A 101,618-nucleotide genomic window follows, 5' to 3' on the forward strand; every position below is an offset into this window, starting at 1 on the left:
TAATTACAAAGAGAAACATATCTTACTCAAGAAACCCTTGAATGTCGCCTTGAGACAGGCCAGCAAACCAGGACAAGTGGAACAGGAAACTGAGACAGACAGCTAAACAAACTGGCCGAGCAGTTTACAGCAGATCCAGAAGGTCACCTCCTGAGAGAGAACATCCAGGCCTCAGCGTATTTCAGCTCCAGGCCCAGAAAAGCACTCAAACCAGGTGTGCGACACCAGGACCAGCTGCAGTGACTAATGACCCCCTGCCCTGACACTGACCTATCAGCGGAGACCATGACCCTGAAGGAGCACATCTAGAAAACGGATGAATATTTGCTAAAACCCTGCCCTGAGACCCCCCCCCCCCCCAATATTTCCTCCTGCAAAAGAGAGATAAAAACCTCAAGACAACGGACCCAGCACACGCTCTCCCTCTCAGCACCCCGCCATTCCTTCTCCTCTTCTTCCCCCACAGGCCTGCACCTCCTAAATTCTGAAGGACCCCAGGAGGCTTGCAACCAGGGGAGCAATGGACAGCGGTAGCTCGTCCCAGGTTTGCCCCTGAACCTGTTCCCCAGGCCTCCTTTTCTCTGACTTCCCAGAGAGCTAGGGAAGCCCAGCCGAGGCTCTCTTGTTGCTTCTTCTGTGCTAAGCCCTTTCTTGTTTTACTGTCCCAGCTTTAATAAACATTCCCTCATAGTCATCTGGGACTTGGGTGATGAAATTTTTCCTGCACGAAGTCAAGAACCCACACACTACCAGCCAGCCCTAGGCAGACCCGCCAGGGGCTAGGTCCCTTACGGTAACAGCCTTCACCAAGAGATCCAAGTTAGCATCACTGGAGATGCAGTAAATGCACAAGGCTGGCCTGGCATCACACACTGAGGAGGAAACCTCACTTCTATGATATTCCCACCAAAGTATACAACCTGCATCAGGTCATGGGAGGCATCAAACAAACCCACACTGAGGACATCCCACAGAATAACTGGTCTATACTTTTTAAGAGTCAAGGTCATGAGCGTTCATGAAAGACAAAAAAGGCTAAGGCTGTTTTGGATGAAAGGAGACCCAAGATGCATGAAACTAAATGCAGTGAGTGGTTCCTGACTGGATACTAGAATGGGAGGAAGTGCTGTAAAAGACGATATTGAGGAAATTTTTTAGGAATTTTTTTATGAGCTGTATATTAGACAATGTTAGTGTATCAATGCCCAGCTGGCATGGCTCAGTGGTTGAGTGCCGACCTATGAACCAGGAGGTCAGTGTTCGATTCCCAGTCAGGGCATATACCCGGGTTGCTGGCTTGATCCCCAGTGTGGGGCATGCAGGAGGCAGCTGATCAATGATTCTCTCCCATCATTGATGTTTCTTTCTCTCTCTCTCTCCTTTCCTCTCCCTGAAAGCAATGAAAATATATTTAAAAATATATTATTGTATCAATGCTAGATTTCCTGAATTTGACTATTGCACTCTGCTTATATAACAGATTTTTTTTTCCATAGGAAATACATGGTGATCTGGAGTAAAGATGCAACATATCTCCAACCTACTCTCAAATTATTTAGAAAATTAAGGGGAAAAAATTTCCATATTCTCTATGGAATATATAATACGCTTTTAGATTTTGTATATAGAGAAATATAAAGCAAAAGGTTAATCATGGGCGGACCAGCTCAAGGGTCAGCAATTTTTTTCTGAGAAGAGCCAGAGTAAATAATTTCAGCGTTGAGGGCCAGACAGTATCTGTCAAAACTCTGCCCCCCAGAGGAAAAGCTGCCAGAGACCATATGCAAATGGATGTGGCTGTGTGCCAATAAAACTTTATTTACAAAAACAGCAGCAAGCTGATGGTTTGCTGAACCCTAACCTAGATGCAGGGTAGATGGGACTTCATTGCAATAGTTCTGTAGGTTGAAAATATTTTCAAAATAAAAAGATAAGTGAAGAAAATATGGATTTCCCAACTTTGTGGTCAGAGTGTGGTCTCTAAATATGTCCCATTAAAAGGAATCAGGGCTCCTTGGAGAAATGGCCAAATGCAGAGCTGGGGCTGTGAAATAATAGGACAAGACAAAAGCATCTCGCTGTGCCAGAACTATGACCTCTGAGGCCACAGGGGTCATGTCAACAGGACCGAGGAGCCAACTCACAGAGGTCCCACTGGCCACCAGCCAAGGGATGCCTGGGGCTCGCAGAAGCTGGGAGAGGCAGGAGGGAGTGTGGCCCTGCTGCTGCCTTGATCTCACACTTCCATCCTCCAACATTGGAAGAATACATTTCCGTTGTTTTAAGCCACCCAGGCTGTGGTACTTTGCTACGGCAATCCTAGGAAAAATATCTGACTAGCATCCTCAACACTGTCAAGGTCACCAAAAACAGGAAAAGTCAGAGAAACCATCACAGCCCAAAGGAGCTTAAGATGTGACCACTAAAAGCCATGTGGGCTCCTGGGAGTACAAAAGGATATTAGGGGGGAAACTGAAGAAATCTGAATAGAGTATAAGTTTTAGTTAATAATGTGTCAATATTAGTTTATTGATTGTAAAAAAAAAAAGTACCATATTAATGTAAGATGTTAACAGTAGGGGTATGTGGGTGCAATTTTATAAGGCAACTCTCTGCACTACCCTCACAATTTTTCTGTAAATTTAAGACTATTCTAAAACATAAGGTTTTTTTTTAATTAAAAAAAAAGGGGGCGTGTTGAATGAATAGAATCTTGGCTGTGTGACCTCCCAAGTGCATGACTTCAGTCAAATTATTCAGTTTCTTGGTGCCTCAGTTTTCTCATCTGTAAAATGGGAATGACAGGGCTTGTGCTACATGGGACCTCCCTGCGGATGGTGGGTCACCATGATCTGGCTTAAGTAGAGCCATTATCTTCATCTTCATCAGAGATGGGTGGGAGCTGCTGCTAGAATTTTGGGTAAATAGCAACATAGGGCGGGCTTAAATGCGCCCCCCTCCGGGAAGAGAGGCTGGACTCTACCTCTTGGCTCAGAGTGTGCGCTTTCCTGGACAGCTCTATATACCGTGCCCAGCACAGGGGGGTGAACAAGTATAACCTTTTTTCCTTCCTTCCCCATGTTTCTACCCTTCGTGGGACAGGAGACCTGAGAAGGGACCGCGGGGGGGAGGGGGGGGTAAACAGGGCACCCCTGAGAAATCACAGGTCTCCAGAATGTCATTTCTTTAATGTCCAACTCACAAGGGGCCCTGCAGATGAGGGAATAAATACAGGTTGTAAGATGCAGCGCACCCAGCCCCCAGCCTAGGGAAGAGGGGGAGACCTGTGAGCCTCGGTGTCCCTCGTCTGCAAACCGGAACAGAACACGCTTGAGTCATGAGGCTCTTAACACCGAGGGCGGCCTCTGAGCTACCCAAACCTCAAACTGGGAGATACCACCTCCTGTCCACTAAGGGGCGCCAGAGTCCGGTTCCTGGGCCTGCGGGACCACTGCCCGATCCCTGAGGGGGTGCACCAGCCCCCGGGGGTCCCGGGCTTCTCCCCAGGAGGGGACAGACCCGGAGCGGGGGTCCTGAGTCTTCCGTCCTCTGCCCTCTTCATCGTCCCCTCCACCCCGGGGACCCCAGGTGGCCATGGTGCTCCTTTTTCGAGGAGTCAAGAGTGGGGACCCCAGGAGCTGTCCTAGCAAAGGGCACAGAAGCGGCGGCGACTGGCTTTCCGCAACTCACTCGTGGCCCCCCCGCCACGTGGGCCTGGAGCGACCGGGGAGGCACCTGGGCCCCCGGAGCGCCGCCCGCCCGCCCGCAGGTCCGGAGGGCCGCTCGCTGGTCCGAGCCGCGGAGGCGGGGCTTGGGTCACAGCAGGTTGATCTCGTCGAGGTAGCGGGCCAGGACCGAGTCCCGCACGTCCTTGAAGACCGTGCGGATGTTCTGCGTGTCCGTGGCGCACGTGTAGTGGCTGAAGAGGCGCCGGGAGCGCGAGCCCTTCCTGCCCCCGTCGGCGGCGTCCGCGCAGCCGGCGTACATGCCGCTGTACATGTCCAGGATGAACTGCTTGGCTGCCTCCGCGTCCTGCTTCGGGCCTGGCGGGCAGGAGTGAGGGCGTCAGGACACAGGCTCCTGGGGCAGGCGGGGACCCCCTACTGAGACCAAGGGGGGTCTCCGGAAACTCTCTTCCCGATATGGGCAGCTCAGAGCTGCAGGGACCGCCCCCCCACTCCAGCACCCACTACAGTTCCAACAGGTGGGCGCCAGCTTTTGACTGTCTAGCAGGTCACGTGACTCCAGCCCAGCCATTGGCCACATCAGGCTGGCGGGGTCACATGACCTGGGATGGACCAATGAGGCTCAGCTCTGGGACTCTGAGCAGCACTTGTGTTGAAGAGATGCTCTTGGCTGGGCTTGGAGCTGGAGGGATGGGAACCGGAGCTGCAGAGACAGAGGCTGGTGCACACGGGGAAACCGAGGCCAGGAGAAGGGGAGGGATGGCCACCCTGGTGCGGCACATGGGCTGCTGCATTGAAAGCACAACGTGAGTTCAGGGCCCAAAGTCTGGCTCTGCTACCGACTAGTTGCATACATGTTAATAAATGTGACCTCTGTGAGCCTCTGTTTCCTGGTTTGTAAAATTGGGATGAGGACTAGCCCCAGGCCTCCCAGAGTTGTGAGGATTCAAAGCAATCGTGCCCAGGGCTCCGTGCTCAGTAATCAGAAAGCTTCAGGAGTGTGTGCTGTCATTCTCTCAGAAGGGCCGGTTGCATAGTGGGTAAAACCGGCCATCTCTGAATCCAGACGGCCTGGATTGGAAGCCTGCCTCTGTCACTCACTGGCTGTATGACTTCTGGCAAGTGACTGTACCTCAGTTTCCCCATGAAGGAGTCCTACTGCACAGGACTTTGTAAAAAATATATATATTTTTTTATTGATTTCAGAGAGGAAGGGAGAGGGAGAGATAGAAACATCGATGAGAGAGAATCATTGATCGGCTGCCTCCTGCATGCCCCCTACTGGGGACCGAGCCTGCAACCTGGGCAACCTTGACCAGAATGGAACCTGGGACTGTTCAGTCTGCAGGCTGACACTCTACCCACTGGACCAAACCGGCTAGGGCTGCACAGGGCTTTTTAATGAAGATTAAACAAGTCAAAAATACATAAGAGTGCATCCACCAGTGTTAGATGTGTTCATTGTTATTGTTCATTATTGTCACGAGTATTATTTAGTAGCAGGAAAGACGGGCCGAGAGCCGTAAGCTTAGTATATGGGCGCTGCAGCCTCTTTGGCTGGGAGAAAAGGATGGAGTTTCCTTTTGACCTTGAGGAAAGCAAACAATCCTCAAAACTATCTGCTTCTCAAACTCTCCAAGTGCTGCCCAGCTGGGAAGGGTGACGAGGGGTGCCCAGGCCACCACCTTGGAATAAGCTGACATCTGCTGCCCAGACTCTGAGTCTTGCGGGCATGACGGGCTGAGGTTGGCCACATGGGCTCTGACAAGGCCACGGTGATGTCACCAAGGCTTAGTACATGCAAACTAAGGGCTTCATCTGCCATGGCTGGTTGTGTATCTGGGTGAATAGTGTCCCCTCAAAGCCATGTCCACTGCAAACTTCACAATGTGATCGGATGTGGAAATAGGGTCTTTGCAGCTGTAAAGAGTGAAGTTGAAATGAGGTCATACCGAACTAGGTTGGACCCCAGATTCAATGACTTGTGTTCTTATAAAAAGAGGAGAGAGCCTTAGCTGGTTTGGCTCAGCTGGATAGAGCGTCAGCCTACGGACCGAAGGGTCCTGGGTTTGATTCTGGCAAGGGCACGTACCTCGGTTGCAGGCTGCTCCCTGGCCCAGGCCCTGGTCAGGGCTTATGCAGGCGGCAACCAATCTATGTGTTTCACATGGATGTTTCTCTCCGTCTTTCCCTTTCTCTTCCACTCTCTATAAAAATCAATGGGAACTTGTCCTCAGGTGAGGATTAAAAAAAAAAAAAAAAAGAGGAGAGACAACCAGAGACAGAGAAGGCCATGTGACGATGGAGGAAGAGATTGAATGATGCATTATAAGTCAAGAAATGCTGCCCTGTCCTAACTGGTTTGGCTCAGTGGCTAGAGCGTCGGCCTGCGGACTGAAGGGTCCCAGGTTCGATTCCGGTCAAGGGCATGTACCTTGGTTACTGGGACATCCCCAGTAGGGGGTGTGCAGGAGGCAGCTGATCGATGTTTCTCTCTCATTGATGTTTCTAACTATCCCTCTCCCTTCCTCTCTGTAAAAAATCAATAAAATATATTAAAAAGAAAAGAAATGCTAAGACTGCAGGCAACGACCAGAAACTAGGGGAGAGGCCTAGAACAGGCTCTCGCCCCGAGCCTCCTGAAGGAACTGACCCTGCTCTGCCACTCACTTGGCTTCACACTTCCAGCTTCCCGGGTTGTGAGGGGATAAATGTCTGTTGTTTTCAGCCCCCCAGTCTGTGGCCATTTGTCACAGCAGCCCCAGGAAACAAAGATAGCTTGTCTCCAGGATGGCTGTCATTGCTTCCTTCCCTCCCTGTAGTCACATGCCATTTGGCCATCATAATGTAGATGGTGCCTCCGTTAGAGTCTGGGCTGACCTGAGTGATTTTATTGGCCAATAGAATAAGGCGGATGTAATCACCTGGAGCTTCCTAGGCTACATCATGAGCAGAGACTTCCACCTGGGCTGAAGTCTGACCATCCTGAGGCAGCCATGCTGTGAGCTAGCCCTGGATTAGAAGACACCAGATACGGGGAGGGGGGGAGGGGAGAGAGAGATAGAGAGCGAGAGGAGAGAGAGAGGAAAAGGAGGAAGGGGAGGGGGAGGAAGAGGAGGCGGAAGGAAGAGGCGGAGGATCACAGAGTCACCATACACACAGTGCAAGAAGCCATCTCAGACGTGCACCTCCAATGCCAGCCACCCCAGCTGATGCCACATGGACCACAGGTGAACAGCTGGCTTACCTTCCCCAAGTTCCTGACCCCCCTCAATTGTGAGCAAAGTGGAATGGCTGGTTTAAGCCCCCAACTTTGGGGGGCGTTTGCTACTCAGCTGGGATACTTCTAGCAGCTCCCTTTACCCTCACAGTGGCCCAATATCTGGCTAACACACCTCTTCCCTGGTTTCACCAAAACCTTACGTCTCTGGCAGATACCCTCCCTGGTGCCCAACACTCACTGCACTCCGCTCTAGTTGGCCAGGGCCCTTTGTGCCTCGGGTTGCACCAAGGGTTTGTTCCCAAACCTGTTGTATTCCTCCTGCTGGATATGCACTTAATGAGACACTACACACATCTATTCACTACAAGCACAGCATGAGAGAGGGTTGTTGTAGGTGTGAAAACTGAGCCGTGTGCTTTGGAAAAACTTGCGCAGAGGTCAGTCACAGATTTAAAAATAAAAATGCTACCCGATTAGGTATAGATGAGATGACTATGAAAGTTAGAAAAAGAAAGGGTCGAAAATCTTAGAAGATTCTGGAAATAGTTGTTGATGCCTTTTGGGTATGCTTTATGACAATGGGCTCTATCCAGCAGACCCACCCTCACAGCATCCATAATATATGACTTTTGAGAATTCTCTTCGTTAAGCAATTACATCAAGTATGAAGGCATCTGTTACTTTATCCCCATTCTACAGAAGGGAAAACTGAGAACAGAGAGAGGTTGGGCAGGGAAAGCATCTGGGTCTGGAACTCAGGTTTGTCCAATCGTATTTGAAACTCCACTGACTCCAGGCTGGAGTAGGGCCTGGACGAGCATCTCCCTTGGGAGCTGCTTTTTTTTGGGGGGGGGGGGGCGGGGTAGGGTATAGAAGGTTCTAGAACTCACCCTGGAAGCTGGGGAAGTAGGTGGCCAGGTGGGAGGTGGGGATCTTCTCCTCCAGAATGTCGGTTTTGTTGAGGAAGAGGATGACAGATGTGCTTTTGAACCAGGGCAGTTCCAGGATTGTGCCAAACAGGGCCAGACTCTCCTTCATTCTGTTCTGGGTTGGGGGACACAGGCGGTTCATCGCTCAGATCGGCCCGCTCGGCCCAGACAGGAGCCCTCCCTCTACGTGGAGATGGGTCTGAGCAGGCATGGCCGGCTGCCGATGTGGACCCAGCATGGTTTTGTGCCTCAACTGGTTTGACTAGTGCCCCCCCACCCCCAGTTCATGTCCCCCTGGAACTTCAGCCTGTGGCCTTATTTGGAAGCAGGGCCTGGAATTCACGAAGAGGTCATACTGGAATTGGGTGGTGTTAAGTCTAATGATTGATGCCCCCCAAAAAGGGGGAATTTGGAGCCAGCCTCACATACAAGGAGGATGCATGTGGCGACGGAGGCAGAGGTGGGTGATGCATCTGCAAGCCAAGGAACACCGAGGACTCCAGTCACCAGCAGCTGGGAGAGCCTGGGACAGAGTCTCCCTCGGCCGCCGGGGACCAGCCCCGCCGACACCTTGACCTCAGCCTCTGCCTCCAGAACCCGCAGAGAATACTTTTCTGTTGTCTCAGCCTCCCGGTTTGTGGTCATTGGTTACGGCCGCCCCAGCAAACTAGGACAGGTCAGGTGGCGAGAGCTATGTCAGAGCGACCTCAGGCTGGTTCTGTCTGATTCAACCTGAAAGTCAAAATGATAGTGTCTCCCTCTCGAATGCCCAAACGGCCTCTGTGACACTGAGCCACCGAAAGTGCACGTGTCAGGTAACAGTGTGCCCGCCATCGTGCTGGGTGTAATTAGGAGGAGAGGTCACAAAGGAAGATTGATCCTCACCAGCATTTCTGGATAGAAGCGTGACATTGCCCCTGCAGTGTGACACTATTTCCAGGACAGTTTGTGTGTGCTTCGGGGAGGGGGGGCGGGCCTGTCTCAGGACACGCAGGACATGAATATCCGTGTGTGTGTGTGTGCACGCTCATCACATGTGAGTGTTGTTGGCACCACAAATGCTTGTGAATCTGAGTCTTGGGGCTCAATGGTCTGATCATGAAAGAGTGGAAGGTGAGGCTCAAAGCCACCCCAGACACACACAGGCCCGCTTGAGAGTGGCCCTGGGGCTTCCTGTGGGTCCCTGGGCCAGGGGGAGGAGAAGAGCAGAAAAGATGGCGGCCCCTCCGTCCTCAGCGGCCCCTCACCTCTTGGTTGTTCTCCTCCAGGCACTGGTCGTATTCGCTCAGCGAGGCCAGGTAGATGAGAGCGATCACATTCTCAAAGCAGTGGATCCACTTCTTGCGTTCTGACCTCTGGCCCCCAACGTCAACAATCCTACCAGAATCACCCCTTTTCAGAGCTCAGGCTTAATCAGGACCCCCCAACATGGCCCCCCAGGTCCCATCACTTCTGAGATGTGCCAAGATCAAGATGACGAGCAGCAAGAATAGGGGCTAGCCCTGGGCCCACGCCTCTTATGTGTTATTTCATTTCAACCCGCCCCCCAATGACACCCATTATACAGATGAGGAAACTGAGGTACAGAGAGGAGAGAGGACTTTCCTGAACTTCTACTGCACTGGGTTGTCTGATTACTACCCTCAAGGTGTAGGCCAGCAGGTCAGACACATCCGGAGTCTGCCCTGGTTCCGGCTGATGGGCCTAGGTCCTAGGAGAAACTGCAGGCCGTCGGCACAACTCAGTGAATGGGGATGCTGCACTGTGGCTGGCCAGGGGACCGTCCAGCGGCCAACGCCATCCCCTCTGTGTGTGGCCCAAGGCGAGGGCCGGGCCTCCACCCCCACACTCCACAACAGCGGCCCGAGCCCTCCTGCCTTCCTGTGCTCTCTTCTAAGAAATGTGGGTCACTGATAACAAGCCCTGCGTCATTTCCCCGGGGATACAGCCGTTACTCAGGCAGCCGACAGGAAATGCCAGAAGCCTCAGAGCGAGAAGGGACTTGCCCGCTGCACGGGAGGGGAAGGAGGCTGGTGCCTGTGGCTCCTAATCCCAGAGACCTGCCCTCTCATGCATCAGCCCCCTCAAGCCCCCATGTCCGGAGTGGGATGTGGGTGCAGCGATTGAGAGTGGGGCTCTGGGGACTGAGACAGGTGGGGTACACTTCCTGCCAGCCTCCCATCTCAGAGTCTTAGTTCCTCTGCACCCTCACTCCACCGATTAGCCTCTCTCCTTAGCCAAAGAACATACTCAAGTCTCCCGCCAAGAAATCCCCTCCCCAGCCCAGTGAGCATCCCCAACCGCTACCTTCACTCCTAAACTTTACCCACCCATCCACCCATCTATACATCTATCCACCCACCCACCTATCCAGCCTCTACTACATATCCATCCATTCACTGATCTATTCATTTACCTACCCATCTACTCACCCGTCCATCCATCCATCCATCCATCCATCCATCCATCCATCCATCCATCCACACATCCATCCATCCATCCATCCATCCATCCATCCATCCATCCATCCACACATCCATCCATCCATCCATCCGTCCATCCATCCATCCACACATCCATCCATCCATCCGTCCATCCATCCATCCACACATCCATCCACCCATCCATCCATCCATCCATCCATCCATCCATCCATCCATCCACACATCCACACATCCATCCATCCATCCATCTATCCATCCATCCATCCATCCATCCATCCATCCATCCATCCATCCACACATCCAACCATCCATTCATCCTTCCATCCAAACATCCATCCATCCATCCATCCATTCATCCTTCCATCCAAACATCCATTCACTGATCTATTCATTTATCTACCCATCTACTCACCTGTCCATCCATCCATCCATCCATCCATCCATCCATCCATCCGCACATTCATCCTTCCATCTTTCTAGCCATCCTCCCACATTCACCAACTTCCACCCTGATCTGGATCTGATCATCACTATGAAGCAGGAGACTGAAACTTCGCCCCTAACCGTGTGGGACTCTCCGTCTAGTGGACAAGACCTATGGCAAACAGCTAAATTATGAACTTTCCAGAAAAGGACTATTGCAGAGGCCAGAACAGCATGTTTGAGGTGGGGGAGGGTGGTCCAGGGGAGTGAGAGAGTCAACCCATGTGGGTTGATCACCACCCCTGTCTCCAGGCATCACCCTGCACTCTCCACAGCTCCGTCATCAGCCCACAGACACGGAGCTTGCTAAGGACACTGACGACACTCTAAATGCCAATCTCAGAAGTCGCTTCTCCTGCTGTATCCTTCCTGACCTCTCCTTGGCCTTGGACACTAGGCAACACTCTCCCGACGCCGTGTTGCTGCATGCCCATCCACACCTCTGTCTTCCAGCTCAGGCCTGTGTGTGCCCAGTCAGCTCCCAGATGCCCTAGACCCCTCAGACTCTATGTGCCCCAAGGACTTTATCGTCTTATCTAATACCCCCCATCCTGCTGCCGCCGCCATGGTGGCTCCACCTCCTACCCTGTCACCCTGATGGGAAAACTGGGAGACATTTCCAGCTCCCTGCTCTCAGTCCCACACTCATCTAGTCCTGCCCCTTCTACATCAGAAACATTTCTTGCACCATCCCCTCATTCCCATCCCCATGGCCACTGCCCTGGCCATGACTAACCCTTCCTGCCTGGACCATGGCTCCTGCCTCCTCCTGACTCTCTGGACTTCTAGTCTCACCCCCTTATTGATCACTAGAGGAACCACCTCTGAGCTTCCCAGTCCAAATCCATCCCTCTGGCACAGCTCTGACCACACAGTCTCTGTCTTCTCCTGCACAACAGCTCTTCAAGGGTCGGAACTAGAGAACTCCTACTCATCCTTCAATGCCCTAATACCAGTGTTCCCTCCTCCAGGAAGATTTCCCCCTTGAAGCTCTGGTGCCTCACTCTGGGCTCTTCCAAGTCCCGGTCCTGACTGTATGGGGGGCTACGAGGTGTTTATGTTTCATTCTGCCTCCTTCAACCTAGGAGCCCCTGAGGGCCGGATCCAGGAAACGCCTACTCCTCCCTCAGGGCCCCAGCTGCTTTGCCCCTCCTCCAGGAAGCACTCCCCGCCCAGGAGGCCCTGCACTCACCGCAGGTTGGTTTTCTGCACGGAGAAGCAGTACTCGTTGATGCCGGTGGTGGGCATACGGCTGCGGAGCACATCCTGGGCGGTGGGGACGTAGCCCTCCTCGGTGATGCGCTCCAGGTGCGACAGGTAGCTGGGGAGCAGGGAGCCCTGAGCCTGGCCCCTCGGACTTCCTTGGCCTCTCAGACCCACCCCCAGGGCCCCGTGAGGACCCTGCTAGGGGAGAGCCCCCCATGAGGGGCCAGGATCTCTGGGGTCTGCGGGAGCCCCAGGAGCACCACCCTGAGGCCATGGGAGCCCTGGGAGAAGCAGCTTCGCCCCTAAAGCAGCGTGACCCCAAGGATGGTGTGACCCCGAGAACAGCAGCGCCGCAGAGGGGTGTCACCTTGGGGGCTGTCACCAGGAGTGACACCACCCCGGGCATCCACCATCATCCCTGGGACAGTATTACCCTGTGATGATGAGCAGTGTCACCCCAGAAATGGTGTCACCTGGGGCAGATTCACCCTAGCAGCTGTGTCACCCCACCAATGACATCACCCCAAATCAGGGTCACTCCAGGGACAATGTCACCCCAGAGACAATGTCATCCCAAAACAACCTCACCCCAGGCACAACATCAACCATCGCACAGCCAGCTGATGTCCAGCAGCCAGTCCCCGGGGTGGAAGCCGGCCCCCTGGAACCCCCTCTGTGCAGGCGCAATCCTGGCACTGGGTCTCTGCTGGCTGCCTCTCCAACCTGCAGCTGTGCCCAGCTCGCCCCCGCCCCGCCCCCTGCACCCCGCTGACCCAGACTCACTACACTGCCGAGTCCAGCAGGTGGAACTCGCGCCGGCGCTCGTAGCAGGCCCGGATGCCGCCGTCACTCCACAGGCGCTGCATGGCCACAGCGTAGCGCTTCTCGAAAGTGGTCACCTTGTAGGGGTCCTGGCTCATGACCAGGCTGGCGTAGTTCTGGAGGGAAGGGCGAGGCAGGTCAGAGCAGCCTCCTGACATCCCAACCAGGCCCTCCCCCTCCTTTCTCGGCTGCCTCTCCTTCCTCCCCGTGCGCCCGCTGCCCATCCCCACCTCCCTTGTCTCCTCTGAGGCGCTCCTTCATGCATTTGTCCACGGAGGGAGCGTGGCGGCCAAGTGCTGCCCCAGCACCAGGGGCGGCAGAGAAACGAGCTCCAGGGGACCATGGCCCGTGTGCACTGAGGCCTCCTGCCTGCGGGGCTCCCCTCCCCACAAGCACTGGTTCCCTGACTCCCAGGAGACAAGTCCCTACAGACATCCCCAGTTTACGGATTAGGCTACTGAGGCACGCGAAGCACCTTGCCCAGGTCTCACCCTGAGGTAGGGCACATGACAGCCCCAGGGGTGGGGCCCGGGGAAGGCCTGGGGGTGTGAGGATAACCCTGTATAGGATCAATGAGACGGCTCGCGGCCTGTTATGGCCGGGTTTTGTCCACCACCCATGTCCTCCACAAATTCCTAAGTGTAAGTCCTAACCCGGGGGGCCGCAGGCTGTGACTGCATTTGAGGATGGGGGTCTTTACAGAGGTGATCCAGTTCAAATGAGGTCACTAGGGTGGGTCCTGATCTGATATATGACTCGTGTCCTTATAGGAAGAGAATAAGGACAGCCATGTGAGGACACAGAGAGAAGAAGCCCTCTGCCAGCCAAGGAGAGAAGCCTTAGGAGAAACAAGCCCCTCCAACACCTTCATCTCAGGCGTCCAGCCTCCAGAGTTGTGAAAGAATAAATTTCTGATGTATCAGCTCCCCAGACTGTGGCACTTGGTGATGGCAGCCTGAGCAAACTAATATACAGCCTGAAAACACATTAACTTCAAAGTTTTAAAAAGATGATTAAGAATTTTAAAAGTAAAAGTTAAGAGACACATCCTTCTAAAAATTCAGAGTAAAATTTATATTCAGGGAAGGCCCTGAATAGTCCTTAATGTGCTTTGAAGGAAGTGAATATGGGTCCTTCGCTCTTAAAACACAGGAGACTGGGAACGAGACAATGAGGCCCACTCACGCCATTTCTAATTAACAATGAAAAAGAAATAAAAGGTCGGGTTTGCAATGGGAGAAATTACATGTGGTTATGCACAGATGACACGGCTTTGTGTAGAAAATCCAAAATAGTCTGTAGATAAACTATTAGAATAAACAAGTGAACTTAATGGGGTCCCCAAATGAAAGATCAATAAATGAAAATAATATGTGTGTCTATATACTAACCACTAACTAGTGGAAAAATTTAAATCACATTTATAGTAGCATCAAGAGCTAGCAAATACCTAGGAATAATCTAACAATAGAGGTGAAAGCAAGAAAGCGCTTACATCCAGAATGGCTTAAATCAGCGGTTCTCAACCTGTGGGTCGCGGCCCCTTTGGGGGTCGAACGACCCTTTCACAGGGGCCGCCTAAGACCATCGGAAAACACATCTATAATTACATATTGTTTTTGTGATTAATCACTATGCTTTAATGATGTTCAACTTGTAACAATGACATTGGGGGTCACCACAACATGAGGAACTGTATTAAAGGGTCGCGGCATTAGGAAGGTTGAGAACCACTGGCTTAAATGAAGCGACGGCAACATCAAGTGTTGCTAGGACAGGGAGCAACCGGAGCTCTGCTGGGGGGCGTGTGACTTGCTACAGTTACTTGGAAAACAGTGTCTTCTACATGTTCCTTCTCGGTAGACACCCAACAGAAATATGCAAATGACCCAAAGGTCAGCAGCATTAGAATGGACAAATAAACTGACCACCGCCCCCAAAAGATAAATGAATCACAGACATACGGCACCAGAAGCCAGACATAAAAGATCATTCCAGAAAATTCGAGAATTTAAAAAATAGGCAGCTCATACATGGCGATGAAAGATGAAACATGGTTATCCTTAGGGGGAGCCCCTGCCCCATCTCGAAAATGGGGTGATTGCTGAAAGGGGTTGTCGTGAGGATTAAATGATCGTATCACCACTCACACTACTGAGCCCAGGCTGCATTCCAGGCACTGTGTTGAGAGCTTTCAGCACCTTGAATTGATCACATTCTCACATCAGCCCTGTGAGGCAGGAACCACAGGCCTCCAGTCCCTCTTCCAACGTCCTTGGACCACCTCACATTCACAAACCAGATGCTTCCAGGTTTTAGAAAGGGAACGTGACCCCGCCCCTGTTCGCATGGCCATTATAAAAAGCAACCACACCGAAAACGGCACGTGTGGGTGAGGATGTGGGGAAATTGGGACCCCGTGCCCTGCTGGTGGGAATGCAAAATGATGTGGCCACTATGGAAAACAGTATGGAGGCTCCTCAAAAAGTTAAAAATAGAATCACCATATGACCCAGCAATTCTACTTCTAGGTGTTCATCCCAAAAAATGGGAAGCATATCTCGAAAAGATATGAGCACTCCCATGTTCATGGCAGCACTATTCTCAATAGCCAAAATGTAGAAAAAACCCAGATGAATGGATAAGAAAATGTGGTCCTTGTGGGGGGGGGGGGGGGGAAGAGATCAACCGAAGGACTTGTGTGCATGCGTATAAGCATAACCAATCGACACAAGACACTGCGGGGGAGGGGAGGCCAGGGGAATGTCGGGGGGTGGGGGGTGGGAAAGGAGACATATGTAATATTCTTTGTAATACTTTAAGCAATAAAACAACATTTTTTTAAAAAAGAAAATGTGGTCCATAAGTGGAATAGCATTCAGTCTTTAAAAAGAAGGAAATTCTTGCCCTGGCTGGTTTAGCTCAGTGGATAGAGGTCCCAGGTTCCATTCCCGTCAAGGGCACATGCTCGGGTTGCGGGCTCGATCCCCAGTAGGGGGCCTGCAAGAGGCAGCCGATCAATGATTCTCTCTCATCGATATTTCTATCTCTCCCTTCCCTTCCTCTCTGAAATCAATAAAACTATATTTTTTTAAAAAAAAGAAAAAGGAAATTCTTGTCAAGTATATATGGTCATCTAGCCACTATTCTGTATAACTAAAACGAATACAAAATAATATTGAATGTAACTGTAAAACTGAAAAATAAAATAAAAGCCCAGCTGGTGTAGCTCAATGGTTGAGCATCGACCTATGAACCAGGAGGTCATGGTTTGATTCCCAGTAGGGAGCGTGCAGGAGGCAGCTCATCAATGATTCTCTCTCATTATTGATGTTTCTCTCTCTCCCTCTCCCTGTCTGAAATCAATAAAAATATTTTTAAAATAAAACAAAAATAAGGAAATTCTACAATAGGTGTCCACATGGGTAAACTTTGAGGACCTCGTGTTAAGTGAGATAAGCCAGCGATAAAAGAAAAATACTACACGACCCCATTACGGGAGGCACCCAGAATAGGCAGACTCAAGGGAACAGGGAGGCGGGCTTGGGGAGGGGGTTTGGGGAGGGGCCACGTGCAGTCGCTAGTCAGGTAGGATGGCAAGGTTGAGTTTCCCTCAGTAGGACGGATCGTTCCAGAGCTCTGCAGCCCATCCTTCCTCCAGCTAATAGCGTACCTGCACCTAAAATTTGAGAGGGTAGATCTCATGTTGAGTGTTCTTACCACAATAAAGTAGTGTGTGTTCTTAAAAAGGGGGTGTGGCCCTGACTGGTTTGGCTCAGTGGATAGAGCGTCGGCCTGCGGACTGAAGGGTCCCGGGTTCGATTCTGGTCAAGGGCATGTACCTTGGTTGCAGGCCCATCCTAAGTAGGGAGTGTGCAGGAGGCAGCCGATGGATGTTTCTCTCTCATCGATGTTTCTAGCTCTCTATCCCTCTCCCTTCCTCTCTGTAAAAAATCAATAAAATACATTTTTTAAAAAAGGGGTGTGTGTGTGATGCATGAATCGCACAGCAGCCTCTCCCTGCAGCCATCAGTCCATTGTATCAATATTTCCACAGGGGAGCGGCCATTGGTTCAGGATTCCCACGCCCAAGGGGTCCCAGGGATGAGCTCTGGGGATGCATGGGGGACATGGGAGGGGGGCTGGTGGGGAGCCGCCCCCCTGTGGCGCCCCCGTGGCAGCCCCAGGACGCTCACCTTGCTCTCAGGCCTGCTGAAGGGGATCTGCAGCTGGTCCATGGCCTCGATCATGGCCCGCATGGACGCGAAGATGTTCTGGTAGACAAGCGGCCGGAAGCCCTTGCGGTCCTCCTCCGAGTAGCCAGCCCCGTGGATGATGCGCATCTGCTTGATGAACGTGCTCTTCCCGCTCTCACCCGGGCCTGCGGACAGGAGCCATCGCTCAGTCTCAGCCCGGACTTCCCGCGTTCAAACCCCCGGGCCCAGGCCACACTACGACCTCGGTGAGCGTCCACCGCGTCTGCCTCAGTCTCCCTGCCTGTGCACCATGGATCTCATAGGCCCTGCCTGCGCATTCGGCGTGAGGGCGAAATGCGTTTGGTGTAAGGGGCTCCCGGGAGGGTCTGCACACGGTGGCCCTCGGGCCACACCCAGACACAGCCTGTCTGCGCACAGCTGGGGAGTTTTTACAGTTTGTATGTTTTTTTCTGTTTCTGATACTTTTTATGGTTCTGGTTTTTACCTTGAAAGGAATCAAAAGAAAATTGTTTCACATCCTGTGAAAATTATATGAAATTCAGGTTTCAGTGTCTATCAATAAAGTTTTATTGGCACACGACCACACCCATTTGTGTTTGAATGGCCTATGGCTGTTTTCTCCCTGTAGAGCGCAGACAACCAGGAGGCCCTGTGAGGCTGGAGGGGAGGGAAGGGAGGAGGCGATAGAGCAGCGGTTCTCAGCCTGTGGGTTGCGACCCCTTTGGGGGTCGAACGACCCTTTCACAGGGGTCGCCTAAGACCACCGGAAAACACGTATATAATTACATAGCTTTTGTGATTAATCACTATGCTTTAATTATGTTCAATTTGTAACAATGAAAACACATCCTGCATATCAGATATTTACATTACGATTCATAACAGTAGCAACATTACAGTTATGAAGGAGCAACGAAAGTAATTTTATGGTTGGGGGTCACCACACCATGAGGAGCTGTATGAAAGGGTCGCGGCATTAGGACGGCTGAGAACCACTGTGCTAGAGGGAAGGGACAGGGCCTTGGGGGAGGACTTGGACTTTTACCCCAGGGAGGTGGGAGCCCTGGAGGGCTGTGGACAGAGGGACGGGCGTGACTCAGGTGCTCATACGCGCCCTCTGATGGCTGCGGTGGGGGAGGACAGGCTGTGGGGTACCAGGGCCGAGAGGCGCCGCGATGGGGTGGACCAGGAGCTGGTGAGAAGGACATATTCGTGAGATATTTGGGGCCAGCTGCAGAGCCGACAGGGCCAAGTGCAAGACGAAAACCTCAGGACCTTTCTGAGTGAGGGCACTGGGGGCCGCCCAGGCTGTTCACACACAAAGCCAGCCCTGGGCTTGTGATATTAATTCTGGAATCTTTAAGGGCCCCGGACCAGAGGCTCCAAGGCTCCGCTCCCGGCTGTCTGAGCTCCAGAACCTCTCTCTCTCTCCGTGCCTCTGTTTTCTGTCTGTAAAATGGGTGTGACAGCCAGGTGGGAGGTGCAAGCCCGGAAGGCTCCTCCAGTATCTGGTCAACCTGCCTGGCTCCTGGGGGACACAGGTGTGGGGGCTTTCCAGGGACTAAAGGGGGGACTGCAGCAAGAGGAACTGGAAAAGCAGCAAAAAGGGAAGGGGTGGTCTGGTGGAGCCAAGAAAGAGGAAATGGGAGCAGAGGGGGAGCAGGGAGGAGGGTGAAGAGTGCGGGAGGCAGGAGAAGGAGGGGACTGCCTTGCATCAGCCCCCAGGGGTATCCTGTCCCTGCCCCCCGCCCCCGCCAGCACATCTGAGGGTGACAAGGGCAGGCCTGAGGTGGCACCGGGTGTTATGTCCACGGGAATCGGGGCCTAAGAAAAAGAGACACTGTTGTGTTGCCATACCGGACGTTAGTGGGGGGAGTGGGAAAAGTGGGAAAGCTGGCAGCGATGAGCTGACAGCAGTGCCCCACGCTCATCGCCAGCTTTTGTTCATGGTCGTGGGGAGTCTTTGCTTTGTGGTGGGACTCAAATCCCCTGGAGTCTTCAGGGATAAGAAGGCTCCAGGTCTGCAAGTTATAAACAGTTCAGAAAAAAAATGAATATGTGCCTATTAACTATATAGTAAAGAAATGACAGCTGTAATCATGCATTCAATAAATCATGTGTGTACATACACTTACATGTAGCATATACATGTTATATATTTGGGGGAGGAGAATAAAGGGAATGTGGTCCAATGCTAACATTTACAGTCCTGGCCGGCTAGCTCCGTTGGTTAGAGCATCGCCAGGATGGGCCCAGGTTGCAGGTTCAATCCCCGGTCGGGCCACATACAAAAAGCAACCAATAAATACATACTGGTAAGTAAGTGGAACGGCAAATCAATGTTTTTTTCTCTCTCTCCCCCTGCCGCTCTCTCTCTAAAATCAATAAATTAAAAAGACAAAAATGTTGTAGAAGAAGCCAGGCACAACGTTCCTATAAGTCGGAACGCATTTTAAAACAAGCTAAGAAGGGAAAAATGGCGCTGCGGGTCTACAAGAGCTGAATGTGAGGGAAGCTGCTTGGGAGTAGAGGACACACTGTGTGCTATCTTTAAACTTTTCTGTAGATCTAAAATTACTCCCAAATAAAAAGTTTTCTTTAAAAGAAACACACCAAAGCACCTCACGGGTCCCACAGGCCCCTAATCTGGAGCTCTCCAAGGTGGGGCCGTGTGCCTCGGATTCTGGAATTCCTTGAATTTCGGGAAGAGGACATGTCAAGCTCACTAAATAGCCCGGAAGTGAAACATCTGGACGTCGCGGTCAGCGATAGAAACCCCCGGTCTCGCTTCCCATGGAGGAACCCGGGGAACCTCCAGGCTTCAGAAGTTTGGCATCAGGGGTGGCAGCAGTGGCTGGGCCCTGAGCGCTGAGGGCATGAAGCACCAGCTCCCCTGAGCCTCACTTTCTTTGCTGTGAATCCTCACCCGAGGATATTTTCCCATAGATTTGTAGAGACAGTGGAAAGAAAAGAGGGAGCGGGGAGAGAGGGAGAGAAAAAGAAAAAAAATAGAAACATTGCCCTAACCAGTTTGGCTCCGTGGATAGAGCGTCGGCCTGTGGACTGAAGGGTCCCAGGTTCGATTCCGGTCAAGGGCATGTACCTTGGTTGCGGGCACATCCCCGGTGGGGGGTGTGCAGGAGGCAGCTGATCGATGTTTCTCTCTCATCGATGTTTCTAACTCTCTATCCCTTCCCCTTCCTCTCTGTAAAAATCAATAAAATATATTAAAAAAGAAAAAGAGACACATCGATTTAAGACAGACACCCCAATTGGTTGCCTCCCTCAGGCACCCCTGATCTGGGCAGGGATCAAATCTGCAACGCAGGTACATGCCCTTGACCGGGGACGCGAACCCTCGAACCTTTGGTACGTGGGTGGGTGCTCTAACCATTGAGGACACTGGCCATGGCTGGACCCCAAGGTAGGGAAACTGAATCCCAGACGTGTTGAGGGGACTGCCTTGGGCCAAACCCAGTTCTGTCTGAGTCCAGAGCTCACGGGCTTTTCAATGATCACACCAGCAGCTCCAAATGTGCTGCCTAAATGATGACAATTATAACAGCAGTTGGCATCATCTTCATCATCACAGTGGGCATGGCTTAATTCTTGGCATCTGCCAGGACAGGGACAAGGCGCCCTGTGCATGCCCTCGGTCCGTCCTCCTAAGGCTCCTGCTGTTTGTCCATTTGCAGAGAAGACGCGGGGCTCAGCGAGGTGACATGCCTTCAAGGGTCACACGGCTGGGGGAGCAGCAGAGGACTCGTCAGGCCCTGTGGGCCCTGCAGCCACAGAACGGGACAAGGCCAGCCCGGAGGCCAGGGGACATCCACAGACCTGGTAAGTGACCTTCCTACAGACACTCACAACTGGACGGCCCCTCCGGGTGCCGCCGGCGACGGCAGAGACCTGTGGCGGGGGCCGCTCCCTCTGACCTCTCGACTGCCTTCCACCTCTCCGCCCTCAGGCCTCCTCCCAAAATAGAGAGCCCAGGTCTCAGGAAGCAACAGGTGACACCACCGCAATGCACTGATTTTTCTTTCCTTCTCATCTCTTCTGTTTCATTGAAGAAAAAAACACGTCTGGTCTCTACCCACAACATGGATTTTGTGACTCATGAATGGATCACAGCCTGAATTCTGAAGAACTCACTCCACGGCTGGAACCCCTCTTGGCCGCCCGTGCCAGTCCTGAAGGCACGAAGGGCCCTGGCACGTCTCCAGCCCGGCTCCTGGTCAGCCTCAGGAAACCCCCGCGCGGGGCCGGGGGCTGTGGGGGCAGCTGCATCCACCTGGCGGGGCCTCGCCGCCAGACGGGAAGTGATACTTCCCCCTGGGATGGATGAGGAAGCGGAACCCAGCAGCTGCCCCGAGGAGCAGGCCAAGCTCCAGGGCATCACGAGGCAGCATGTGGCTCCTGTCAGAGGGAAGGCATCCCAGACTCCCCGCCCGGGAAATGGGGTTCCTGGGGTACAGGAGCCAGTCTGGGCAGCAGGGAGTGGGGGGCAGGTGGCTCAGCCTCTATGTCCAGCTCTGGCTCAGACTGGCCACTGACCCCGACCAATGCTGCCACGGCCCTGGGCCTCGGTCTCCCTGTCACCGGGGTTCTGTGGCGTCTCTCTCCTGAGGCACGTTCACAGGCCAGTCAAACACACGGACTGGGAACTGGAACTCTGGGCTCTGCTCCTGGCTGTGTGACCTTGGGCAAGTCCCTTCGCCGCCCTGGCCCTGGGTGTCCCCATCTGGGGTTACGGACAGAGCTGGCTTCATTCTGACTGTTCCCCTCCCCAGCGTGGTGTCACTTCCTGTCATGGACAGACAATCTTCCCCTCCCACCCTGTAGCCCCGTGGCCTTCATCCTCAAAAGGATCAGCAAACCTTCAGGAAAAAATAACTTATTTTCAAGAAGGGAGGGAGGTGTGGAGGCGGCCTCGGGGCAGGGATGGATGGGGTGGTCGAAAGCAGCCCACAGGGCAACATCAGTGCTTGGGGACACACACAGCCCCTCTCCCTGCGCCCGTCCCCACACCAGCAGAAGGGGCGTCCTGATTTGGGGCTGGCTGTGCAGTGGTCAGAGAGGTGTCGGGCAAGGGACCTTCCCCACTCCAGGAAGATGGCCCAGCTCTGGGGCTAACTGCCCCTGAATCAGGACTGACTGACTCATTCATTCAGTTGTTCACTCATTTACAAGGCATACACTAGGCATCTACTGTATGTCAGGCTCATTGTCCTCCGGGCTCGTTGCTGGGGGTTCAGGAGTGAATGAGACAGACATGGTCCCCACTCTTGCACCGTTTGCTCTATAACTGGAGGAGGCAGACCATAAACAGGTAAACACTGAAGAGTGTCAGTGAGTGAAAAGTCAAGTCAAGGACGGAGAGGGATGAGGCTGCCCGTGTAGCCACGGAATTCAGGGAAAACTTCTCTGAGGAGGTAAGAGTTGAGCTGGGACCTTGCTTGAGTGAGAGTGCCAGCCGTGCCAAGGCTGGGGTGACACTGAGAGCTCTTGGCAGGAGGAACAGCAAGTGCAAAGGTCCTGGGGTTCAGATAAATGAATTTGAAATGTACAAGGAAAGATCACTAACATCGGTAAAGCCCTAGACATGAAAAAGGACTAAAAACAAAGAGTTAAAGAAGGGACCTAGCCAGTTTGGCTCAGTAGATAGTGTGTCGGCCTGCAGACTGAAGGGCCCCAAGTTCTATTCCGGTCAAGGGAACATACCTCGGTTGCAAGCTCAATCCCCCGCCCTGGTTGGGGTGTGTGCAGGAGGCAACCACTCTGTCTCTCTCACTTTGATGTGTCTATCTCTCCATCCCTTCCACTCTCTCTAAAAATCAATGGAAAAATATCCTCAAGTGAGGATTAACAAACAAACAAACAAAAGAATTAAAGAAGGGCATCACTTTGGAGCCTACACACCCAAAAAGGATGATAAGGGAATGTTGTAAACAATCTTTTGCCCATAAATTTAACAATTTTAAAGAAATCAACAAATTCTTTGAAAGACACCAATAACCAAAGCTTACTCAAGAATAGATAACTTAAATAGCCCTATTTATTAAAAATAATAAATAATATATGAATATGTCACCTCTATTATTAATATGATAGCCCATCTGTGAAGAAAATAAAATAGAAATAGCTATTAAAGCAATTAAATTCTTAATTAAAAACTTTCCAGGCTCAGACAGCTCATTGATGATTTTACCAAACGTTTAAGGAAGACATGAAATATTCAATGAAGAGCAAAGAAGCCAGGTGTCTGCAGCTGGAATATGATGGCCAATAAACAGCGATGGGGCTGGAGAGGTCAGGGGGCGCCAGAGTTTGAGTTTTATGCCATGTCAGATCTTCTTGGAGAAATGAATGGGGGGGGGGGGGGGAACTAGTTCAGCAAGAGAGAGCAATGTTAGAAGTTGGAAGGTGCCTCAGTTAAGGTGTAATTCCCAGGGGTCCAGTGCTCCCACCCACTCTCTCTCCTCTCTCCGGTCCTCAGGGCTTCCCACTGAGCCAGGGAAGGGAGAGGGGACTGCAGCCTCTCTGACCCGCGCCAGGCAGATGTGACCCCAGCCCCCACCCAGAGTTCAGGGAGTCCTGGGAGACCCTCCGAGGCCCGCATCCCTGGGGCCATACACAGGCACAGTGGTTAGGGGAGTGGACACGTGGACACAACAAGACTTGAGGCTTCAGAGGTCACAATCTACTGCCTTTCCAGTCACTCCTACTCCCTCATCTGGTTAAATTTTCCTCCTCAATCTTCTAGCTGCTGGGAACTATTTTATCTGCTTGTTAGTTTATGGGCTTAATGTCTATCTCCCTCAGGAGAAGATGAGGTCCATGGAGGCTGGGACAACTCCCATATCTTTTGCTGCTGTGTCTCCAGGAGTTACTTAATAGATCTTGATCGTTTGAATGAACCAATCAATCAATCACAACGAGGTGGCAACGCTCCGCCCACAAAACTCACGCTAGCCAACCTGCAGAGCTGGGGTCCAGCCCTCCCAGCTGGCGGTGTGGCAGCGAGAGAGGAACTGGGGGGCCGTGGGGAACGGCGACAGAGGGAGAGGCCAGGGCGCACTGGCCCGGACGGCGGCTCAGACCTGAGCTCATGGCTCCCTTCCCATGACACAGAGCCGGTAGGGCGTGCTGGGCCTGCCAGGCTGGGGCCGGCCCCACCAGGCCATCCCGTGGGGCCACCTCCGTTCTTGCAGATGCTCCGCAAGATGGCTGGACCCATGTCTGGACAAGGAACTGGGGTTCTCTGTGCCTCAGTCTTCCCATCTGGCGAATGGGCTCCCAGGTTCTCCCACCCCGAAGGCCAGGACCCTGTCCTCCAGCCCTCTTCCCGCTGCCCGCTCGCCGGGCCCTGGACTCACCCAGAAGCAGCAGCTTCAGCTCCCCTCGGTCCCGCTTCTTCTGCTCCAGGAGGATCTTGTTGATCTCCTGGTCGATCCGGGCGGCCGTCTTCTCCTCCTCCGTCAGGCACCAGGGGCAGCAGTGCCAGGTCAGCGACCGGGCCATGATGCGGGGCCTCAGAAGGCACAAGGCAACATGGCCCCGGCCCCCTGGGGGAGGGGACCCCCCACCCTGACGGCTCCAGGAAGGGCTCCCGGCAGCCAAGCGTGAAGCGGCTGCCCTCTTCTTGGGGGTCACCCCCCTGGGGACCCCCGGCTTCCTGGCCTCAGGCACCCAGGCAGCCCAGCTCTGAGAGACCTGAGTGCCGGGCACAGGGCAGTGGGGGAGGAGGAGGAGCAGGAGAGGGGGTGCGGAGGCTCAGGGCTCCCCGCCCATCTCCAGACCTGCCCAGCCCGGCCTAACAGGTTGACTGGCAGCCAGGAGAGGTGGGTGCCCCTGGGGAGGGCGGGGCGGGCGGCTGGGGAAGGGCTCCACGCAGTCTGGGTCCCAGCAGTTGTCTGGGCCCTCCTTCCTCATTCTGGAGAAGGGGTGGACCCCATCCTTTCTGGGCCCCTGACCCCGCCCCAGCCTCCCCCCAGGCCCAGCCTGCACGCCGCTCTGAGCCAATTAGGAGCCACCCTCCGAAGCCCGACCGCGAAGGCAGGGCGGCACCTACTGTTGGAAGTGCTGGCCTGTGCGGGCTTGTCTCACGTGCACCTCACCCCAGAGCTACGCGGGCAGATGCATACACCGAGGCACAGACCATGATGGGACCAGACAGGGCCCGCAAAGCAGGCTCTCACCCATGGGCCTCAAGGGCTACACACGAACCAGGCAGCTTTGAGGAGAGCCATTCATCATTCTGGCAAACACTGAGTGAGCACCTACCGTGTGCCAGGCATTCTACCAGTAGGTGCTGCCAAAAACAAAGTGACAAAATCCCGGACCCCTCTGCCTAACATGCTGGTTAGAGACAAGTAAGGAAAGACTCTTTTTTTTAGAGAGAGAGAGAGAGAGAGAAACATCCGTTGGTTGCCTCCCGCACAAGCCCCGACTGGACCGGGAATCGAACCTGCAACCTTCAGGTGTCCAACCGACTGAGCCACCCGGCCAGGGCAGGAAAGACATTTTGAACAAATATTCAAGCCTGTTGGATGGCAATACATTCTGAGCAGAAAATAAAGTGGAGACGGGGCTGGGAGTTGTTAGGGGCTTGAGCTAATTTACACAGGGAGTCAGAGACGGTCACACCGACCAGGCGGCATCTGACACCAGCAGGAGCCGACGATCCGCAGCCGGGGCACAGCGGTCTGGAGGGGGCAGCCTCTGGGCCGGGCCCTGCCCTGACTCCCTCGGGCAGGACCCTCGAAGGAGGACGAGGACACAGGGTGACATAGGGCTGCTTCCTGACTCAATCCAGCAGATCTTGGCTGTTTCTGGGTGCAGGATCCCCTTTGAGGCGTTCTTGAAAGTGCTAGAAAGTTCTGGAACACCACTCCCCTGGAGATACGCACAGCTCAGGGGCCTCTGGACCCTTCGCAGGTGGTACTGTCAAGGCTCAGAGAGGGTGAGTCCGTGAGTCCAGAGGCCCCACAGCGGCGACTGCCGCCCCTCCCCCCAGCCCCAACCGTGGAGAAGGTGCGGTTTTCTTTGCTGTTGAATCATAATGAATGGCAGATGGGAAGTTTCATAAGGCCCCCACCCCACCCCACCCCACCCCAGTCAGGTGGTTGGGGCAGACAGGCACTGTGCTACCCCCCACCTCCCCCACCCCTTGCTGGATGGCCCCCCAGCCCACCCCAGTCAGGTCACTGGGCAGGCAGGCACGGTGCTACCCCCTCCCTGCCCCCCCGCTGCCCCCCCCCCCCCCCGTGGCGGCCCTAGGAGGTCAGGGTGACTCCCACTGCCAGGCCGGGGAAGAAAAGCAGAAATCAGCCTGGGTTGCGCAGAGCTGGAGGAGGCACAGAACAGAAATAACCAGCTTGGCAACAGAGCAGGCCGGGCTGAGTCACAGACCAGAGAGCGGACGGAAATGCGGAGGGCCCAGGATCCGAGGGCCACGTCTCTGGGCAGCTGCCCGCTGCCCACTCCCAGCAGCAGGACCGGGCGCCCGGCCCTGGTCTCACACCTTCCGCATCCTCACTGACCTCAGAAATCCACCCGCTCCCTTGCTGCCTGCTGGGCCGGGCCTCTCTGCATTTCTCCTGCTTCAAAACAAAACTCCCTTCAGTTCCCCAAAAGGCAAACTGGCTCCTTGCCACCGGCCAGGCACCGGGCGGGGGGACACTGTCACATATTAGTTCATTGGGAAGCACCAGGGTGAGCGTGTGTGCGTGTTTTTTAGGGGGTGAGGGAGGCATTTTTTTTTAATTTTTTTTTTAGGGAGGAAGGGAGAGGGAGATAGAAAGATCAATAATGAGAGAATCATTGATCGGTTGCCTCCTGCACACCTCACACTGGGGATTGAGCCGCAACCCATGGCATGTGCCCTGACCAGGGATCAAACCATGTCCTTCTGGTTCATAGGTTGACACTCAACCACTGAGCCACGGCGGCTGGGCTTGTGTGCATGTTTGAAACACATACACACAGAGAGAAAAGCATAAAACGTGAATATAGCCCTAGCCAGTTTGGATAGAGCGATATTCCAAACTGGATAGAGCATCGGCCTGTGGACTGAAGGGTCCCGGGTTCAATTTCAGTCAACAGCACATGTCCGGGTTGTGAGCTCAATCCCCAGTAGGGGGCGTGCAGGAGGCAGCCAGTCAATGATTCTCTCTCATCATTGATGTTTCTACCTCTCTCTCCCTCTCCCCCTTCCTCTCTGAAATCAATAATATATATATATATATATATTTTTTTTTAATGTCCCTTATGTTTTAACTAGAGGCCCGGTGCACAAAAATTTGTGCACTGGGGGGGGGGGAGAGGGGGTCCCTCAGCCCGGCCTGTGCCCTCTCACAGTCTGGGACCCCTCAGGAGATAACGACCTGCTGGCTTAGGCCTGCTCCCGGGTGGCAGAGGGCAGGCCCAATCCCTAGGTGCAGCCCCTGGTCAGGCTCAGAGCAGGGCCAATTGGGGAGTTGGGGCGCCGCCCCCTGTCATGCACAGAGCAGGGTAGATCTGGAGGTTGCGATGCCACCCCTAGTCACGCTCAGGGTACGGCCGATTGGGGGGTTGGGGCACCGCCCCCTGTCACACTCAAGGCAGGGTGAATAGGGAAGTTGCGGTGCAACCCCCTGTCACGCACAGAGCAGGGCGGATCAGGGGGTTGGGGCGCTGCCCCCTGTCATGCACAGAGTAGGGCCCATCAGGGGGGTTGGGGCTCCATACCCTGTCACACACAGAGCAGGGTTGATCAGGGGGTTGGGGAGCTCCCCCTGTCACGTACAGAGCAGGGCCGATCAGGGGGTTGAGGAGCTCCCCCCTGTCACGCACAGAGTAGGGCCAATAGGGGAGTTGGGGCACTGCCCCCCATCACACACAGAGCAGGGCGGATCAGGGGGTTGAGGAGCTCCCCACTGTCACTCACAGAGCAGGGCCCATCAGGGGGGTTGGGGTACCGCCCCCCATCACACACAGAGCAGGGTGGATCAGGGGGTTGGGGTGCCGCCACTGTCACACTCAGGTCAGGGCTGATGGGGAGGTTATGGCTCTACCCCGTCACACACAGAGCAGGGCCCGTGGGGGCGGGGGGGATTGGGGCACCACCCTCTATCACCCACAGAGCAGGGCCGATCAGGGGGTTGGGGCGCTGCACCCTGTCACACACAGAGCAGGGCCGATCAGGGGGTTTGGGCGCTGCCCCCTGTCACGCTGATCCCGGTGCCGGGAGGCCTCGCGGCTCCGCTGATCCCGGTGCTGGGAGGCATATTACCCTTTTACTATATAGAATAGAGGCCTGGTGCACGGGTGGGGGCTGGCTGGTTTGCCCTGAATCAGGGTGGGAGTCCCCACTGGGGTGCCTGGCCAGTCTGGCTGAGGGGCTGAGGGCAGTTTTCAGGCTGACGGGTGACTGAAGCTCCCAACCACTCCTTTTTTTCTTTTTTCTTTTTTTATTCTGGGCCAGCTTTAGCTCTGAGGCCTGGGCTGCTGAAAACAGGTTTCTGGCCTTTGTTTACTGTCTGTATTTGATACAATGTTGTGGTCCGGCTGGCTGAAGCCCGGCTGAGTAAAGCAGATTTCTGGGGTTTTATTTAGCTTCTATATTTGCAACATAGTTGCTTAGAGTTGCAGCTGAGAGGCCAGCAAGTCAGGCGGGGAACGTTGGAGTCCTCCGTCACTGAAGCAAGCAAGCCTCCCTGTTCCCATCAGCTGCCTGGCTGCCGGCCGCCATCTTGGCTGGCAGTTAATTTGCATATCACCCTGATTAGCCAATGGGAAGGGTAGCGGTCGTACGCTAATTACCATCTTTCTCTTTTATTAGATCAGAAGATAAAGAATTGGCTATTTACATTTTTTCAAAGTCCCTCCCACTCCTCAGCTGATGGGATTATTTGCCACTGAGGCCACAGTTGTGTCCCTCCCTGGACCCTGCTCATAGCCACACCCAAAGCCATGCCCCCACCCCCACCCCAGGAGTGGTCCAAGGCTCAGATACACCCCCTCCTTTTATTTATTTATTTTTAAACTATTTTTATGGATTTCAGAGAGAGGAGGAGAGAGGGAGAGAGAGAGAAACATCAATGATGAGAATCATTGATCAGCTGCCTCCTGCACGCCCCCTACTGGGGATTGGGCCTGAAACCCCAGGCAGGTGCCCTGATCTGGAATGGAACCGTGACCTCCAGGTTCATAGGTTCACACTCAACCACAGAGCCACACAGGCAAGGCCTCCCCTCCTTTTATGAACTGATGAGCTATTTATTTGGATAAGACAAAAAAGTCTCCATCAGCAAGTCCACCTCTGTGTATGCATCCCAAAGAATAGGAGTCAGGGACTCAGACAGGTACTTGCACACCCGTGTTCACAGCAGCCTTATTCCCAGGAGCCAGAAAGTGGAAACAGATGAAGTGTCCGTTCCTGGTCAGCAGGGCCGGCTTCCTGGACATAGGACCCTGGCTCAGAAGGTTTTTAGTCTTGAGATTCTCCTAATTGTTTAAAATATTTTTTTTTATTGATTTCAGAGCAGAAGGGAGAGGTAGAAAGAGATAGAAACATCACTGATGAGAGAGAATCCTCGATTAACTGCCTCCTGCACACCAGGGTTTGAGCCCGCAACCCGGGCATGAGCCCCGACCGGGAATCGAAATGTGACCTCCTGGTTCATAGGTCAACACTCAACCACTGAGCCACGCCAGCCAGGCCGAAATTATCCTCATTTTGAAACAAGGGCCATACATTTCCACATCTTTTTGCCTCAACCCCACCTGGCTAGACAGGTCGCAGCTGGTGCCAAGACCCAGGAAGTGCTGGTCTACCATCAGGGCAAAGGGCTGGCTTTTTCCTGCCTCGGTTTCCCACGTGGAACCTGGGTGATGACAGGACTCCTCTTAGTGGATGCCTGGTAGAGCCCGCAGGTAAGTGCAACAGCACGAGAGCGGCCCCAGCTGGCCATCGAGGGCATGAAGTCTGGGTGACGTCCAGATGCACAGGCAGCCTCAACCAGGTTCCCTTCCCAAACTGACCTCCCAAGTCCAGCTTCCCTCCTGAGCCTTCACTTAGTCCAGCCCCATCCTCTTCCACCTGGAACGCCTCCGTCCCCTGTCCCCTCCAACACGGTCCCAAGTTCTCACCCCCGGCCCCGCCTCCTCCCAAGTCTGTCCTCCCTGTATTGGCCACTAGAAGGCACCCGTGGGCACTCCAGTCAGGTCCTGCATCTCCCTTCCCGTCAGGCTCCAGAGCGCGCCCGTGAGGCCCCGAGGCAGGTCTCACCCTCCCTCTGGCCACAGCCCTCCAGAGCACCCACCTCACTCAGAATAAAACCCTAAATCCCCTTCCTGACCACAAGGCCCTGCACGACCTGCCCCCCGTCCGCTCCCTGTCCGCTCCTCCCTCCCTCCCTCACTCACTCTGTGCCAGCCACACGGGCCTCCTGGCTGTTCCTCCCGCTACAGTCCTGTCCCAGGGCCTTGGCACAGCCCTCCCCTCGGGCCACAGCACGGCTCCTTCCCTCACGTCCCCTCAGAAAGGCCTTCCCTGAAAAGCCTGTCTGAAACGGCCACTATCGTTCATCCCACTTCCCTGCTCTGCTTGTCACGAGAACTGGGTCTCCCCGCCCCCTTATCTACCATGCCTAGGACAGTGCCTGGCACACAGGGGGCTTTCAAGGCATATCCCGCTGATGAGTAAACATAACTGGAGGAGGATGGGAGAAGTTGGAATTCCTGCACACAGCTGGTGGGGATGCGAAATGGGGCAGCCACCGTGAAAAGCAGAATAGCAGTTCCTAAAAAAAGTTAAACATTGAGTTTCCATACGACCCAGAAATTCCACAATAGAATTGTGTGCACCCATGCTCACAGCATTACCCACAAAGGCCCAAAGGTGGGAACAACCCAGGTGTCCATGGATGGGTGAATGGACAAACAGTGCGGTTCATCCAGACAAGGGAATGCTACTCGGCCTTAAAAACAAAGGGCATTGTCACCTGCTACCGCAGGGACGAACCCTGAGGACATGGTGCTCAGTGACATAAGCCAGACACAGGAGGACAAATACTGTGTGATCCCACTCACAGGAGGTCCCTAGAGGAGTCAGATCCACAGACAGAAAGCAGTCGGTGGGTGCCAGGGGATTAGTGTTTAATGCAGTGGTTCTCAACCTTCTGGCCCTTTAAATACAGTTCCTCATGTTGTGACCCAACCATAAAATTATTTTCGTTGCTACTTCATAACTGTAATGTTGCTACTGTTATGAATCGTCATGTAAATATCTGATATGCAGGATGGTCTTAGGCGACCCCTGGGTCAAGGGTCGTTCGACTGCCAAAGGGGTCGCGACACACAGGTTGAGAACCGCTGGTTTAATAGGAACACTAATTTGGGAAGATGAGAAAGTTCTGGAGATAGATGATGAGGATGGCCACACCACAGTGTGAATATACTTAATGCCACTGAACTGTGCACTAAAAAAATGGTTAAGATGGTAAATTTTGTTATCTCTTTACGATTAAAATTTTTAGAAAAGAAAAAAGTAACTGAAAACAAAAGGCTGCAGAGAACCTGCTGCCCAGCATCTTCCGTTTACAGAAAGGTGGGGGCTTTGTCTTCCTGTCTCCGACTGAGCGGCATGTCGGTCTCTCCCACAAAAGGAAGATGCTTTTCTTTCCTTGATTTTAGAGAGGGAGGGAGGGACATCGAATTGTCCCGCTTATTTATGCATTCATTGGTTGATTCTTTATGTGCCCTCAATGGGGATCAAACCCAGCATCCTGGCACGTTGGGACGACACTCTTAATAAACCCAGCCAGGGCAGGAGGCACTTCCCTTGCAGGATGCTCCAGCACTCAGACCTCAGAGCAGGGCCCTGGTGCCCCCATCCCAGCCCAGGACGGAAGGCCTTCCAAAGGAAGTCATGGCAATGGGTGCCATGAGCTCAGATTCCAGTCTGAAGGTGCCAGGAGCCAGGCTAGCCATTGGGGACCAGGTGACACCCCTGGGACCTTCAGGGCCCCCTCCGCTGCCCCCCACCCATCCCTGTGGCCAGCAACAGGAAATAAGCCAGAGGGGCTGCAGCATTTAGGAACAAGATTTATTCCAATTTAAAACAATTCATTTCAGGAGAAAGATATGAAAAGTCAACTTCCATCAGGCATCTCTGGATTAAGGGGTCAGGGCCCCGACACTGAGCAGAGCCTGCCGCCCACCCCCCTGGACAGGACAGCTTCTGCCATAGGTTGGCATCGAGCTAATTGCACCCATCCCCCAGCACACGTGACAATACATGCATTTCAAATGACAAAAGGTTTAAAAACAGCATTTTATATAATATTTTTTTAAATAGGTTAAGGTTTAAATCGTCTGAAATCAGGACTGTGTAATATACAAGTATAACCCGACAGTGTTCACCCCACCAGCCGGAAGTTCCTGCACTGCCGCTAGGGGCATTGGCACTAAGATGTCTCAGGTCTCTCAAGGAGTTGGGTGCCGGGGAATGGCTATACTGCAGGGTGATCGGACACAGTGGGAGGAGCTGGGAGGTTGGCACGTGAGAGAAAGCATTAGGAGGAGTTCATCAGGTTGAAAATCAAAGACACTGACCAACCTTGCATGGGTCCGGGACCTCTGGCCCCGGCTGGCACTGGCACAGAACTGGTCTTGGATTCCCCCCGGGACACGGGTTGGCCCTGCCCTCAGCTCCTGGAGTGGGGCCAGGCCCGTGGTGTTCCAGAAGGTCCAGTAAGGGGGTGGGGGTGGGGAGAGGGGCTGGGGGCTTTAGCCAGCCTTGGGCTGTGGGATGCTTGGCACACTGCCTCCTCTCTAAGAGGAGTTATTCTCCCGGTGCCTCCCCCACATGCTCATGCACATCTCAAGAGTCCAATCCAGTTCCCTTTTTGTGATCTGGACCCTTGAGAAGTGCTAGGACATCAAGATGCCCACCCTATGAGGACCTCAAGTCCTCGCACAGGCCCACCGCCAGCAGTACCACCTGCTTCCCCCCACTGAGGGCAAGAATGGGGTTATGTTCAACCCTCTCAAATAGACACATGGCACAAAAAGGACCCTTTTTGGAAAATTGGCCGAGAAGCTGGGGATCCCCAGCTCATTCTGCCCCCAGATGGAGCTGGTAACCAGGAATGTAGCCACCCCCAACTTCTGCCTGTCTTTGGCTCCCCATTGCCCTGAGGCCTTCCTGGTTTTGTCCTGCTGGTGGGATGGGGAGAGGAGGAAGGAGGGGCCAGCCACCCAGGACTGGCTCTTTGGGTGGGTTCGATTTTCCTGTTGTTTCTTTTGCATTTGTCAATGGCCCCAAAAAGGAGCAGCCACACAGACTGCTACTTTAGGGTCCAGGTGTAGTGGGCCCGTTCCCCTTCCACTGTGCAAAACAAAACAAACACTGTAGTGTTCAGTCTACATCAGATGAAAAGCCAACTCCCTCTCCTCAAAAGACCAGCCCCCTGCTCGTGCCCGCCCTCAGAGTCCCCCTGGGAGGGGGACCTAGGCCAGGCAGCCCATGGCTTTGGCTTAATGCATGACCATGGCCGGGAGGCTGCCCAGGGCCAAGGTGCCAGCTGCTGGCTCCCACGCGACCCTCAACAGCTCTGGGCAAAGTGCCCCTGCTGCCTGCTTGATTCCCAGGGGCCAGCAAGTGCGTGCCACGGCGGCCACTGCGCCTGGGAACCACCACAGGACTCTCCCTCAACCTCTCTCTGCTTCGTGGGAACAGACCTGAGAATATTCGGAAAAAGTCCCCAGCCCACAGTCACCACCGTTTCCAAATTGGCTACAAAATGGAATCAAAGCAAAAATGACTCTCATCCAAGTGGGCCCTCTCCTGACTCCCGGGCCATGTGGGCTCCCACGGGCGCTCTCCGGCCTGGGTGAGCACATGACCCTCAGGCACACAGGGAGAGCTCCAAGCAGGCCAGATGGCCCTGGAGACACAGCTCAGAGGACCCCTCAAGCCCAGGACCAGGCAACCACCGGAGGCTGAGACAGGGTCCAGAGATATCTTCACTGCAGAGGAGCCCTTATACTTTTTGTTTTTCCTTTAAAATAAAATAAAAAAATGGTTAGGCACTTCCCAGGGTGGGCAACAGGGGGAGCCACCCACCCCCACTTCTTGGAGTCCAGTGAGCAAAAATACAGCGTCGTGGTGAAGATGGCAATAACTTAAAAAAAGGAAGAAAGAACAGTCAGTCTCCACGTCCCCACGTCCCCACATCAAGGGACCAGGGCCAGCTGGGCGGTTCTGTCCCACGGTGGCCGGTGGCCGAAGGTGCAACCCCAAGGGGTTGGGGCCAAGGTCAGGGGCCAAGGAAGGCCTGGAGGCGCTGGGGGCAGGGCACTTGTTTGTCTCATCTCCGCTGTCTCATTTTTCTTTTTTTTTCTTTTTCCTTTTTTTTTCTAGAAAAAGGCGAGCCACAGTCAAGGCCAGAAAAAGGCAGCCTGTGCCGCTGACAAAAGGTGAGAAGGTGCACGAAGTATATAGAAAGAAAGAGGTACATCCCCTGATAACTGTGAAATAAAAACCATTTGTTAAAAATATGAAAAAAAAATCAGCTCCTCTGCGGTCAAAGCCGCTGTCACATCATCACACAGGAGGGTCTGTCCCGTGGGCTCCCCACAGGGTCACACCAGATTGTACTCCTTCAGGTTGAGCTGCAGGATGGTGTCCTTGACGGCCGCGAAGACAAAGCGGATGTTCTCCGTGTCAGTGGCGCAAGTGAAGTGCGAGTAGATAATCTTGTCACTGTCGGGGTTCAGGTCCACAAACATCTTCAGGATGAACTCCCGGGCAGCCTGCGCATCCCGCTGAGGCCCTGGGGGAGGTGAGGCGGATTAGTCAGGCGGCCCAGGCCTGTCGTGGAAGGGACAAGGGATGGGGACTGGGGTGTCAGCCATGTGGGGCAGCTTATGCCACAGGCTCCAGGGCTGAGATGTGTCTGAAAGGAGGCAGCTTTCTGCTGAGGGTGTGCATGGAGTCTGCACAGCCCCTCACTCATCTCCACCCACTTGGCCCTTGGCCCCACCTAGCTGGGACCACCACTTGCTGTGCACACGGGATGCTCCCATCACCTCCAAGCTGGGGCCAACCTTCCTTCCAGCCTCACTTCACTGGATTCCATTCACACTGCACCACAAATACACGCCCACATCCACACACGGGCATGCATCCACACACATGTGCCCAGACCTACATGCACACCCACACACCCTTGCACATACAAACAGCTGCCACCCCAGCCAGGCTGTCCATCCAACTGTCCACACCCTTGCCCAGAGGCTTCTGCCCACAATATTGGTCCTTCCTGTCTATGGTCTGCACCCACCCTAAGTCTTGGTCCATCATCTCCACTGTCCCTTCCCAGCTAACCTCCTACTCTCCCTCCAACAGAGTTCCTGTCTGCCCCACCAACACTCCCCTCCCACCCCCCACACCCCTCACACCCCTCAAGAGGCCCAGAGGACTGAGCTCAGAGCCTAGCACTCTAATCCCTGCCAAGCCTCACTCAGGTTTTTCAGGGCAGGAGCCAATGGCCAAGATCACAAGGCCCCACCCATGACCGGTCAGGCCAAGCCTGTCACCCCCAACTCAAAGGCTGCACACTGTGTTTCACAGGCAGAAGCGCTTAGGGAGATGTCCCATCCATGATCCCTGCTCTCCTAACAAGCACCTGCCTTAGAGGAAGGGAGTGGCTGAGCGCCCTGGGGCAGACAGCTACAGCTCACACACAACAGAGTGGGGGTGCCGAAAGCTGGGATGGTTCACACAGGAATTGTCTGCCCTCCATTAGGAGCTCAGCTGATCCAGGGAGGGATGGGACGGCTGTCCTGGGTCACTCTTTATTCCCAGCACCACGCTCCTCCTTATGGCCGGGCCACTGAGCCCACATGAACTTCTCACTCTGCGTGGGCAATCAGGGACAGGCCACTGCGTGGCGGACTGGGAGCTGAACATTCCAGCGTGTCCCTCCTATTGCTGTGTACCGACTGCAAGGTGCCCCCTCCCACAGAGGATGCTCTCCCTGGGACAAGGCCTTTCCGCTTGGGAGGATCCTGGAGGAAGCAATGAGAACACAGTGCGGGGCCACGGGAAGCTCTGGCCTCACTGACCATGCTCAGGCCTGAGGGAACCACCTTCCTCGTGTCAGATGAAGGCATCAAGGCCCAAAGAGGTTAAGGGTTGTGCTGGAGACACCTAGCTCGCCTCCCCGATAGGTCCGGTCAGGTTCGGGGGCTCTGGAACATCTCCTGGTTCTGCGCGGGCCATGCAGGGAGGATGAGGTACAGAAAGGCAAGGATCCCCCGGACTCACCATCAAACTCGGGGAAGTAGTCCACCAGGTGGGAGTATAGGATCTTGTCCTCCAGCAGGTCCTTCTTATTGAGGAAGAGGATGACTGATGAGTTCTGGAACCAGGGGTAGGTGATGATGGTCCGGAACAGGGCTTTGCTCTCCTCCATGCGGTTCTGTAGAGGGAAGGCTCCGGGATCAACGAGGCCCTGGGAGCCGCCCTCATCCAGAGCACTCAGAAGGGCCAGGGGCTGGTGAGTAGGGGAGCCCCTCACTGCTACCCAGGGCCTCCTCCCCTTGGCAGTCCAAGCGCTGGGCAGGGTGTCTCACCTCGTTGTCCGACTCCACCAGGACTTGGTCGTATTCACTAAGGGCCACGAGGAACATGATGGATGTCACATTCTCAAAGCAGTGAATCCACTTCCTCCTCTCGGACCTTTGTCCTCCCACATCCACCATCCTGCAGGGGACAGGCGTGCCACAGGGGCTCAGTGCTGGGCTCTGCAAATAGCACTGCTTCCCCCAGCAAGCCCCTCCCCACCAGCATGGCTCTGTCTGCTAGTCACAGGCACTCCAATGCCCATTAAAGCCCCAAGAGTACACCAATCCCCATTAGAGCCCTGAGGGTCTCCCATACCTGCAGGAGCCATCAGAGCCCCCCAGATCTGTGGGAACAGGCCTCACATCTGATTTCTGTCTAACAGGAGCCCTTGGTCTAAAGTGACTCGTGGAGCCCTAGCCAGTTTGGCTCAGCGGATAGTGTCGGCCTGCAGACTGGACTGAAAGGTCTCAGGTTCGACTCCGGTCGAGGGCACAGGCCCGGGTTGTGGGCTCGATCCCAGTGAGAGCCGTGCAGGAGGCGGCTGATCAGTAATTCTCTCTCATCATGGATGTTTCTCTCTCTCTCTCCTTCTCTGAAATCAATAAAAACATATTAAAAACGAAGTGCCCAGTGGACAGGCACTGTGTGTGGACGTGAGGTGCGAACCCAGTGGGACCCGCAATGTGGGCCCCACATCCCGCATCTGGAAACACCCTCCCTCACTGGCCGTGATGCAGCGTTGTCTATAACACACTAGCCCTAGTCGCAGCCTCCGTTGACGAACACGCGTCAGTAACTGTGAGGGGACGAAGGGACAGCCGCCGAGAGCGAAGCTGTGTGTCCTGTTACTGGGTGAACACAGCAGGCTGCAAAATTCACTATCCAGCATGAGAAGCAGATAGGAGGGGGGCGAGGGGGCGGGACTAGGGACGATGTCTGAGAGACAGGGTTAGTTACAGGGGATTTCTTTTATCTGTTGTTAATTCTCACCCGAGGATATTTCTTCCCATTGATATTTATTTATCTTTTTTGTTAATCCTCACCCAGGGATATTTTTCTATTGATTTTTAAAGAGAGTGGAAGGGAGGGAGAGAAACATCGATGTGAGAGAGACACATCGACTGGTTGCCTCCCACATGAACCCTGACCAGGGCCAGGGATTGAGCCTGCAACCAAGGTACGTGCCCTTGACCGAAAATGAACCAAGGACCCTTCAGTCCATGGGCCGAGGCTCTATCCACTGAGCCAAACTGGCTAGGGCTTCCATTGATTTTTAGAAAGAGTGGAAGGGAGGAAGGGAGGAAGGGAGGGAAAGAGAGAAAGAGATACATCAGTGTGAGAGAGACATTGATGGGTTGCCTCCTGCACAAGCCCCAACTGGGGTCGAAGGTGGAACCTGCAACTCAGGTACATGCTCTTGACCGGGAACTGAACCCATAACCCTCCAGTGCACGAGCCAACGCTTTACCCACTGAGCACACCAGCCAGGGCTGAATTACCCAGGTCTTTAAAGATTTCTTACAATTGATATTTAGAGAGAGAGGAAGGGAGAGTGAAACATCGATCACCTGCCTTCTGCACGCCCACTACCAGGGATTGAGCCCGCAACCCAGGCATGTGCCCTGACTGAACCAGCAACTTTTTGGTGCACAGACAATGCCCAAACAACGGAGCCACACTGGCCAGGGTCCCTACGTTTTTATAATAAGAAAAGACTCTATTTTTAAAAAGGAAGACAAAGGCTATAAGGGAAAGCAGCCCTCAAGCCCCCAACCTGAACTGGAGAAGACAGGTGTTCCTACAGCTGCCGCCTCCTACAGACACACACTGCTGTGTGGAAGGCAGGGCTCAGACAGAAATGGCGCCAGGGACGGGCCGAGACGCAGGCTGCCACCATGGCCAGCAGAGGCAAATCCACCTGGTGGGGATTTCACAGAGGAGACTCCAACAAGCACAGGTGGGCGGCGGACATGCCAGGGTGACTATGAAGAGCAGGAGGGTGGTGACAGGCCAAGAGCCCTGGTTCGGATGCCAGGCACATGATGGCAGCTGCAGCCGGTCTGGGGAATGCCATCAGGGACAAAGTGTTTGGGGTCACGGCCTTTCTGGGACATGAGCCTCCCCAGTGCAGCCGGGCTAAAACCTGGGCCCCCCGGGGCCAGGTCTCCACACGAGGTCCGCCCTTTGGGGCCAGGCCCTTCTCACACATCAGGCCAACTAGGCCATCTTTCAATGACACGTGAGCTACGATCAGTGCCAGACCATAAGCTTGGTGCCAAGGTCCCTGGCCTGCCTTCTTGGTCACACAACCAGACAACAGTGTAGCTGGATGAGGGCACAGCTGGACAAGGGGCCTGCAGGAACCCTCAATTTCCCCACAGCACCCCTGCTCTGGTAGGAACCCCAGACCACCCACCCACTCCTGCACAAGTCAGCACCCTCTCTCACACACACTCCACTGCAAAGGCCCCACCAACAGGCCGTCTCCCCGCGGCCACCTCTGGCCAGCCGCCACAGTCACTGGGGCCTGGCTCACTCTGAAACTGGAGATAGTTACTTATTCATAAATCTTATCTCCCATCCTGGATCAGAAGCTCCCTGAGGTCAAAGACCAGGATCTTTGCTGCCCCCACCACAGGGGCTCTGGGCCTGGGAATGAACAGCCCTCACAGCAGCCTGCAGAGCCCCGGCTTCCCCGGAAGGCCACCACTCCCAGGAAACCAGGGCACAGGCACCTGAAGATGATGTTCTCCAGGTCAAAAGGGTACTCGATGATGCCGGTGGTGGGCACACGGACCCGCAGCACGTCCTGCTGGGTGGGCAGGTAGCCCGAGGTGGCAATGCGGTCCACATCGGTCAGGTAGCTGCAACAGAGCAGGGACAGGGCTGCTCAGGCCAGGCTGCGAGGGGAGGGGACATCCCAAGCAACCAGGAGGGGCCTGCAGGGGTCTCCCCTGAAACAGCCAGGAATACTCGGGAAAAGATGGAACAAGGCCTCCCCACCCCCAACCTGGACAGGAAGGGGCAGGTCATTCTCTGGGTCTCATGGGACATAATGATGCTGATCAGGGAAAGACTTGGGAGGGACTCTAACAGAGCTGCCCAGGATGCCGCTCTAGAGAACTAGCGCCAGGGTTTCCAAGAGAGGCTGCCTGGCTGGACGGGGACTTTTCAGAAATGAATTTACTAATTTAGGGTCATTTCAGAGCCACAGGAAAGTTGTAGACACACAACAGAAATTCCCAGCACACACCCACCTTCCCTACCACGAACATCTTCAATTAATTTAGTGCATTTGTTACAACTAACCAGTCAATATTCACAGTGTCAGTAACTGAGTCCTCCCTTTTCCCAGGTTGCTTCCGTTTCCCCTAAGGTCCCTTCTCTTTCCCAGGACCCTGACTAGGACCCACGTGACCTTCAGACCATTCTCTGGCGGGGCAGGCGGGCAGCGCCTCACTCACTATTTGGCGGAGTCGGAGAGCTGGTACTCCCGCCTCCGGTCATAGCACTCCTGGATGCCAGGGTCATTCCACAGGGTCTTGATGGCGTTGACGTACCGGTGCTCAAATGTCGTCACCTTTTCCACGTCCACTTCCCGGATCAGGAGCGCATTGGCCTGTGAGGGCAGGAGGAGGAAAGGCCATGGGCTTGCCAACGGCCTGGACACAAGGGGTGCATCCCTCGTCCCAGGATGTGGCCACACTCGGCACCAGCCAACCAGAGTCAGAACCATAAACTCTAGTTTTGTGTAAACACGAGGGAGAAAGAGCAAGGATGACCGGCTGCGAGTGTCCCTTAGTGCCAGGTCTCAAAGCAAACCCAAGACTGGGGCACTTTGGAGCAGGGCCTGCCGGGCCACCATGACCCCCTATGTAGGAGGGGGCTTTTGCAGGCGGGGGAGGCGTGTGCCAATCAAGCTGTATTTATAGCAACAGGCTGTAGTCTGCCCAGTTCTGTCCTAGATGCTGATGGTCATCTATGGTCCAAGTGTGAACTGGACTCTGAACTGGGCCTTAGCTGGAAGAGATCCTACGAACCGAGACCCAATGAGCCAGAGGCTCAAGCTGACCCCACATGGGGCCCCACAGCCAGGATGGTGGGGTTGGTAGGGGTCCCTGAAAACCTGTGCATTGGGGTAAAGGTAAGAACACACCTATCAGAGACATATTAGAAATCTGGCTGACTGGCATTCTTAAGCCTAAAAGTAAATTAATTAATTTAAGCCATATTTTGACAGATATGGACTCCATGCCATGCATTAGCCCAAGGAAAACTTCTGGGCATGTGAGAAGTCTCCGCAAACAGATCTATGAAAGCAAAGGTGAAGAGGCCACCAGTGAGAACCATGGGCGCACAGCTGGCAGGGCAGCCACTGGGGAGAGCAGGTGCCACCAAGTACAGGGCCGGGAGAGATGAGAAAAGGTGTGCGAATAAAACTTGTTCACAGATGTCACAGCACCAAAAAGCGAGAACCACCAAATGTCCATCAGTGGGCGGATGTGGCCCATCGATGCACTGGATTACTATTCTGCCATGAAAAGGAGAAAGCACTGACACGCACTACAAGGTGGGTGAACCTTGAAAACAATGCTCAGAGAGAGAAGCCAGACACAAAAGACCTCCCTGTGCGATTCCGTTCATGTGAAATGCCCAGAACAGACACATCCACAGAGATGGGAAGTGGGTTCATGGTTGCCAGAGGCTGGGGAGGGACATGGAGAGTGACTGCTAATGGGGACAGAGTATCTTTCTTTTAAAATCCTGACACATGGATATGTTTATTGATTTTAGAGAGAGAGGGAGAGGAGAAACATCTACTGGCTGCCTCTCGTACGCGCTTTGACTAGGGATTGAACCCACAACCTAGGTATGTGCCCTGACTGAGAATTGAACCCACAACTTTTTGGTGTACAGGACGACGTGCCAACCAACTGAGCCACCGGCCAGGGCATCTTTTTGGGGAGATGCAAATGTTTTGGAATTAAATAAAGGTGAGGGTGCATGATTCTCTGTGAATGTTAAAAACGAGTTGCACACTTTAAATGGGTGACTTTTGTGGTATGTGAATTCCATCTCAACAGAGCTGTTACTAAAAACAAACAAACAAAAAATAAAACACAACAACAACAAAAACCACAAGAGGGAAGTGCCACCTCCATGGGCTCACCAAGACGGCCACATGTGGTGTGTAAAGCGCCTGGTAGAACAAGGTATCCTCTGAGGGACTAGAAACCAGGAGTTCGCACAGCTCACGCCAGGGCAGCTAACCTGTCGGCTGGCTTCCCAGTCCATTAGAATGGGGGCAGGTACAGCTGCCTGATAGGGGAACCTGGGGCTCCTCCAGAGTGTGTGGGCTCAGCTGTGGCCCCATCATCCCCTTCAGCCCATGTGCTGCCCAGGTGGCACCTCCCCACAGGCTATGGCCTCACCTTGTTTTGCTCGTACTTGTACAGGATCTTCAGAGTCTCCATGGCCCGGATCATGGCCTGCATGGCAGTGAAGATGTTCTGGTAGACCAGCTTAGTGAAGCCCCGTTTGTCCTCCTCTGAGTAGCCAGCCCCGTGGATGATGCGCATCTGCTTAATGAACGTGCTCTTCCCGCTCTCACCTGTGCCTGCAACATGCAACATAGCCCAGTGAGATAGTACAGGGATCAAGACCCACATGCTAACAGCTCGCACACTCGCCATGTCCCTGTGTCCCCTCCCTCAGCACACCAGTAGCAGAGTCTCTGGGACACATGCTTCTGGCTCCAAGTGGCTCGCCGATCTTCAGAGGAGACATGGGACACACTTGACCAACAGGCGACCACTCTTTGAAGCACATCCCTGAGATTTGCCTTGGTCACCCTCCCACTTGCACCTGTTCTGTACAAGAGGAAACCGAGGTACGGAAAAGGGAAGAATGACATATGCAGGGTGTTTAGCCCCCAGGAACACAGCAGGCAGGCCCATCCTCCCAAGTGTCCTGCCAGGTCACAGTGACAGGTGAGTGGCCACCTCACTGGGCACGAGTCAGCAGAGCGTCAGTTTAACAGGCTGCGTATGAGGATTCGGAGGCCCGTAGAAGTTACGTGTCTCTCCACCAGAGGCTGCCACCGTCTTACCGAGTCAGGCTGCGTGACCTCTCCCTTGGAGTTCACTCAGCCCTTTCCCAAGCCCAGCCTGGGTCCCTGTCTAACCTGACCATGTCTGTCGACCTCCCACCACTCGTCTTCAATGAGTCCCTCCAGAACACTCCTTGGGGGCAGGAGTTTGGTATCTGCATCTAAGGCCACAGCAGTGAGGACCAAATCGAGTCGCAGGATTCAGATCCTCACCTCAAGAAGCTCCTTTCTGATTGGCTCCAAACTTGTAACCCAACCAATATCAAGCCACCCTGAAGGCTCTACCCCAGGTGACCACAGCACTGTGTCCCATGTCCACCCAGAGGCCTGGGTGTCACCTCTCTGCCCTCCCACCACCACATCCACTCTTATCTCTATTCCGGAAACCATGCTGATGGGCGCATCACCGAACCCCTTTGTGTCTCATTTCTACCTCCATCAGCATGAGGGGATACAACCACCTTCCTGGGCTTTTCTAGGGTGAGTGCTCTGACCCCCAACCTCAGAGAGGGGCACACTGAGGCTCTGCTGCCTCGACGAATCAGAAAGTCAGGAAAACCATCTAGAAGGGGCCACTCAGCTGGCTGTGTCCTTACCTCAGCCTCAAGATGAGGCCCTGGTCTCAATACATGCCATTCAACCAGGAGTCCTCTGTGCCTCCGATCCCTCCCAGCCCCACTCCAGCACCAGTGCAGCCCCTGGTCCCTCTTCCTGCTCCAGCCTCTCACGGCCCTGGTCAGCCCACTTTTGTGCACCCCCACATACACACACACAGGGACAGCAACTGCAGTGGCCTCCCACCAACACCCACATGAGGAAGCCACCCTGGGAGGGATTCCTCCAGCCCCTGCTGATTGCTTTACTCATGATTCTCAGCTAGAACCCTCAGAATCTTCAGAGATAACAAGTGTTTGTCGTTTTCAGCTACTAAGTTTTGGGGTGATTTTATTTATTTTAATATATTTTTTATTGATTTCAGAAAAGAAGGGAGAGGGAGAGAGAATCATTGATCAGCTGCCTCCTGCACGCCCTCCACTGGGGATCAAGCCTGCAACCCTGGCCTATGCCTTGACTGGAATCGAACCCGGGACCCTTCAGTCCGCAGGCTGACGCTCTATCCACTGAGCCAAACCAGCTAGGCCAGGGGTGATTTTAGTATACAGCAAGAGAGAACTTCTAAATTCTATGAATGCACTGTCCCAGGCCCTCAATAACACAACACAGGTCCCCTTTCACAGACTGAACCCCTAACCCCCTTTTTGGGGGCTCAGAATATCCCAAACTTGCCAAACCCATCCCTCTAGGCCAGTGATGGCGAACCTATGACACGCGTGTCAGAGGTGACACGCGAACTCATTTTTTTGGTTGATTTTTCTTTGTTAAATGGCATCTAAATATGTAAAATAAATATCAAAAATATAAATCTTTGTTTTACTATGGTTGCAAAGATCAAAAAATTTCTATATGTGACACGGCACCAGAGTCAAGTTAGGGTTTTTCAAAATGCTGACACGCCAAGCTCAAAAGGTTGGCCATCACTGCTCTAGGCTCATCTTCAGCACTCTCTGTGAGTTGACCTGCGTCTACCCACCTCCAGGTGTTTGCCAGAGTTATGCCTCTGTCCATGGTGCCATCTGCTCACAGCCACCTGTGACCGGGCCTGTGCCCAGAAAACCCTGAGCCCCAGGCAGCAGCTCCCCTCTCTGGTCACTGGGAACCGTTACCACTGCCTGTGTGGGGAGTCTCTCTGCAGGAGTCTGTCACCAGCCTCTGTGACAGGGAGCTCCTGGAGAAGAGACGATTCCCTGGGCCCCCAGGGTCACTGCCCAGCAGCAGGAGGTCTTCAATCCGCATCCGAGTAACTGACCACAAGGCGCTTGAGCTCACTCAGGGAGACCTGAGTCACAAGTGAGACACATCACAAAGCAGGGACCTTGCCTGTAGCTGCCTTCTGGTATTTTTTTTAAAAAAATAGATTTTTATTGATTTCAGAGAGGAAGGAAGAAGGAGAGAAACATCAATGATGAGAATCACTGATCGACTGCCTTCTGCATGCCCCCTACTGGGATCGAGCCCACAACCCGGGCATGTGCCCTTGACCGGAATTGAACCTGGGACCCTTCAGTCCACAGGCTGATGCTCTATCCACTGAGGCAAACCAGCTAGGGCCCTGGTACTTTTATCAACCACCTCAGGACCTTTATGGAATAAATATGACTTTGGTTCTGTCATCTAGTAGTAATGACCCCCATACCATCCCCTACCATCCTACCTCAGACAATCACCTCGGCCACAAAATGTACAAGAGGCCAAAAGCTCACTTGCCCCAAACCCACCTGAGTTCCAGAAGCAGGAGGGGGCGTGGGTCTGTGCATGTGACCCCATGTCCCAGATGAATCCTCGCTGCCCCTCCCTCACCACACACTGGTGTGTTAGGAATGTGATTTCTAATACATTTTCCTCTTGGCCAGGGTCCCCTCTTGGTATTATTGACAGGTCATTCTCTGTGGGGGGAAGCTCATCCTGGGCACTGTAGAGTGTTAAGCAGCATCCCTGGCCCCCACCCACTCAATGCCAGGAGCACCCCCAGTCGTGACAACCACAGATGTCCCTAGATACCACCCAGTGTATTGTAGGGATGGGATTAGTCCCATTTTTAACAAAATGCTATTACACAAAGGTAACTGCCTTGCTGGTCTGTCTGAAAGGCTCTCTCACTGGGAACAGTCCAATAGGTGCAAGAATTAAAGCCAAACACCCAGATGCAGCCCCACAGGTCAGCCTGAAGCCGAGCTGGGCAGGTCCCACACTTGGTCCACAAGGCCCCTCATGCCGCCAGCACCTCAACTACAGAAGGAACAGTAGCCTCGGCTTTCACATGAGGATAAGTGAAGAGTCTGAAAACCAGATCACTGTTCATATGAGAAAGGAACTGGCCTCACACTGGCTTTTTAAAAACGGAGGAAAAAATGACAATGAGAGCCCCCCCAGAGAGCTCTCCAGAGGCGGTACAGGCACACTGGGTGTGTATGTGTGTGTGTCAGTCATACACACACACATACATATACATATGCAGTTCATGTCAATCGGCATGTGACACTGCTTGGAGCCCAGGAGAGGAGGGGAGATGCGAGGGGCGTGTCTGTGGAGGGGCCCTGAATGCCACCTCACGACTGGCGAGAAGCTGACAGCCCCTGGAGACATCAGGGGATCTGGATGAGATGTGTGGCCAAGGTCATCCAAATCCCGTGGTCATCCAGTCTGCAAGCTCCCCCATGCTGCAGACAGCAGCCGTGATCACCTCCAGAAGAGGCAAAAGCACACAAAAAAGCACAAGTCCATGAGGTATTGGAGCTGTTCACTCACCTAATTGTGGCCATTGTTTCACAATACATACCTGCTTCAAATCATCATGTTGTACACCTTAAACTTACATGTTACATATGAACTGTGTCTCAGTAAAACTGGAAGGAAAAGCAAGAGATACCCCAAGGATAATGTCACCTAGGATGTGGAATGGTCATTGTGGCCATCACTTTTCAAGTAAAAACAGAAGAAGGACGGTGTGGAGTGGCAGCTGCAGAGATGGAAGGTCCGCTGAAGAGGGCAGCATGTGTTGCGTATCACCAGTGACCTGAGCCAACAGAGACAGAGTGAGGAGACGCCAGTGCCAGCTCTGGGTGTAAGCCTCAAAGCCAGGAGCAGTGGCATGAGGGCAGGAGCCAGCAGGGCCCTCTGCCCTGGAACAGGCCAGGCCCAGCTGGCCTGAGAGGTGCTCAGCCACTGATATGCCCAGGGGGGAGGGCGGGACAGACTCTGGGCCACACAGTGCCAGCCAAAGTAACCTGTTTCAGATGCTCTGGCTGCGGCCTTCATTTTGAGCTGCCCTGTCTCCTGTCCAACCAGCCACTGCCACATCTTGTCAGCACATGTCACTTGTGAGAGAATCTCTGGCCCCAGTATCCCCCACATACCTGACCCAATGTCCACCTGCCCAGAGAAGTCTCACGCCACTCACCCAGTCTACTGCAGACTCCCCCAGGGTCCTGGTCAGTTCCATCCTCCTGGCCTCCAACTCATCCTGCCCAATCATGCTCCCCCTGGGAGATCTGTCACACACACCCTTCCAGCTCAAAACCTTCAACAGCTGTCCCCCTTAGAGAAAAGTAAACCCTATCCTCGGACAAAAATGTGCAAGACACCAAAGGTTGGACCTCATTCTGTCCATGTGGACTGGTCCACAGCACCCAATGTACACCCAACCACGAAGAGGGGGGCTGCTCTGAACTCACACACAGCATTCCAGGCAGCTTTATTCATAACTAGAGGCCCGGTGCATGGATTTGTGCACGGAGGGGGGGGCATTCCTCTCAGCATGGCCTGTGCCCTCTCGCAATCCGGGACCCCTCAGGGGAGATGTAGCAGTGCGCCAAGTGGCAGGCGGCCAGGAGGGAGCCCAAGCCAGGGCCGGCCCGTGCCACTCGCGCTCATCCTGCCCTGTTGCCCCTGCTGCCTCTGCTCGGTAGCGCTGCCGCGGAGTCGGGAGAGGCTTCCCCTGCCGCAGCTGAGCTTGCCAGCCGTGAGCCCAGCTTCTGGCTGAGCACACTGACCACCATGGAGCAGCTCCTGCGTTAAGCGTCTGCTCCTGGTGGTCAGTGCGCGTCTTATCGACTGGTCGACTGGTTGTTCTAGTTGTTTGGTCATAAAGGTCCCTTAGGCTTTTATATATATAGACTAGAGGCCTGGTGCACAAAATTCGTGCACGGGGTGGGGTTGGGGGTGTCCCTCAGCCCAGCCTGCACCCTCTCCAATCTGGGACCCCTTGGGGGATGTCTGACTGTCGGTTTAGGCCTGATCCCACAGGGGCAGTCAGACATCCCTCTCGCAATCCAGGACTGCTGACTCCTAACCACTTGCTTGCCTGCTTGCCTGCCTGCCTGATTGCCTCTAACCGCTTCTGCCTACCAGCCTCATAGTCTCCTAACTGCTCCTCTGCCGGCCTCACTGACGCCTAACTGCTCCCCTACTAGCTGACTGCCCCCAACTGCCCTCCCCTGCCAGCCCGATCGCCCCCAACTGCCCTCCCCTGCCGTCCTGATCGCCCCCAACTGCCCTTCCCTGCCGGCCTGGTCGCACCCAACTGCCCTCCCCTCCCGGCCTGATCTCGCCCCCAACTGCCCTCCCCTGCCGGCCTGATCTCGCACCCAACTGCCCTCCCCTGCCGGCCTGATCTCGCCCCCCAACTGCCCTCCCATGCAGGCCTGGTTGCCCCCCAACTGCCCTCCCCTCCTGGCCATCTTGTGGTGGCCATCTTGTGGTGCCATCTTGTGATGAGATCATGCGAGGGCATGACGCCACCTAGGCTTTATTATATAGGACTAGAGGCCCGGTGCACAAAAATTTGTGCACTCGGGGGGCGGGGGGTCCTTCAGCCCGGCCTGTGCCCTCTTGCAGTCTGGGACCCCTCGGGAGATAATGACCTGCTGGCTTAGGCCTGCTCCCGGGTGGCAGAGGGCAGGCCCAATCCCTAGGTGCAGCCCCTGGTCGGGCTCAGAGCAGGGCCTATTGGGGAGTTGGGGCGCCACCCCTTGTCACGCGCAGAGCAGGGCCCATCAGGGGGGTTGGGGCTCCGTACCCTGTCATGCACAGAGCAGGGTCAATCAAGGGGTTGGGGAGCTCCCCCCTGTCATGCACAGAGCAGGGCCGATCAGGGGGTTGAGGAGCTCCCCCCTGTCACTCACAGAGTAGGGCCGAAGGGGAGTTGGGGCACCGCCCCGTCACACACAGAGCAGGGCCCATCAGGGGGTTGGGGCGCTGCCCTCTATCACCCACAGAGCAGGGCCGATCAGGGGGTTGGGGTGCCACCACTGTCACACTCAGGGCAGGGCCGATGGGGAGGTTATGGCTCTACCCCGTCACGCACAGAGCAGGCCTATGGGGGTGGGGGGGTTGGGGCGCCGCACCCTGTCACACACAGAGCAGGGCTGATCAGGGGGTTGAGGCGCCGCACCCTGTCACACACAGAGCCGCAGGGCAATCAGGGGGTTGGGGAGCTCCCCCCTATCAGGCACAGAGCAGGACTGATCAGGGGGTTGGGGCGCCTTCCCCTGTCATGAACAGAGCAGGGCGGATAGGGAGGTTGTGGCCCCACCCCCTGTCACACACAGAGCCGCAGGGCGATCAAGGGGTTTGGGCGCTGCCCCCGTCACGCTGATCCCGGTGCCGGGAGGCCTCTCGGCTCCGCTGATCCCGGTGCTGGGAGACATATTACCCTTTTACTATATAGAACAGAGGCCTGGTGCATGGGTGGGGCTGGCTGGTTTGCCCTGAAGGGTGTCCTGGATCAGGGTGGGGGTCCCCACTGGGGTGCCTGGCCAGCCTGGGTGAGGGGATGATGGCTGTTTGCAGCTGGTCACACACCCTTCAGGGTAGGGGTCCCCACTGGGGTGCCTGGCCAGCCTGGGTGAGGGGATGATGGCTGTTTGCAGCTGGTCACACACCCTTCAGGGTGGGGGTCCCCACTGGGGTGCCTGGCCAGTCTGGGTGAGGGGCTGAGGGCTGTTTTCAGGCCGACTGAAGCTCCCAACTGCTCCTTTTTTTCATTTTCTTTTTTTATTCTGGGCCAGCTTTAGCTCTGGCTCCAGCTCTGAGGCTTCTGCTGCTGAAAGAAGGTATCTGGTTTGTTTCGGTTCTATAATCGAAACACTGTATAACTCCAGCTCTAAGATCCCGGCCTCGCTGAAAGCAGGTTTCTGGGGTTTTGTTTAGCTTCTATATTCGTTACAATGTTTCTTAAACTGCAGGCTCAGAGGCCCGGCAAAGCAGGCGGGGAGCGTTGGTTTCCTCTGTCACTGAAGCAAGCAAGCCCCATGTTAGTTTCAAGCTGCCTGGCTGCCAGCCGCCATCTTGGCTGGCAGTTAATTTGCATATCTCGCTGATTAGCCAATGGGAAGGGTAGCGGTCGTACGCCAATTACCATGTTTCTCTTTTATTAGATAGGACTAGGGGCCCGGTGCACGAAATTTGTGCACTGGGTTGGGGGGGGGGGAGAGTGTCCCTCAGCCCAGCCTGCCCCCTCTCACATACTGGGAGCCCTCAGGCGTTGACCCCCATCACCCTCCAATCACAGGATCGGCCCCCTGCCCAGGCCTGACGCCTCTGGGACCCTCATTTCCCCCCATCACTGGTTCTGCCCCCAGCCCAGGCCTGATGCCTCTGGCCCAGGCATCGGGCCTGGGCAGGGGACCCCCAGACCCCTCCGATTGCTGGCTCTGCCCCTTGCCCAGGCCTGATGCCTCGGCAAGAGGCGTAGACCCCCATCACCCTCCGATCGCCTGATCGGCCCCTTGCCCAGGCCTGACGCCTCCGCCAGGGGTGTCAGGCTTGGACAGGGGACCCCCATCTCCCCCCGATCACTGGCTCTGGCCCCCGCCCAGGCCTGAGGCCTCTGGCCCAGGAATCATGCCTGGGCAGGGGACCCCCATCTCCCTCTGATCGCTTGCTCCACCCCCCGCCCAAGCCTGACGCCTCTGACCCAGGCTTCAGGCCTGGGCAAGGGGACCATCATATCCCCCCAATCCCCGGCTCCGCCCCCCACCCAGGCCTGATACCTCTGGCCCAGGCATCAGGCCTGGGCAGGGGACCCCCAGCCCCCCGCCCAGGCCTGATGCCTCGGCCAAAGGAGTTGACCCTCATCACTCTCCGATCACCAATCACCGGATCGGCCCCTTGACCAGGCCTGAGGCCTCCGGCAGAGGTGTCAGGCCTGGGCAGGGGACCCCCAGCTCCCCGCGGTTGCAGGCTCCGCCCCTGCCCAGGCCTAACGCCTCTGGCCTAGGCGTCCGGCCCGGGCAGCGGGGACCTGCAGTGGCAGCGGCCCCGCGATCGTGGGCTTCGCTTTAGGCCCAGGCAAGGGACACCTAGCTCCTGGGACTGCCAGCTTCAACCGTGCCCAGCTCCCATCGCTGGCTCCACCCCTACTTCCTGCTATCACTGGCCAGGGCGGCAAAGGCGCCTGATTCTCCGATCATGGCTGGGGGGCAGGGCAAAGGCGGCCCCCAGCTCTTAGCTCCCCCCTGGGTTTCTGATCACTGTCAGTGGCAGGGGGCTTCTTCCTGTTTTCCCTTTCGCCTCCCTGCATTGTGCCTACAAATGCAAATTAACTGCCATCTTGTTGGCAGTTAACTGCCAATCTTAGTTGGCAATTAATTTGCATATAGCCCTGATTAGCCAATGAAAAGGGTAGCGTCGTACACCAATTACCATTTTTCTCTTTTATTAGTGTAGATGTCCAAAGAGTGGCATTGGTCCCGATGTTCTTCACTCAGTAGATGGTCACAAGCTGTGGCCCACCTGTACCATAAACCCTACTCAACAATGAAAAGGAAACCCCATGGACATACCCAACAGCTGATGGGCTCCACAGAATTATGCCAAGTGGGGAAAAACTCAACCCCAGGAGACTATGTGTCTTCTGATCCTGTATAAACTTAAAATAGATAAAAGACTTAAATGTAAGCCGTGAGACCATAAAAATCCTAGAAGAAACCATAGGCAGCAAAATCTCAGGCATCTCTTGATCCATATGTTAATGGATACATCTCCTAGGGCAGTGGTTGGCAAACTGCGGCTCGCAAGCCACATGCAGCTCTTTGGCCTGTTGAGTGTGGCTCTTCCACAAAATACCACGTGCAGGCGCGCACGTACAGTGCTATTGAAACTTCGTGGCCCATGCGCAGAAGTCAGTTTTCGGCCTGGGTGAGTCTATTTTGAAGAAGTGGCATTAGAAGTGGGGGGTGTCGGTCGGTCAGGCAACGGGAGACGTGGCGCAGGCGGGCCGTGGGATACGCAGTACGCGATTCATGCACGAGTTGAGGATGGGAGAGTTGGAAGGGGTCGACCTCAGTGAACGTACCTCAATCAGATTGAGGACATTTTTAGCAAAGGCCAGCTTAGGAGTACCCTAATTAAGTTAATAACAATGTACCTACCTATATAGTTTAAGTTTAAAAAATTTGGCTCTCAATAGAAATTTCAATCATTGTACTGTTGATATTTGGCTCTGTTGACTAATGAGTTTGCCGACCACTGTCCTAGGGCAAAGGAAACTAAGGAGAAAATAAAAATATGGGACTATATCAAAATAAGAAGCTTCTGCAAAGCAAAGAAACCATCAACAAAATGAAAAGGGAGCCCACTGTATGGGAGAACATATTTGGCAAAGATACATCTGATAAAGGTTTAATATCCAAAATATGTAAGGAACTCATACAACTTAATAAAAGGAAGACAAACAATCCAATTAAAAAATGGGCAAAGGACCTAAATAGACACTTCTCCAAAGAGAACATACAGATGGCCAAGAGACATATGAAAAAATGCTCAAGCCCTGGCTGGTTTGGCTCAGTGGATAGAGCGTTGGCCTGCAGACTGAAGGGTCCCAGGTTCAATTCCAGTCAAGGGCACAAGCCCAGGTTGCGGGCTCAATCCCCAGTAGGGGGCGTACAGGAGGCAGCCAAACAATGATTCTCTCTCATCATTGATGTTTCTCTCTCTCTCCCTCTCCCTCCCTGTCAATAAAAATATAAATTTTAAAAATGCTCAAAGTCACTGATCATCAGGGAGATGCAAATTAAAATGACAATGAGGTATCACTTCACACCTGTCAAAATGGCTACCGTCAAAAAATCAAAAAATGACAAGGATGGAAGAAAAGAAACCCTAGTACACTGCTGGTGGGAATGCAGACTGGTGCAACCATTATGGAAAACAGTATGGAGTTTCCTCAAAAAATTAACTATGGAACTGCCATTTGACCCAGTGATCCCATTTCTAGGAATATATCCTAAAAGACCTGAAACTCCAATCAGAAAGAATGTATGCACTCCTATGTTCATAGCAGCACAATTTACAATAGCTAAGATCTGGAAAGAACCCAAGTGCCCATCAGTAGATGAGTGGATAAAAAAAAGGTGGGGTATATTTACCATGGAATACTATACAGCAGTAAAAAAGAAGGATATCTTACCCTTTGAGACAGCAGGGAGGACCTGGAGAGTATTATGCTAAGCGAAATAAGCCAGTCAGAAAAAGACAGTATCACATGATCTCACTCATATGTAGAATCTAATGAACAAAACAGATCCAGAGATACAGAAGCATGGAAATGACTGTGGAATCTCAGAGGGAAGGAAGGAGAGGGTGGGTGGGTAGGAGATCAACCTAAGAACTTGTGTGTGTGTGTGTGTGTGTGTGTGTGTGTGTGTGTGTGTGTGTATATATATATATATATATATATATATATATATATATATATATGCAAAACCCATGAACAAGGCAACAGGGTGATGAAGGCCTGGGGCAGGGGATGGAGGTGGGTTAAAAGAGGTCTAACTATAGAGATGGATGGATGAATGGATGGATGGATGGGTGGTAGCCAGGAAGGGCAGGGGCATGGGTAGAAAAGAGTCGTATGAGGTTCCCTGTGGCGCTAGGAATGCTAAAGGCCCTGATGGCAATTGTGGATTCAGGTGCTTGCACAGGTAATGACACTGTGGGGAAGTGATGCATGTGTACCACCTCCCTGTAAGGAAGCCGAGTAGCTCCAGGTCCTGGCTGCAGTTAGACCTCAAGTTTATGGCCATGGATCCCTTTTGCCCCACCTACCCACAGTTTTTCAGTAACAGGACCAGCCCAGTGTTTTGAGAGGACTTCTGTGGGTGCCTGCAGCTGTGTGCCAGAGTTCCTACCACTGTTAAATACAAGTCACCTCATGGGCCCATCCCTCCAACCCTACTGAGCTCCTGGCACAGAAACCCAAATCCACGGTTTCCAAGAAACGCCCAGCACCCGACACCCCAGCTATTCTTTCCAGAGGCCATCCTTGCCGTTCACTCTGTATCTGTAAGGTCCCCATTTTCAGCCCGCTGAGGACCAGTTCCCCAAGAGAGGGTCTGCCTTCTGCCTCCTGCCCGTCAGCCCCTCTCACAGGCCTGCAGGACACCCCCAGGCACACTCAGTCCTGCCACCATCAGGAGGAAAGTCTGAGTGCTGCCTCAGCTGAGACTAACTAGAGAAGAGGAAGGAAAACAAGCCCCTCTGTGATGGGTTGGAGGCTGCCAACCTGCTTCACTGATTGGTGGAGAGCTAGGGTGGCAGATTGGATTGAAGGAAGTCAGTCTGAGCCCTGAGCCCTAGCAAACACCCCCAGATGTGGGAGAGAAACGGGTTTCAACCCCTGCCGCCACAACCTGAAGAGCAGGAAGGTTGCCACTTATCTGATATCACTGACACACTCGGGTATGCAGTTATCCACAACCCCAGGGGCAGGTGGCTGCAATCTAGCAATAGAACCTAAGTCAGTGACGGCGAACCTTTTGAGCTCGGCGTGTCAGCATTTTGAAAAACCCTAACTTAACTCTGGTGCCGTGTCACATATAGAAATTTTTTGATATTTGCAACCATTGTGAAACAAATACTTATATTTTTGATATTTATTTTATATATTTAAATGCCATTTAACAAAGAAAAATCAACAAAAAAAAATGAGTCTGCATGTCACCTCTGACACACGTGTCATCGGTTTGCCATCACTGACTTAAGTGTTAGAGTCAGAAGGTGGGTTTGGGGCTGGCGCTGGCGCTGGCTGTCCACCACACTGGGATGTGAGTAGAGAAGCCAGGAGCCCACAGAGTCACAGGAAGGCCCAGGCAATAGCACTGCAGGGGACCTGGGCTCCTGGAAACGCAACATGAACCTCAAGCTGTGTCAACAGCTCCAAGATCAAAGAGGGTGCGACCTTATGCAGGGAGACTCAGAAAACACAAAATCCTCGAGCAGCTAAGGAAAGCTATTACACACTTCTCTCACCCCCACTCATCTGGTCATTCTTTCATTCAGCGATACAACTATCATCCCGCCTCCCACTGGACAGGTGAGGGAGGGATCTGAGGCACAGAGAGGTTAAGCAGCTTTGCTGAGGTCACAGAGCTGGTAACTATGGGAACTCAGGTCTTCTTGCTTCACAACCACAGCGTCTCCCCCCATCCCGACTTCCATTTCTCCTGTTCCACAGCCACAGGGAAGTGAGAAAACGTAAGTGCACTGGGGGAAGTGCTCCTTGGCCAGAAAGAGAACAAACCAGTGGGCACCTGCCCTGATAAGAGACAGGAAGGAGGACAGAAAGTGTGAACCTCTGGACTCATCTTATCTCTTCGCCAAGGCAAAGTCAGTGGAGCTGACTTCTGCCCAGGGGCCTCCAAGGTGCGACACCCTTTGGTCAGGACATGCTGCCTGCTGTAACTGAGGCCACTGTGCAATAGCCCAGTAGCACTGGCCATCCCAACCATTTTGCTGGGTGTCTTCTGAGCCCCCACTTTTTAAAAAAATTTTGTTTTATTGCTTAAAGTATTACAAAGAGTATTACATATGTCTCCTTTTTCTTTTTTCTCCCCTTGACCTTCCCCCGGCCTCCCCTACCCCCCAGTGTCTTATGTCCATTGGTTATGCTTATATGCATGCATAAAAGTCCTTTTGTTGATCTCTTATCCCGCCCCCACCCTTCCCGGCCTTCCCACTGGAGTTTGACAGTTTGTTCGATGCTGCTCTGCCTCTGTATCTATTTTTGTTCATCAGTTTATAATGGTCTTAATTATCCATAAATGAGTGAGATTACGTGGTATTTTTCTTTCATTGACTGGCTTATTTCACTTAGCATAATGAGCTCCAATTCCATCCATGCCGTTGCAAATGGTAAGAATTCCTTCTTTTTTTACAGCAGCATAGTATTCCATTGTGTAGATGTACCACAGTTTTCTAATTCATTCATCTGCTGATGAGCACTTAGGCTGTTTCCAGATCTTAGCTATGGTAAATTGTGCTGCTATGAACACGGGGGTGCATATATCCTTTCTGATTGGTGTTTCTGGTTTCTTGGGATATATTCCTAGAAGTGGGATCACTGGGTCAAATTGGAGTTCCATTTTTAACTTTTTGAGGAAACTCCATACTGTCTTCCATAGTGGCTGCACCGAGCCCCCACTTTTCAAAAAAATATATTTTATTGATTTTTTACAGAGAGGAAGGGAAAGGGACATAGAAACATCGATGAGAGAAAAACATCAATCAGCTACCTCCTGCACACCCCCTACTGGGGATGTGCCCACAACCAAGGTACATGCCCTTGACAGGAATCGAACCTGGGACCCTTCAGTCCGCAGGCCAACGCTATATCCACTGAGCCAAACCGGTTAGGGCCTGAGCCCCCACTTTTATCCTCACCTGCTGGGTGTTATCGCAGCCTTTTCTGAAGCCTGTGAAGGTCAATGGACCTGACATAAGCTTCCAGTTCCACTCATCCCTGCCGTCTAGCCCAACTAGATGTGGGTGCCTGGGCAGAGCTCAGGGACTGGAGGACAGGGCCGGATGGACCCTGCCCACTCACCCAGCCCAGCTACAGACATCCCCATCCATTCAGATGAGAAGAACAATGGGGCAGACACAGGCAACCTGTCTCCTGTTCAGATGCCCCGCCCCCACATCCTCCCACCCCAGTCTCCCTGAGGGGTCTGACCTGTCAACTTTTATCCCTTCCAACTCTACCTCCCCCCATCCCCCTCCCAATCGAGGTCCACAAGCAAACAAACATGACGACCAAAGGCATTTCCTACCAGTCTCAACTGGAGCTGCTCCTTCTAAGATGCTTACAGTGCACCCACCTCGTACAGTACCAACCAGGGGCTGGAGATCAGGAAAAGTACCCAGCCCTAGCCAGTTTTGCTCAGTGGATAGAGCGTTGGCCTGCGGACTGAACAATCCTGGTTTCAACTCCGGTCAAGGGCACGTACCTCTGTTGCAGGCTCGATCCCTGGCCGGTTGGGGCACAGGCTGGGGCGCAGGACGGAGGCAACCATCGCTGTGGCTCTCTCACACCAATGTTTCTCCCTCTGTCTCTTCCCCTACCTTCTACTCTCTCTAAAAATCAATGGAAAAATATCCTCAGGTGAGAATGAACAAAAAAAACACAAAGAAAGAAAAGGTACCCTGATGGCCAAATCCCTGACAGCCAAGCTCTGGGGACCCAACTCTGGAGACCCTGCTGTGAGACAGAGGGACAGGCTCACCAACAGGAATATTGTGAGTGGCACTTCCTAGCTTAATACCCATCACCCCACTTTATCCTTGCAATAATCCTAAATTATTGTCATTTCACAGAAGAGAAAACCAAAACTCAGGAGTCACACAGGGGCAGAACCCCACTCCAGCACTTTCTAGAACTTCCCAGCTCGGTCCTGGTATGGACACCCATATCCCAGGACTATTCCCGTAGCCTTTTAAAGGGAACTTATGCAAATAATCCAGTGGACAGGGTAGAGATAACAGGACAAAGCTTCTTCAGCTTGCTGAGCACCTACTGTAAGCCATTTCATCGTACGGTAGTGCTTCAGGGGCAGGGGCACCATTCCCTCCAACAAATGAGGAAACTGAGCCTAGGAAACAACACTGAGTTACCATGCTCCCACCCCAAAGCAAGCACCACCCCTGCTGCCCAGCCTGGCTGGTGAGGTGGGGGAGAGGTGGACGAACCCCGCCTCCTCCAGGGGGGCCTCCGAGACAGGCAGCTGTGAGCTGTGCCCTTGAGTACCCATGTGTCCACCCAGCAGAGCAGAGGGCCACAGGCAGGTGGCAATGGGGCTGCCTGAGCAGGGAGCCTCACGTCCAGGTATGATGGGGCATCAGGGGGTGCCAGGTGACTCCCATTCCATTCTCCTGGGGGCACTGAATCCAATCACAAATCAGTCATCAGAACACATTTCTGAGGTCTGCAGGGCTCTGTGCTACGTGGCAGTGGGATAGTCAAGAGCTGGAAGTGGGGGATGTTGAAGGGAATGAGGAGTCCCTCTGGCAGGGTAACACACCCCACAATAGGCCAGGTGCCCTAAGGCTGAGAGGCACAGGAACTATGAACACCCCCTCCCACGAGCCAGCCACCTGAGGTATGAAATCCGTTCTGTGAGCAGCGTGAGTTACACCAAAAAATAACCCTGCACACAGGCATTCCCAGAGCCCGTGGAGACATCCTGAATCCCATCCACTGCTCACAGACACCAGGGAGCAGGCCACCAAGGCTGACTGTCCCCACTGACCAGGCTGCAGCTGCAAGCTGGGAAAGGGGTGCCCTTTGGGACCAGAGATGGGACCGCTCCTCCCACTGCTCTCCAGCTCTAACCACCCACATGGCCCAGAGTCCTAGACCAGATGCACCCACCCCAGGGCCAGGGCAGAGGTCCTCATCTAAGCTATGTCTGGTTTCCTAATGCCAGGGCCACAGGCAGTGGTAACGACAAGTGCTGTGGGGCTGCACCTAGGAAGGCTCCACCACAAAAAGCAGAAAGTGAAACCTTCTGTGGTTAAATGTCTGAGGCTGAGCACTTCCTCCAGTCTCACCGCAGTGACCGGCACAGCTAGGCACACACAGAGCCCAGACCGGAAGCACAGTCGTCTGTGCAAATGGAGTTTAAGTGCCAGCTCTGGCCCCAGAGCCTGGTGACACACCTGGTGAGGCTCCAAGGGCCTGCAACACTAACTGTTCTTTGTGGGGAGTCATTCCAGGGGCTCAGCCTTTTGGCCCCATGGGACCAGGCACTGGGTGTCTTCCTGGGACTTGCAAGGAAACAGAGGACAGTGGGCAGTCTGGGCTCCTCACAGTTCCAGGGACTGCACCCGGGAAAGCAAACCCTTTTAGCCAAAAACATTTAATTTCATTTTAATTTCAAGCACAGTAAGACTCCTGGGGTGCATGGAGGTCCTCCCACAGCCCCAGGGGAAATCGAGGGACAGACAAGAGGCCATCCACGGGCGCTTCCTGCTCTCTCGATCTGCAGGGGACCTGGCCAGGCCCCTCTGCCAGGAACCAGTGATCACGCTCCGCTCTACACCTCAAAGCACTGGGAGGCACGCCCTTCCCGCTGGAGCCACCACACCCCATGCCAGATTCCGAGCCTTTTCACCGCCCTGTGGGGCCCAGAGCTGGCCAACAGGAAGCCTGCGGAACTGACCGCCCTGCTTTATTTAGAAATCCCTGGAGCCACTGGGCTCAGCCCGGGCAGGCTGCTGGGCCTCTGAAACGGGGCTCCCACGGAAGGACTGGAGGTTCAAATGGGAAACCTGTCTCGAGGCACAGATAGGGACCCCCTCAGTGGTTTTCTATCAAATGATGGAAGCCAGTGGGCCTGCCTGGGATCCCCGCCCCAAAGCTCCTACTGGCCTCAGGATTCTGGTCCACAGGATAGCAGAGTGATGCATGCTGTCGGGACCTGCAGCACGGGCATACTCGCCATCCTATTCCCAACAACAGACAGAATATTAACAAGGACACTGCCTGGAACACCAGGGCTATGACACTGAAGACCTGTATCCATGTATTCACATGTACAATGTGTGTTGAGTGCACACATACATGCACGCACACAGCTTTGGACCCTACAAACAAAAATACCCTTTTTAAGCACTCACAAAACATCTGACAAAGTAATTTACACACTGATAACATACTAGCTCTGCAACATGCGTTTTACACTGTGTTGCCATGGGGCAGCGGCTCTCAAACACAAGTAGTCCTGCCCCCCCCTCGCCCCCCCTCCCCCCCCCCCCCACACCAAGGTATACCAGGCCGTGTCTGGGGACATCTGTGGTTGTCAGACTGGGGGTGCTGGTATAAAGTGGGTGGGGCCAGAGATGCTGCTCAGCTCCCCACAGTGCCCAGGATGGCCCCCTTCAGAGACTGACCTGGCCCCAATGTCCCCAGTGCCGAGGGGGAGACCCTGCTGTATGGAAAAGAGATGCCTCTTTGAGATTTAAAAAGGAGCTATGAGGGAGCACTGGGGACAGAGCCCAAGAGGTTCCCCCAGTCCGAGGGTCAAAGTCCAGATCCAGGAGCTCCACAGGTAGGTCATTCTTGCCACCAGGATGGGACATTAAAACCCCCACCAGGCTGAGAGGTCCCATAGATCACATGAATACAGACCTAAGGAGACAGGGGACCTACATGGTGAAGTGGGCAAGGGCTTCTCAAGTGACAGTATTTTGCTCCACCTGGTTCCAAACCCAGGCGCCAAAGCAGACACACCAGAACCTCACAGAAACAAGACCCCCGCACACACAGAGATGCCACAGGGATGCGGAAGTTGGCACTCCACTCTGAACAGCTAAGGGGTGGAAGGCCCTCAGCCAGACTGCTGCTGGAAAGCTCAGTCTGCCCTGCAAAATGGGGACAGTCCCTAGCCAGTGGCTGGCCTGCTGGGGGTGGGGGGCTAAAATGAGTCCTACAAGCGGTTGGGTACCAGGCAAAGGGTACTCAGTAAGAACGCCCTCCCTGCATCCTCACACCCCACGCTGTCCTCTGGTCATCAAAGTCTTCCCAGCAAGGGGTATTCAATCTCAGAAGACGGGCTGCTTGGTAGTTAAGTGTTCCCAGGGTTCCCAAAAAGGTCCCAGGCCCAAAGCCTGCAGGATCACTGGGTAAGGAGGGCCTCAGGGTCAGTCCCCACCCCACACACTGGGCCTCTGCCCTGCACTGATGACGATCCTCCTCATGTCAGAACCCTTCACCGTGGACCTGGGAGCTCACATCACCCTCACTGTCTTATCTGACCTCCATGCTTAGGACGGAACCTCAAGAGACAGGTGCCTGATCCCCCACTGTGCTGGCTGGGTGCCCTCAGGAGAGAAGGGGTGGGACTACAGACACAGGTGCCCCTGCAACTGACTCCCCCCATGTCTTCAGGTGGGCATTGGCCAATTCCAGATCCGCTGCAGGGCTCCTGGGGGAGCCCAGGGAGAATGCGGAGGCACACCAAGGCTGCAGCAGCACAGGCCACTGACTTGTGGCATTGACCCCCCACATGTATCTGAAGCCTGGACAGGCTCCGGACAGGCTGCAGGGGCACCTGGAGGCTCACAGAGGCCCCAGTCAAGGCCGGCTGATGATAATGTTGAGACACTTCTAATTTCTAACCTCTCCCCCCTCTCAAAATAAACTCTACTGCCTACTGCCGAAGCCACGTACCACAAAGTCCTCCCAAGTGCCACTCGGATACCGCTGCAAGTTTCCGCCAAACTTTAAGGTTACTCTCTGCCTGTCTTTTCTCAGAGACAGCCCATTTTATGGTCTTTAGGTAAATCAGGATATACATTTGGAAAAAAAAGTAGAGAAGGTATTTCATAAAAGGGAGGACCCTGCAGGTGGGAGAAGCAATGCATCCCAGGCAAGACCAGCTGCCTCCCAAAGGGCCACCAATGCCACTACTCATCATCAGGAGCTCCACGCCACCTCCAACCCTCCCCCTTCTCCCGCCAGGCCCTTCAAAACTACCTCTAAGCAGCTTGCAGCTTTCACAACTTTCCCTGCAGCCCAGGAATGAAAAGGAAGCAGGACTCATAATGGGCAGGGCCCAGGTTTCTGTTTTGTAAATGACCTTCTTGCCTTTGCCGGCAGAGGTAAGTCCTTCAACAGCCCTTATTTGGGGTGACAACACTTTGCTGACAGCTGGGCCAACTCACTCCCTGCAACAGGTGTGCCCTGGGGAGACAGGAACGGGTACAGGAATCTTCCCTGGAGGAGGAGGAGGAGGACCCAGGAGGAGCAGCTCCCACCGAGGGAGGGAAGGAAAAGGCTTGGGGAAGGCTGACTGAGCCGGCCAGTTCCGAAAACCTGCAAAGGCTCCACCTGCCCCCAGCCTCCAGCCCAAACAGAAACCTCCAGGAGAGAAGAAAGGCTGTCCCCCACGGTGTGTACCCCTTTCCCTCAGGGGGGCAGGGAGGAGCAGAAGTGGCTTAAAGGAATGGGGGGTCGGTGGGGGGCAGGCCCTGAGTGTAGGGAACAGGGCTCCACCTGGTGGGAAGAGGCTGAGAGGGGATGGGGAGGGGGGGGATGCGGGGCGCGTCAGTGGATTACAGATTAAAGGTCTGAGCCGAACAGACGCTGGGGACAGCGAGGGGGACACTCAGTAGGGCAGAAACAGGGGGCCAGCCCTATGCAAGAAGGGGGCTCGTCTCGTGAGAAGGGGCAGAGGACAGACCTGCCAGGGCCCACCCCGCAGGGATCGGGGACCTCCCGTGGCAGCACAGGCTGGCCCTGAGGACCCAGGGGACAGAAGTGGACAGCAAAGGCAGGAGGCGACTCCTAGAGACTGGACGTGGGCAACAGAGACAGGGGCTGGCCCCGAAGAAACGGGGACCTCATGTGGACAGCTCAGGCAGTCGCGCACCCCACAGTACGGGCGGGGCCAGGCCCCGAAAACCAGGGTCCCCGCCAATGCACAACACAGGCAGGGGCTGGCCCCCAGGCCGCGGACGCCGCCGTGGACAACACGGGCACCGACTCCGAGGCCCAAACCCCCGCCGTGGGCTGCACAGGCCGAGGCGGACCCCAGGCCCCTGGCCGCCTGCGTGGACAGAACGGCCGGGGCGGACCCCGAGGCCCCTGGCCCGGGCGCGGACAGCACGGCAGCGGCGGCCCCGCCCGGCAGCACGCGCACCGTCGCCGCGGACCCCGCAGGCCCGGCCGCACTCACCGAGCAGCAGCAGCTTAAGCTCGCGCCGGGCGTCGCGCTTATCCCTCCGCAGCTGCTTCTCGATCTCGGCGTTGATCCTCTTGGACTCCTTCACCTCATCGCTGAGGCAACACGCCATCATGGACTCCAGAGTCATCGTCCCGGCCCCGGCCGCCCGCCGGCCACCCCCGCCGCCGCCCCCCGGCCCGGCCCGGCCCTCGCCTGGAGCCGCCCCGGCCGCGCCCGCCTGGCCCTCGGCGCTGGCCCCCGGGACGGCCGGTCTGCTCGGCGGCTTGCGAACGCCGGTCCCGCTCGGCCACGCACTCCAGCCCTGCCGCCCTGCGCCCGCGTCGCCGCCGCTACCGCCGCCGCCAACCGCAGCCGCTGCGACCAAGCGACAGCGCCGCACAACCTAACCTGCGCGGGCACAGAGCCGACGGGCGTATGGCACGACCAATGGGAGGGTGCGGCGGCCCGCGCGCCCTCTGAAAGGGCGGGACTAGCGGTCGAGGTGGGCGGGGTGGGGCGGGGCGAGGCGGACGCGCCCGCGGGTTTGGTTGCGCCAACGTGGGAAGGGGGACGCTCAGCTGGGAGCCAGGCGGGGCCGCCCGGGATTGTGGGAATGTGGCGGACTCGGCCGGCACGCTCGGTTGCGCTCGGCTCGGCTCGGCCGGGTCGGCCCCGCTCGGCTGGAGAGCAGGAGGCACGGACCCCGCCAATGCGGGTCTCGGCGCTGGGGACCCAACCCCACAGGAAATATTGGGGTCCCAACCTTAACGGTCTCCCGGGAAGCGTCTTGGCATTGCCTAACCAAAAAGAACCTTACAGTCATCCATTCTTGGAACAAACATTAATCAAACGCCTCCTGTATACTGGGCCCGGGCATATAACAGTACCTGCTATATGCCACGTATACAGCAAGCTTTAATGGAATGCCTACTGTATAGCGGGCATAGACCAAGCCTTAATGCAGTACCTGCTATATACCAAGCACACCGCAGGCATGTAGCATCTGCTATATACCAGGTCTGGGCCAGACATGAGTGCAGCACCTACTATCTATCTAGGCATGAAGCAAGCACTAATGTAATGCCTACTATATACCAGAAGGCAAAAACATTATGGAGTGCCTGCTGTAAACCGGGCATTAGTGAAGTGCCTGATATATTCCAGGCAGAAAACAAGCATTAATGAAGTGCCTACTGTGTACCAAGCACTGCTCTAAGCCTCTTTAAAAAAAAACCCTAATACCCTCTTGATATTCTTGGGCTGCAACCAGACCCCTTTATTTACATATAGAGCTCCGGGCTGCTTTCACTCTGCACCAGCAGACTTGAGTAGTTGCAACAGAACTAAAATATTTACTATCTGGCTTCTTACAGAAAGAGACCTAGATTGAGGCCCAAACACACTGGAGTTAATCAATAACTTCTGAATAATGGAAAAAGCAAACTGTGTAAGATGATGAATGTTTACTGTTTTAAGGCACCATGTTTAGGTGTGATTTGTTCCACAGAAATCGATAACTAATAGATGCACCCAAGAGAAATAAAAGCACATATCCACATAAGACCTATAAATGTTCATAGCAGCTTTATTGATAACATCCTTAAACTGGGAATATTAAGTGTTCCTGGTATTGGGAACCCACTTCACAGGCAAGGAAACTGAGGTGCCATTACCAATAGTTCCCTGACAATGGCACCTCTCTTAGCCCTGATCTGGCTGGAGGTGACTCCTAGAGACTCCCCACTCCACTCCCCACCTGGCCTTGCCCAGATCCCATCACGCACCTTCCCAGCTGCACCTTGACACAATTGTACTCTCCTGTCTTGAGATAAGGGGTAAGAGGAGGGTCAAAGTCTCCATTTATTATTTGATTGGGAGGGTAGAAAGATTAACTCCTTGAAACTCTCATCTTGGGGGCTTGCCACCTGAGTCAGGTCCCCCCCCTCAAAAAAACAACAACAACAACAACAAAAAAAACAGACAAAAGCTCTACTTGAACAAAGACCCTATGACCAGAGAAACAAGAAAAATGTTGTCTGGAGGAGGAGATCGGACAGGTCTTCCTGACACCACCCCCACCCCACTTACCACCCTGTTGGATTCCCACCCCGGCCCTTTCACAAACCAAAATAACCCTTTTTCTTTATCTCTTTACTCATTTACCCCACCCTCCATAATATAGCAGATCTGTGTCTGTCTTGATCACTGCTCTATCTAGAATCCAGCCGGGTACACAATAGGTGCTCAATAAATATTGAAGGAAAGAAGAGATGAGTTGTTTGTTGTTTGCAAACATAGTTTGCTATCCATATCTACCACCAGACCGTGACCTCCAGTTGGGCAGTGATCATGTGTGCCTTGGTCACCATGGCCCCCCATGTCCCAGCACAAAGCCTTGGGGCTCTCCCCTCTCCAGCAACTGTGTGCCAGGTGCTAGACTGAATAGTGGCAAGTAGAATCGGTCACCCATGTGTGTGAGTTCCATGTGTCCAGGGAACTTTGTCCATCGTGTTCTCTGTGGGTATCCCAGGGCCTGAAACACCACCTGGCATACAGTAGATGCTCGATAAAAGTTTGTGAAATCAATGAAGGAAAATAGCTCTCCTGGGTGCTTCTTCTTTTCCTCGGGAATCTATATATATAAAACCCCAATATGCAAATAGACCGAATGGTGGAACAACCGAACAACCGGTCGCTATGACGTGCGCTGACCACCAGGGGGCACGCGCGGAACATGGCAGGTGTCAGCAGCAGGCAGCAGAGCATGGAACATGGTGGGTGTCGGCCATGGCGGGATGGTGGAGCAGGTGAGCGGGGGCACCAGACCAAGGCGGGGCGCCGGTCACTGTCACTGGGGCAAGCCTCTGGTGGTTACTGAAAATTCTTTGCTCCTGTGCGCCATGGTCCCACCCGGCACTTGCACCTGCTGCTGGCACCAGCCCTGCTCGCACCCGTGGCTGGTGCCAGAGCAGCCACTTGCACCCGCTGCCAGCATCCTGCACCAGCCCCGATTGCTTGGCACCATCAGCGGCTGCTGGCCCCAATCGCCCCTCAGGGCTTCTCCACCTCCCCCTGCTCCTGAGGGGCGATTGGGACCAGCAGCCGCCTCTCGCACCCGCTACCGGCGCTGGAGCCGCTGCTCTCACCTGCTGCTAGCGCCAGCCCCCATCGCTCTGCGCCGTTAGCGGGTGCAGAGTGGGGCCAGCACCATCAGTGCATGGGAGCGGTGGTGGTGGGCGCGGGGCTGCCGGCATTCAGGAGACTGGGGGCCGTGGCAGGAGGGGCCAGGCAGGGGCACGGAGGATGGGCCAAGACCCGCCCCTATGCTCACCTGCTCACTGCAGCCTCATGGCCCACAGTTCCTTTCAAAGTGCATGAATTCATGCACTGGACCCCTAGTAAAAAATAATAACTGCACTTTCTTCCCTTCTTCCCTTATTTGCTCCTGCTCTTTGCTGTAGTCAGCCTCCACCTCATACAGGACTTAAAGCTCAGAATTGAATCTTGTTTTTGGTGCCAACTTTGGTGTGGACAATAGGCAGTGACTTAACTTCCCTGGGTCTGTTTCCCCATCTACAAAGTAGGCATAATATTAGTTTTAAAATATATATGTGTGTGTGTGTGTATATATATATATATATATTATTGTTGACAGTATTACGGATGTCTCCCATTTGCCCCCTCCACCCAGCCCCTGCCCCACCTCAGACCTTCACCCCACTATTGTCTGCGTCCATGGGCTATGCATATTCTATATAATAAAAGGCTAATATGCAAATTGACTGAACAGTGGAACAACCAGTTGCTATGATGCTCACTGACCACCAGGGTGCAGAAGCTCAATGCAGGAGCTGCCCCTGGTGGTCAGTGCGCTCCCACAGGGGGAGCACCACTCAGCCAGAAGCCCTGAGCCTCTGTGGCAGCGGCAGCACTAAGGATGTCTGACTGCCATCAGTTGGACATCCCCCAAGGGCTCCTGGACTGCAATAGGGCACAGGCTGGGCTGAGGGACCCACCTGTGTGCACAAATTTTGTGCACCAGGCCTCTAGTATGTATATAAATTCTTTAGTTAATCTCTTTCTGTCCCCTCCCACCCCCCTCCCCTTGAGATCTGTCAGTCTGATTCATGCATCCATGCCTCTGGACCTATTTTGTTCGACCGTTTATTTTGTTCATTAGATTCCACACATAAGTGAGATCATGTGATCATAATTTTGTTTTTGTTTTTGTTTGCGGAGAGCTATTGTAAGTAGCCAAGGAGACGGTTCTTGTGAAGTACACAAAGGAAGCTTAATGTTTGCTTAAATACATATTTAAAAACTAGGAGACGGTGGTAGATAACCTCTAGGATGGCCCCCAGTGAGCCCACTGCCTGACATTCATGAATTCGCCTCCTGTCCAGGACATAGGTTGAATTTAGTGTAACGCTTTTGACAAATAGAATATGGCAGGTGTGACTTCAGAGATTCGGTTATGAAATGTCTTTGCTTACATCTTGGGCTCCTCCTTGCTTGCTCTTATAGCATCTTTACAGAAGTCTAGGCTATCCTCCCGGAGAGCCATATGTAGTAGAGCTGAGACCTCCTGCCAACAGCCATGTGAGGGAGCCATACTACCTCCCCCTCCGGCCCCGGAGGAGCCTTCAGATGGGGCAGCTCTGGCCAACAGCTTGGCTGCAGCCTCATGAGAGACCCCAATCCAGAGCCATCCAGCTAAGTCGCTCCCCAATTCCTGATCCTGAGAAACTGTCAGATAATGAATGTTGACTGTGTTAAGGCACCATGTTTAGGCATGATTTGTTACACAGAAATGGATAACTAACACATGAATCCAAGAGCAATAAAAGCACATGTCCACCCCTAACCGGTTTGGCTCAGTGGATAGAGCATCGGCCTGCGGACCGAAGGGTCCCGGGTTCGATTCCGGTCAGGGGCATGTACCTTGGTTGCGGGCACATCCCCAGTAGGGGGTGTGCAGGAGGCAGCTGATCAATGTTTCTCTCTCATCGATGTTTCTAACTCTATCCCTCTCCCTTCCTCTCTGTAAAAATCAATAAAACATATATATTTTTAAAAAGCACATGTCCACACAAGACCTGTAAACAAATGTCCACAGCGGCTTTATTGATAACATCCCCAAACTGAGAACAACCAAAGTAAGTGTCCACCAACAGGTGAGTGGAATAAACAAACTGTGGCCAACCCAGACACTGGACTACCTAATCCTCACCTGAGGATATTTTTTCTGTTGATTTTCAGACAGAGTGGAAGGGGGCGGGGAGAGAAAGAGAACCGTCAAGAGAGAGACACATCAATTGGTTGCCTCTCGCATAAGCCCCGACCAGGCCTATTGGGCTGGGGATCGAATCCACAACTGAATTATGTGCCCTTGATCGGGGGGCATCGAACTCTAGACCTGTCGGTCTTCTGGTTGACGCTCTAACCAGTGAACCAAACTGGCCAGGGCCAAGAGGTGGTACTTTCATTTTATTTTTTTTTACATGATTCAATTTATTATTATTATTTAGTGAAATCATAATACATTAAATTTATGGTTCCCTAACATACCTGTCCATAACTATAAGGCGGTGGTACTTTTAAAGACACTGAAATGGGGGCAGGTAGTGTTGGGACTGGAGTTAAGGGCAGGAAAAGAAATCAGATGGGAGAAGAGTTAGGGGTTCACTTATTTCTCCACGTTATTTATTTATTAAATGTCATCTGTGATACCCCTTCCTGGCAGCAGCTCTGCCTTGGGCATTGGGGGAGGAAGTGAGGGGAGCAGCTGGGAGCGTGCCAGCATGAGGCGTCTTGTCACTCTCATCCATTCGCCAAGTGCCTACTATGAGCCAGGAGCTGGGCGGGCACTGGGCAGGCCCCCAGTGAGTAAGACGGGGAAACCGAGGCCCAAGGCAGGTGGTGCACTAGCCCCGGGGCCCAGCCGCTTGCTGAATGCTGACTCTGCCTTCCCCACCCGCGGGCGCAGAGAGACAAAGTCCGCCCACAGCCACCACACCCTGATGTCTGGGAGGCCTGCCCTCCTGGCCCCCTGGGCCTCTTCTCCGCTTCCCTAGGACATTGGCCTCCTTGCCTTGAGGAATTTGATTTTATGAGGGGCCCCAGGAGCCACGGAACAACACCATTTCCTGGCACCATTTCCTGAGAGCAAAGGTGAGTAGAACCCAGGCTCGAGGCAGACAGGACAGAGGGGCACCTGGGGTCAAAGTGCCAGACCTGGAGTCAGGTGGCAGACACCACAGCACTCAAGTCCCTACCCTTCTCCATGCCTCGTGGCTGACAGGGAGCGCTCGCCGCCTTCCCCTGTAAAGAAAATCGGTGAGCCCAGCCGGTGTGGCTCAGTGGTTGAGCGTTGACCTATGAACCAGAGGGGGTCACCGTTCGATTCCCAGTCAGGGCACATGCCCAGGTTGCAGGCTCGATCCCCAGTTGGAGGCGTGCAGGAGGCAGCTGATCCATGATTCTCTCTCATCGTTGATGTTTCTCTCTCTCTCTCTCCCTCTCCCTTCCTCTCTGAAATCAATAAAAAAAGAAAATTGGTGGTATCTCGTGGACATAGTGTTAGGGGAACTGGAAAGGGGCTCACACCTGATCCTGCCTCAGGCCCCCAGCACTGTCCCCAGCCTGCAATCAGAGAGGAGAATCATTTGTTTCCTTTTATTTTTAGTTTCTCAAAGATGGTCTAATCCAAGAAGACTGAGGGGTCTGGGTCTGTCTGGGTCACGGTTTGTTCTCAGTACCCTGCCGGCCTGGTCTATAGGTGGCACTCACGAATGTTTGCTGCACAGCTCCATAAACATTAGCTTTGACTCTTTACCGAAAAAGACATACAGATGGCCAAGAAGCACTTAGGAAAAGGCGAATTAAAAGCACAGTGAGATACAGTTAGACCAGAATGAAAAAGTCTGACTATACTAAGTGCTGGCAAAAATAGGGGGCCACTGGAACCCCTCTCCCCAGCTGGTGGGAATGCAAAATGGCGCAGCCACTGCGGAAAGCCACGTGGCAGGTTTTCAAAAGGTTAAACACAGACCTCCCGTTGGATCTAGCCATTTCACTCCAGGCATTTACCCAACAGAAAAGAAAATATACATCCATACAAAGATTTGCACACGGATGATCAGGGCAGTCTCATTTTGAGCAGCTAGTAGACTATCTGGTTCTCATACCTCACACACTTGCCCCTCCAGCCCAGCTGTGTGACTTGCAGGAAGTGGCTATCCCTCTCTGAGCCCCTGTTTCTGCAACTGTTGGGGTAACGATAAAAATTTTCAAGTATTCACTCATTTGTGGATTATAACGAACAACATAAACCGATGAACAAAAACAGATCTAGAGACAGAGAAGCATCGATCAAATGCTCAAACCTCAAAGGGAAGGTAGGGGAGGGTGGGGGTAAGGGGAAGAGATCAACCAAAGGACTTGTATGCATGCATATAAGCATAAGCAATGGACACAGACAACAGGGGGTGAGGGCAGAACTGGGGGGGATGAGGGGACAAGGGGGGGGGGATAAAGACACAGTTGTAATACCTTAATCAATAAAAATTTTTTAAAATTTTCCAAGTATCAATAAACACATGAAAAGGTTCTCTGCACATAGTAGATACCCAGGAAAATGCAAACGAGAACCACAGTGAGGTAGCATTCAACAGCCACTAGGATGACTAGAATAAAAAAGATAGATAGCCCAAGCAGTGTGGCTCAGCGGTTGAAGATCCACCCATGAACCAGGTCACGGTTCTATTCCCAGTCACGGCTCTTGCCCAGGTTGTGGGCTTGACCCCCGGTGGGGGGTGTGCAGGAGGCAGACGATCAATGATTCACTCTCATCATTGATGTTTCTCTCTCTCTCTCTCCCTCTTCCTTCCTCTCTCTGAAACCAATATAATAAATAAATAAAACCATTAAAAAAAAAGACAGATAATAGCAAGTGTTGGCAAGGACACGGAGAAAACAGGTGTTCAAACAAAAGCCGTGCACATGAATGTTCACAGCGATGTCATTCATGACAGCCACAAAGCGGGAACAACCCACGCGCCCGCTGGTGGGTGAATAAACACAATGTGTCGTCCGCGTGAAACCCAGAACACACCGGAATACCAGGCAGCGGTGAGAAGCAGGGAAGCACTGACATACGCTCCAACGTGGATGAACGTTGAAAACATGGTGCTCAGTGAGAGAAGCCAGATGCAAAAGCTACACAGCGTGTGATTCCATTTACATGAAATGTCCAGAACAGGCAAATCCACAGTCAGGAAGTGGGTTCGTGGTTGCCAGGAGTTTGGGGAGGGGATGGTGAGTGACTGCTAACAGGGACAGGGTTTCTTTTTGGGGTGATGGAATATGCTGTGATTGGTGGTACTGGCAACACGGCATCTTAAATATATTAAAAACCCTTGTACACTTTAAAATAAATTTTTAAATTTGTGTAAATTTGCTATATGAACTATATCTCAAAAAATAAGTAAGTGATAAAAAAATTCCCACATAGCTTGGCACACATAAGCACTCAATAAATGCTCTGGCTTATCATTATAATGAGCTGAATGGACATAATAGAGCCAGAGTTTTTTGCGGTTGTTTTTTTTTTTAAATACATTTTTATTGATTTCAGAGAGGAAGGGAGAGGGAGAGAGAGGTAGAAACATCAGTGATGAGAGTCATTGATTGGCTGCCATCTGCATGCCCCACACTGAGGATCGAGTCTGCAATCCTGTCATATGCCCTTGACCGGAATCAAACCTGGGACCCTTCAGTCCACAGGCTGACGCTCTATCCACTGAGCCAAACCGGCCAGGGCAAGCCGGTTTTTTATTCAACAAAAATTTATCAAGCACCTGCTGTGTGTCAGGCACGGTTCTCGGCACTGGGGACACAGCAATGAAAAATCAGACAAAAATTTCTGCCTTCATGGAGCTGGCATTCTAAGTGGGGGCAGACAGATAACAAATATAAATAGTTTAAATATATAGAATATGAGATAGGAGTAATGCTAAAGAGAAGGAAATAAAGCAGAGTAGGGGGCTTGGGAAGGGGTGGAATTTTAGATACAGGAATTAGAAAGGGAAGTGAGGAAGGCATTTGATATGTCTACAAGAAGAGCAATCCAGACAGAGGACACAGCCCATGCGAATGTCCTGGGGCAGGACAGAGCCCGGTGTGTTGGCGGAATGCGTATAGCTGGAGCAGAGTGAGCGAGGAGGAGGAAGGGAGGAGGTGAGGACAGGAGTGCAGACGGTGCAGGAACTTAGGGGGGCCCCCCCGGAGGCCTGGGGCTTTTTCCCTAAGAGAGAGGAGAGCCATGGAGGGCTCTCAGGCGCCCTCTGATGGCTGCCGCTGGGAGGACAGGCTGTGGTGGTAGGGCGAGGGTGGGAGCTGAAGGACCAGGGCAGAGAGGGTTGTGCTGGCCCAGACAGTAGACGATGGGTGGAGGCTGCGGGAATGGTGAGAAGTGGGCTGGGCAGTAATAGCCCAGACTCTGCACCCACAATTTCTGGGTTCAAATCCCAGCTCTATGATGTGGAGCTGCAACCTTGAAGCAGTGATTCAAACTTTCTCCATTTCCTTTTTTGTAAAACAGAGATATTGTGAACAGGTACCTATCTCAAAGGGTTTGATTTATGCAAAATGCTTAAAACAAGACCTAGTACACAGTAAACACGTCCAGGAGTGTTTTTTCTTGTTATTATAATAATAATTATTATCATTTATTATTCCACTAATCAATGCTGATTCTCACCTGAGTATGATTATGCTCTACAAAAGACAGTAATATTGGTGACATTTCTGGTTGTCACTACTGTGGGTGCTCCTGGAATTGAGTGGGTGGAGTCCTGGAATGCTGCTCAACACCCCGACAGTGCCCAGGATGTCCCCCTACAGACAGTGACCCGCCCCGATGTCCAAGTGAAGAGGGGGGGGGGACCCTGGACTAGAATATCCCGGGGCTGCGCGGTGTCCAGCACAGTGCCTGACTCTCAGTGGGTGCTTTTCGGGGACCTGCAAGCTGAGGGATGCGGTACCCTTAGCTCAGCTTGTGCCCAAGTCGCTGCATCCTGGGACATACTGCCCCCGTGTGGACGGTCATGGAACCGCGCCCGTGGGCGGGGGAGACCGAGCTCCCTGCACCGCCTGACCTAGGAGCGGTTCTCCACGCGGCGCTGCCCACCAGCACTTTCTGCCAAGATGGCACTACTCTAGTTTGGGGTTGTCGACAAGCCAGCCGCTTGTGGCCACTGAGCCCTTTAGATGTGTGTGCCAGGGCAACTAAAAAACTCGGTTTTTTTCATTTGAATTAATTTACATTTAAATGCAAATAGCCCTGTGTGCTCCTCTCCGACCAGGCTGGACAGCCCAGTTTGTAGAGAAAGCAGCCACTCATCCTTGGGCAGCCGGGTCCTGGTGGGTGTGTCTCTGGGTTGGTGGGCATGTTTGTTTTTATGAGCACCGGGATCAAGCCCACAACCCGAACATGTGCCCCAGGAAATCTAACCGGCAATCCCTGGGTGCATAGGGCGACGCCCAACCAACTGAGCCACACCGGCCAGGGCCTTCTGACCATTTAAAAAAATTAATATATATCAAGTGTTTACTGGCTTCAGACCCTGTTCTGAGCTCTTTACTGCCATCCCCTCAAGTCTTTGACTCAAGCACTTTGCACAAGTAGGTACCAACATTATGCCCACTTTATAGAAGAAGAAACGGAGGGTCAGAGAGCACTCCTGCTCAAGTATTCTTACTCTGTGCTAAGCCCCAGCTAAGGGGCCGTCATGCCTAATTTTTTTCCACCCTCACAACTTCCTGGAACTGTTAGGACTCTTGTTTTGCAGATGAGGAAACTGAGGCTCAGACATAGACTGTACCTTGCTCACATCACTCAGAAAGTAGAATGCCAGAGTAAGAATTTGAACTCACATCTCTCTATTAAGAATGAACCTGGCGCGGGGGGGTCACTGATGGAAAAAAGGAGCTATCTGTAATACTTTCAACAATAAAGACAAATTAAAAAAACAATGAACCTAAACTGCCTCCCTGGAGTGGTTTGCAGTGGGGGTGGGGGTGGGGGGGTGGGGGGAATGGTGTCCAGGGAAGGTTTGGGAAATACATGGGGAACTGAGAACTAGCTGGGCTTGAGTCTGAATCTCATGTCTGTGTGATCCTGGGGGAGTGTCTTGCCCTCTCTGGGCCTCTGGATCTCCTTGGCTACAGCAGCTTCCTACTGGGGCTATTCTGGGGATTGAATTACATAACTCCTTGTCTTAGTCTGCTCAGGCTGCCATAACTAAATGCCATAGACTGGGTGGCTTAAACAACCATCATTTATTTTCTCTTGGTTCTGGAGACTGGAATTCTAAGACCAAGGTGCCTGCAGGGTTAGAACCTTGAATATACGAGGGCCCTCTTTCTGGCCTGCAGATGGTTGCTTCTCGCTCTGTCCTCACATAGCAGAGAGAGAGCTCTGGCCTCCTCTCTTTAAAAAAAAAATATATATTTTTTTAATGATTTCAGAGAGGAAGGGAGAGGGAGAGAGAGAGATAGAAACATCAATGACGAGAGAAGATCATTGATCAGCTGCCTCCTGCAAGCCCCACCCTGAGCAATCTGAGCATATGCCCTGCCCGGGAATCTAACTGTGACCTCCTGGTTCATAGGTCGGTGCTCAACCACTGAGCCACGCCCGGCCAGGCTGCTTCTCTTCTTATAAGGACCTAAATCCCACCCAGCAGAGGCCCAAAGACTCACAGACACGCGTATAGAGCCACACAGCCCACCAGTTGCAGAGCTGCTGCAGGCCCTTGGCCCTTGGGTGTCTCAGGGAGCCACACCTCCCTGCTCCGTACAGTTCCCAAACGTCCCCAGGTGTCCCCAGAGACACGCCCACTGAAGGTGCTCTGCTAATCACCATACTTAATTACTGCGCAGCATCCGGGAAATGCCGAGAACACCTTTCAAAGGTCTTTCGACACTCCAGCAGCAGCTCCTGGCCCTGCCAAGGCCAGGTTCCCCAGGGCACAGCTGAAAGCTCCCAAGAGAAGAAACGCAAAAATAAAACACATTCATTGTCAAGCAGGGCCCTGCGTGGGGGTGACAAGGCTCAGAGACTTGGGTGCCCAGCCCCTTCCAGGCTGGGGAGCCGCCAGCCAGGCCATCTTCTCTCTGAGCCTCTGCTGAGCCCATTGGTAAAATGGGTCACCAGTGAATGAATGAGCACGTGAAGAACATTTAGAACAGCTCCCAGCACGTCCGAGACCACTGCCACCAGCATCGTCATTACTGCTGTGTGTCCGTTTTTCTTTCCTGGGTTTTACGAGTTGCAGACAAAACGCACGAGGACTGTGGGAACCGGGGAGCTGCTCTCCCCACTGCAGGGCGGGCTCCAGAGAGACCAGTGAGGGGTGTGCCTGGGGTTGAACGTTGAAGGAGGCTGATAACTGGTGCCGGGAGGACTTGGGAACAGTGGACACCTCGGCATTGCTGGTGGGAATGTAGCATGATGCAGCCGCCGTAGAAAGCAACCGGCAGCTCCTCAGACGCTGAAACAAAGTCCCGTCTGACCTAGCAATTCCACTCCTAGGTGTCCACCCAAGAGAAATAGAAACCTATGTGCACATGGACACTTGTACACAAATAAGGTGGAAACAACCCAAATATCCATCAGCTTAGGAATGGATAAATAAAATGTGATGTGGAGGAGAGATAGATAGATAGATAGATAGATAGATAGATAGATAGATGATAGATAGATAGATAGATAGATAGATAGATAGATAGATAGATAATGCAGCCATTAAACGGAGTGAAGCACTGACACTCACTACAATGTGGATGAACCTTCTCAGTGAGAGAAGCCAGACTAAAAAAGCGATATAGTGTGTGGTTCCATTTGTGTGAAATGTCCAGAACCGGCAAATCTAGACAGAAAGTGGATTCTTGGTTGCCAGGGGTTTGGGGAGAGGGATGGGGAGTGACTGTTACGGCTGTTCATGGGGACAGGGCTTCTTTCTGGAGTGTTGAATGAATGAAGTAACAAAAGGACAAATACTGTGTGAATTCCACGCCTAGGAGGTCCCTGGAGGAGTCAAATCCACAGAGACAGGAAGTAGATGGTGGGAGCCAGACGCTAGAGGAAGAGGTTGGGGGTTAGTGCTTAATGGGGACGGCGTCTGGGAAGGTGCAAGAGTTCTGGAGACGCATAGTGGGGATGATTGTACAACAGTATGAATGTACTTCATGTCACTGAGCTGTGCACTGAGAAGCGGTGAAGGCGGTAAATTGCGTTTATCCATGCACCCGTCCATGGACTCTTGTTTCCTCTTTTGGCTGTTGTGAATAATGCTGCTACCAACACTGGCATACAAATATCTGTTTGGATTCCTGCTTTCAATTCTTTGTGGGCTACACCTAGGAGTGGAATTGCTGGGTCATGTGGTAACTCTATGTTCAACTTTTTGGAGAACCGCCATTCCATTTCCCCGAGCAGCTGCCCTATTTTTCATTCCCACCAGCAGTGCACAAGGGCTCCAGTTTCTCCACAAAATCTGTCCTGGCTGCTTTGACTCAGTGGTTAGAGCACTGGCCCGCAGACCGAAGTGTCTTGGGGTCAATTCCAGTCAAGAGCAGGTACCTCTATTGGAGGCTCGATCCCTGGCCCTGACGGGGGCAGGGGCTGTGGGAGGCAACCAGTCAATGTGTCTCTCTCACATCAATGTTTCTCTCTGTCTCTCCCCCTCCCTTCCACTCTCTCTAAAAATCAATGGGAAAAATATCTGCAGGTGAGGATTAACAACAACAAAAAAGTTATTTTTCATTATAACCACCCTCATGCATGCCAAGTGGCATCTCATTGTGACTTTGACATGCATCTCCCTAATAATTAGTGATGTTGAGCATCTTGGCCAAAAGCATGTCTTTTTTAGAGAACTGTCTGTTCAAGCCCTTTGCCCAGTCTATATATATATACACACTAGAGGCCGGGTGCATGAAATTCGTGCACTGGGGGTGGTGTCCCTCAGCCCAGCCTGCACCCTCTCCAATCTGGGACCCCTTGGGGGATGTCCGACTGCCGGTTTAGGCCTGATCCCTAAACCAGCAGTTGGACATCCCTCTCACAATCCAGGACTGCTGGCTCCTAACCGCTCACCTGCCTGCCTGCCTGCCTGCCTGATTGCCCCTAACTGCTTCTGCCTGCCAGCCTGATCACCCCCTAACCACTCCCCTGCCAGCCTGATCGATGCCTAACTGCTCCCCTGCTGGCCTGGTCACCCCCAACTGATTTTAGAGAGAGGAAGGGAGAAGGAGAGAGATAGAAACATCAATGATGAGAGAGAATCATTGATTGGCTTCCTCCTGCACACCCCACACTGAGGATCAAACCTGCAATCTGGGCATGTGCCCTGACCGAGAATGGAACCACTGGCCTCCTCCAGTCCTTTCTATTTCTTTATATTCAGAATGGAAGATAATGGATTCTGCTCAGATACAGGATTTGCAACCATTTCTCCCATTCTGAGCTGTCATTTCATTCTCATAATGGTGTCCTTTGAAGCACACATGTTCTTCATTTCGATGAAGTCCAATGATTCTATGTTTCCCCTCCTTGACATTTTTGTGGGCGTCTCACAGGGTCCTTGAACTCAGCTTATCCAAAACGGAACTAGCAAGCCACCCCAGACACCGTCTCCCGGGCCAGCTCCCTCTCACGATGGCTCTGCCCTCCATCCCGCTGTCCATGCTGAACACCTCCCTGCTGGATCTCCTTGTATCTTGTATGGGGTCCTTTCCCTCCCTGCCCATCCCCACCCTCGTCCAGCCTGCACCCCGTCTCCACCTGCCCCACTTCCTCTCTGCTCTCTGAGGCTTTTCCTACCAGGGCTATGGTATCCACTGGGCACAATGCCCACGCCCCATGGTACTTTTAGAGCCTGTAACATGTTTTAATTTCCTTTAAAATTGGAAGTCCTGGCCAGGTGGCGCAGTTGGTTGGAGCATCATCCCATCCACCAAAAGGTTGCAGGCTCAGTCAGGGTGCGTACAGAAGGCAACCCATCAAGGTTTTCTCTGACATCAGTGTCTCTCCGTCTCTCTTTCTCCCTCTCCCTTCCTCTCTATAAAAATCAATAAAAGCGTATCCTTGAGTGAGGATTTTAAAAAATTGGAAGAAAACAATGAATATAATAATCACGAGTAGATTGTCATACATCCAGCCCAGCTGATATCTGTCTGTGTACCAACACCATGGCGAAATGTCTTAATAATTTTTTAAACATATTTTATTGATTTTTTTACGGAGAGGAAGGGAGAGAGATAGAGAGTAAGAAACATCGATGAGAGAGAAACATCGATCAGCTGCCTCCTGCACACCCCCTACTGGGGATGTGCCGGCAACTAAGGTACATGCCCTTGACCGGAATCGAACCTGGGACCCTTCAGTCCGCAGGCTGACGCTCTATCCACAGAGCCAAACCGGTTAGGGCTGTCTTAATAATTTTTGCAGAGGAAGGGACCCATGAAAGCCATAAGGCCACCCTGCCCCCTGCTCTCTCTCTTCTGATACGCACAAGCCTTCTGGGTGGAAGCAGAATCCAGGCCCTGGTGGTCTGCCCCCTCTCACTCCCCATCCTCTCCCTCTGGCCCCCCCCTCCAGCCTCCTCGTCATCCCCAGTCCCAGCAGCTTTGCCCCCCCTCAGGGCCTTTGAACCTGCAGTTTCCCAACTGAATGAGCTGTCGCCTAGGTAACCCCCACATCATTTATCTTAGGGGTCGCCCTCCAGTAGGGACCTCCGACCCTCCGGCCCTCTAGGCAAGGTCAGGCTCCTTGTTACAAACTCTCCTGGAAGGGAACTCCTCACTCTCTTCTCCCAATTTGTCACTCGGCTCTTATTAAGGCATCACGGTCCCCCCTTGTTCTCAATGGGCTGGGTCACTCTGTTGGGGACCGTCCTGGGCACTGTGGGGTGCCAGGCAGCATCCCTGACCCCCACCCGCTGGATGCCAGGAGCACTGCCTTTGTGTGACAACAGATGCCCCCAGATGTTGCAAAATGCCTGCCGGGGGCAGGATCCCCCCTGGCTGGGAGCCACATTGGAGTGGCAGCAGATCAACGCCTGCCTCCCCAGCTGTGCCTGCACCAAGTGGACCGGGAGCCTGTCCTTCCTTCCTGAGGCTTCAAGGCACACACTCCGGGCAGGAGGGCGGCACTGGTCAGTCATGTCCCTGAGCCCAGGCCTAGAAGGTTTTGCTGGGAGTGGGAATGGGGGAAGGCAAGGAGAGAGGCCAGCGGGCCCGGGGGATGCCCAAACTGAGGCTCAGGAGAGGGGCAGGCCAGGCTGGGCCCACTGCACCAAGGAGCATGTTTTTGTTGTGATTTTTTTTGGGGGGGTGGGTAGGAAGAATAGAACACAGCAGGGGAGGGAAAGGCAGAGTGGAACACTGGAACCAAGAAGGGGACAGTTTGATTATGTAATAAATTGGGGGAGAATCGGGGCTCTCGAAGATCTGTCTGGGTGGCTGCCATTCCACATCCCTCAGACCCCACCCATCCCCAGCCCCTTGGGCCCATACGCTGGCCTTTCCTCCCCCTGGGGTTCTCAGGGCCACAGCCAGGGCCACATCGGAGCAGGGATCTGTCTCGTGTCACCAGCCATCTGAGACTAGCCTGGCCGCCCGCTTACAAATGAGTGCTGGGCCCCACGGCCTCCCGGGCAGAGCCAGGCGCTGGCTGGCAAGTGATGGATGGGGCTGCTTGGCCATTAATCACAGGCAGGGGAAACAGGTGGCCACCATTCGGGCACGGGGACTCCCTGATCGGTCTGGCGGAGCTGGGGCCTCAGCTGTCCAGCTCTGGGTTCAGTCCCTGGCCTGCCATAACCTGGCTAGGTGACCTGGAACCATGTGATTTCACTGCTCTTGGTACCCCCCCACCCCCAAGCCCTAAGGGAGCTATTAGTCACTCATTCCCTCAGTAAAAATTCAGTGCACTTACTGTGTGCCAAGCATGACTCTAAGTGGAGACTGACAGCAGTGACCAGGAGGACAAAACCTCTCCCCTTGCAGAGCTGATAGGCTTGCAAATCTTGACTCAGATCCCGTTCCTCCTCTGCCCACAGCTCTCCGGGGCTCCAAGCTCCCTTGTGGTAAAAGCCCGGGTCCTGTCCTTGGCCCACATGGCCCTGAACTTGCCCCGATCCCCTCCCTACCCTCACTTCCTCCCTCTCTCCCCCTTGGGGGCTCCAAGCTCCCTTGTGGTAAAAGCCCGGGTCCTGTCCTTGGCCCACATGGCCCTGAACTTGCCCCGATCCCCTCCCTACCCTCACTTCCTCCCTCTCTCCCCCTTGCTCACTCCGCTCCAGCCCCAGCCACGCAGGCCTCTTCTCTGTTCCTCCGACCACCAGGCCTTTCCTGCGTCAGGGCCTTCGCGTGGCCGTGCCCTTTGCCTTGAAGGATCTCCCTCTAGACATCACCCCGCTCCCTCCAGGTCTCAGGTCCGATATCCCTTCCTCACACAGGCTGCTGTGCCCTCCCGAAAACTTCCTGACATCCATTCACTCACCCTTCTCTAGTCTCCTTAATAGTAAAATCATGTCTGTGCGTATGATCCCCACCAGAGTGGCCGCTCTGCAAGGCAGGGATTTGGTCTTTTTCAATTCCCTGCACAGCGCCTGTCACACAGTAGGTGCTCAATGAATCTTGGTGGATAGGAAAATGATCTTTGTCAGGATTAGGCTGCCCGGTCGAAGCAGAATGCAGCTGAGTCAGCTCCGGCTGCCGTAACCAAACACCACAGACCCTGCAGCTTGTAAACAATAAACACGCATTTCCCACAGTCCTGGAGGCCGGGAGGTCCAAGATCAAGGTGCCAGCGGATTCTGTTTCTGGTGAGGACGCTCTGGCTTGCAGATGGCCGCCTTACTGCTGTCCTCCCGCCGCCTTCCTACGCTGAGTGTGATGGAGAGATCTCTCTTCCTCTTTTTTTTTTTTTTTTTAATATATTTTATTGATTCTTTACAGAGAGGAAGGGAGAGAGATAGAGAGTTAGAAACATCGACGAGAGAGAAACATTGATCAGCTGCCTCCCGCACACCCCTACTGGGGATGTGCCCGCAACCCAGGTACATGCCCCCGACCGGAATCGAACCCGGGACCCTTCAGTCCGCAAGTCAACGCTCTAGCCACTGAGCCAAACCGGTTTTGGCAATCTCTTCCTCTTTTTTTACAGACACAGGTGCTATCGGCCAAGGGCCTCACCCTTACGACCTCACTAAAGCTTATCTCCTAAAAGCCTCATCGCCAGAGACAACCACATAGGGGGGGTCAGGGCTACAACACAGATTGGGGAGGATAGAATTCAGTCCCAGGCACAGCGCTACTGAGATCTGCCCGCCTCATGCCCTCTCTGGAAGGGCAGTAAGTTGGAGTCAAGGGTCTAAGTCCCTAGGTGCACAGCCTGGCTCTGCCACCTACCGGCTGTGTGATTTCGGCCAGGTCACTTAACCTCTCAGAGCCTTCACTTCCCCTTCATTCAAATGCGATAATGGCAGGACCTCGGATTAAAGTGCTTACGGCAGAGCCTGGCATGTAGTAAAGACACATACAGGTGGGTGAGTTTATTGTGATGCATAGTTTGGGCCACACTTCTGGGCTTCGCGATGTGCTGACAGGCCCTTTTATCTGAAAATTACTTTTTCATAATTACTCTCCTTCCATGGCAAAGCCCGGAGTCCCCCCTGGGGCCCCGCCCTGACCCCACTGTGCCGGGAGTGACTCTGGAGTCTGTTAACATGGAAGTGTCTGGTCACGGAGCGAGTGCCGTAATACCGGGAGGTGCCTGCGCAGGTGGGGGTCAGATTAGGGGGCCTCCCAGCAGAGCGGGTGTCTGCCCCGAGGTGTGTGGGAGGTGTGTACTGGGAGTAGGGCCAGCTTTGAGGACAGGCGACTCATGCACTCCAACAGGACCCTGTCCTCTCCAGGGAAGGACCCTGCCCTCGGTTTACCGCTCGATTATCACCATCTCAAAATTCCTCACCGTTTTTGAACAAGCGGCCATACATCTTCATTTTGCCCTGGGCCCCAAAAAAACGTAGCCCGTCCCAATCGGGGATTCTCACATGCTTGCGGGGTCTGTGTGCTCCAGAACCCGGCTGGAATAGTGAAGAACTTTCTAAAAGCAGCTCCTTTTCTTTTACAGCACAGGACTGGGGAGGCCCTGAATTTTTATAACTCGTTTCTGGCCCCATCGGATCCCACCATTATATAATAGGTTGGCATTTTGCTCATCATGCATTTTTTTGTTGTTAAAGGGAAGAAGGAGGAGGGGAGAGAGAGAGAAGGGGAAGGGAGAGAGGGGTGTGAGAGAGACACATCCATTGGTTGCTTCCCAGACATGCCCTGACCAGGGCCAGGGATTGAACCCCTGACCCTTCAGTGTGTGGGCTAACGCTCTAACCACTGAACACACCAGCCAGGCTGCTCATCATGTATTTTTATTTATTTATTTCTATTAAATTTATTGGGATTACATTGGTTAATAATATTATATAAATTTCAGGTGTATAGCATTATAATCCTACATTTGTATATTCCATTGTGTGCTCACCTCCCAAAGTTTAGTTTCCTTCCATCACCATGAATTTTTTTTTAAAATATATTTTACTGATTTTTTACAGAGAAGAAGGGAGAGGGATAGAGTTAGAAACATCGATGAGAGAGAAACATCGATCAGCTGCCTCCTGCACGCCCCCCAGTGGGGATATGCCCGCAACCAAGGTACATGCCCTTGACCGGAATCGAACCTGGGACCCTTGAGTCTGCAGGCCGACGCTCTATCCACTGAGCCAAACCGGTTCGGCCATCACCATGAATTTTAATATATATATATATATATATATATATATATATATATATATATATATATATATATATATATATATATATATATATATATATTGATTCCAGAGAGTACGGGAGTGGGAGAGAGAGATAGAAACATCAATGATGAGAGAAATCATTGATTGGCTGCCTCCTGCACACCCCACACAGGGGCTCGAGTCCACAACCTGGGCGTGTGCCCTGACCAGGAATCGAATTGAACCACCTCCTGGTTCACAGGTTGACTCTCAACCACTGAGCCATGCCAGCTGGGCGCCATGAAAATTTCTTACATTAACTTTTGTTTTTAAAAAATATTACATTAAAGTATTATTTATCTTGAAGGGTTTTGGGGGAGCTTTAAATTTTGCTTATTCAATTGGCCCTCATTCTAGGGTCTAACTTCCATTTTATAGATGGGAAAACTAAGGCTCAAAAAAGTTATTCTTCTGTAGAGGGCAAGCTGCATGGTTGATGATTAGATGAGAATTAAGAGACTGTGCATTTAACACTTGCCAGGGTGGTAACACGCATTATTTCAATGAGGCCTGGTCTCCGCATGGCAGGAAGAGACATTCTATCAAACCTGAGTCAGGTGCCATCCCTCCTCCATCCACAGCCCTCCAGGGCTCCCACCTTCTTCAGAGTAAAGGTTTTACAGCCTCCCCAGTCCTGTGCTGTAAAAGAAAAGGAGCTGCTTTTAGAAAGTTCTTCACTATTCCAGCCGGGTTCTGGAGCACACAGACCCCGCAAGCATGTGAGAATCCCCGATTGGGACGGGCTACGTTATTTTGGGGGCCCAGGGCAGAATGAAGATGTATGGCCGCTTGTTCAAAAACGGTGAGGAATTTTGAGATGGTGATAATCGAGCGGTAAACCGAGGGCAGGGTCCTTCCCTGGAGAGGACAGGGTCCTGTTGGAGTGCATGAGTCGCCTGTCCTCGAAGCTGGCCCTACTCCCAGTACACACCTCCCACCTTCTCCAGTCCTTCCTGCAGCCCGCAAGGCCCTGCACCATCTATACATCATCAGCTACAGAATTCGCAGGGCCCAGTGCAAAATGGAACTTCGAGACCTCTTGTTCAAAAATAATTAGGAATTTCCAGACCGCAACAGCAGATCATGAATCCAAGCACAGGTCTTTCTGGAAGAATGGCCCTTGTTCCAATGCTGGAGTGGCTGACCCTGCCTCCCTGCCTTCACCTCCTCCTCGGCTCCTGGGAGCCAACACCAGGGCTGCTTCCAGGCCTTTGCACTTGCTGTTACTGCCTCCTTGAATAAGCCACCATTCCCTATACTCCTATCGGCTCTCTCTGTCACCTTCGGGTCCTTTTGCAGGCAAGGAGGCCCCCTGTTTAAAATTGCACCTTCCTAGCCCTCTCCACTGATTTATTTTCTGCATAGCTGTTACCAACATCTGACCTGCCAGGGTTTGGGCTCTATTATTTGTCTCTTGTCTGTCTCAAGTCATCTCCACCAGAGTTGGGACTTTGTATGCCCCACCCCCACCCCCACCCCCACTTCCTGGAGCAGGGCCTGGCACACAGTAGGTGCTCAATAAATGTGTGTTGCTTGTATGACCCCTGCCTTTCTACAGAAGAGAAAAACGAGTTTCCGAGAGAACAGCCAGGGAGCCAAGGTTACAGAGCATGTCCCTGGCACGCGTCCAGGTCTCCCCATGACAGCGCTGGCAGTTTAGATAGGGGCTGCCGGGGCCCCTTTTTTGACAGGGAAACCGAGGCCCAGGCAGCTGCCAGGGCCGAGGCCGAGCCGGGCCCAAGGTCACTGAGCCGGCGGCCCGCAAGAGGCGGGCTGGGTGGGGATCCGCAGGCCTCCCCGGGCGCGCGCCCCCCCCCCTCGGCGGCGCGCACGGGGCCCGGGCGGCAGCAGCAGGTGGAGTCGGAGCCTCCGCGCAGCCGAGGCCGCGGCCACTGCCGACGTCGCCGCCATTAGACAATAGGAGCGGCGGCCCGGCGTGCGAGGAGGCGGGCGGCGGGAGGGGCGCCGGGCGCGCAGGAAGCGGGGCCCGGGGCGCGCCGGGGCCGGGCGCACGGGGAGGGGGCGCAGGAAGCGGTCGAGGCCGGGAGCGGGAGGCGGCGGCGGCGGCCCCGGGAGCTGCGGATCAGCGCCGGGACAAAGGCGCGGCCGCCCGGCGCCCCGAGGCGCCGGAGCCGGGGCGCACAGCCGGGGCGCAGCCCGCGCCCCCCGCAGCGACTGACATGATGTTTCCACAAAGCAGGCATTCGGTAAGCGGGGCCCGCGGCCCGGCGCCCTCCCCCTCCCCCCCCAGGTTCGGGCCCTGCGCACCCCCCAGCTCCCGGCCGGGCCACCCCCCCCCCACCTCGCTCCCGGCCCTGGGGCCCCCTAGATCCTCGCCTGGCTCCTCTACTCCAGGTCCGGGCGCTGCGCCCCCCAGTTCCCCGCCGGGCCATCCCCCTCCAGATCTGAGCCATGCGCCCTCCCCCCACCCCAGCTCCCTGCTCGGCGCCTCCCCCCAACTCCAGGGCCCGGTCCCCTCCAGCTCCGGGCCCAGCGCTACTCTGCCCCCACTCCCTCAGCTCTCCAGACTTTCCCCCCACTGTAGCTCCTTGCCCCCCTCCCAGCTTCCGGGCCCGGCGTCCCCCCAGCTCCCAGGCGGGGTTCACTCCAGCTCCCCGCCCGGACAGCACCCTAGTCCCTGAGCCCTGCGGCCCGCCCCCCCACCGAGCCAAGTCGGGCCTGGGTGGCCTTGGCCTCGGGCGCCCCGGGAGCCCCACCAGGCACCTCGAACGCCTGGCCTGCTTTCGGGGCCTAGGAGCCGGAGGAGAACCGAGGAGCACCCCTCGCGGAAGAGTGCGGCCTGGAGGGAGGGTGCTGGGAATCTGGGGTGGGGGCCCAGTTAAATTTCGGGCGCTGAGACACCCCTCCCCCAGTGGGACTTAGCGGGGAGGCCGCATTCCCCCCACACACACTTGGGGAAGGGACTCCCTAGGACTTGTTCCCCCCCCTCCCGGAGGCAGTTGGGGTTCTTGGATGTTGCGACCCCCTCCCAGCGCTTCGAAGCGGCGGTAGAGGGCGCACCCCGTCCCCCACCAAGGGCGTGCTTTGAAACACACCTCCACAGCGGGGGGTGGGAGGGATGGAGCGGCTCCGGGTGCACCCACCCGTTGGCTTCCCTGGGAGAGGCGGGGGCAGGAAGCGAGGGCGGGGCCCGCGCCAGGGGCTGTAAACACCGGCGGGGGAAGTGGGGCAGAGTGTGTGTGGGGGGCGGGGGGGGGGGCGGGCGCTCTGCAGCTGCGCCGGCTGCTGCCTCGGGGCGCCCCAAAGGGAAGTGGGCGGCCGCCGCGCCCGCCTGACCCGGGCCGTCCCCTCCCCACAGGGCTCGTCGCACCTACCCCAGCAACTCAAATTCACGACCTCGGACTCCTGCGACCGCATCAAAGATGAGTTTCAGCTGCTGCAGGCTCAGTACCACAGGTGAGCTGGGGGCGTAGGTCCTGCCCAGGGAGAGGGGGCGCCCCCAGCGCAGATGGCAAGGTGGTGGGCCTTGCCATACACAGAACTTGAAAAAATGTAGGTGTAGGGTGTCCTGTTGTACGGCGGTCGCGGTCTCGGGCACGTAGCAATATTAAACTCATTTAGTCTTCAGAGCAGCCCATTTCACAGGTAAGAAAACTGGAGGCACAAAATTAAATCATTTGCCTGGCTCAGCTGTATGGCTTCGGAACCCTGCTCCCCTGCCCCCCACTGCAATCCCCACTGGATTAAAAACCTGGCAACAACTGGAGTTGGGGTTGGACCTCCTACCCCCAAAAAAGAAAAATAATGGAAAAAGTTCCCCCAAAGAAAAAATTCTTCTGCCCGTTATCTCTCTGCCCAGTTCTGGGGAAAGGATTCCTGGCATCCAACAGATTTTCATTCTCCTTCCAGAATTTAATCTTCTAACGTTTGCCATGGACTGGGATTGGGATCCAAGGGGAAGGAACTGCTATGATCTGTAACTCACACTTAGAGAAACCAAGCCCAGAGAAGTTGGGGTCTCTAGGGGAAGCACAGCGAGGAAGTGACAACTGAGATGTGCACCCATTTCTGGGTTGAAGAATGCAAATCCTCAACAGCTCTGTTAGAGAGCTTTGCCTGGGAATTGGAAGGGGATCCCCAGCCAGTTTTCAGCGAGGCCTTGGGCCCCCTCCGGACCTTAGCGGACCCACCCAAAAAGGTCTTTCAAGAAGAAAGGGGGAATGGTGATATATCGTCTTTCTTTTTATTTTAACAAACATCCATCCTCTTAGGGTCCTTCCCATGCTCCCAAAGTGTTACATACTGAAAATACATCATTTTACGTTATTTTCCTTGCTGTTCTATTATTGTGCCCCTTTCAAAGATGAGGAAACTGAGGCATTGATGGCGGAAGGGCAGGCGCAGGAACTTCGCTCTGGTCCCATGATGTGGAGAGTTTAGGGGCTTGGCCTGGCAGGTCTGGCCTTTCTAAGCCCCTGCAGGGGGCCCTCCCCACTGTCTGGCCCGGGCCCACCTCACAGTGAGCACTAGGACTGCCCGTCCAGAGACCAGGGTCACAGTGCCGCTGTAGTGCTGTGTCCTTGGGTAAAGCAGATCCCGCCCTACGCTCCGCGGACTCCATCCCCTGGCCTGGGCTTCCCACCATACAATGAGGGCGCCTACCATGTTGGCACACAGGGTCTGCGAGGCCCTCCAGAGGAGCCAGAGATCCAGAATTTAGGATGAAATTGCCTGTTGTTGTTTTAAATTATTTATTGGTGGTTCTTTGTGTTTTTGTTGTGTGTGTGTTTTGTTTTGTTTTTGAGAGAGAGAGAGAGAGAGAGACATCGATTTGTCGTTCCACTTATTTATGCATTCATTGGTTGATTCTTGTCTGTACCCTGACTGGAGGGCGAAACCCCAAACCGTGGTGTATGAGGACAATGCTCTAACAACTGAGTGACCGGGTCCCACTTATTTTTGTTTGTTTGTTTGTTTGTTTGTTTGAATCCTCACCCATGGAGTGAGGATATGTTTTGCATTGATTTTTAGAGAGAGTGGAAGGGAAGCCGGGAGAGAGAGAAGAATATTGATGTGAGAGAGACACATAATGAATGGTTGGTTGCTTCCTGGGATTGAACCTGCAACCGAGGTATGAGGTTGCCCTTGACCCGGAGTCAAACCGGCAACCCTTCAGTCCTCGGGCTCATGCTCCAACTACTGAGCCAGATTGGCCAGGGCTGGGTTTGTTTTTAATGTAGCAACAAATGAACTTAAAAAAAAAAAATCCGAAAACAAACTCAAGACAGGGGAGTGTCACAACAACCCTAGCCATGGCTCATCTCTGAACTGGGTGTACAGTTACGGTCAGTCTGGCAGAGTGACACACAGGTTCCTGGGGTGACTGTGCGATCAACAGGCATTTATTGGGGGCTAAAATATGCCAGGCATTATTCTAAGAACATTCCTGATTTAATCCCTTTCGTTTTCATCTTCCCACCAGGGAGGTTGGTACTTTTAACAGGCACAGAGACAGGCCCAGAGTCACACAGCATGCGAGTCCCAGGGCTGAACTTTGAACCCAATCTGTCTGGATTGAGTCTGTGCTGTCGGACTCCTGGGCTTTCCTGCCTCCCCCCCCCCCCCCCCGGAGGCCTTCATGGTGGGGGTGGGGGGAAGCTTTAATAAATGCCTGAAGCTCCTCCTTGCTTGGCAGAGCTTGAGAGAGGCCAGGGGGTCCCCATCTCTTAATCACCCAACAGTAGAACTTTTACCCCCTGGTGAAATCAAGGCCATAAGAGGGGCTGGGCCCCATTGGAGATTACTTGGTGAGTCCAACCCAGAGCCCTATCGGTCAGCCCCTGGGCCTCTCCTGGGCCCCTTTACAGTTTCGATTTGTCCTTCCCCTTGTTGGAGTTTTCCCCGTGGTTAGAGTGTGGCTCTGAAGCCAGCTTCCTGGCTCTGTGACCTTGAGCCAGTTACTCAACCTCTCTGGGCGGCCATTGCATCATCTGTAAAGTGAGTGATGCTCACAGTCCTGACTTTGTCGGGTTTGGGGGATGGGTAAAAGGTTGTCTGAATCCCTGGCTGACCCCACAGGATGTTCGCTCAGACTTGTTATTTTTATTATCACTATCGTTTTCTCCACCGCCAGATCTGCAAGGCTGGTTTCTTAACCCCCATTGTACAGTTAGGGGACTTGAGGTTCCCCTCACCCCATCCTCACAGAGGAGGTCGTGTTGTGTGTGTCTCCTGTCAAAGTTTGGGGGTAAGCCCAGCCCCCACCCCCTGTCCCATGTTCTTTTTCAGCCTGAAGCTCGAATGTGACAAGCTGGCCAGCGAGAAGTCGGAGATGCAGCGTCATTATGTGATGGTGAGCCGGCTGAGGCCCGTGGGTGGGGGTGGGGGAGCCCAGGCCGTCCTGCACCACCAGCAGCTGCCGCTGAAACCTGGCCACCTCCTCTGGGAAGTGTGAGGATTCAGGGTCCACCTTGCTGGCCTGGCTGCAGGCCCAGGCGGCGGTGGAGCTGCCAAACCGCCGGGTTGCAGCCTGGGCCTGCCAGGTCCCCTGGCTGTCCTTGGCAGCCGGCAGAGGAGGCAGCGGCTGTGGAAGCCAGGAACTGACGTGGGGGAGCGGCCGGATCCCCGCCCCCACCATCCAGCATCCCAGCGCTTAACCCCTCCTCTCCCAAGCTTTGGGAAGAGGACTCCTGAGCTCTCCTCCCCTGCCCCCCAGGAGGCTGACACCCTTTGAGGTCGGTGGGAGGGAGGGGGTGACAAGGCATTCTTCCCACTGACAGTTGAGAGCCTGCCCATCCACACTGCCAGAATCACTTGCTGGTTCATGCTCACCAGGTGGTGAGTTCCACATCAAAAAACCCTTGCCTTGGCCCAGTCTCTAGCCCATTTCTCCCCCGCTCTGGGGGAGGCAGAGACTGGCACTACAGCTCCCAGCTCCAGGAGGAGGGGGCTGGGGGACGCCAGAGGGAAGGCCCTGCTTGGAGAATTGGGGGCATTGTCCCTGGGGTCTTGAAGAATGAGTAGGAGCTTGGGGGATGGAGGAGGGAGGACAAAGGACTAAGCAAAGGCCTAGGAACCACTGGGCTTTGGGGGGGGGGGTGATGGGAAGCCATGAGAGGGTTTAGAACGGGGGAGGGAGCAGGGTTAGATCTGGGGCTTGGAGAAGGGGGCTCCTAGCTCCAGAGCCAAACCCAGCAGGCTTTGTTTATCTTCCATTATTTATACCCAGGAAGGCAAACTTCCCTGCAGTCTGGGGCCACCCGCAGACAAGACACATAAAGATAAAAGATTAGGAGCCCTGGAATGTGTGTGTTGGGGGGAGGTGGGGCTGGATGATTCTTTCAGAAACCAGGGAGCCAGGCTGCCGCTGAGGCCCTAGAGCGCCCTCAGCTCTGTAAGCAGCCCCGCCAGGCACCTGGGCCCATTCCGGGGGTGGGTGCCTCCCCCCTCCTCCTGTCTCCCTCCCACCTGCCTGTCTCCATCGCTCCCTACTCCATGCCTCTCTTTGCTTTTCCCCTGCTCTGCCTCCCCCTTTGTCTCTGTCACCCTATCTCTTTGTCACTTGAGCCCCCCCATCTTTCACCAGCCCCCATTTCTTTCTCTTTGTCTCCCCTCTTGCAGTACTACGAGATGTCCTATGGCTTGAACATTGAGATGCACAAGCAGGTACGCCCTCTCTCGCTCTCTCCATGGCACCCCAGGCAGGTAGGAGCCCGCCCCTTGGCCGGATGCCAAGCCTGCCCTGGTGCTCCGATCTTGTTCCCTCCCAAGCACCCCCCTTCTTTCTGAGGTCTCCCTGGGAGATTGTTCTGCCTGAGGAGGAGGGCCAGAGGCCTTCCCTAGATCTGCCACCCCTTTGTGACAGTGGCAGGCGGGTGACATGTGCTCACACTCACTCGGTAAGACCCGAGGATTGCTCCTCGCCCTCCGGCCTTGCTTTAGCCATCTCTGCCCTGAGGAGGCCACTGTCAAGGATGTCACAGAAGAATAATGCCACTGCTCCGCCCTGTCTTCCTCCCACGGAGTGCTCACTACCTACCCGGCACTGGGCGTCATCTTCCCAGGGCCACCCACATCCTGAGTGGCCCAGCCTGGGTTCTGGACTGGGCCTGCACTGTTAGCTGTAGGGCTGAGCACCAGCCTCGGATCCTGCCTTTGCCACTGATGAGATGCCGGCGGGGTCCCAGGTGTTGATCCCACCCTGGGCTAAGCTGATCCCTCTTAGTCAGAACCCCGGGCCTTTGGGGCTGGTCTGCACCTGCGCTTGGGAGAGAACTAGGGACTAAAGAGTCTGTGTGTTTGTTCTAGGCTGAAATTGTCAAGAGGCTGAATGGGATCTGTGCCCAGGTCCTCCCCTACCTTTCCCAAGAGGTAAGCTGTGTCCCCGGGGGCTTCAGAGAAGAGGCATAGATGGACCATGAACTTGCTCCAGGTCCTCCCCACTGCAGTCACCTGGGCAGCAGTGATCTGGGCGCCCCAGGGCACATGCCTCCCCTCTCTGGACCTCCCAGCTACTAGTCAGCCTGTGCAGAAAAATCCCCAGGCTGGAGAACCCCCAGGGGTGGAGGGCTGGGGAAGGAGGGGCCTCACCCTACTCTGGAATTCCTAGCCTGAGTGAGTCATTTCACTGTAAAAATGTTAGCTATGCCAAGGGCTGCATCAAGAGTTTTTTTTTTCCTTGTTTTGCTTCTACCTTTCACCCTCCTGAGATTCACCTGCCAGGCCCTGTGGGCTGCTTCACGCCAGGGACAAGCGGCGTGTGCGGGAGGGCACTGCACACACACGGAGACATACAAAGAGGCAGACAAACATGCAACACACAGATACACAGGGTGCACATACCCATAGGCACACACAGATACATGTTTGTGCAACAGGTGCAGACACGCACACATGCACAGATACAAATGTGGATATGGACACGGATACACAGACACAGCTGCATACACAGATGTATACAGATGCGAGGCACACATGGACACATGCACACATCCAGGAGAACCAGGCGCCCCGCTCTTCCTCTTCTATTTTTTGGGGTTCTCAGACTCTGGGTGTAAGACCTGCTCCACAGAGACCCCACACCTGTGCCCCACCCGACCGAAGGCCCAGCTGCTGCTCTCTGCCAGGTTTACTGTCGATAATTCGTCATTCCCTCTTTAAGCCCTACCCGTATCTCAAGGACCTTTAGGGGATGTGTGTGTCTTGGGACCATTCCAGAAGGACACCATGAAAATCCCAGAGAAGAGGGGTCTGGGAGCCCTCAGACCTAGACTTGTGCTTACTTTTCATGACAGGGCTTCCCAGCAGCCAAGGCAGAAAGGAAGATGGCAGATTCTAGCATCTGAGAGCAGGAGAGACTGACTTTCAAGGAGGGGTGGGAATAGGTGGGAGATATTCCCTAAACCTAGACTCATACCCCAGCCCTGCCAGAATTCATGGCCAGGGACAGGGCGTGTGCGGGGAGGACAGGAGCTTGGATTAGCAGATCTCCCAGCACAGTCTCTGAGCTCTTGAAGGAACAAGACTTCCCTGTACAGTTGGCCAGGCCGTGCACTGCACTTTTCTTTGCACGTGGCATCATGATCCAAGGTTTCTCTCCTCAGCCAAAGGCCTTTTTCCCCCTAAGTGTCTGGCCCCAACCCCTTTGGGTTTTCTGTGCATCTCCATTTGTCCCCATTTTCCAGATGAAGAGACTGAGGCTTGGTGAAAGGAAGCGGCTAGAGAGAGGGGGCTTGCTGGTGGGATGGAAAGCCACGGGGGTTGGGATCGCACTAACAGGCCAGGTGGGAGGAGGGCTTCTCCCGGGCTGACACAAACCCCCTGTGTCCTCTCTCTTTCAAGCACCAACAGCAAGTCTTGGGAGCCATCGAGAGAGCTAAGCAGGTCACGGCTCCAGAGCTGAACTCCATCATCCGAGTACGTCTGGGGTCTAGGGTGGGCGGGAGGATGACAGGTGGCCAGTGGGCCCGAAGTGGCTAATATCCCCCCTCCCTCTGTCCTGCAGCAGCAGCTCCAAGCCCACCAGCTGTCTCAGCTGCAGGCTCTGGCCCTGCCCCTGACCCCACTGCCCGTGGGGCTACAGCCACCTTCCCTGCCGGCGGTCAGCGCGGGCACTGGCCTCCTCTCGCTGTCTGCGCTGGGCTCCCAGGCCCATCTCTCCAAGGAAGACAAGAATGGGCACGACGGTGACACTCACCAGGAGGATGATGGGGAGAAGTCGGATTAGCTGGTGGCCGGGATGGGGAGGGTGGGGGGACAAAGAGGAGACACAAGATACAGAGAGAGAGGAATGTTCACTGCAAGACAGTATAGCTCGGGATTGGCTAAACTCCGGTAGTATTTATAGTAGCTGCTGGGGCCTTTAGCCCTGCTTGTGTGCCACCCCCCACCCCCCAGCTTTGCTCTGGCTCCCAGCCTCCCTACTCCACCCCCCTGCGGCCTGAATGGGTCAATACCTGCTTGTACCACAGATAAGGCAAGCTGAGGCCTGGAGATGCAAATGGGAGGTCAGGTCAGGAGGCAAAACCTCAAGAAGTCTAACACCCCCTGCACTTCCCCATTTTGCACATGTGTAACTGACAGTATGCCTGCTGGGCCCCCATAGGGCACATCCCAGCCTCCCACCCTGGCACTGCATGCAAACACAATGCTAGCTGCCCCTTCCTGCCCTGGGCACCCCTGTCTCTCCCACTACCTCCCACCCACTCACCTCTGCTAGTTTCAGATGCTCATGCCCACCTGGTCCTCTCTCCTCTCCTCTCCTCGCCCACCAAGGATGAAAGTTAAGCCAGGATGAGCAGGGTGGGGGTGGGCAACCCGAGATTCCCCTTCTCCTTTTCCCGAATAAAGATGAGGGTACTCAAGTTGTCTTGGTTTTTTTTTTTTTCTTTTTTCAGTATACTAGCTTGTCTTTTAAGAAAGGGGATATTAAAAAAAAAAAAAAAAAAGACAAAATGTTTAAAAAAAAAAAAAAGAGCAACACCCACACCTGTGTCTGTATATAGCCTTTTAGACTGTCAGCTTTTGTTGTGTTCAGTCGTTTGAACTCTGCAGAGAAGTGAAAATGCTGTATCGAGGGTGGGCTTAGCTGTGCCTTTCAAATAAAGATGTGAGAAGGTTGGTTGCTGTGTCCCTGCCTCTGTGTTGCGGGCTGCCTGTGGTTCCCCCCCTCCCAGGGAGAAGAGGGCTTCTTTTATGTCTGGGCTCCCTCCTCTGTTACAGGACCAAATATCGAGAGTCCTAGATGAGTCCATCTTAGAAGTGTACTCCCTAACTTGATGCATAGACCAGAGAGGGTCAGCTGGAGGCTGCAGGTCACACAGCCAGCCCAGGTGCTGGAGGGTTAGCAGAGCTGGTTTCTGATCAGCAGGCCCAAAGGCCCCTAAGTGACATTCTTTTCCCTTAGAGCAGAAGATGCTGAGAATGCAGAATCTAACCCAGCCGTGGGCAAACTACGGGCCCGCGGGCCGGATCCGGCCTGTTTGAAATGAATAAAACTAAAAAAAAAAAAAAAAAGACCATACCCTTTTATGTAATGATGTTTACTTTGAATTTATATTAGTTCACACAAATACTCCATCCATGCTTTTGTTCCGGCCCTCCGGTCCAGTTTAAGAACCCACTGTGGCCCTCGAGTCAAAAAGTTTGCCCACCCCTGACTAACCCCACTGCGCACACACATGGACCCTTTTCCCAGATCAGAGAATGCAGACCCCCAGCTGAACCTGGAACCCCCTTCCCCCAGGAACAGATTGAAGGCCCTCCCCTTCCCACCCCGCCCAAGTCAGACCACACACACACACACACACACACACACACCCCAGAGAGCCATAGGAAAGATTTCCTGATGTGGACTTGGGTGGGCATGGGGGTGAGGAGGGTGGGCAGCCATCCCAAATTTGCAAGAGCTTTGCAAGGACTGTATGACACAGAAATCCCACCCTCAGGGAGCTGGAGCACCCAGAGGACTTTTTAAAGTGCAAGGAATGCTCATCTGCCTCCCTAATCCAGTGGGTTCCCATGGGCAGGGGGCAAGTGCACAGAAAGGGAGGCAGGATGATGGGTGGTGACGGCCCACTGGCCTCAGGGAAATGTCTCATGTTGCTAAAGAGAAAAGGAGGAGACTGAGAGGGGAGAGGAGACTGGGGAGTCACACCAGCCTCCTGCTGGGTCCCACCTCTCACTGTAGCCAGAGCACCTCTGAAGAACACCAGTGTGATAGGGTAACTCACTGCTTAACACTCATCCTTGTGTTGAAAACCACAAATCACACTCGGGGAGTGTAAATTACATCTATTTTGGAAGGCTGTTTGGCACCCAGCAGGGTCCCTATGAGACTCACCCCCCAACAGACATGCCGCTTGAGTCTGCCAAGAGACCAGAGTGTTCAGAATCCTGGAGGTGAGTCATCATTGCCCCAAACTGGAAATGGCCAGATGCTCAGTAACAGCAGAACACACAAGTTGTGACATAGTTGTGTTGTGGAATGTTACACAGCCATGAAAAATGTGCTATTGCTACACTCAACACCATGCAGCTCTCATACATAATGCTGAACAAAAGAAGCTGGGTACAAAATAAAGTATGGTGTGATCCCATCTATATAAAGAACAAAAGCAGGTCCAAGTGACTTCCTCTGGTTATCCCCTGAGAGGAGGTAGGAGGGAAGGGGATTTCTAACAACACTGGTCATGTTTTGTTTAAAGGGGGGGGGGGGCTGGTTACCTATGTTCACTTTGAGATAATTAATCGAATTGTTCACTTACAATCTGTTTGCTCTTTTGTGTGTTATATTTCACAATTTAAAACAATTACGTAAAAGAATAGATGATCTTTGGCCTCCATAGCCCTCAAAATACATTCTAAGTTTTTCACCTGGTCCCACTTGGCAGGCCTTGCAATCAGTCTTCTTCAGCAAACTGCAGCCAGGCTGAAACATCTTGCTGTTCTTTTGCACATGCTGTTCCCTCTGCCTGGAACAATGTTCTCTTTTTTCCCCCTCCGCAGCATTCTAATCCTCCAAGACTCCCGGAAGGTACTTTTCTGCAGGCCTCCCCCTAACCTCCCCCCACCTTGAAAAGTGCTTAGAGCAAAGCCTGGCCAATCATCCATTCATTTAGAGACCCAACTATGAGCCCTAGAGACAGCAGGGAACAAAACAGACACATATCCTTGCCCTCCTGGGTGGGATAAACAAATAAGGGAAATACGAAATGCATCAGGAGGCTTGTTGATAGAGAACAAAGCAGAAGAGGGATGGAGACTGTCAGCATTTTTTTAAAAAAAAAAAAAACGTGCACATAGAAGCAATGCATTACATGTTAGCAAATGTATTGAGGGCAGATCTGGGTTTGTACCCCCTCCTACCCTAAGTAGTGATTTGAGGCATGAAGTCACTTGTCTGATCCCAGTTTCCGGGAAATGTTGGGAGAATTAGCAGAAAGCTTGCAAGGGCTCACTAGCTGTTGGTGATATTATCACTGATGCTGCTGGCTGATGAAGAGCCCTATGTGTGTGTGTATGTGGGGGGGGGGGGGGGTCACAAACCCGACAGCCCCCACCCAAGGGTCTTCTCCGAGGAAGGCGGGGTCCTGCTGAACTAAGGACAGATCTGTGACCTCGGGTCTCCCTCTCGGCCTCGGAGCCCCCATCACCCCCATCCCGCCTGCGGGGCGGGTCCCCTGTGGGATTAGGGAGGGTCTGGGAGGCCGCCGGGGCCGGGGCGGGGGTGGGTGGGTGCGCGATCTCCGCCGGGAAGCCGGGCAAGAGGAGGTGCCATCTCCGGAGCTTCCTCCCCGCCGAGGCCTCCCGCGCTTAACGACGCGCCGCCGGCGACCTCGGCTAATTGATCCGCTAATGGGCCCCGCGCCGCGGCCGCGCCTAATGAGGCGGGAGAAAGGGGAGGAGGGGGCGGTAGGAGAGGAGGAGGGGGGTTAGGGACTGGAGGAGGAGAGGGGGAGGGAAGAGAATAGAGGAGGAGGTGGGGGTTAAGCAGGGATGCAGGAGAGAGGAGGGAGGAAAGGGAAAGGGTGGAGGGGGAGGGGAAGAGGATGGAGGGGAAGAGGGGGGTAGGAGAAAAGCGGGGAGAGAAGTGAGAAAGTGGGGGCTGGAGAGAAGAGAGGGGATGGGAGAGGGAAGGGAGGGGGAGGAGAAAAGAGGGGGAGGGAGTTCAAGGGGAAGGGGGGAGGGGGAGCAATGCTCCCAGCTCCCTGGGCGGGGGACTTTAGGGGAGAGGAGCAGCGGGGAGTGGAGTGAACTCATCCTTTATAACTGCCCAGCTTTCCCCCCTCGTCCCTACCCCCCGCCCCCCCCCCCCAGTCTGAGACCCCGTTACCACTGGGAATCCCTCTGGAAGGCCCCTCTCCTATTTGACCCCTCCTCTCTCCCTGCCTCCTCGAGCTTTAAGGGTCTTTCCAGCAAGGGATCTGAGTGCATCAAGGGTGTGAGGGTACCCAGCTCTCTCTGTGCCTCGATTTACCAGTCCATAGAATGGTTCTAATGGCCTTAGTATTGGAGAATCCTGTAAGTCCCAGTTGCCCTGACCCGACAGACACTCCACTCACTCCTGCACGTGGGACAGAGGGGGTTGGGGGGATGGGGGGGGGAGAGAATGAGAGCACCCAAGCTCCCCAGAGCGAGGCCCATCTTCTCCTGGTCTGGCCTCCAGGGCTCAGCAGGGCAGTAGGACTGCTGGATTGCCCGGCCCTGGAGAAAAACACCCTCAGAGTATGAACTGTAATTAGGATGTGACACAGTAAACATTCGCAGTCCAGGCCAGCTAGGTACCTCTGCTGCCTGACATATTTACCTGGCCTTCCTCTTTCCCAAGTTATCTGGGTGTTGTTGGCTTGAACATGGACTTGGAGGAGAAACAAAAAGGAGCTATACTGCAGTGATGGTGAAATTAGAGACCTTGATGATAAGATCTCTCTCCCCATTGTGCAGAGGGCCAAACTGAGACCCCAGGAAGGGCAGGGAATTATCAAAGTCATAAAACAAGGCAGGCCACAGCTGAGTCTCCTGCCCTTGACTGGAGACCAAAATAATCAGAAAGTGCCCAGTGGCGTGGCTCAGTGGTTGAGCATCAACCTGTGAACCAGGAGGTCACAGTTCAATTCCTGGTCAGAGCATGTGGCCAGGTTGTGGGCTTGATCCCCAGTGTGGGGCGTGCGATCAATGATTCTCATCATTGATATTTCTCTCTCTTGCCCTCTGAGAGGAAGGAAGAGGGAGAGAGAGAGAGTGATAGACTCAATGATGAGAATCATTGATGGGCTGCCTCCTGCACGCCCCACACTGCTCTGATATGTTCCTTCTGTGACCATAGAGATTTGGTCCCTTTTGGTCACTCCTGGATCCCCGGGACTTAGCTTAGAATCCTCCGTGGCACACACGTGTTCAGTGAGGGAGAAAGTGAGGACATGGTTGAAGTGAGATGGTTGGGTCTGGGCCTGCCCTGCAGGGTGGCAGGGGAGGGGTGTGGGGGGGACTGAGGGGAGCGGGGGCTTCTGAGAGCCATGGGAGGTGTTTAAGCAGGGGAAGGATACACCCAGAGGTGCCATGAGCAAGCTCTTCTGGGGACTAGGCTGAAGTAGAGACAGCTGCAGGGGCTCAGGAAGAGGCTGTGGGTATTTAGATGTTTGCTGGCATTTGGAGCTGCAGGAGGGGGCTGCATGCACCCCAACCCCCTACTCACTGCCCAGGATGCCCCTCTGAGGGTCTCTCCCCAGTCTCCACCCAGCTCTGACTATATCTCCATCTCTCTGCCTCTGGGTGTCTCTGAGTCTCTGCCTCTGTAGGTTTGTGTGTGTTCTTTCTCTCTCTCTCTCTCTGATCTAATTCTCCCTCTGTCCTTCAAGGTCTTTCTTAGATTTCTCCTCCCGCTATCTCTCCCTCCTACTCTCCCCTTGTGTCCCCGCTCTGTGTGTCCCCGCTCTGTGCCCCTCTACCTGTCATCCCGAGTCTCACCCCGCCTCTCACCTGATCTAATGTGTCCCCACTCCCCCACCCCTGCTGCCTCCTCCCACCAGCCTCTCCCAGCCACCAGGCCCCCTGAGCACTGTTGCTGGGCGACTGCCAGGCCTGGAAGCCCGCCCCTCCACTGCCCTTGACCCTCCCCGCCCTCCCCTCAGCCTGCTGGAGCTTTGCCCATTCTGTTTCCTCCTCCCCTTGCCCTGCTCTCCATCTCCGCCTCCCAGAGCCAAGCTCCCGGTCCCCTGCTGGGCCTGACCCAGCGTGTTGGTTATAAGCTGGGCTGGGCTGTGTGGGTAATGGTGGGTTCCCAGGTGGCAGCGGCAGTGGGGGCTTCAGGGGAGGAGGAGGAGGAGGCCAGCCATCTGGCATTTTGCCAGGCCAGGCGTGGGACTAGGGGAGGAGGTGGTCCCAGGCCCCTGAACGGTGGCCACAGAGTGCCCCCCTCCCCCACAGCAAACAGCGCAGGGCTGTGACCTTGAACCGGTCCCTAGGCCTCTCTGGGCCTTTGCCCCCCTACCCCACCCCACCCCAAGCCAGGCCAACTGACACCTGCCTGCAGTATGCCAGGCACTGAGTTGGGTGCCCAGAGACCCTGACTTAGGCCCTCTCAACCCTCATGGAACCCACTGGGTGGTGGGGAAGACAGACAACAAACAAATTAGTAAATAAGATAATTCCAGAGAACAGTCAAGCGCCAGAAGAAAATCCAGCAGGAGCAGCAGACAGAATGACAGGAGACTGGAGGAGGCCCCTCTGAGGAGGTGACAGCTGAGCTGAGCCTGGATGACAGGAGCCTGCCTTGGGGGGAGACGGCTTCCGGGTGGGAGTTCCAGGCAGAGGGAACCGCCAAAGCCAAAGCTGGAGGCAGGACTGAGCCCTCTGCTGCAGGCCCTCCGCCCCTATTTTGCAAGGCCTAGTGGTCTCACACAAGGGCAAGGGAATAAACCACCAGCTCCAGAATAAGAACAGCTGCAGCTGCCATTACCCAGGCCTAGCTAGCTGGGCCCTCTTCTCTAGCTGAGCAAGCTGAGGCCCAAGAGGATGAAAGGTCTCGGCACAAACCAGAAACCGGAGGAGTAAGATTCATACTGGGCTCCCGGGTTTGTTCCACCAACACCTGTGCAGTGCCTACAGGCGGCTGGGCCGGTCTGGGGTCAGGCAAGAGGATGCCAGGTCAAAGGGTACAGAGGGTGAAGCCTGGACTTGCGATGGAGGGGGCATGGATGGTGACGGGTCTGGAACAGCTCTGACCAGGATGCCCCCAGGGCTTCAGAAATTTTACACCCTCAGGGGCAGCGAGGTGATGGAATGTAAAGCAATGAAGACAGAATGAGAGGGTGTGTCCAGCTTTGTCATGTGTACCGGACAGCCAAGTTCCGCAGAGAGGGAGCCCCACATGAGCAGGGCTGTGGTTCCAGCACTGTCCTGTGCACTGAGGACGGAGGCATCGCCAACCTGGCCTGGAGACTAAGCCACAGAAACCTTGGCACATGGCCAGCCAGGGGATGTGCCCAGCCGGTGTGGTTCAGTTTGGTTGCCTGTCTCCCCTGAGGTGGAGGTTCAATTCCTGGTCAGGGCACATGCCTGGGTTTCCGACTGGATCCCCAGCAGGAAGTGGCCAATCAGTGTTTCTCTCTCATCATCAATGTTTCTATCGCTCTCCCTCTCCCTCTCTCTGAAATCAATAAAAATATATTTATTTATTTTTAAAATAAAAACATATTTTAAAAAACATATTCTATATAATAAAAGGCTAATATGCACATTGTCCCCTTGACTGGGAATTCAACCAGGGGGCCGGGCCAGCTGGCCAACCGCCTGTGGCCACTCTCCCCGGCCAGCCCCATCGCCCCAATCAGGTGGCCGACCGGACCTCACCCATGCACGAGTTTGTGCACCAGGCCTCTAGTTAAAAAATAAAAATGGGATGCCTTTTGATGCCAGCTCCAGCCTTGCCCCCCCACCCCATACCTACCTCTCTCTCTCTCTCTCTCCCTCTCTCTCTCTCTTGCTCTCTCTCATACACACACACACACATATATACACAATAATAGCTAAACCTGGTTCAGCTATTGAGTTATTTGATCCTATAACAATAAGATGAAGTTTCCAATCAGGACCTCTGATCTATAGAATCACAGTGACAGAGCAGCCAGGCCATCAGGATAGTGTGACCTTAGATTGCAGAGGACCCCGGTAGGCAGGGTTGGCACTGGGCAGGTTTTCAGGAGCCCTGGAGACCCAGATGAGGCTCTACTCCTCTCTGGTCTTGCCCCTTTATCCTCCCTGTATACACGAGGGGCAGGCACTGTGTGGGGCCTGGGAAGACCATAAACACACAAGCAAATACATAGTGAGTGTTCAGAAAGTCATGAGGCTTGTGAAGGAAAGGAAATGAGAGGCTGATCAGGCAGAGAGGTGGGGGCTACTGTAGCCACAGGCTGGCTAGGCCAGGCCTCAGTAGGACCCGGTGTTTGATCCAAAACTGGAAGGAAAAGAAACCATTGTCCAGCCAAAGGAAACAACAGCACAGGCAAAGGCCCTGAGGCAGGACCTGGTGTGTCGGAAGATCGAGGAGGAGGAGGCGCATGTGGCTAGAGGAGAGTGAGTGAAGGGGAGACGGAGGAGGTAAGAGTAGGGAGGGACAGGGTCAGATCTTGTAGACAGTGGTGGGGAGTTTGCATTTTATTCTGAGAGTGACGAGGACCTATGGAAGGTTCTTAAGCAGAGGGCAGGATGGTATCTGATTCACATTTTAATGGTTGATCAAAGATGTAGGAGGAATGAAGAATGATGTGTACCCCAGTGGTGGGGTGTGAGGTCAGGGTGGAGAGAGAAGGGACCTTTGGGAAGTTCAAATGGCTACTCCTTACCGAACATTTACTTTGAATTGTATTAAGTATTTTATAGGCCTTAACTTATTTGAAGTCATCAGCCTCATTTCCTCCAGCCAGGGTACATACTGGGCTCCTTGTCACTCTCTTCTCCCCTGAGCTGCCCAGTTCTTGCCCAGGGAGAGGCTGGAGTGCTTCCTGCCACTGAGCCTAAGGAGACTCTACAAACCCTGGTGAAAGTAGGCAGAGGGGCCCATAGTCTGTGGGTATATCCACCTCCCCCCACTTCTCAGCCAGTTAAGGTTCAGCCAGCAAGGCCAGGAGTTCATGGCTCCTCAAACCCAAGAGGGACTTAAAGTTGCCCCATCTTTCCTCTGTCCACTTTGGAAAGCAGCTATGCTCACCACTATACCACCAACGCACCTCTGTCCACTTTGGGTTAGGGCATTGATTTTCAAACTTTTTAATCTCATGGCACACATAAACTAATTACTAAGATTCTGCGGCACACCAAAATATATATTTTTTGCCAATCTAACAAAAAATAGATATAATTTTGATTCATTCATACTGGATCGCTATTGTTGTATTGCCTATTATAATTTTTTGTTAATCCTCACCCAAGGATTTTTTTTT

General features: G+C 54.0%; 3 protein-coding genes across 10 annotated transcripts; 1 reads left to right on the forward strand and 2 right to left on the reverse strand.

Annotated features, from left to right (window-relative positions):
- Positions 1-3,349: 3,349 nt before the first annotated feature.
- GNA15 (G protein subunit alpha 15) lies at positions 3,350-24,901 on the reverse strand. 5 transcript variants are annotated; one of them, XM_059697223.1, is made up of 8 exons: positions 24,387-24,901; positions 16,990-17,174; positions 12,755-12,909; positions 11,958-12,086; positions 9,086-9,215; positions 7,800-7,948; positions 6,611-6,698; positions 3,989-4,043 (listed from the first exon to the last, which is right to left on the reverse strand). In XM_059697223.1, the coding sequence occupies exons 1-7, from the start codon at positions 24,529-24,531 to the stop codon at positions 6,626-6,628; spliced, it is 966 nt and encodes a 321-aa protein (XP_059553206.1). In that variant the 5' UTR covers positions 24,532-24,901; the 3' UTR covers positions 3,989-4,043; positions 6,611-6,625. The 5 variants fall into 5 exon arrangements, with proteins under 5 accessions (XP_059553203.1, XP_059553208.1, XP_059553204.1 ...); XM_059697222.1 differs by having other exon boundaries at positions 4,004-4,043; positions 7,800-7,953; positions 24,387-24,894; XM_059697220.1 differs by lacking the exon at positions 6,611-6,698 and having other exon boundaries at positions 3,350-4,043; positions 24,387-24,897.
- Positions 24,902-32,084: 7,183 nt separating this feature from the next.
- On the reverse strand, positions 32,085-62,701 carry GNA11 (G protein subunit alpha 11). The gene is made up of 7 exons (XM_059697227.1): positions 62,306-62,701; positions 42,058-42,242; positions 40,090-40,244; positions 39,361-39,489; positions 36,634-36,763; positions 36,326-36,479; positions 32,085-34,829 (listed from the first exon to the last, which is right to left on the reverse strand). Exons 1-7 carry the CDS (start codon positions 62,439-62,441, stop codon positions 34,639-34,641), a joined length of 1,080 nt encoding a protein of 359 aa, XP_059553210.1. The 5' UTR covers positions 62,442-62,701; the 3' UTR covers positions 32,085-34,638.
- A 21,193-nt stretch (positions 62,702-83,894) lies between these two features.
- TLE5 (TLE family member 5, transcriptional modulator) lies at positions 83,895-93,295 on the forward strand. 4 transcript variants are annotated; one of them, XM_059697242.1, is made up of 7 exons: positions 83,915-84,422; positions 85,535-85,632; positions 88,465-88,528; positions 89,797-89,841; positions 90,484-90,546; positions 92,017-92,091; positions 92,183-93,295. In XM_059697242.1, the coding sequence occupies exons 1-7, from the start codon at positions 84,396-84,398 to the stop codon at positions 92,399-92,401; spliced, it is 591 nt and encodes a 196-aa protein (XP_059553225.1). In that variant the 5' UTR covers positions 83,915-84,395; the 3' UTR covers positions 92,402-93,295. The 4 variants fall into 4 exon arrangements, with proteins under 4 accessions (XP_059553227.1, XP_059553225.1, XP_059553226.1 ...); XM_059697241.1 differs by having other exon boundaries at positions 83,953-84,422; positions 92,180-93,295; XM_059697244.1 differs by lacking the exon at positions 90,484-90,546 and having other exon boundaries at positions 83,895-84,422.
- Positions 93,296-101,618: the final 8,323 nt, after the last annotated feature.

Source organism: Myotis daubentonii, chromosome 5 (assembly GCF_963259705.1).
Source record: "Myotis daubentonii chromosome 5, mMyoDau2.1, whole genome shotgun sequence".
In the NCBI taxonomy this organism is placed as follows: Eukaryota; Metazoa; Chordata; class Mammalia; order Chiroptera; family Vespertilionidae; genus Myotis; species Myotis daubentonii.

What these genes read in the sequence shown, in the direction of transcription:
- GNA15 (XM_059697220.1), bottom strand. Translation starts at nt 24,531, where the DNA reads ATGGCCCGGTCGCTGACCTGGCACTGCTGCCCCTGGTGCCTGACGGAG. An exon ending in CTGCTGGACTCGGCAGTGTA is followed by an intron (nt 12,087 to 12,754) that starts GTGAGTCTGGGT and finishes CCTGCTCCCCAG; the next exon opens with CTACCTGTCGCACCTGGAGC. An exon ending in TGGAGGAGAACAACCAAGAG is followed by an intron (nt 7,949 to 9,085) that starts GTGAGGGGCCGC and finishes AACCCAGAACAG; the next exon opens with AATGAAGGAGAGTCTGGCCC.
- GNA11 (XM_059697227.1), bottom strand. Translation starts at nt 62,441, where the DNA reads ATGACTCTGGAGTCCATGATGGCGTGTTGCCTCAGCGATGAGGTGAAG. An exon ending in CTCTCCGACTCCGCCAAATA is followed by an intron (nt 39,490 to 40,089) that starts GTGAGTGAGGCG and finishes GCTCTGTTGCAG; the next exon opens with CTACCTGACCGATGTGGACC. An exon ending in CTGGAGAACATCATCTTCAG is followed by an intron (nt 36,764 to 39,360) that starts GTGCCTGTGCCC and finishes TGTCCCCTGCAG; the next exon opens with GATGGTGGATGTGGGAGGAC.
- TLE5 (XM_059697241.1), top strand. Translation starts at nt 84,396, where the DNA reads ATGATGTTTCCACAAAGCAGGCATTCG. An exon ending in TTCCACAAAGCAGGCATTCG is followed by an intron (nt 84,423 to 85,534) that starts GTAAGCGGGGCC and finishes CCCTCCCCACAG; the next exon opens with GGCTCGTCGCACCTACCCCA. An exon ending in TGCAGCGTCATTATGTGATG is followed by an intron (nt 88,529 to 89,796) that starts GTGAGCCGGCTG and finishes CCCCTCTTGCAG; the next exon opens with TACTACGAGATGTCCTATGG.